At 55.3% G+C, this 138913-nt stretch overlaps 3 protein-coding genes and 1 pseudogene across 4 annotated transcripts in view; 2 read left to right on the top strand and 2 right to left on the bottom strand.

Annotated features, from left to right (window-relative positions):
* The window catches only part of LOC101431831 (complement C3), a 38590-nt gene extending 954 nt beyond the window's left edge, over positions 1–37636 (bottom strand). The window contains exons 1-32 of one of the 2 annotated variants that reach the window (XM_058290569.2): positions 37438–37634; positions 37143–37350; positions 34825–34999; positions 34010–34080; positions 33799–33887; positions 33604–33686; positions 31261–31348; positions 30107–30209; positions 29844–29964; positions 29537–29652; positions 28164–28304; positions 27846–28055; positions 25840–26049; positions 25112–25273; positions 24765–24894; positions 21239–21316; positions 19203–19400; positions 18943–19054; positions 17778–17863; positions 17543–17682; positions 17182–17388; positions 15648–15699; positions 15438–15524; positions 15138–15341; positions 12727–12802; positions 11817–11985; positions 8947–9042; positions 8637–8790; positions 5575–5747; positions 5237–5395; positions 1618–1677; positions 626–716 (exon numbers count right to left, since the gene is read on the bottom strand). In XM_058290569.2, coding sequence (XP_058146552.1) covers positions 626–716; positions 1618–1677; positions 5237–5395; positions 5575–5747; positions 8637–8790; positions 8947–9042; positions 11817–11985; positions 12727–12802; positions 15138–15341; positions 15438–15524; positions 15648–15699; positions 17182–17388; positions 17543–17682; positions 17778–17863; positions 18943–19054; positions 19203–19400; positions 21239–21316; positions 24765–24894; positions 25112–25273; positions 25840–26049; positions 27846–28055; positions 28164–28304; positions 29537–29652; positions 29844–29964; positions 30107–30209; positions 31261–31348; positions 33604–33686; positions 33799–33887; positions 34010–34080; positions 34825–34999; positions 37143–37350; positions 37438–37508 — 4120 coding nt within the window. In that variant the 5' untranslated portion in view covers positions 37509–37634. Of the gene's footprint in view, positions 1–625; positions 717–1617; positions 1678–5236; positions 5396–5574; positions 5748–8636; positions 8791–8946; positions 9043–11816; positions 11986–12726; positions 12803–15137; positions 15342–15437; positions 15525–15647; positions 15700–17181; positions 17389–17542; positions 17683–17777; positions 17864–18942; positions 19055–19202; positions 19401–21238; positions 21317–24764; positions 24895–25111; positions 25274–25839; positions 26050–27845; positions 28056–28163; positions 28305–29536; positions 29653–29843; positions 29965–30106; positions 30210–31260; positions 31349–33603; positions 33687–33798; positions 33888–34009; positions 34081–34824; positions 35000–37142; positions 37351–37437 lie in introns of those variants that run through there. The other variant, XM_058290570.2, reaches the window with a different exon arrangement.
* A 16004-nt stretch (positions 37637–53640) lies between these two features.
* On the bottom strand, positions 53641–60371 carry RDH8 (retinol dehydrogenase 8). Its single transcript, XM_004463072.4, has 6 exons — positions 60269–60371; positions 56159–56320; positions 55359–55538; positions 54356–54449; positions 53941–54124; positions 53641–53841 (listed from the first exon to the last, which is right to left on the bottom strand). Exons 1-6 carry the CDS (start codon positions 60369–60371, stop codon positions 53641–53643), a joined length of 924 nt encoding a protein of 307 aa, XP_004463129.1.
* Positions 60372–62344: 1973 nt separating this feature from the next.
* Positions 62345–112868, top strand: COL5A3 (collagen type V alpha 3 chain). Its single transcript, XM_058290551.2, is given in 74 exon segments — positions 62345–62503; positions 67648–67688; positions 67691–67808; positions 67894–68083; positions 68158–68314; positions 69415–69519; positions 69877–69913; positions 69916–70022; positions 71552–71582; positions 71585–71670; positions 71764–71840; positions 71842–71904; positions 72970–73046; positions 73096–73136; positions 73424–73465; positions 73467–73487; positions 74571–74645; positions 74744–74827; positions 74999–75055; positions 75144–75197; positions 75370–75423; positions 76980–77033; positions 77117–77170; positions 78313–78366; positions 78708–78752; positions 78859–78912; positions 79509–79553; positions 80151–80204; positions 80341–80385; positions 81356–81409; positions 81489–81533; positions 81680–81733; positions 83052–83096; positions 83194–83247; positions 83408–83515; positions 84650–84703; positions 88155–88208; positions 89323–89367; positions 90060–90113; positions 90202–90246; positions 90602–90655; positions 90757–90810; positions 90895–90948; positions 91042–91149; positions 91320–91409; positions 92962–93015; positions 93784–93891; positions 93994–94101; positions 94186–94239; positions 95464–95517; positions 96541–96648; positions 96725–96778; positions 96975–97028; positions 97136–97189; positions 97324–97377; positions 98288–98395; positions 99028–99081; positions 99253–99306; positions 99688–99741; positions 99921–99974; positions 100168–100275; positions 100450–100503; positions 101470–101523; positions 101694–101801; positions 102097–102150; positions 102231–102266; positions 103466–103519; positions 104873–105028; positions 105030–105087; positions 105169–105212; positions 105214–105282; positions 109002–109070; positions 111571–111810; positions 111911–112868. Coding segments are annotated over 74 exon segments (5262 nt in total). The 5' UTR covers positions 62345–62412; the 3' UTR covers positions 112058–112868.
* Positions 112869–138001: 25133 nt separating this feature from the next.
* On the top strand, positions 138002–138075 carry LOC111765290 (U6 spliceosomal RNA; annotated as a pseudogene).
* Positions 138076–138913: the final 838 nt, after the last annotated feature.

The following is a 138913-nucleotide window of genomic DNA, read 5'->3' as shown; positions in this document are numbered from 1 at the left end:
TTCATATCTCAGCTCACAGGTCACCTCCCTGGAGAGCTTCCCCCTCTGCTTTATTTCGTATGGCACTTATCACCACCTGCTATTACACGAAGTATTTGTTTATAATAAGGACTTCTCGACATTATAAATAAATAACAGTGTAATTTGTGATTGTGGATCCCTCCAGACTAGAACGTGGGCTCTAGAAGAAAGGATATTTTTTTTTGTTCAGACCTGTGCTCCCAGTAAAAGAAACGGAGCTGGCGCGTGGCAAATGCTTAATAAATATTTGCTGAATGACTAACAAAGTCATCGAAATGTGTTTAAGGAAAGATAGTTAAAATAAAATAATAAAAAGAAGGGTGGAGGCTTAGGGTTAGGGCTAGGGGTTAGAGTTAGGGGTTAGGGTTAGGGTTAAAGTTAACGTAAGGGGTTGGGGTTAGGGTTAGGGTTAGGGTTAGGGTTAGGGTTAGGGTTAGGGTTAGGGTTAGGGTTAGGGTTAGGGGTTAGGGTTAGGGTTTAGGGTTAGGGTTAGGGTTTAGGGTTAGGGTTAGGGTTAGGGTTAGGGTTAGGGTTAGGGGTAACGCATTTGGGGTAGGCTTAGGAAAAAAAAAGAAGTTTGTGGCATTCCCAGGACCAGGCTCACCTTCCGAGATATCTTGAAAGGTCACATTGAGGCGGTACAGGTTGCAGGAGCCCTCCCAGGACTCTGTGTTCCTGTGATACATGGTCAGTATCTGCCGGGGCAGGGAAGGCAGAAGCTGGAGCCCATTCCCATGCACCTCCCTTGCCCCTCTCTCCCACCCTAGCCTGTCCAGTCTCATCTCATAAGGGGCACAGCGAAGTCTGCTCCCCTCTATTCCTGCGTGTATCAACCAGAAAACTCTCTCGAGTCTAGGTCAGCTCTAAGAGAGCTTCCTGCGATGATGAAGATGGTCTTTCTTTGCGCTGTCCAGCGTGGCAGCCACTAGCCACGGGTGGCTCTTGAGCATTTGAAATGTGGGTGGTGAGCTTAAGCAACTGAATATATAATGCTGTTTAATATCAAGTAGTTTAAACCTGAGTTGAACTGAAGCTCAAGCAAGGGTGTGATTTGCTCACGGTCCCCCAACAAAGGTGGAGTTTCAACCGTGATTCCATCGTGCAAGGTTTGGTTTCTATGGCAACAGTCTGCCTGGGAATTGGTGAGCAACGGGTCTGCCCTCATGGGCCATAGGTCCTCGGAAAGGCAGATATAATGGGTCCACTGGTCAGATTTTGGAAGGAGCCACTAGAGTTATCCTCTGGGCTCTGGAAGGCATCTTGGAGGGAGAATCTGCTCCTGGGGGACCAGTGAGGAAAGAGATGCCCCTCAAGGACTCAGTATGGGAAGGACAGAGGGATCCCAAGTTGTCCGAGCCTTAGAAAAAGTGAAAACCTTTCTGAGCCTCCATTTTCCCACCTGTTGAATGGGTACCATGCCCATAGCAGCTTCCTAAGGGGACCTTGGTTTCCAGTAAATGGAATCACCCTAAATGGTAGCTAAAACTGCTCCTGATTTTGATATTGTCTGATTATCTAGGACTTGTCCCTTCTCCCTACAACTAGGACGTCCCTGCGCTCCAGCCAAGGCTCCCAAGGCTGGGACATCACACCTACCGAGATGGTGCCTCTTCCGGTGCCTCTGGCTCTGATCTCTAGGTCATCCAGCTCGGAGAACTGAGGGGAGAGGAGGATTCATGGTTCAAATGCAGTGGAGGTGGGGAGGAGAGAATACCTGGGCTCTGGGCCCCAGTTCTCACTTATTTCCCTAGCTTGGGACTCTGAAGATTCACTGCCCATCTCTCCCCATGCAGAATGTTTTCATCTTCCGTCGGGTAAAGCATTCATGATGACTACACTGTGACCCATCCGCTAAAGCCGCTGGCCCAGGCTGTGTCCTGATGTGCACTGATGTCTTGAATCTATCCACTTCCTGGCTTCTCTAAAGCTCCTCGTGCCTGAACATTACCCTTCCCAGATTCCTCTTACTGGCTGCGACGGTTTGAATTTGGTGACTCCCCAAAAGAAAAAGATTATGTTCTCGAACGAATCCCATTCCTGTGGGTGTGGGGTCCTTTTGATTGGACCACTCAGGTTGGGGTCTGTTCTTACTGGGGCTTTATATAAACAGAGACAGAGGAGCTCAGTGGTTGAGTGCCTGCCTCACACGTGTAAGGTCCCAGGTTCAATCCCTGGTATCTCCTAAAAAATTAAAACAATGTATATATATGTAGAGAGGAAGGAAGCTAGATGTTGTTCTTTTTAAGGGGGTACCAGGGAATGAGCCCAGGACTTCATACATGGGAAGTAGGCATTCAAACCACTGAGCTACGCCTGCTCTCTGGAGGTTGCCATTTTCGATCCTACCACATGGAGAGCGCTCAAGGATCACTCGCAGCCAAAGCTTAAGTACAAAGCACCCAAGAGGCTGGGCCCACGGAGCAGCTCAAGGCTGAAGAGATGAACCAAGTGCTTGACAGCCCACAGCTGAACTCAGCAAGAGTGGAGCATCCAAGGCTGAGAGAGACAAGCCTTATGCCCAGTTGCCCACAGCTGGGCTCCAGGAGATGGCAGATTCTGGTGGGGGAGGCAGGGACCTCAGCAGAGACCGGCTGCCATCACTGCCACATGGCAGGATGCCAGGATCACCAGTAGCCAACTGGTATCACTGGTGGTGCTTGTTTTTTTTAAGATTTATTTTCTTTCTTTCTCTCCTCTTCCCCCCCATTGTCTGTTCTCTGTGTCCATTTGCTGTATGTTCTTCTGTGCCCATTTGCATTATCAGGTGGCACTGGGATACTGCATCTCTTTTTTTGTTGCATCATCTTTTTTTTTTTAAGATTATTTATTTCTCTCCCCTTACCCCCACCCCCCACCCCAGTTGTCTGTTCTCTGTGTCCATTTGCTGCGTGTTCTTTTTTGTCCACTTCTGTTGTTGTCAGCGGCATGGGAGTCTGTGTTTCTTCTTGTTGAGTCGTCTTATTGTGTCAGCTCTTCATGTGTGCGGCGCCATTCTGGGTAGGCTGGACTTTCTTTTGCCCTGGGCGGCTCTCCTTCCAGGGAGCACTCCTTGCGCGAGGGGCTCCACTATGCGGGGACACCCCTGCGTGGCATGGCACTCCTTGTGCGCATCAGCACTGCATGTGGGTCAGCTCACCACACGGGTCAGGAGGCCCGGGGTTTGAACCCTGGACCCTCCATGTGTTAGGCGGACGCTCTCTCAGTTGAGCCACGTCCACTTCCCTCTCTGATGGTCCTTTGATCTGAACATTTCACGGCCTTGGAACTGTCAGCTTTTACCCTCAATAAAATCCCCATTATAAAAGGCCACCCATTTCTAGTATTTGCATCAGCAACCCTTTTGGCAAACTAAGGCCACTGGCAGTCTCTGCATCTACTCGTTTCCTTCATTTCATTCTTCCTGAGTCAGCCAGAAAAAATTCACATTCACACCCCTTGCTTAAACCTCATTGCCCATTGGATAAATTCCTGGATCCTTGCCGTCGCCCCCCAGCCCTTGTGCTCTGAGCCCTGACAGCCTCCTCAGCCTCTGGTCAGGCCACTTCATCCTGCCACACGCCCTCCCCTTCAGCCACTTCTGTGCCTGCCTCGTGGTCTCTGCTCTATGCTGCTTCCACCCCTGCCACCTGCATCTTGATAACGCCTTGTTCATCCAGGACAAGTTATTTTACTTTTCAGTCCCTCTGTGTTCTCATTTGTAAAATGAGGTAAACAACACGAGGTCGAACGTCATGACATTCCTTTATGGAATAGATGGTTAAATGCATGTTAGAATGGTGCCTGATGCCTAACTAACAAACAACAGCTAGTGCCTTATTATGTGTATCATAATTTTATTGCTATTATGGATAGTGTATAAATAAGTCCCTCTTCTGCTCAGGGTCCTCCTTGGCTCCCACCTCACTCAGGGTAAAAGCTAAAGTTCTCACCAAGGCCCATAGCGCCCTGCATTATTTTCCCATCCCTGCCCTCACCTCCTCCCACTCTCCCCTCATTATTTTCTTTCCAGCCCACCAACCTCCTTGCTAGTCCTGAAACACTTCTGCCTCAGGGCCTTTGCACTTTCTGTTTCTTTTGCCTAGAACAGTGCCTGGCACACAGTAAGTGCTCAGTAAAGATGTGTTGAGAGAAACAGATGTGGTGCAAGCAACTCGGCTCCCATCTACCATATGGGAGGTCCAGGGTTCAATGCCCAGGGCCTCCTGGTGAGGGCGAGCTTGCCTGTGTGGTGAGCAAGTACACGTGGAATGCTGCCCCATGCAGGGGAGCTGCTCCACGAAGGAGTGTTGCCCCGTGCAGGAGAGCTGCCTGACATGGAATGCTACCCCATGCAGGAGTGCTGTCCCATGCAGGAGTGCTGCCCTGCATAGGAGTGCTGCCCCATGCAGGAGAGCTGCCCCACAAAGGAGGGCTGCCCTGTGCAGGAGAGTGCCCCATGCAGGAGAGCTGCCCCGTGCAGGAGTGATGCCCCATGCAGGAGTGCTGCCCCACGCAGGAGAGCTGCCTGACATGGAGAGCTGCCCCACGCAGGAGAGCTGCCCCACGCAGGAGGGCTGCCCCATGCAGGAGAGCTGCCCTGTGCAGGAGGGTTGGCCCACGTGGACAGCTGACACAGCAAGATGACACAACAAAAAGAGACAGTGGAGAGACGCAACAGATTAGGGAGCTGAGGTCGTGCAAGAGAATGACCACCTCTCTCCCATTCTGGAAGGTCCCAGGATCAGTTCTCAGAGCCATGTAGTGAGAAGACAAGCAGACAGAGAAGAACGCACAGCAAATGGGCACAGAGAGCAGACAGTGGAGGGAGGAGGGAGAAATAAATAAATCTTAAAAAAAATGTGTTGAATGCTTGAAGGTTAACGTCACCCCCTCCACAGAATTTTCCTCCCTCATTTTCCTCTTTACAACCCATTTCTCTTTCTCTGTGCTCAGAAAGCTTAACGTGATCGATATTTAACGCCTTCGACTCTTTGCAGATTGTAAGCTCCACAAAGGCGGGACCTACGGGTCTTCCATCATGCATCTCTGGTGCCCAGAGAGTGCTTGGCATACAAGAAGCACTTGTGGACTAAATGAATCAACGTACTGACACTACAGCCAACCTTCCAGGGGTTACGCGAGCACCTTGGTGGGGGCAATGGCAGGGACAGGACTCTCGGCCTCGTCCCCACAGCCACGTCTGTGTGGCCTTCCCGTCCTCCGCTCAGCACCGTACCTTTGCTGACCGCTGCTGGTAGGCATTGCTCTGGTCGATTTGCCACTCCACGTTCAAGGACCTTTTGGGGACGCTGATCTGGACGTGGAGATCCTGCACGCCCTCGAGGGGGACAGCTTCGCGGAAGCGGGTGAGGGCCTCGAGGGCCACCACGGTGGTCTGGGGTGGTGGGAAAGGGGTCGGAGCTCGGCAACGCAAACAGCGTCCAGGGCGGCAGCTGGCCGGCGTGTCAGCACCACGGAGAGCGCCTCCGGTTCAGCACCTCGGCCAGCGCCCTCTCCCCCACCACCCCGGGGAGAAAGCAGCCCCCACCTCCCGAGGCCCGAGGCCCGGGTCACCTGGGTGGACTTGAAGCCCCCTCCCAGCTCCCGCTTCTCCAGCAGCCACTTGGCGATGGCGTGCGTCTCGTTGAGCCGACCCAGCTCCAGCTTCTGCTGCAGCGCGTACGCAGTGGCCTCGATGGTGTACAGAGAGTCCCAGTCCACCTCCTTCACCGGCCAGTGGGTCTTGTCTAGAGGAGGGATGGCCCGTCTTATTGCCCGGAGCTGGGCCTGCCCGCTTCAACCCACCCGCTCCTTCTGTCGTCTAGCCCAAGTTTTCTCCTCTGCTGTTTGATTGAACAATTAATGTCTGTGAAGCTCTGGCCTGAAGAAACATCTGGACCTTGCAATTGTAGAACGAGCCTAGGAAGCAGGGAGTCTTAACTGTTGGGAGATGGGAAAATTGAAATTCAAAGGGAATTCAATACATTACTCTCAGCAATAGATAGAACATCTAGACAGATGATCAATAAGGAAACAGAGATCTTGAATAATACGATAAACGAACTAGACCCAAAAGACATCTACAGAGCATTGCGCCCCAAACAGCAGGACATCCGTTCTTTATGAGCGCTCATGGGTCATTCTCCAGGAGAGACATGGTTAGGTCATAGAACAAGTCTCGATGAATTTAGAAAGATTGAAATTACACCTTTCTCTGCCCTCAAGAGAATGAAGCTAGAGATCACAGTGAGTGGAAAACTGGAAAATTCACAAATATAGGGAAGTTCAGCTACACCTTTTTAAGAAGAAATTGCAAGAGAAATCAGTAAACAACTCGAGATGAATGAAAAGAACACAACGTATCAAAACTTACGGGATGGGAAGTGGATTTGGCTCAACTGATAGAGCATCCACCTATCACATGGGAGGTCCAGGGTTCAAACTCAGGGCCTCCTGACCCATGTGGTGAGCTGGCCCACACGCAGTGCTGATGCGTGCAAGGAGTGCCGTGCCACGCAGGGGTACCCCCATGTAGGGGAGCCCCACACGCAAGGAGTGCACCCCATAAGGAGAGCTGCCCAGTGCGAAAAAAGTGCAGCCTGCCTAGGAGTGGCACCTCACACACGGAGAGCTGATGCAGCAAGGTGACACAACAAAAAGAGACACAGATTCCTGTGCTGCTGACAAGAATGCAAGCAAACACAGAAGAACACACAGCAAATGAACACAGAGAGCAGACAGTGGGGGGGGGGGGAAGGGGAGTGAAATAAATAAAAAATAAATCTTAAAAAAAACAGCTTATGGGATGCAGTGAAGGTAGTGCTGAGAGGGAAATTTATAGCCCTATATGCTTACATTAAAAAATAAGAGCTAAAATAAAATACATAATTGCACACTGGGAGGAACTAGAAAAGGAACAGGAAACTAATCCCAAAGCAAGCAGAGGGAAAGAAATAACAAAGATTACAACAGAAATAAATGAAATTGAGAATTAAAAAAATAGGGAAAATTAACAAAACCCAAAGCTGGAGTGCAGGTGTAGCTGAGTGGCTGATGCCTGCTTTTCATATACGAGGTCCTGGGTTCAAGCTCTGGTACCTCCTGAAAAAAAAAAACAAGCAAGCAAAACCCAGACCAAAACCTGGTTCTTTGTGAAGATGGATAGAATTGACAAACCCTTAGCTAGACCAACAAAGAAAAAAAGAGAGAAGATGCAGATAAGTAAAATCAGAAATGAGAGAGGGGACATCACCATGGACCCCACAGACATAACAAGGATCATGAGAGGAGACTACGAACAACTGTATTCCAACAAAATTAGACAATTTAGATGAAAGGGACAAAGAAGCCCATCCAGGTTCCTCCAGTCCCATTGCAAACGGGATTTCCCAGCTCCACTTCTCTTGACTTGGGGAATGGAGAGGATGAGATTGGACACTTGGGGATGAGAGCGGGCAGGCCAAGGGAGGCAGACCCCTCCCCACCACCCACGTTTTATGACTTTCTGTCCATCCTTGGCCATGCTCGGCACTCTCCCTACATCAGGGCATTTGATCGTGCTGTCCCCTTGTCTTGGAACGTCCTTTGGCTCTCCAAGGATGGAACTTCTCATCTCAGCTGAAGTGTCACCTTTCACAGATGCCTTCTCACCCCTCCAGTCCCTGCTCCCCTCCTCGTGTCTCTACCACCTACCTAGTTTGTCATCATCTAACATGTGTCTCGATTGGTCGTTATGTATTGATCTGTCTTCTGCCTGCCTCTCCCAGGGACTGTGGGGCCTTGGAAGGCAGGACCCATTTCTGCCTCATTCTCCTTGGTCTTTCAGGGTGTAGCAGTTTCATACGGTTGTGGATTCCAAAAACAGATATTGGGTTATGTTTGTAATCTGGTCTATACCTGGGTGTGATTGAGTTATGATGAGGGCTTTGATTGGGCCATGTCATTAGGGTCCCTGCCCCTTGGTGGGTGGGGACTCCCTCATAAAAGGCATGGCAAAGGACAGAGTTGAGCATTTCTAATGTTGGAGTTTTGATGCTGGAGTTTGATGCTGAAGACTTAAGCTGGAGCCCTGGGAAGTCAGCTCACAGAGGAAAGAGAAGCCAGCACCTGGAAGGAAGGATCCTTGAAGCCAGAGTAAATTCAGTCCTGGGAAGAGAGGACCTGAGCCAGGAGAAGAACACAGAGGAACAGAGATGGCTCCTTAGACACGGCAGAAACCCCAGGGAGAGGGACAGAGCTGTTTGCCTCATAATCTCCAGCTGACCTTGTGAAGGAAACAGAGGAGCTGAGCCCAGAGGAACCCAGGAAGCCTGAATCCTCGCAGATGTCGGCAGCCACCCTGCTCCAAATAGACTTTGGTGAGGGAAGAAACTTACGCTTTATGGCCTGGTATCTGTAAGCTTCTACTCCAAATAAATACCCTTTATAAAAACCAACCGACTTCTGGTATTTTGCATCAGCAGTCCTTTGGCTAATACACAGGGTTTGAGCTCAAGGGCTGGTGCACAGGAGGTACCCAATAAGTGCTCAGTGATGAGTCACACATTGCTTGGATTTGAGATCACGCAAGAGCCCTGACCCCGGGACCATGGCGATGGTTTAAACACACAGCCGGTTAAGACATGACCCAAACCCACCGCGGCTGGCAAAGGCGTCCAGCCGGTCATTGGCTCGGGGGCTCCCCGCGCGGGCCAGGGCGTAGGAGACTATAGCCGCTGCGAAAGTTGTCCGAATGCCAGGCAGCTGTTTCTCCAGGAAGTCCCGGGCTTGCCCCAGGCTGGCGTTCAGCTTCTAGGGGGTCAGAATAGAGGAGCCAGAGGGAGATGATCTGAGGAAAGGGGTCCGGGCGTCAGAGGTCGGGGGCATCCCCTGGGAGAGACACGAGGGCGGGGGAGCTCCCTGAGCATGGGAGGCTGGACATGTCCCACCCTCCTGTTGAGGTCCTACCGGAATCTTCTGGATGCACAGCTCCTTCCCGTCGTGCAGGGCGATCAGGACGAGAGCCGTGAGGGAGACGGACGCCTCGGAGCCTCGGTAGCCGCCCTGTGGATGCAGGGACAACGCTCGCCTCGGTATCTCGGGGACATTGTCCCCAGCCTCTCCCACCTGGTCTCGGGAAAGCCCCCAGACGCCCAGATCCCAGGCTGGGTGGTGCCGAAGGTGGGATGGGCAGAGAAAGGAAGAACTGTCTGCGTGTGTGGGGTCTGCCCTTCTAAGCACGGCCAACGATGGAGGGTGCTCCGTGCTGTCTCGGGGCATCCCTGCCGCGGCCTGACTTTACAGGTGACGAGACGGAGGGCCGGAGAGGGTCGACTCCCCCTTATTAGCAATTGGCTGACTCAGAGGGCGGGCGAACTCCCCTGTAGCCTCCCCGCCTCCGACCTCACACTCGCCCACTGTCTGTTCCTCACACAGAGGCCAGCACATCCCTCCTCCGCTTCCAGCCTCCCGGGGCTCTGACCTCACTCAGAGAAAAAGCCCAAGTCCTTCCCACCACCCACAAGTGGCCCTTTCACCCCCCCTGCCCTCGCCTCCCACACTGGCCCCCTCCAACGGTGCCAGGCACACTCCAGCCTCAGGGCCTTTGCACGTGCTGGGAAGGCTCTTTCCCTGGAGCCCCCACTTGACTTGCTCCCTCACCTCTTCAAGTCTTCGCCCAAATGTCACCTCCTCCAAAATTACACCCCTGTCACCCTGATGCCCCTTTCCTGTGTCCTTCTCCCATACCGCATCTAATAGATCATCATGTCTATCTTATGCTTGTCCCCGTCCCACGAGGGCAGAGAATTTTGTCTGTTTCTGTTCGCTGCTTAAAGCAGTGTCTGGGGAAGTGGATGTGGCCCAACAGATAGAGCGCCCGCCTACCACATGGAGGGTCCAGGGTTCAAACCCTGGGGCCTCCTGAACATGTGGTGAGCTGGCCCATGTGCAGTGCTGATGCGCGCAAGGAGTGCTGAGCCACGCAGGGATGTCCCCGCGTAGGGGAGCCCCACGTGCAAGGAGTGCACCCCGAAAGGAGAGTCACCCAGCGCAGAAAAAGCGCAGCCCGCCCAGGAGTGGCGCCGCACACACGGAAAGCCAATGCAGCAAGATGACGCAACAAAAGGAGACACAGATTCCCCGTCCGCTGACAAGAATGCAAGCGGACACAGAAGAGCACACAGCGAATGGACGCAGAGAGCAGACAACGGGGGAAGGGGAGAGAAATCAATAAAATAAATAAATCCTTAAAAAAAAATGAAGCAGCGTCTGGCACATCGTAGGTGCACAATAAATGTTTCTTGGTGGATGCCTGTGAGCCTGCCAAGCTGGTGCTCCTCACACCGGCTCCGGCTCATCTTCCTGCACCCTGGGCTCTTGCTCGCCCAGCCTTCCGGATTCCCAAAGCCCTCCCGTGCCCCGCAGATGTGATCCGTGCTTCCTGCCTCATCCGTTCATTCAGCCTCCTGCTCGGCAAACGCTTGCCGGCTACAGCGAGGAGCCAGACCTGCCTGCCCCCCCGGGGACTCTCAGCGTAGGATCACCAGCCCCGATACGGTTCTTCAGATCCTCACGAGGCCCCATCAGCTTCGGCACCTGACACTCACGCGTCGTCTCCCTCTGGGGTCCCACGACGGACCAGCCTATCGCCCCATCTTTGGGCTTCGGCCACATTGGTTCCTTTCTCCCTTCCTCAAACATGCCAGTGTCTCCGGGCCTTTGCAGATGCTGTTCCCTCTGCCTGGAGCTCTTTTCCCTTCTCCCCACTACCAGCATGTAGCCCCTTTTCAAGCCGCTGCCTTCCTGCTGCTTCCTTTTAGACGCTCGTCCTGACACCCCAGGGTCCCCCAAACACTCTCTCCTGGAAAATACCACGATTTGGGATTTGAACAATTCCTGGCTGTAATTATTTGGTGAACCTACTGCTGCGATCAGCTCACAATAGGTTGGCTTGAAGGGAAGGCAACGTAAAACTTTCCAAAATAAAGGGACAGAGAGAGACACAAGAGGGGAAACAAAGCTGAGACCAGGGGACTCACAGCTTCCGGAGCTGAGAGCCTCGACCCTAGTTTCCACCTCGTATTCACTGGAAACTACCAAGCAGCTGTTTGCTCTCTGAACCGCAACATCATCTACAATAATAGGAAACAACTGCAACATCCACAATAAGGCAGCATCTACAAGAGAACGCGCGAAAGTTTCCCCACAACCTACGTTTCCTCCTGACTAGCTCGTGAGTCTGTAAAAGTCTGACAGACCGTTGCCTGTCCTCTCTGTCCGGCACAAGCCCTGTCATGCAGCAATTGCTGGATAAATGCTGGCTGAAGGAATGAATAATGTGACAGGTGCAATGACACTGACAGGTGCAGGCCTGGTATTCAGGGGAGGCTTCCTGGAGGAGGTGGCATCTAAGCTAAATCTTAAGAGAAAGCATCATTAGGCCAGGTGGGGGGAAAGAAGCAGAGGGGGTTCCGGGAGGTAAGTGAGAGCCATGGGAAGTGTTTGAGCAGGAGAGAGTCCAGCCTGGCTGTGTTTAAAAAGGGGTTTCGGGGGGCTGGTACAGAGGAGCGCTTGGTGACAAAGGGGGCTGTCTGGGAAACGGGGAGGACTCAGGGCTGGGGGGGCTGGCACCTGCTTGATCTGAGAGCGAGGGAGAGAACGGGTTCCTGGACGAGCCCAGCCTCCCCTGACCGTAACGGCGCACAAGCTGGGGGTCCTGGGTGCAGGCCTGGGCTCTTTCCCGCTCTCATTCCGCCAGGGCACCCCGAAACCCCCCCAGGGGCGCCCAGAGCCCTGGTTTCCCCGGAACGGCCCGGGCTTGGGCCGGCGGTGCCCACCTGCATGGACTTCATGATCACGGGGCCCTTCTCCACGAAGTGACCGTCCTCCGCCTGCCTCTGGGTGATGAGCCAGTCGGCGATGGCGCAGAGAGCGGGCTGGTCCAGCGCCCGGGCGGTCATCGTGGGGTAGGCCAGGGCGAAGACGCGGAACACGTAGCTCGAGAGCCTGCGGGGGGGCGGGACGGCCGGGGGCAGCAGCCCGGGGACGGGGAGGGGACGGCCGGGGGCAGCAGCCCGGGGACGGGGAGGGGACGGCCAGGGCAGCAGCCCGGGGACGGGGAGGGGACGGCCGGGGGCAGCAGCCCGGGGACGGGGAGGGGGACGGCCGGGGGCAGCAGCCCGGGGACGGGGAGGGGACGGCCGGGGGCAGCAGCCCGGGGACGGGGAGGGGACGGCCGGGGGCAGCAGCCCGGGGACGGGGAGGGGACGGCCAGGGGCAGCAGCCCGGGGATGGGGACGGGACGGCCGGGGGCAGCAGCCCGGGGACGGGGACAGGGACGGCCGGGGGCAGCAGCCCGGGGACGGGGACGGGGAGGGGACGGCCGGGGGCAGCAGCCCAGGGATGGGGACAGGAGGGGACAGCTGGGGCAGCAGCCCAGGGACGGGGAGGGGACGGCCGGGGCAGCAGCCTGGGGACGGGGACAGGAGGGGACAGCTGGGGCAGCAGCCCAGGGACGGGGAGGGGACAGCCGGGGGCAGCAGCCTGGGGGCGGGGACAGGAGGGAACAGCCAGGGCAGCAGCCTGGGGGCGTCTACCCGGGGGGCCTCTAGTTGTCCCGTGTGGAATGCCACCGGCCCACATGCCCCATCCAGGGCTGCCCTGGCCGAGACCCTGCAGCGAGGATGTTCCCGGGGGGGTCGCCGGCACCCAGGCCTCCGGGGTGGGGCGGGGGTGGCCGGGCCTCACCAGGTGCTTCCGGGTCTCCCCTGGTGGATGTGGTAGGTCCCATCGGCGCTCCTGTGCGTCAGCATCTGCGTGTAACCTGGGGAGGCAGGTGGAGGGAGGCGCGGGGAGGGTCGCTACTGGTTTTTTTTTTTTAAAAAAAGATTTATTTATTTATTTATTTCTATACCCTTCCCCCACCCCCACCCCAGTTGTCTGTTCTCTGTGTCTATTTGCTGCATCTTCTTTGTCTGCTTCTGTTGTTGTCAGTGGCACGGGAATCTGTGTTTCTTTTTGTTGCGTCATCTTGTGTCAGCTCTCCGCATTTGCGGCGCCATTCCTGGGCAGGCTGCACTTTCTTCCGCTCTGGACGGCTCTCCTTAGGGGGTGCACTCCTTGCACGTGGGGCTCCCCTATGCGGGGGACACCCCTGCGTGGCAGGGCACTCCTTGTGCACATCAGCACTGCGCGTGGGCCAGCTCCACACGGGTCAAGGAGGCCTGGGGTTTGAACCGCGGACCTCCCATGTGGTAGGCGGACGCCCTAACCACTGGGCCAAGTCCGCTTCCCGCTATTGGGGTTTTAAGAAATGTTTTTAACTGTCTTTTTTTTTTACTTTTTAAAATTTTTCTTTTCTTTTTTAAAAAAGATACATAGATCACAAAAAAAGTTACATTAAAACATATAAGGGGGAAGCAGATTTGGCTCAACCAATAGAGCATCCGCCTACCACATGGGAGGTCCAGGGTTCAAACCCCGGGCCTCCTTGACCCGTGTGCAGCTGGCCCATGCGCAGTGCTGATGCGTGCAAGGAGTGCCCTGCCACGCAGGGGTGTCCCCCGCTAGGGGAGTCCCACGCACAAGGAGTGCACCCCGTAAGGAGAGCCGCCCCATGCGGAAAAAGCGCAGCCTGCCCAGGAGTGGTGCCACCCACACAGAGAGCTGACGCAGCAAGATGACGCAACAAAAAGAAACACAGATTCCCGGTGCCACTGACAAGAATGCAAGTGGACACAGAAGAACACACAGTGAATGGACACAGAGAGCAGACAACTGGGGGGAAGGGGAGAGAAATAAATAAAAAATCTTTGAAAAAAAATATGAGGTTTCCACATATCCCCCACCCCCTCACCCCACTCCTCCCACATCAACAACCTCTTTCATCATCATGGCACATTCACTACATTTGGTGCATACGTTTTGGAGCACTGCTGCACCACATGGACCATAGTTTACATTGTAGTTGACACTCTCCCCCAGTCCATTCAGTGGGTTATGGCAGGACACACGATGTCCAGCATCTGTCCTGGCATCACCACCCAGAACTCCAAGTCCTGAAAATGCCCCCACATCACATCTCTTCTTCCCTCTCCCTGCCCTCAGCAGCTCCTGTGGCCACTTTCTCCCCATCAGTGCCACAATTTCTCCCATTACTAATCACCATAGTTCCATATAGAATACCAGTAGGTCCACTGTTATCTCTATTTATTGCTCCATCCTGCGGACCCTGGGCTGGTGATGTCCACTCGGTCTGATGTGTGCAGGGGCGGGTGTCACATCTAGAAATACCCTGGAGGGGATGCACTGTCCCTGCACAGGAAGGCTGGGGCTGCAGGGCCCAGGTGTCAACGGGGGGGACGGTCCAGGTGTGCTGTGTGTGGTTATACCCAGGGGGGCATTTCTTGGAGTCACGTGGGAAACCACTGCCGCGGGCGCTCTGGGGAGAGCTGCTCTCGGCGAGTGAATGAGGAAAGTGATGTTTGGTGTTTGGGTTAAGTCAAGGGCCCCTCGTGGGGAGTTTTCTAGGCGGTTGTTTCTTGGCTTTTTACTTTTTATTTGTTTGGAGGTCGCTCCTTAGCTGTAAACTGGGGGTGTCACTGTGCTGTGCCTGAAGGCCACGGCTGGACACTCATCTGGGGGGCCCTTCTCGGCCGTATCGTGAGGGTGGCTGCTGCTTGGGCATCACTTGAAGTTTCCTCGGGGGGGGGCCTGCTGCCTGGGTGGGGGGTGACCCTGAGGGTCCTGGCGTCGGGGAGGACCAGGACGGAGCGCTGGTGACTGAGTGTCATCTGGGAGAGGGGCTCGGTGTCCACGTGAACTTGGGCGGGGGGAGTCTCCTTCTGGGCGCCCGCGGCAGTGCCTGGGTGTGACAAGGTCTGGGGCGGCGGCCGCGTGGCGTGAGCCGAGACGTCTGCTCTCATGCTGGGGAGGGGTCAGGGTGCTGGAGTGACCTGGGGGGGTCCCCATCGGGGACCGCCCGGGGGGCGTGTGAGCACGTCGGAAAGGGAGGCGGGTTTCGGAGTCACCCGGGAGCCGGGCGTCCCCTGGGAGTTGGCATCAGTTCGTCATCGGGGATAGCCGGGGACCCCCCCCCCCCCGGGGGGGCTGCCCTCTCCGGGGTCCCGGCCGGCCACCCCCGGAGCCCCGTCTCTCACCGCTGACGATGTTGTCCATCACCTGCTCCCGCAGCTCCACGCCGACGGCGCCCCACTGGCCCGCGGCGTCCAGGTAGCGCGTCAGGATGACCAGGGGCGCCAGCGCGCTCAGCGTCTGCTCGGGGCAGCCCGTCGGGACCCTCAGCAGCCGGTACGTCTCCTTGGGCGTCAGGCTGCCCAGGATCGTCTCGCCGAGGATGTCGCCTGTCGACCCGGGCAGGCTCGCCGATAAGCCCCCCCCCCCGACCCTTCCCGCCCTCGTGCCCTGAGGTCGCCCGCGAGACCCTCCCGCGGTCCTACCCTGGACGCTGACGAACACTTCCGCCTGCGTGCCGGGCACCTTGTTCAGAACGTCCTTCCTGGGCACCAGCGCCGTCTGGGTGCGACCTGGGGAGGCACGACCCGGGGTCTGCGGGTGGCGGCGGCGCACGGAGCCCGGGAGGGGCTTGGCCGCGGGGCCCACCCCTCCGTCCTCCCCGGCACGGCCCCGGGATCCCGCGCCCCACCAACCTTGGGGGTCGAGGAGGATGCTGTGGGACATTTGCTGGATCTGACCCCCTGCCTGGGAGAGGAGAGAGCAGACGGCGTTAGAGCAGCGCTCCGAGGAAGGACCGACGATTATTAGGGGAGCACAGAGGGAAGCGGAGGCGGCTCGGGCGACCGTATGGGAGGGCCAGGGTTCGAGGCCCCGGGACCTCCCGGTGAGGGTGAGCTGGCCCACGTGGAGAGCTGGCGCAGCAAGATGACGCAACAAAGAGAGACAGAGGAGAGACAATAAGAGACGCAGCAGAACAGGGAGCTGCGGTGGTGCGAGAGAGCGATCCCCTCTCTCCCACTCTGGAAGGTCTCAGGATCGGTTGCCGGAGCTGCCTGATGAGAAGACAACAGACACAGGAGAACACACAGTGAAGGGACAGAGAGAGCAGACAACAGGGGGGAGGGGGAGAAATAAACAAAATAAATAAAACTTAAAAAAAAAAGAGAGAGCACAGACTCAGGAGCCAAAGTCCTGGCCGTCTGCTTCCTAATTGTGTGACCTTGGGCAAACCATGTCATCTCTATGCTTCCCTTTTCTCATCTGTAAAATGGGGCTAAGAATAGTCCCTACCTCTTAGGTTTCTCTTTTTAAAAAAGATTTATTTTATTTCTTTCTCTCCCCTTCCCTCTCTGTGTCCATTCACTGTGTGTTCTTCTGTGTCCACTTGCATTCTTATCAGTGGCACCAGGAATCTGTGTCTCTTTTTGTTGCGTCGTCTTGCTGCGTCAGCTCTCCGTGTGTGTGGCGCCATTCCTGGGCAGGCTGCACTTTCTTTCACGCTGGGCGGCTCTCCTTACGGGGCGCACTCCTTGCGCGTGGGGCTCCCCTACAAGGGGACACCCCTGCGTGGCAGGGCACTCCTTGCGCGCATCAGCACTGCGCATGGGCCAGCTCCACACGGGTCAGGAAGCCCGGGGTTTGAACCCTGGACCTCCCATGTGTCAGGCGGATGCCCTATCCATTGAGCCACAACCGCTTTCCGGGTTTCTCTTAATATATATATATATATTTTAAGGCTTTACTGAGGAGTGAACTGCAGACCTCGTATTTGGGAAGCAGGTGCTCAACCGCTGAGCTACACCCGCCCCCTCTTACTATCCTCTGCGGGTTTAGGTCCGTGCCTGGTACGCTTGAAGTGCTGAATTTGGGTTTGCTGAATAAATCAAGGATTACTGCTGACCCTGACACTGGCTGGGTGTGATCTTTGCCGCTCTGTGGTTATTTGTGGGTATGACCGTTCCCCATCCTGCGGGTCAGGAAATGGGGGCTCAGAGAAGTTAGGTAAGTCACCCAAGGGCACCCAGCCCAGAAAGACTGGGGCCAACGTCTGGCTGCAAAGCCCCCAGGTGGGGGCTTGGGGACCCTCGAAGCCAGTCCATCGCCTCGACTTTCTGGTCCGTTCTCCCGGCGCCTCACGCCCGCCCGAGAGGCGCACCTGCCCCCAGCTGTCCTTCCCCTGCCCTCGCAGCCCCGGGGCCGCACCGGGGGGCCGGGGGCGCCCCTTACCCGGACCGTGAGGGTCTTCTTGACGTGGTCCTGGATCCCGTAGCCCACGACCTTGACCTCCACTTCCACTCTGCCCGTCTCGAGAGGGAGGAGCACGAAAGGCACCGTTTTGGAGGAGGCGGGGGGCACCGTCACCACCTGGCGAGACGCGGCGCCCGGCCTGGACGCGCTGCACAGCGGCTCCTTGTGGGGGAACTCCACGCGGACCTGTGGGGCGGGGGGCACGGGAGGAGCCTTTGTGGGCACAGCCGTGGACCACCCGGATTCAAACCCCTCCCCCCTGCCGCTTACGCGCTGTGCAACCTCAGGCAAGCCCTTCGACCTCTCTGTGCTAAGGGCCCGGGAGGGCGGGGATCCTCACCCTGGCCTGGCGGTCCCTGAAGTTGTACAGCACCGCTTGGATCTGGACTTGCTCGTTCCTGACCACGGAGTAGGGCAGCTTGAGGTCGACGAAGAACGGCTTCGTAACGGTCAGCTCGAAGGCGTCCGAGACGCAGACCCCTGCGGCCAGGAGAACGCGCTGGGTCCCGGCAGGGACCCCCGGGGGCCGGGCCTCCTCCCACCCACCCCTGCGGGACCGGGCTAGGGAGGGTCACCTCGTCCAGCCTTGAGGCTGACGGCCACGAACTGCCACGTGGTGATGGAATCGGGCACGTTCTCGAGGATCGGGTAGTGGGAGATGCTGTTGGGAGAAAACGACGGGGGTCCCGCTGGGTTCGTGCCGCCTGGACAGAGGCGCTGCGGCTTGGGAGGGGGCCGCTGTCCGGCAGTTATTTTCTTTTTAAAGATCTATTTTATTTTTCTCCTTCCCGCCAGTTGTCTGTTCTGTGTCTATTTGCTGCGTGTTCTTCTTTGTCTGCTTCTGTTGTCAGCGGCACAGGAATCTGTGTTTCTTTTTGTTGTGTCATCTCGTTGTGTCAGCTCTCCGTGTGGGCGGCGCCATTCCTGGGCAGGCTGCACTTTCTTTGGCGCTGGGCGGCTCTCCTTACAGGGCGCACTCCTTGCGTGTGGGGCTCCCCTACGCGGGGGACACCCCTGCGTGGCATGGCACTCCTTGCGCACATCAGCACTGTGCATGGGCCAGCTCCACACGGGTCAAGGAGGCCTGGGAAATGAACCGCGGACCTCCCATGTGGTAGACGGATGCCCCAACCACTGGGCCTAGTCTGCCACCTTATTTTCTTTTTAAAGATCTATTTTATTTCTCTCCCCTTCCCCAGTTGTCTGCTCTCTGTGTCCTTTCGCTGTGTGTTCTTCTGTGTCCACTTGCATTCATAGTGGCACTGGGAATCTGGGTTTCTTTTTGTTGCATCATCTTGCTGTGTCAGCTCTCCGTGTGTGCGGTGCCATTCCTGGGCAGGCTGCACTTTCTTTCGCGCTGGGCGGCTCTCCTTATGGGTGCACTCCTTGCTTGTGGGGCTCCCCTACGCGGGGGACACCCCTGCGTGGCAGGGCACTCCTTGTGTGCATCAGCACTGCGCATGGGCCAGCTCCACATGGGTCAGGAGGCCCGGGGTTTGAACCCTGGACCCTCCATATCGGAGGCGGACGCCCTATCTGTTGAGCCACACCCACGGGTTATAATCACTCTGATCAGTGTCCTCTTTGACCTCAACACCGAGGGCCCATCATTTGGGGACCCACTGGGATCTTTACCCCCCCACCCAATGGGGGCTCCCATCTCGGGACGAGCCTGAAGGGTCAAGGCCATGAGAGGGCCAGCGAGAAACCAGGTGGCCGGCGCGGAGGCCGGGGCCCTACCCTGACTCGCTCTTCGGCAGGACGAATTTTCTCCAGAGCCAGCTCTCGGGGAACAGGGTCCGGACGGGCAGGTCATCCAGGAAGATGTCGTCGAAGTCCTCGTCGGCGTCCACTGCGGGCGGGCGGGGGAGATGCAGACCCCCGCCCCGGCCCCCCGCCCCTGGGTCTCCGGTCACCCTTCACCCTGAGCCCACGGGACTCCACAGCCCCCCAGCTGGGTCCCCACCCCCCGCCCGTGCCTCCTGCCGTGGCCCCCTCACTTGTCCCCAGCAGCAGCTGCTCCTCCCTGGCCTCCCGAGCCAGGGCTTCGGACAGGTGGCAGCAGCTCAGGAAGGCGGTCGCGCAGCCCGGGCCGCGGTGGACGTGCGGCGCCCTCTGCTCGCACGCCAGCCCCGCGGGGCTCTCCCGGAGCCCGGCCTCGCAGCACCTGCGCTCCAGCGCCGTGGGGAAACCTCTGGCTGCAGGGTGGGGGGGGGGACAGAGGCGGGGGGAGCGGGACTTAGTGGGGGCACACCCATCTTTTTTTTCCCTCCATATATACAGAAATTTATTTGACTTTAAATTTGGAATCTAAATCCCTGGTGGCATAGGTCTTCTCGAAAAAAAGAATCTGAAATTATGCGAACTCTTTTCCAATCTCACATGATCAGTTAGAACAGGGATATGGCTGTTTCGAAAGGGATGGATAATTCTATCAATGCAAGGGGGAATCAGTTTTCATCACAAGAGAAAATGAAGGCAAATATAATATCAAAGGGGGAGAGTGTCAACGACAGGGTATACTGTTATCCACGTGGTGCAGCAGTGCTCCAAAATGTGTTCGCCGAGTGTGATGAGTGTGCCACAAGGATAGGGGGCGGTTGTTGGTGTGGGAGGAGTGGGGAGGAGGGGTTGGGGGGATACGGGAACCTCTCGTGATGTAAACGCACACATTTTCTACATTGTTCTCCTGAATTTGCCTAGATAATATTCCTACCTCATTACCAAGGTACATTTCTAGGGCATAGACTGTGTTTTTTAGATATAATTTCTCACTGATGAAATATAGAGTTTCCTGTAAAAATGGATTATGTCATGTCCAGGCAGCAAATACGCAAGAAAACTGTGGAATGTTATGAAAGAAGAAAGCAGGAATGTAGCTCAAGACTGCTGTGATCATCTTTTTAGAATTCACTTGACAAGATTCAGTCCTTGGCAGTTAATTTACTTGTATGCCCAATCTGTATCATCCTTTGGGACACACCCAACTTTTTTTCCCTCTATTTTAAAAAAATATTACATTAAAAAAATATGCAGTCCCCATATACTCCCCACCCTCCTCACCCCACTCCTCCCACGTCAACAACCTCTTTCATCATCGTGGCACATTCATTGCATTTGGTGAATACATTTTGGAGCACTGCTGCACCGCATGGATAATGGTTTACATTGTAATTGACACTCTCCGCCAGTCCACCCAGTGGGCCATGGCAGGACACACAATGTCCAGCATCTGTGGGACACACTCATCTTGCCACCACCTATCCCACCTGCCATTTAGCCACGACTCAGTACCAGTGGCTGTGCACACTGCCTTGCAAATATCTTCTCCTTGAAGTCTCACGTATTACCCGAGGGGTGAGTTCCAGCAAGGAAACTGAGCTACAGAGAGACGCATTCCCTTCCCCAACGTCACACAGCTTACAAGTGGCAGAGCCGGGATTAGAACCCATGCCTCTAACACTCTTACCTTCCCCCAGCCCTTCCCCTGGATTTGGGGATCTCAGGCAGGTTAGATATTGCCCATTGGCACTCAGCATCGATTTCATCTCTCGTCTACGTTCCCTTTTGCATTGCAGGGTCTAGACATCTAACACCTACGTTTCCCAGACTCATTTGCGGCTAGGGTTTTGCATGGGATTTAGAACCTTCTCCTGAGATACTCTCAGGTCAGATTCAGGAGGGCAAAGAGACGCAGAGACCGCTTTCCCTGCAAAGGTGGTAGCTGTTACACGGCTCCAGGTGCATGAGCTTTTGCAAGGGGCACAATTCCGTGCTCTGCTCTTTATGCACCAGCCTCATGAGAGACCCTCATGGCAGTTTCCTGGGTTGCAAGAACTTCAACCTTGAGCCCCCAGCAAGCAGCCCCAACGTCCTCTTCTGTAAGCCCTTCTAATGACTTTGCCAGCGCCAAACTCTCTCTGCTAAACCCCCCCACCGCTGCATGAAGTTCCTAGAGTGGTTTCAGCTTCCTGTCTCGCTCTGTGATAGACCAGCAGGTTGGGGCCAGCAGGACAATACCCAGTTTCCCTCTGACCTGCATTCCTCTTTTTCTCCAGCCTCCTCAGGGAGCGGCGGCGGCGGCTGGAAGGAGGGCTCTGGGGGCAGTGCCAGTCTGGGGGTGAGAGGCAAGAACGAGAGGACGGTTGTCAGGATCATTCTCAACGTCCTTGATGGTATTTATTGAGTGCTTACTGTCTACCCAATGCTATATACGCATCACCTTGTTTCATCTTATAGCCTCCTCGAGGTTCGCCACTTAAAATCTGTGTGATCTTGGGCAAATCGTCTTACCTCTCTGGGCCTTAATTTCCCGGCTGTGTGTGGTGGTTTGGAACTGTGGTTACCCCAGAAAAATACGTTCTTAAATGTAATCCATTCCTGTGGGCATCAACCCATGGTGGGTAGGATGTCGTGACGAAGCTAATTCAGTTAAGGGGTGGCCCTCTCCTTCAGGATGGGACTTATTCCTTTTACTGGAGTCCTTTACAAATGGAAAAAGCAAGCCGGCACAGGCAAGAAGCGGAAAGCAAGGAAATCCAGAAGAGAAGAGAGACCAGCCGATGCTGCCGTGCCAGGTGGCAGAGGAGCCAAAGGTTGTTGGCAGCCGGTCTTTGGGAAGAAAGTATCACCTTGAAGATGCCTTGATTTGGGCATTTTCACAGCCTCAAACTGTAACCCAATAACTTTCCATTGTTAAAAACCAACCCAGGCGGTGGACTTGGCCCAGTGGTTAGGGCGTCTGCCTACCATGTAGGAGATCCGTGGTTCAAACCCCGGGCCTCCTTGACCTGTGTGGAGCTGGCCCATGCGCAGTGCTGATGCGCGCAAGGAGAGCGCTGCCACGCAGGGGTGTCCCCCGCATAGGGGAGCCCCACGCGCAAGGAGGGCACCCCATAAGGAGAGCCGCCCAGCGCGGAAGAAAGCGCAGCCTGCCCAGGAATGGTGCCGCCCACACGGAGAGCTGATGCAGCAAGATGACGCAACAAAAAGAGACACAGATTCCCGTGCCGCTGACAACAACAGAAGCGGACAAAGAAGACGCAGCAAATAGACACAGAGAACAGACAACCGGGGTGGGGGGGGGAAGGTGAGAGAAATTAAAAAAAAAAATCTTAAAAAAAAAACCAACCCAGGGAAGCGGATGTAGCTCAAATGGCTGAGTGTCTGCTGCCAACCTTTGATCCTAAAAGCCAAACAAACAAACGGAGAAACCAACGTGGGGGAGAGAGTGTAGCTCAGTGGCTGAGCACTGGCTTCCCACACATGGGGTCCCGGGTCCAATCCCCGGCCCCCATATCTCAAAAAAAAGCCAACCCATCTCATGGCATCTGCTCTCAACAGCCTTAGAAATGAAAACATTGAACAGTGTGGGTATCATCATAGCTCTATGACGGAGGTCAGTACTAAGTAAGGAGGACTGAGCAAAGAGTCCAGCATATCATGATATCACTGTTTATAGCTGAAAGAAGACACCCTTAGTTTTTCCCAATATCCAAGCTCCTCCCTCTTCTGTGGGAATTAAACCTCCATCTTTGGGATATCACCCAGAATAAAGACTACACTTCCCAGGGAAGCGGATTTGGCTCAACGGATAGAGCGTCCACCCACCACATGGGGGGTCCAGGGTTCAAACCCTGGGCCTCCTTGACCCGTGTGGAGCTGGCCCATGCGCAGTGCTGATGCACGCAAGGAGTGCCCTGCCACGCAGGGGTGTCCCCCACGTAGGGGAGCCCCACGCGCAAGGAGTGCGCCCCATAAGGAGCGCTGCCCCACGCAAAAAAAAAGGACAGCCCACCCAGGAGTGGTGCCGCACACATGGGGAGCTGATGCAGCAAGATGATGCAACAAAGAGAGACACAGATTCCGGGCGCCGCTGACAAGAATGCAAGTGGACACAGAAGAACACACAGCTAATGGACACAGAGATCAGACAACTGGAGGGAGGGGAGAGAAGTAATAAAATAAATCTTTAAAGAAACAAAAAAAGAAGACAGTGAGCTGGTGCAATGGGCAGGCACAGCAAGCTGATGCAACAAGGTGACACCAGAAGAAAAACATAATGAAAGCCACAACAAAGCAGGGAGCAGAGGTTCCTAGAGCCTCCTAAAGAAGATGAGCAGGATGGTGAGCTGACGTGACAAATGATGCAAAAGAAGACACAAGAGGACACACGTAACGAGAGCCACAACAAAGCAGGGAACGGAGGCAGCTTAAGCATTTATTTAGGCGCCTCCCTCCCATATCGGAGATCCCGGGTTTGGTTCCTGGTGCCTCCTAAAGAAACAAAGAAGACAAACAGGCACAGCGAGCTTGAGCAACGAGGGGGTGAGAAGAGATACATAAATCTTTTTAAAAAACTTTGAAAGTAAACCAAACAAGTAAAGAGACACAGAGAGGGAATGTGATTGCCTACAGTAAGTGGCAAGGTCTGGATTTATCCCACATCTCTTTGACACCAAAGCCTACTTTCTTTTTTGCTTTACACACATCTGAAATTTATTCAAACTAGAATTTTAAAGTGGCATTATATTTACTAGGTTCTCACCTTTACCAAATTAATAGCTGTGACTCTACAGTGTTAACAGAAAAGGTCTGAATTTCATCTACATGTTAATCCGCATAAGGTTGTTTCATTATCCATTTACAAAATAAGAAAATCAATGTCTTTAATAAAAACAGATCACGTGTGTATGTTTCCTTTCCATGTCTGTAAAAATGAAGGGCTTTTTTCTGGTTGATTTTCGCCGCCAGTTTTTCAAAATTAACCTCACGGCACGAGCCCTCTGGAAGGAACTTCACAGCCAGCTGGCCTCTCACAGGACAGCTCTGCCTCCTTCAAAATGAGGCGGCTACTTAGGAACATCCGGATCCTCATGAGAGGGGAGCGGATGTGGCCCAGTGGTTAGGGCGTCCGTCTACCACATGGGGTGGTCCGCGGTTCAAACCCTGGGCCTCCTTGACCCGTGTGGAGCTGGCCCATGCGCAGTGCTGATGCGCGCAAGGAGTGCCCTGCCACGCAGGGGTGTCCCCCGTGTAGGGGAGCCCCAGGCGCAAGGAGTGCGCCCCGTAAGGAGAGCCGCCCAGCGCGAAAGAAAGTGCAGCCTGCCCAGGAATGGCGCCGCCCACACGGAGAGCTGACGCAACAAGATGATGCAACAAAAAGAAACACAGATTCCCAGTGCCGCTGACAACAACAGAAGCGGACAAAGAAGACGCAGCAAATAGACACAGAGAACAGACAACCAGGGTGGGGGGGGGGGAAGGGGAGAGGAATAAATAAATAAATCTTAAAAAAAAATATCCTCATGAGACTGCAAGGAACCCCAAGGATGCTTTCAAAAGTGTCCACGTCTTTACTCATTTTCATCCAATAGCCTTCCGCCTTCTGCAGCTTTGTTTTGCATCGACAAATTGAAGCACGTTTCAGAAAAGGCACCCTTTTCTAGTCTCTCTCTATGCTGGCCACCCACTTCCAAATCCCGACGTAGAAGACCCAAATCCCGTGTTCTTAGCAGTCACGCCACCCTGCCCTCCCGCTGCCCTGTCCCCCCTGCCCGGACCTGAGCTTGCAAGCGTGCCCATCCCTGTGCTCAATTTCAGGTCCAGGCCGGCGTCCTTGAACACGGCAAGTCCGTCCTTCCCGCTGCCCGCCGTGCAGCCGATGTCATGCCCCTCCACCACATCCCAGACCTGGAGGACCAGAGAGGAAACCGGACTTGGGGCTGCACGGCCACGGCAGGGAGAGGGCGACGGGCCCTGAGAACGCCGGCTCAGGTGGGCTGAGCTCTTACCACCCCTCCCGGGGCCCCGCGCCATGCGCCCCCTCCTTCCGCCCTCACGACCACGGATGGTGCCCACTGGACAGCCGAGAACACCAAGCCTCCGGCGCAGCTCCCCAGGCTCTCACCTTCTTCTGCGTGAGTTTGTGTTTGCTGTTCAAGACAAAGACCGCCTTGTCGACGGCCACCAGCCCCACCGTGGCCTCCGCGTCCCCGGTCACCTTCAGTTCCACCTGGGTGTTGGGCTCAAAAGCCTGGAAGAGTCCTTCGTTCTTCAAGGCAATCTTCAGCTGGGCCGGTGGAAAGAGGGGTGTCAGGGCCAAGGGGCTGCCCCAGCTCCATCTCAGCTTCGTGCGCCCTTGCAGCTTCGGGGAGCTCCGCCAGTGTCGTGGGAAACTGGCTCACCTGTTCCTTATCGTAAATCTCACCTGCTCTATCGTAGACACTACAGTTGTTCCCTATTATAAATGATGTTGTGGTTCTAATGGCAAACAGCTGCTTGGTAGTTTCCAATAAATGCGAGGTGGAAACTAGGGTTGAGGCTCACAGTTCCGGAAGCTGTGAGTCCCCTGGTCCCCTCTTTCCTCCCTGTGTCTCTCTCTCTCTGTCCTTTATTTTGTCCAGTTCTGCGTTGCTGTCCCTTCGAGCCGACCTGTTGTGAGCTGATGGCTGCACACCGGGCCAATCCCAGCTGCACGCGTTTATTCGCATCTTCTCTGCTCCCTGACTGGTGCTCGTAGAGCCACATCCCCCCTCTTCCTCTCTGTGACCCCTGGAGAGGGAGCCCCCTGAACTGGTACGGGCCACCCCTGCAGACGGCTGACGGTGACGCACCGCCTGGAGTTGCTCGGCTCACCGTGCCCATGCACCCGTCGTTCACGTCGATCCAGACGGAGTCGGCCACCAGCTCGGGGTCCCGGCCCGCGCCCCTGGGCAGCAGATAAAAGGCCAGGACGCGGAAGGAGGGCAGCATCTCGGGAGTGACCCTGATAACGGCTGAGGTGTAGACGCTCCCCGGGCTCTTCGGCTGATGCTTGGCCGACACGATCTGGCCCTTGCTTAGCACCTCGGAGACAAGGGAAGCCAAGAGCGAGATGAGCAGGGCCAGCCTCTTCGAGGCTTTCCAGACACCCCGAGGCGGCTGTGGTGGCTCGGAGCTGTACAACCCCAGAAAATCATGCTCCTTAGAGAGTGTGCCCTGCCATGTAAACTACAAGCCACGCGGTGCAGCCGTGCTCCAAAATGCGTTCGCCAAATGCAATGGATGTGCCACGATGATAGAAGAGGTGGTTGATGTGGGGGGAGTGGGGGGGGGTGGGAGGTGGGAGGTGGGACATATGGGAATCCCCTATAGTTTTTAATGTAATATTTTGTGTGGTCTATGTATCTTAAAAAAAATATACATACATATACAAAAAAGAAAATCATGCTCTTTTTTTTAACATCAGTAGTCCATCTTTTTTTTTTTTTTAAGGTTTATTTATTGGGAAACGGACTTTGGCCCAGTGGTTAGGGCGTCCGTCTACCACATGGGAGGTCCGCGGTTCAAGCCCCGGGCCTCCTTGACCCGTGTGCAGCTGGCCCATGCGCAGTGCTGATGCGCGCAAGGAGTGCCCTGCCACGCAGGGGTGTCCCCCGCATAGGGGAGACCCAAGCGCAAGGAGTGCGCCCCGTAAGGAGAGCCACCCAGCGCAAAGGAGGGAGCAGCCTGCCCAGGAATGGCGCCACCCACACTTCCCGTGCCGCTGACGGCAACAGAAGCGGACAAAGAAACAAGACGCAGCAAAAAGACACAGAAAACAGACAACCGGGGGAGGGGAGGGGAATTAAATAAATAAAAATAAATCTTAAAAAGAAAAAAAAAAGATTTATTTATTTCTCTCTCCTTCCCCCCCACCCCAGTTGTCTGTTCTCTGTGTCTATTTGCTGTGTGTTCTTCTTTTTGTCCACTTCTGTTGTTGTCAGCGGCATGGGAATCTGTGTTTCTTTTTGTTGCGTCATCTTGCTGTGTCAGCTCTCCGTGTGTGCGGTGCCATTCCTGGGCAGGCTGCACTTTCTTTCACGCGGGGCAGCTCTCCTTATGGGGCGCACTCCTTGCCCGTGGGGCTCCCCTACATGGGGGACACCCCTGCGTGGCAGGGCACTCCTTGCGCGCATCAGCACTGCGCATGGGCCAGCTCCACACGGGTCAAGGAGGCCCGGGGTTTGAACCGCAGACCTCCCATGTGGTAGGCGGACGCCCTAACCACTGGGCCAAGTCCACTTCCCAGGATGGCGCCTGCCCAGGAATGGCGCCGCACACACGGAGAGTTGAAACAACAAGATGACGCAGCAAAAAGATTCCCAGTGCCGCTGACAAGAATGCAAGCGGACACAGAAGAACATGCAGCGAATGGACACAGAGAGCAGACAACTGGGGTGGGGGGTGGGGCGGAGAGACATAAAAAAATTCCTATCACTGGGGAAGGGACCAGGGGGTGCCACCATGTGCCTTGGCGTGTGACAAAATAAGGACCGGGGATCACTAGCTGCCAGCCCCAGAATGCCAGTCTTTGGGGAGAAAGCCTTGCCTGCTTGTTTATTTAATGATCGGTCCCTGAGCTACCGGGGCCCGGGATTGAACCCGGGACCTCGCACGTGGGAAGACGGCGCTCAGCCACGGAGCCCCGTCAGCTCGCCTTGCTGGGGAGCGTTTTCCCAGCCTCAAAACCACGAGCCCATTCCAGTTCCCCCTGTTTAACCAGACCCAGGAAACTAAGACAGAGCAGCCAGGAAACTAAGACAGAGGCCCCCAGCTCGTTCGGCCCCTTGTTCTGAGCCCACCCCAGCTCCCTTGCTCACAGCTCCTCCTACCCAACCAACCAGGATGGTGAAGTAGGTGAACTCCTCCTTGGTCGAGGGGTGCCGGTGTCTCGTGTTGAGGCTCAGCTGGATGTTGCTGCCCACCTCGGCGCCCAGCGTCCTGACCTCGATGTGCAGGAAGTTGCCTGACCCGTCCTGAGTGGCGTACGGCCAGGCCGTCATGCTGGCCGAAGCCTGCTCCTCCGGCCGGAGAGCCTCGTCGGTCTCCACCTGGGGACGGGGACGGGCAAGTGAGCCCCCCCCACCCCCCGACTCCTCCCGCTCGCAGAGCCCCAGCCCCGCCGCCCCCCGCCCCCCGCCGCCCTGCCGGGCTGGTACCAGGATGGGGAGCCGGTCCAGATCTGCCTCTGTGTTGACGGTCAGGGTGGCCACGCCGTTGGCCGAGGTGTGCACTTTGTGGTCTTGGCAGCGGACGAGGACGCCGGAGGCGGGGGACCCGTCGGGATTTGAGACGAAGACCTGGGGTGGAAAATGGGGCGAGGACTGAAGGGCAGTCCTGGGGGTGGACTGATTGGAGGTGGGAACTGGGAATGCCTTCTGGATAGGGTTGCCTTGTCCAGCTGTGCAAGTTGTGCACTGAGCAACATCAGGGACACCGTTCGATTACTGCCTCTGGGTGGGTCTTCCCCTACAATTTTGTGGTACTCAACCACATGTGGTGGTCCTGAAGGGAGAACAAGGGAAGAAGAGAATAAGAGGAGTTGTGGACAACTGGGGGGGAAACTTGGAGTAGGGTTGGCACCAAGGGATGTCTCCAGCCTCTCAAAGTTACCCGAAATTAGTGTACGTAAAAACAGCATGTTTGGGAAGCAGACTTGGCCCAGTGGTTAGGGCGTCTGTCTACCACATGGGAGGTCCACGGTTCAAACCCCGGGACCATGCTGGCCCATGCACAGTGCTGATGCGCGCAAGGAGTGCCCTGCCACGCAGGGGTGTCCCCCGCGTAGGGGAGCTCCACGCGCAAGGAGTGCTCCCCGTAAGGAGAGCTGCCCAGCACCAAAGAAAGTACAGCCTGCCCAGGAATGGCGCCGCCCACACGGAGAGCTGACACAACAAGATGACGCAACAAGGAGAAACACAGATTCCTGTGCTGCTGATAAGGATAGAAGTGGTCACAGAAGAACACACGGCGAATGGACACAGGGAACAGACAACTGGGGTGGGAGAGAGAAATAAATAAAGCAAAAACAAACAAGAAAGTAAACAGCTGTGCAAACCCCGTCTCAAGATAACCCCCCAAGGACCACCACCTTCTAGCCTGATGGTAACCCCTGAGACCCTCATAGAGGGTCTCTGGGGAGACCTGGGGGGTTAAGACTTGGAGTGGGGGGGCGCTTGGGACTGGTCTGGGAAGCGCGGTGGACTCAACTCGCAGACAGATGAGTCGGGGGTTTCGTTTCCTGGGAAAGGATCCCAGATCCCTGGGGGGCTCGAGCCCAACCCTAACTCGCAGACGGATGAGTCGGGGGGTTTCGTTTCCTGGGAAAGGATCCCAGATCCCCGGGGGGGCTCGAGCCCAACCCTAACTCGTAGACGGATGAGTCGGGGGTTTCGTTTCCTGGGAAAGGATCCCAGATCCCTGGGGGGCTCGAGCCCAACCCTAACTCGCAGACGGATGAGTGGATGAGTCGGGGGTTTCGTTTCCTGGGAAAGGATCCCAGATCCCCGGGGGGCTCGAGCCCGACCCTAACCCGGAATTGGAAGGGCATCCCGGGCTTGAAGTACTGGGGCGTCCTGGTGAACTTGATGTTGTATGGGCTCCGGACGACCTTCACCCCCGAGGCCTCCGCCTGGACCATCTCACCCCCTGTGGAGACGGGGGCGGGGGTCAGGGGGTCCGCAGAGGAGGGGCTATTCCCCGGGGGGTGGGGGGGACCAGCTCGCGGGGGGGCGGGGAGAGCCGACAGGACGATCTCGGCCCCGCCCGGCCCTCCTGGCGTTTTCCTGTTTCTCGAAGCTGAGGTCCCGGATCCCGGTGTCCCCGGGTGGGGCTGGCACCTGAGGAGAACACGGTGACGTTGACGAAGATGGACGTCCCCAGGAAGTCCTCTTCGGGGCCTTGCAACGCCGACATCAGTGTCTCCTTCCGGAGGGAGACGTGCCCGAGACCCCCGGACACCTGCGCATGGGGCGAGAGAGAGAGGGGATGGCTTCCTGGAGGCGGTGGCGGCTTTGGTGGCGGGACGACCTGAAGGCTTCCCGGAGGAGGAGGCGGCGGCTTTGGTGGCGGGGCGGCGGGAAGGCGACGGGGGCTCAGGTACCTGCACCCTCTGCAGGGAGCTGTGCAGGGAGAGCCGGCCGGACTCCAGCGTCACCCCGAAGATGGCCAGAGCGTGTCCGTCCACCGGCTTGTTGAAAATATACCTGAGGGACAGAGGGCCCAGGTCACGGGCTCCGCGGCTCCCGCCCGGCCTCACGCGGCTGCAGGGGAGCAGCAACGGCTGCGCAACTTGGGGAGCCCCTGAGAACCGACGCGGTTTCACCGCGGACCCCTGCCGCCCTGAGAGTTGGCGGGTCCGGCTCCTAACGCCTGCTTGCGGGTGTTGCCCATGCAAACAGACAAGGTGGCCCTAGGGGCCTGCGCAGCTTTTTAAAAAAATCTGAAAAAAATTTTAGGGAAGCGGACTTGGCCCAGTGGTTAGGGCATCCGTCTACCACATGGGAGGTCCGCGGTTCAAGCCCCGGGCCTCCTTGACCCGTGTGGAGCTGGCCCACGCGCAGTGCTGATGCACGCAAGGAGTGCCCTGCCACGCAGGGGTGTCCCCCGCGTAGGGGAACCCCACGCGCAAGGAGTGCGCCCCGTAAGGAGAGCCACCCAGCGTGAAAGAAAGTGCAGCCTGCTCAGGAATGACGCCACACACACAGAGAGGTGACACAGCGAGATGACGCAACAAAGAGAAACACAGATTCCCGTGCCGCTGACAACAACAGAAGTGGACAAAGAAGAAGATGCAGCAAATAGACACAGAGAACAGACAACCGGGGTGGGAGGGGGAAGGGGAGAGAAATAAATAAATAAATCTTAAAAATTTTTTTTAAAAATTAAATTAATTAATTTTTCCTGTGCAACTTGGGGTGGGCGGCACAACTCAGGGCCCCGGGGAGGTGGCTTGTCAGTCTCCTACGGCAGCCCGTGGGGCGTGCATCGCCCGGCAGAGGTGGCCCCGACAACCCCGTGACCTGGTGGCCCGTGCGGCCTCGTGGGCCTTTGGGACTGGTTGGAAACCATCTCCCGGGGTGGCAGGTGCGGGCTGTACGGCCCTGTGTGGGGGACACGGGGTGTGTACCGTCTCACGGACCCCAGGAGTTATCTAGAAACACGGGGGGTCTAGACTGTTGCGCGGTGGCAGCGCCTCTGTCCCCTTCTCTCGCACACCTGGTCCTTCGGCAGCGCCGGGGGCGGAAGGGGACTCACCTGGCCCGGATGTCGACGCCCAGGGCCTCGTCGCTGAGGTAGAAGAAAGTCTTGTTGGGAGTCAGCTGGACCTCGAAGGACGGGAGCACTGCGTGGGGCGAAGGCAGCGGGCCGCTTCAGCGGTTCTTGTTTTTTTTTTTTAAGACCTATTTATTTATTCATTTTCCTCCTTCCCCTCCTCCCGCCCTGCTGTTTTTGCCATCTGTGCTGTCTTCTCATTGTTTTCTCCTCTAGGATTCACCGGGATTTGATCCTGGGGACCTCTGATGTGGAGAGAGGTTCCCTGTCAATTGCGCCACCTCAGTTCCTGGACTCTGCTGCGTTTCACCATGACTTTCTCCTTTGTCTCTCTTCTGCTGTGTCATTATCTTGTTGCGTGACTCACTTGTGCAGGCACTGGCTCACCACACGGGCACTCGCACAGGCACTGGCTCACTGTGCAGGCACTCATGCGGGCCCTCGGCTCACCACGGGGGCACTCAGCTCTCTGCTTGGGCACTCGGCTCACCATGTGGGCACTGGCTCACTGCACGGGCATTTGGCTCACCACGCGGGCACTCAACTCTGCTTGGGCACTTGGCTCACCACATGGGCAGTGGCTCACCATGCGGGCACTTGGCTAACCACACGGGCACTTGGCTAACCACGCGGGCACTTGGCTCACCATGCAGGCACTTAGCTCACTGCTTGGGCACTGGCTCATCACGTGGGCACTCAGCTCACAGCTTGGGCACTGAGTCACCACGTGGGCACTCAGCTCACTGCTTGGGCACTTGGCTCACCACGCGGGCACTCAGCTCACTGCTTGGGCACTGGCTCACCACGTGGGCACTTGGCTCACTGCTTGGGCACTGGCTCACCACGCAGGCACTCGGCTCACTGCTTGGGCACTGGCTCACCATGCGGGCACACAGCTCACTGCTTGGGCACTGGCTCACCACGCGGGCACTCAGCTCACTGCTTGGGCACTGGCTCACCATGCGGGCACACAGCTTACTGCTTGGGCACTGGCTCACCACGTGGGCACTCTGCTCACAGCTTGGGCACTGGGTCACCACACGGGCACTCTGCTCACAGCTTGGGCACTGGGTCACCACACGGGCACTCAGCTCACTGCTTGGGCACTTGGCTCACCACGCGGGCACTCAGCTCACTGCTTGGGCACTGGCTCACCACGCGGGCACTCAGCTCACTGCTTGGGCACTGGCTCACCACGCGGGCACTCAGCTCACTGCTTGGGCACTGGCTCACCACGTGGGCACTCTGCTCACAGCTTGGGCACTGGGTCACCACACGGGCACTCTGCTCACAGCTTGGGCACTGGCTCACCACACGGGCACTCAGCTCACTGCTTGGGCACTTGGCTCACCACGCGGGCACTCAGCTCACTGCTTGGGCACTGGCTCACCACGCGGGCACTCAGCTCACTGCTTGGGCACTGGCTCACCACGCGGGCACTCAGCTCACTGCTTGGGCACTGGCTCACCACGTGGGCACTCTGCTCACAGCTTGGGCACTGGGTCACCACACGGGCACTCTGCTCACAGCTTGGGCACTGGCTCACCACACGGGCACTCTGCTCACAGCTTGGGCACTGGCTCACCACATGGGCACTCAGCTCACTGCTTGGGCACTTGGCTCACCACGCGGGCACTCAGCTCACTGCTTGGGCACTGGTTCACCATGCAGGCACTCAGCTCACTGCTTGGGCACAGGCTCACCACGCGGGCACTCAGCTCACTGCTTGGGCACTGGCTCACTATGTGGGCACTCTGCTCACAGCTTGGGCACTTGGCTAACCATGTAGGCACCCAGCTCACAGCTTGGGCACTGGCTCACCACGTGGGCACTCAGCTCTCTGCTTGGGCACTTGGCTCACCACGCGGGCACTCAGCTCACTGCTTGGGCACTTGGCTCACTACGTGGGCACTCTGCTCACAGCTTGGGCACTTGGCTAACCATGTAGACACTCAGCTCACTGCTTGGACACTTGGCTAACCACGTGGGTACTCAGCTCACAGCCTGGGCACTCGGCTTACCACGTGGGCACTCGGCTCACTGCTCGGGCACTTGGCTCACTGTGTGGGCACACTTTCTCTTCTTCTTTCCCACCAGGAGGCCCAGGGATGGAATGGGGCCCTCCCACATGGCGCGCAGAGGCCTATCCCCTGAGCCACCTCCGCTTCCCAGCTTCAGCGTCTCACCTGCACCCCGTGTGCGCCCTCGCCCCCTCCCCGACCACCACAGCAGGTGCCTCCCGGGCCCGTTCCCGCCCCCCTCGCCCCCTCCTGATCACCACAGCTGGTGCCTCCCGGCCCGTTCCCGCCCCCCTCGCCCCCTCACCGTACTCCTTCACCTCGAAGAACGCCGTGAACTTCTGCCGGGCCGCGCTCTGGTAGCTGGCTTCCAGGCTCCAGGTCCCCAAGCTGGGGCACAGAAGGTGAGGAGAGGTGGGGCCTGAGCGGAGAAGACCCCCGCCCCGCCCCCAGCGCTCCCGCCCGGGCCCCGGGGGCGCGCACGCGGCCGCGCGCAGGCCACCTGACGAGCTCCGGGAGGCTGAAGGAGCTGGTGAAGACGCCGTCGCGCGCCTGCAGGCTCTGGCTCGTGACCGTGACGCCCGCCGGGGTCTGCGGGGACAGCGGGGCGTGGGTGCCGGCGCGCGGGGGGGCCCCAGTGGCGCCCCGGGCCTCCGGCATCCGTCTCAGGACAGAACCCCCGGGGTGACCCCCTCCCCTCCCGGGGAGGCCACCTTGATGTCCAGGGTGAACGTCCTGGAGACGGGGTTCATCTCGTGGTTCACGGTGAGCACGCGGTACTGGACTGCGGGGGAGGGAGGCAGCGGGCGCGCTTGGGGACGTGGCGGGGGCGCGCTTGGGGAAGGGGCAGGGGGCGCGCTTGGGGAGGTGGCGGGGGCGCGCTTGGGGAAGGGGCAGGGGGCGCGCTTGGGGAGGTGGCGGGGGTGCGCTTGGGGAAGGGGCAGGGGGCGCGCTTGGGGAAGGGGCGCGGGGCGCGCTTGGGGAAAGGGGCGGGGGCGCGCTTGGGGAAGGGGCAGGGGGCGCGCTTGGGGAGGTGGCGGGGGGGGGGGGCGCCCTTGGGGAAAGGGGCGCGGGGCGCGCTTGGGGAGGGAGCGGGGGCGCGCTTGGGGAAGGGGCAGGGGGCGCGCTTGGGGAGGGGGCGGGGGGCGCGCTTGGGGGAGGGGCGGGGGGCGCGCTTGGGGGAGGGGCGGGGGGGCGCGCTTGGGGAGGGAGCGGGGGCGCGCTTGGGGAGGGGGCGGGGGCGCGCTTGGGGGAGGGGCGGGGGCGCTTGGGGGAGGGGCGGGGGGCGCGCTTGGGAAAGGGGCGCGGGGCGCGCTTGGGGGAGGTGGCGGGGGCGCGCTTGGGGGAGGGGCGGGGGCGCGCTTGGGGAGGGGGCGGGGGCAAGCTCCTTTGGTAGTGGGAGGAAGCCTCGAGCGGAGGGAGACCGCGGGAGGTGGAGAAGACTTCAGGGCGCCGGAGCGCGGTCAGGCTTTTGGGGAGGCGGCGGTGGAGGCCAGTGCCCGCCGCTGGCCGCGGGCCGGGGGCGTACCCAAGTGCTCGGGCGTGTAGATGGTCTTGTCTGTCTGGATGAAGATGTAGCCGGCGTGCGGGGCCACCAGCACCAGCTTCTCCATGGACGAGGGGCCCGAGGCGGGGGTCCAGGAGGCCCGGATGGAGACGTACTGCAGCCCCGGTTGCGGGGGGTACACCAGGCTCTCCGGGATCTGCGGGGAGACGCCCACCCCGCTCAGGCCCCGCCCGCGCTCCCTTCCCGGGAGCGCAGCTCTGGGCCAGACCTCTAGAGACGCCGTCGGGCGGCTCTGCCTCAGGGAGCAAGGTGGCCTCGTCAGGTCGTGTGGGTTGCTCGCTGCACCAGGGCACCCAACCGAGGGAGGCAGGAAATCCAGGCCCGGCCTCCTGTCCCAGGGTGGGGCTGGACCTGGTAAAGGAAGGGGTGCCCTTTCCTTCTCATCAGAGCATCGTCTGGGGAAGCAGACTTGGCTCAACGGATAGAGCAGTCACCTGCCACGCGGGAGGTCCGCGGTTCAAACCCCGGGCCTCCTGACCCGTGTGGAGCTGGCCCACGTGCAGGGCTGATGCGTGTAAGGAGTGCCCTGCCACGCAGGGGTGTCCCCCGTGTAGGGGAGCCCCATGCACAAGGAGTGCGCCCCGTAAGGAGAGCTGCCTGGCGCGAAAGAAAGTGCAGCCTGCCCAGGAATGGCGCCGCACACACGGAGAGCTGACACAACAAGGTGACACAACAAAAAGAGACCCAGATTCCCGGTGCTACTGACAACAACAGAAGCGGACAAAGAAGAACACGCAGCAAATGGACACAGAGGACAGACAATGGGGTAGAGGGGAAGGGGAAAGGAATGGAAAAAAAAAGCATCATCTGGGGAGGGATATGTCTCAAGCAGTTGGGTGCCTGCCTCACACACAGGAGGTCCTGGTTTTAGTTTCTGGTGCCTCCTAAAGATGACAAGCAAGACAGCAAGGTGACACGATGGGCTGGCGCGGCAAGCTGACGCAATGAGTTGATGCAACGAGGAGACACAAACAGGAACACAACAAGCGGGGAGCTTGGCATGTACAAGGTGCAGGAAAGAGGTCAATGTTGGAGCACGGTGAGCCAGGAGAAGATGGGGGAGGGGAGATGGTGCTTGCAAAGCCTCTTGTGAGATGTCTGGGACGTAGTGTTTCATATAAAAGCTTCCATCATCATCATTTACATCTGCTAGTTGAGCTTAAAAAATATGAGATGTGCTGGAAGTGGATGTGGCTCAAGCGAATGAGTGCCTCCCAGGTTTGGTTTCCAGTGCCTCCTAAAAAAGAAGACTATTATGCACGTGGAGGCAGGAGTTTGGAGGGAAGGTAGAGGGGAAAAAAAGTGTAATTTGGGGGCATTTTCAGGACATCGGAATTGTCCTGCATGACACTGCAATGACAGATACAGGCCATTGTGTATCTTGTAATAACTTGGAAAAATATACCAAAGACAGTGTAAACTACCATGGAAACTATCATCATCGCTTAGTGGCAGTGCTTCAATATGTTTTCATCAATTGTGGCAAACGCACCACACTAATGAAGGATGTTGTTGATGTGGGAAAATACGGTAGGGAGGGAGCGGGGCATGTGGGAATCCCCTATATTTTTTGTGTAACATTTATATAATTTAAGTTTCTTTCAAAAAAATAAAAAAGTGGAAAAAAACAAAAAAGATGAGCAAATAGCGAGCTCAAACAACAGTGGTGGGCGATAAACAAATCTTTTTTTTTTAAAGCATTGTCTGCACGTCAAGCAGCGTGCTACCAGCAGAGGGCGCCTTTAATAGTTTGCAGAGAAGCCGGTGCGGGCTAAAGGCAGCCCTTCTTGGAGGGCCTTAGGGGGACTTTTTTTTTGTTGTTGTTAAGATATTTTATTTTTTGAAATACCAGGGCCGGGGATTGAACCCGGGACCTCATATATGGGAAGCTGGTGCTCAACCACTGAGCCACATCGGCTCCCCTGCGTTGGCTTTTTAATTTGTTTGCTTGTTTTTTTTTTTTTATTTTTTTAGGAGGCACTGGGAATGGAACTGGGGGCCTCCCTGTGGGAGGCAGGCGCTCAACTGCTCGAGCCACCTCTGCTTTTTTTTGAAAACTTTCAATAATTTATTCTGGACTGCAGCTGTTTACAGAAATAGAGCTGCGACTATAACCACCTCTGCTTTTTAATTTCCAGTCAGAGAGGACACGAAAGGCGTGGTAGGTACGGGCAGGCCCCGCGACTCCGGCAAGTCCGGCCACGTCCGCCCCTCGTCACCCGCCCTGCTGACCCGCAACCCCCTGCTGTGTGGCCGCCCACCCTGGTGCCGTCACCCACCGTCACAGGTGCCCGGTCCAGGAAGTCGTTCTCAGGGGAGAGCGTGAGCTGGAACTCCGCCACCGCCCTCTTTTTCATGGGGAAATCCCACACGGTGACGTGGACCTTCAGGATCTCGCGGAGCGGCCGACTGGGGGTCCCGTGGGCCTGGACGAGGATGTTCTCGGGGCTGCCCACCCGCAGGACGCGGGGCGTCACCAGGAGATACCTGCGGGGAGACGGACACGGGGTCTCGGGGGACTCACCTGGGGCCAGAGGTGGGTGCGGCCGGAGCCCTGGGTTTCCCCACGCTCACAGGGGCTCGGCGTGGGCCGCGGGGGTCCCCACGACCAGGAGAACCAGTGCCAGGGGCCAGGGCGCGTCCATGGCAGATGCGAGAGGGCCGCGGGGGCCGCAACCCACGGGCGTCTGTCCTCCTGTCCCGCCTGGCCCTGGTCTGTTTGCCTTGGCCCGTCCCAGCTGAGTTAATATCTAAACAGGCGCCGGAGAGGACCCTGCAAAGCAAGAGGGGTACAGGGGGGTGGCCCTCTGTCCCTAGCCGAGACTCCAAGGAGGGTCTGGAGGGACGACTGCATTGAGACGTGTCCCAGCTCCTCCCTGGGGGGGGGGCCAGGGTGGTAGGGGGTGACCCCTCCCACGGGGGCCTTATCTTGAAGGCCTGGGCCAAGTGGCCTGAGGGCAATGAACCCAGGCCTGAGCCGGAATTGGCTGGAATTTGTTTTAGCAGCCGGGAAATTAAAACAGGGCAGGAGTAAACCTCTCCCTCCCCCATCTCCGCTGGAAATGGGAGCGCGTTTCAAGGGTCACTGCTCCAACGGGGGGCCAGGCAGGCACTGGGGTCCCCATTTCCCCATCACTGTCACTGACGTGAGTGGCCGTAGAGCATTTAGCCGTCCGGCCCCAGTTCCTACCCTAAAGAAGCCTTCTGAGGAACGCATGGGTCAAAGTTCCCTTGCTCAGTATGCAATGCATACTTCCGCCCCTTTTTAAAGAGAGAATTATGCTTGGTAAATTGGGACCATTGTCCATTGTTCCTAAATCACTCCAAGCTCTCCGGGGTTGCTTTTCCAGAAGTCAAATTATACATACTAACTAAGGGAAGAAAACAGATCATGCAGGAAGCATCTCTGGAAGAAGCCTTCCTCTGTCCCTAAATGATTCTTTAATATGCCTGTTTTTTCCCTCCCCCTCCCCCTGCCCTGCTGTTTCGGCTGTCTGTGTCCATTTGCTGTGTGATCTTCTGTATCTATTTCTCTCTCTTTTTGCCTTCTCTTCTCTAGGATTCACTGGGATTCGATCCTGGGGACCTCTGACGTGGAGAGAGGTTCCCTGTCAATTGCGCCACCTCAGTTCCTGGTCTCTGCTGCGCTTCACCTTGACTCTCCCCTTGTCTCTCTTTTTTTATTGCATCATCGTCTTGCGGCGTGACTCACTTGTGTGGGCACTGGCTCACCACACGGACACTCGGCTCACTGCGCGGGCACTGGCTTGCCACGTGGGCACTCGGCTCACCACGTGGCACTGGCTTGTTGCGCAGGCATGCTTTCTTTTTTTACCAGGAAGCCCCAGGAATTGACCCTGGGTCCTTCCATATGGTAGGCGGAGGCCCTATCACTTGAAACACATCTTCTTCCCTAATAAGCCTATTTTTTTTTTTTTTTTTAAGATTTCTTTATTTCTCCCTTGCCCCAATTGTCTGCTCTCTGTGTCCATTCGCTGTGTGATCTTCTGTGACCGCTTCTATCCTTATCAGCGGCACGGGCATCTGTGTCTCTTTTTGTTGCATCATCTTGCTGCGTCAGCACTCCGTGTGTGTGGCGCTACTCCTGGGCAGGCTACACTTTCTTTCACGCTGGGCGGCTCTCCTTATGGGGTGCACTCCTTGCATGTGGGGCTCCCCTACGCAGGGGACACCCCTTTTTGGCACAGCGCTCCTTGAGCGCATCAGCACTGCGCATGGGCCAGCTCCACACGGGTCAAGGAGGCCCGGGGTTTGAACCGTGGACCTCCCATGTGGTAGGCAGACGCCCTATCCACTGGGCCAAATCCGCTTCCCTAATATGCCTATTAAAGAGAGTGTTGGCGCCTGCTTGAAAGCAGTCCTGATCAGGGTTAAAGTTTGCAGGCAATTCACACTGGGATCTGCCCTCCTGTGATGAACTCGTTCCCACCAGCTTGGCGAATCTTGCTTATTGGAGGGCTCCAGATCCTCCCAGACAGTGATAAAATACATTCGCCCATCAAAGATTTATTAAGCATGGTTATGAGACTGGCTTTACTTAGTACTGGGGACACAGTGGTGAACAAAGGTGGCAGACTTCCTGCCCTGCCGAGTGGCTATTGACCGAGAACTTCTCAGGGGCTGAATGTGTACTTTATTTTGTTATTAATTTTTAGGAGATACTGGGGATTGAACCCAGGGCCTAGTACATATGAAGCAGGTGCTCAACCACCGAGCAACACCTGCTCCCCTTGCACTTTCTCTTTAAAATTCACAGTCACCCCTCAACTGGGGCTCCCTGTGTCCCCACTTTCCAGACTACATGTTTGTAAAAGGCTGAAAAATCAAGTGTGCTAGAACTGACCATGGCTTGGAAAAGAAAAGGTAAGTGGAACAGAGTCATTAATCCTCAAGCATTGGCCGAGCACCAGGCAGGAGCCAGATTCTGTTCTACATGGTCTATGTACCCTCACGTGAGTCTCACAGCAACCCCAGAGTAAGAATTGCCAGCCCATTGTACAGAGGAGGAAACTGAGCCCTGAGGTGGTGAGCAACCTGCCCCATATCTGGGGATTTGAATCTATAGGAAACAAAGAGCCAACAGAATTCAATGCAGGCCTGACTCTGAGAAGCAGATCAGACCTCCTTTGGAAGGTTCTAGAACATTGGAGTCCCCACTCCTGAGGAATCTGTACCTGTTCTGTTCAGCTCTCCCTCCCATCAGGTGCCACATCCCCCTCCATTAGAGGGCAGGGGGACAGAGGATTGCCCAAAGATGAGGGGTGTCAAAAGTTCTCCTCTCAAGCAGCAACAATCCCCAAAATGCAAGGGCAAAACCAGTGAAGAAGGATGGTCCAATGATGGGCACTTGATACTGGTGACTATGCTTAGGAACCTGTGTGTCTAAAATTTCAAGTAGACCTAGAGTTGCAGGATGCCTAAGAGTTACCTCCTGAGAGCCCACATGTTGCTCAAATGTGGCCACTCTCTAAGCAAAACTCAGCATGTAAACGCATTACCTCACTCCCAGCATGGGACATGACTCTTGGGGATGAGCCTCCCTGGCACCAAGGAATCACTACCAAGCACCAGGTGGTGATGCAACTAGAAAAAGACCTTGAATAAAAGGGGGAAATGGTAAAGACAAGTGAGTTTATATGGCTCAGAGATTTCAAAATGAGTTGAGAGGTCATCAGAGGGCCATGCTTACACACATCTCAGCAGGATCTCAGAGACAACCAAAGTAGATACAACTTCAGGTAGTGGTGACCCTGAGGGCTATGGAGACACACAGGTTCTACAGTCATGGCAGATGGCTCTGGAGTTCAGTGCCTTGCCAGTGGGTTCCACTTTGAAATTTTTGCTCCTGAGTGTGATAGATTTGGACTCAGATGTGACCTTTCTATGCATGCCTCTTCTGTCACTTTTACTGAAACAGCGGTTGGCACTGGGGTTGGTGTATGCTCAGGAGACTTGAATCTCTGTACTGTCTATGTGCCAGCTGGGCCGTGAGCCTCAGCAGAGTTGCAACACCTACTCTCCAATTCATTAGACTTACCCAGGTCAGCTAACAGGGAGGTGAGGAAGGTCAACCACACACCAGAGAACCAAGAGAGTCTACAACTGCAAGCAGGAGAATCCCATCCATCAGCCATGTGGGATCTAAGCCCCCTCTTGATCTAGAGGTGGAGTGAATAAAATATGCATTAGAGTGGACTTAGTGGTATTCTATTATAGAACTATTGTGCCTCTAGCAATGGAAGAAACTGTCATTGATGTGGAGACACGTGGCCACGGGAGTTGCTGAGGGCAGGGAGAGGGAAGAAGAGATGTGACATGGGGGCATTTTTGGGACTTGGAGTTGTCCTGAATGATTTTGTAGGGACAGATGCTGGACATTCTATATCCTGCCATAACCCACTGAATGGACTGGGGGAGAGTGTAAGCTACAATGTAAACTATCATCCATGCAGTGCAGCAGTGCTCCAAGATGTATTCACGAAATGCAATGAATGTGCCACGATGATGAAAGAGGTTGTTGATGTGGGAGGAGTGGGGGGGTGGGGTGGGGAGGGGGGTATGTGGGAACCTCTTACATTTTGTAATGTAACATTTTTTTTGTGATCTATGTATCTTAAAAAAAAAAAAAGATTAAAAAAAAGTTCTCCTCTCGGTCTCTCCCTGCTTTCTCTCCACCCCACTGCCTGCCCAGTCCGCACGTCATTGCCTCCAGGGGAGAGATTCCTTGCTGAGTCAGCGCCTCTGAGAACTCTAAAGCATGCTGAAGCCTGTGACTCCCTTGAGTTTTGTTTTCAGGTGGGTCCTTTGTGTACCAAGGAACAGCCGAGGAAACGCACTGAAAACAACCTGGGAGCGGGGAGTCTTTTGGTGACAAAGAGCTGGACAAAGGCGTGAGTGTGATAGGAGCTCCCATCTCAGACACCTTTCTCCCCCACCCCAGATCCCCCAAAAGAACTGATAAGCATTTGTTCAACAACCAGCTTCGTTCAGCACCTCCTCCGGACCAGAGACCTCGTGGCAGGCACCCGGGACACAGCAGCCAACGGAACTGCTTCTCCTGGATGTATTTTTCCTTAAGAGGCACCGGGGTTGAACCTGGGACCTCACCCACGGGAGGCAGGTGTTCGACCAGCGAGCTGCACCCGCTCCCCGCACTGCCTCTTTTGATTCTCTCAGCTGCCCGGTGAATTAACACACCATCGTGTTGCAGAGGGAGAGCTGGAGGCGTCCAGGGAAGCTGAAGCGCCCCGCCCCACGTCGTGCTGTCAGGAAACGGAGGCAGAGAGAGGGTGAGGGGCTTTGCCAGGGTCACACAGCAAGCCACGCGGTGGAGCTGGGCTCAGGCACTGGGTTGGAGAAGAAGCTCGGGGGGGGGGGGGGTCGTTGGTGTCAGGCCGCACCCAGGTCAGGAGCCCACTGCTGACGGCCAAGTTCAAGTTCAGCCTCTCGCCTTTGGCCACGAGGGGGCGCCGGCGAGCCTCGGGCCGGGACGCTCCCCCCACCTCCAGGAATGCGGGTGGCAGAGGGAGGGGACCTCGGCCGCCGGCCTGAGCAGCTGTCACCGCCGCTCGGATTCCTCGCCTTCCCCTCCCTCGGCTGGCCGAGGAGGCGGGCCGCGGGGACAGGCCTGCGGGGTGTGCGGCCTCTGCTTGCCCCCCGCCCTCCAGCTTTTTTTTTTTCCTTTCAAATAGTACACTTTATTTATTTTCCCCATATGCCCCCCACTCCTCCCCCCCCTAGCAACAACCTCCTTCATCATCATGAGACATTCATTGCACTTGGTGAATACATCTCTGGGCATCGCTGCACCTCATGGTCAATGGTCCACACCATAGCCCACCCTCTCCCACAGTCCACCCAGTGGGCCATGGGAGGACATACAATGTCTGGTAACTGTCCCTGCAGCACCACCCAGGACAACTCCAAGTCCCAAAAACGCCCCCACATCACATCTCTTCCTCCCACTCCCTACCCCCAGCAGCCACCATGGCCACTTTCTCCACCCCAATGCCACATTCTTTATTTTTAAAGAAGTTCTAGATACAGAAAAATTCCATGGAAAGTAGAGGGGATTTCCATATACCCCACCCCCCTCCCGCATTTTCCCCTATTAATAACATCTCACTTAATGGGGTACGTCTGTGGCAATCGATGAGCACATACTGAAGCATTGCTGCTAACGTGGTCTATCGTTTACACTTTGCACCGTATAGCTGTTTTTTTTTTTAAGATTTATTTATTTATATCTCTCCCCGCCCCCTGCCCCATTGCTGCGTGTTCTTCTTTGTCCACTTGTGTTGTTGTCGGCGGCACTGGGAATCTGTCTCGTTTTGTTGTGTCCTCTTGCTGCGTCAGCTCTCCGTGTGTGTGGCGCCATTCCTGGGCAGGCTGCACTTTCTTTCACGCTGGGCGGCTCTCCTTACGGGGTGCACTCCTTGTGTGTGGGGCTCCCCTACACGGGGGACACCCCTGCGTGACAGGGCACTCCTTGCGCGCATCAGCACTGCACGTGGGCCAGCTCCACACGGGTCAAGGAGGCCCGGGGTTTGAACCGCGGACCTCCCATGTGGTAGACGGACGCCCTAACCACTGGGCCAAGTCTGCTTCCCGGTATAGGTTTTTTTCCCCCCACTCTAATCCATATTTTATTCCTCCATCCTGTGGCCCCTGGGATGGAGATGTCCACTCCACCTCTAATTCGAGAGGGGGCTTAGATCCCACATGGCTGATGATGGGATTCTCCTGCTTGCAGCTGTAAACCGTACAGTTTTATAGGTTTGGACAAAACGTATGATGGCCCGTAGCCAACATTGTGAGAGCATACAGAACAATTCCAGCGCCCTAAAAAGACCCTGCGTTTCACTTACTCCTCTCTCCCCCTCCCCTCAGAAACTCTGGTAGCTATCTTTATATCAGTGTCACATGTTCTTCCATCATAATAATTTTAATGTCTACTTTGGTATGTTTGTTTTTTTCAATTACTTATTAGAGCAGTTGTTGGCTGGCAGAGAAATCATGCAGGAAGTACAGCATCTCCGTATAAACCTACACACACAGTGTCCCCTATTATTAATATCTTGCATTAATATAGTAACTGCGTTACAACTGATGAGCCAATGTTATAATTACACTAACTATAACCTTTAGTTAACATTAGGGGTCAAGTCTTTGTGTTGTACAGTTCTATTCTGGTAACAAATACACAACCTAAATTAATCGTTTCATTTAGCCACTTTCAGTTCAGCGCACACACTCACCACCATCCAGTACCAACACTGGTCCATCACCTTAGACACAAGCTCTGTCCTAACAAAGCAGTAACTCCCCACCCCCACCCTGTACCCTGGAGTCTAACTGACTCTGAATTTGCATATTCTGATTGCTTCATATCAGTGAGATCATACACTATTTGTCTTTTTTTCTTTTTTAAAGATTTATTTTTATTTATTTCTCCCCTCGCTCCCCCCCCGCCCCGTTGTCTGCTCTCTGTGTCCATTCGCTGTGTGTTCTTCTGTGACCGCCTCTATCCTTATCAGCAGCACCGGGAATCTGTGTTTCTTTTTGTTGCATCATCTCGTTGTGTCAGCTCTCCGTGTGTGTGGCGCCATTCCTGGGCAGGCTGCACTTTCTTTCGCGCTGGGCGGCTCTCCTTATGGGACGCACTCCTTGCGCGTGGGGTTCCCCTACGCGGGGGACACCCCTGCGTGGCAGGGCACTCCTTGTGCGCATCAGCATTGCGCGTGGGCCAGCTCCACACGGGTCAAGGAGGCCCGGGGTTTGAACCTTGGACCTCCTGTGTGGTAGGCGGGCGCCCTATCCGCTGGGCCACATCTGCTTCCCTAGACCACGTTTTGTTATCCATTCTTGCTGACCGGTGGCTTCCACCTTTTGGTAACGGGATAATCCTGCTATGAACGACGGTGTGTGAATCTGCAAGTACTCTGAGCCCAAGACTTGTGGAGGAAAAGTCCAGCAGGATGCAGCAGGCCAAGGAACAGTACCCTACCAACGTCACCGTCACACGCTGTCGTTCACGGAGCCCTCCTGGGTGTCGGCGCCTAGTGGGGGCTTTCTCACCAGCACCCCTTCCTTATTGCAGAGGAGGAAACTGAGGCTCAGAGAGGTGACGGTGCTTGCCCAGGAAAGAGCCGCAGGAGCTCTTCGCGGCGTCTCGGCTCGGACTGTGCTGCCAAAATGCACTCGGCTGGGTCACTTGCTGGTCCCGGCCCAGCCCTCTCCTTCCCCGCGGGCTTCTAAATCACCCCACGTGTTTCCCAAGGCCTCGTGAACTGCCTTGCTCCCGGAGTCCCGAGAACACCCAGGCCTCCCCGCCTGGCCTAAGGATGCCTCCGTTGGCCAGGATTTTCGGAAGCCTGTGGCGAAGGGTTAGAAAGGGCCAGAAGAATTCAGCAGCCGCGTTCAGGGTTGAGAATCTGATCTTCCTTCCTCTGGGTCTGAAAGCACCTTGGAAATGGAGCGAGGTCTGCCCCCACCGGGCTCACAGCCTCGTCGGGGAGACCTGCCCACAAACAGGTGGCCCTGGAGCCCAAACGCGCCTCCTCGTCCACCCAGCCCGGGGAGTCAGGGAGAGCTCCCTGGAGGAAGCAGTCTTTAGGCTGAGAGCTGAAAGATAACTAAGTAAATCTGGGAAGCGGACGTGGCTCAAGGCATAGGGCTTCTGCCTACCATATGGGAGGACCCGGGTTCGATCCTTGGGGCCTCCTGATGACAAAGAAGAAGAGAAAGCGTGCCCGCGCAGTGAGCCAGTGCCCCCGTGGTGAGCCAGTGCCCCGCGCAAGTGGGTCACGCAGCAAGATGATGACGCATCAAAAGAGAGACAAGGGGAGAGTCAAGGTGAAGTGCAGCAGAGACCAGGAACTGAGGTGGCGCAATTGACAGGGAACCTCTCTCCCCATCAGAGGTCCCCAGGATCGAATCCCGGTGAATCCTAGAGGAGAAAGACGAGAAGAGAAGACAACACAGACAGTAAAACAAAACAAAGTAAAACAGCAGGTTTGGAGGAGGGGAAGGGGGAAAGTAAATAAATAAATAGATCTTAAAATAAAAGAGAGTAAATCGGGACAGGCTAGAAGTGGGAGAGAGAAGATGGTTGTTGCAGGTGCAGGGAACAGCCTGTGCAAAAAAGACCTAGGGGAAAGATGGAGGATGGAAGTTTCTGGGGGCAGGAAAAAGTCTTTAAATCCTCCTGATTAGCACAGGGAGGTGGTCTCTTTTTGGTACATTGGTTCACCTGCTCACTCCTTCAATTATCAGATATTTATTGAGTACCTGTCATGTGCTACACACAGTTGGAGGTACTGGGAAGGCAGCTATGGGCAGACAGATAGCAATCCCCTTCACCGTGGAGCTACATCCTAGCAGATAGAGAGGGGCAGGAAAATAATGATGTGTAGCTTATGTAAGGTGATGGGAAATAAAGCAGATTTAGGGGCAGGAGCTATGGGGTGCTACCTTTTGGTGACACGAGAGCAGAGGCATAAATGAGGTGAGGGAGTGAGCCATGCAGCTGTGCAGGGAGGAGTGATCCAGGCAGAGGCAGCAGGTGCAAAGGCCCTGGGGTGGCAACTCTGCAGTGTCCTTTAGAAACAGCAAGGAGGTGAGTGACCCTGGAATGGACCAGATGATAGGGAGAGGGTGGGAGACAATGTGAGACCAATATTCAGGAGTGACACACATAGGGGGACTGTGTAGATAGGGGTTTCGGTTTTGAGCAGAGGAGTGATGTGACACGACTTCTGTGTTAGCAGAAGCAGCCTGAGAATGTCCTTTCTGACTGTGACTTGAAATCCAAAAGTCAAGGGGAAAAAACACACACATGGGTAATTCCACAGTATAAAAATACGACCAAAGACCATCATAAAAAAGTAAAAAGAAAACTGGAGAAAAGAGTTAGCATTTCCATATCACAGATGCTCTGATAGCCCTAATATAGAAAGAGCGTCTAGGAATAAATAATAAAAATAGCAACAATCTAATAGAAAACATGGGGGAAAAGGTGTGATCTGAATGTCCACAGAATATGGAACACAGAGGGTTCTTTTTTTAAAAAAAGATTTATTTATCTATTCCCCTCTGTTGGCTGCTCTCTGTGTCCATTTGCTGTATGTTTTTCTGGGTCTGCTTGTCTTCTCATTAGGCAGCTTCGGGAACCTATAGTGGGACCTTCTGGAGTGGGAGAGAGGTGATCATTCTCTTCTGCCACCTCAGCTCCCCAGTCTGCTCTGTCTCTTATTATCTCTCCTTCGTGTGTCTTTCTGTTGAGTCATCTTGCTGCGCCAGCTCTCCGCGTGGGCCAGCACTCCTGCACGGGGCATCTCTCCACGTGGCTAGCTTACCCTCACCAGGAGGCCCTGGGCATCGAACCCTGGACCTCCTGTATGGTAGACGGGAGCCCGACTGCTTGAGCCACATCCGTTTCCCCAAAAGTTTCTTTAACATATGAAAATATGTTCAAAGTAAAGGAAATGCAAGTTGAAACCACACTGAGAGGCCAATGTTTACCCAGAAGATTGGCAAGAAAATCAGAAGACTGGTTAAGTTACTGCGCAGCGAAGCTGTGGGGAAGCAAGCGTTCTCCTGCAGCGACATTGGCTTACCCTGATGGTGATGAATTTGGTAATGTTCATAAAAGTTACAAAGTCACAGATTCTCTGGACAAGCAATCCCACTGCAGACAGACTTGCGCATGTGTGAAACAACATATCCACACAAGGTTATGCATTGTGGCCGTTTAAACAATAGCAAAAGATTGGAGGGAGTCCAAATATCCATTGGTAGGGGATTAGTTGCATAAGTTACACAAATGGAGTACATTTGCAGCGCTGCAAAAGAAGGAAGACATCTGTTTGAGCTGATATGGACAAACTTCTAAGAGACATGACTTGGGGAAAGAATCAAAGTTCACACCTATGTCATGCAGAATCTGCTGCTTTTTTGTGACAAAAGTTCAAGAAGGTACAGCCAGTTTTCTTTTTTCTTGTGCCATCGGAAAACCCGGGAAGATAACACAACTGATTTATAACAGGCAGGAGGCAGGGGCGTGGGAATTGGGCAATTGAAGGGCAAGGGAGGGTGGCAGAACTCTTTCTTAAATATCCTTTAATATTTTTTTTTTTGAGTGTTTGAACAATGCGAACGGTGTGCCTGTCCAAAAGATGTTTTTTGGGAGTCCTCTTGGCTGCTGGAGGGGCCGTGGAGCCGGGATGACATTGGTGCAACAACCCCGGTGAGAAATGATGGTGGCCCAGGAAAGAGGCTTAGAAGGTCTTGAGAAGTAGATGGTTCTGGATACATTTTGCAGGTCAGATGAACCGGATCTGTTTGATGAGCCAGGAGGAGTGTGTGAGAGAGAAACTCAGGAGAGAGGGTTTTGAGAGTTTTGACCTGAGCATCTCCAAGCAGAAACTTGTCTCTGCTGAGATGGGGAGAGGTGCTATAGAGCCAGGGGTTAGCACGTCTCCTACACCTTTCTTTCTTTTTTTAAAGATTTATTTGTATTTATTCCTCCCCTCTCTTCCCTTCCCCCCCCCCCCCACGCCCCTGTTGTCTGCTCTCTGTGTCCATTCGCTGTGTGTTCTTCTGTGTCCACTTGCATTCTTGTCAATGGCACCGGAATCTGTGTCTCTTGTTGTTGCGTCATCTTGTTGTGTCAGCTCTCCGTGTGTGCAGCACCATTCCTGGGCAGGCTGCGCTTTCTTTCGCGCTGGGTGGCTCTCCTTACAGGAGCACTCCTTGCGTGTGGGGCTCCCCTACGCAGGGGACACCCCTGCGTGGCAGGGCACTCCTTGTGCGCATCAGCACTGCACGTGGGCCAGCTCCACACGGGTCAAGAAGGCCCGGGGTTTGAACTGTGGACCTCCCATGTGGTAGGCGGTCGCCCTATCCATTGAGCCAAGTCCGCTTCCCCTCCAACACCTTTTTTTCTGAAGGTGCTGGGCATCGAATATGGGGGAACCTCATGTATGGGAAGCAGGCGCTCAACCACTGAGCTTCATCTGCTCCCCTCTCCAATACCTTTTGAATGTTGACCGATTTCCATGGTTTGGCAACAGCATCTGGCGAAATTGAAGAGCAGCTTTTTGTTTTTTCTTCCCCCACTGTGTTTGTTTTTATAGTTGCCATCTGGATTGATGATGGCTCCTCCTTCCAGGCAACAGAAAACTGACTCAGGATGATTTAAGCAGCAAAGGAATTTATCAGATGGGTCTCAGGGGCTCCTGGAATCACCAGCCTTGGAAAAGAGATTGGAACAGGCCGGGGTGCGGGGCTGCAGCTAAGGCCTCAGCTGAAGTCACACTCCTGAAACAACCTGGCAATGCGGTTCTCCTGTCCCTGTTTCCCCAACCCCCCGCTTGCTTCCTGACCCCCTCCTGCTTTGGGCGGCCAGCTCGCAATCTAAATCCTGTGCATCTGATCAGTGGAGTCTGGGTCACGTGCTCACCCTCTAGCTGCAAGGGAAGCTGGCACAGAGTCCACGAGTAGGGGCTTTGGAATGCTGGTACTCTCCATCTGCACCTAAGTAGCATGTATCGCTCTTGCTTATGGCAACAGATAGTGGCTTTCCCTTCTTAGCAAGGAAATAGAATTTTCTTTTGAAAAAATTGATGGAAGGGAGTTTAAAACAGCAACAACAGGAAATGGATGTGGCTTAAGCGATTGAGCTCCGCCTACCACATGGGAGGTCCCAGGTTCGGTTCCTGGTGCCTCATGGAGAAGATGAGCAAGACAGCAAGCTGACGTGATGGGCAGGTATGACGAGCTGATGCAACACGAGGCACAAGGAGGAAAACATAATGAGAGATATAACAAAGCAGGGAGCAGAGGTGGCTCAAGTGATTAGAAATATTTCCCAGGTTCAGTTCCTGGTGCCTCCTGAGAAACAACGACGACAACAAGGAAGAGGAATAGACACAGCAAGTACAAACCATAAGGGAGAAATAAATAGGCAAAATCTTTTAAAAAAAATTAAAAAGTAGTGAAATTCAGAACAGCAGAGGACTTTGGGGTGAAGCAGCAGCAAATTAGGACACACAAACACACAGGCTGATGTGGAATCAGAAAGTTCTAGCAGTGAATGCAGTCTTCATTTCCATCCTCTCCTGTATAAGACATATACCAGAGTCCTGGGTGAACATAGACAGCGTCCCTCGACCTGGATAACTGAGGAGTGCTGAACGCAGGGGACAATTGTAAAGAGGAGGGCAGGGGGAAGGAAGCATGGTGGGACAGCCTCACCATTTTTAGCCTAAAAGGCAATGGGAGAGAGTGGTTTTCAGAAACTGGACGTAGACATTTAGATGGAGACATACCACTAACCCTCAAACCCTGTGTGGAGGAAACTTGGGGTGTGGATTAATCAGCGCTCTCTCGAGAAATAGAATTGATAGGATAATATATTCTTTTTTAAAAAATTATTTTCTTTTTTTATTTCTCTCCCCTTCCTGCCCTCATTGTCTGCTCTCTGTGTCCATTCGCTGTGTGTTCTTCTGTGTCCGCTTGCATTCTCTGTGGCTCCGGAATCCGTGTCTCTTTTTTGTTGCGCTCACCTTGCTGTATCAGCTCTCCGTGTGTGCGGCACCACTCCTGGGTGGGCTGTCTTTTTTTGTGGGGGGCGGCTCTCCTCACGGGCACACTCCTTGCATCTGGGGGCTCCCCTACGTGGGGGACACCCTGTGTGGCACGGCACTCCTTGCGCGCATCAGCACTGCGCGTGGGCCAGCTCCACACGGGTCAGGAGGCCCGGGGTCTGAACCCTGGACCTCCGTGTGGTAGGCAGGCGCCCTATCCATTGAGCCACATCTGCTTCCTGGATAAATATATTCTAGGGATTGGCCACACAACTCTGGGATTGACAGGTCCCCTCAGGCTGGGAAACTGATGAAGGCGACATCCTATTCTCCACGAGAAGCTGGCTGGCTGACAGAAAAGGCGAAGTTCATTGTGACTGCTGGATCCTCAGGTCTTGTTTTAAGACCTCCCAAATGATAGGAGACTCCTCTCGTTGCTGGGGCAAACTCCTTTGTTGATCGTAGATGCAATCCGCTGTCAATGAAATCGACTGACTACAGATGTAACTCCATCTATGAGTTCATCTATGGAGGCCAGCGTTTCCTTGACCAAGCAACTGGACACCATAACCTAGCCAAGTTGACACATGAAATGAACTACCACAGGGGGTAAATAAATACCCTGGTCTTTCTCCTCCCACCCTCTGATCTCCTGCTGAGGCCTCCTATGGGCAGAACCCAAAACAAAGCCAGAGGGTGAGGAAGTTTGTTGATAGAACCCACAGGGTAAACCTCCTGGGGCAAGGCAAAAGCTTTCCAGTGCATGTGTGCCTTGTATATTCTTTTTTTTTTTTTTAATGAATTTGCAGAATGGATATAGCTCAGTGGTTGAGTGCCTGCCTCGCATGCCCAAGGTCCTGCGTTCAATCTCTGGCATCTCCAAAAACGAACAAATAAATAAAATGAATTACGTTTTTATTGAGCTACTATTTACGTCTCTTAAAGGTCAACACTTTTACCAGGTACTATTCAGTGTTTTTACTTTAGTGAAGGTTGTGCGACCATCACCACTACCTAATTCCATGTATTATTTTATTTTTTATTGGGAGGTACTGGGGATTGAACCCAGGACCTTGTACGTGCGAGGCAGGCACTCAACCGCTGAGCTACATCTTCTCCCCTTCGTATATTCTTTTACAGGTATTCAATAGGACTTTAAAAACCCAAGATGGGGGTGGGGTGGGGAAGGACTTGATTTGACCCAGGATACGAAGCAAATAATAGTCCCCGTGATATCTGCCCAGATCCCAAGATAATCTCCAGATTCCGAGATAATCCCGCCCTAGTTTCCCAGGCTGCCCTAACAAAGCCACAAATAGAGCGACTTAAAACCACAGTCTGCCTCCTCACCACATGGCTGGTTCTGTCCTGTCTCCCCGTCTCCTCTTTTTAGAAGGACATCAGCCCGATTGGATAATTGGAGTCCACCCTAATTCAGTGTGACCTCATCTTGCTTTAACTAACTCCATCTGCAAGGACCTTGTTTCCAAATAAGGTCCCATTCTGAGGTACTGGGAATTAGGGCTTCAAATAGCTTTTGGGGGGACACATTTACCCCATAACACCCCCAGACCCTTTTCCTAGAAGAGACTGCTAAGGCCCAGTAGAGGCGAGGATGGCCTGGGCTTGGGCATTGGACAGAGCTGGCTCGGTTCCTGGCCTGCCCCCTTTGCTCTCCCCGGCTTCCCATAGCCTCTTTTTTTTTTTTTTTTTTAAGATTTATTTATTTATTTCTCTCCCCTTCCCCCCCACCCCGGTTGTCTGTTCTCTGTATCTATTTGTTGCGTCTTCTTTGTCCGCTTCTGTTGTTGTCAGCGGCACGGGAATCTGTGTCTCTTTGTTGCGTCCTCTTGCTGTGCCAGCTCTCCGTGTGTGCGGTGCCATTCCTGAGCAGGCTGCACTTTCTTTCGCGCTGGGCGGCTCTCCTTACGGGGTGCATTCCTTGCGCTTGGGGCTCCCCTACGCGGGGGACACCCCTGCGTGGCACGGCACTCCTTGTGCGCATCAGCACTGCGCATGGGCCAGCTCCACACGGGTCAGGAGGTCCGGGGTTTGAACCCTGGACCTCCCATGTGGTAGACGGACGCCCTAACCACTGGGCCGAGTCCGCCGCCCCCCATAGCCTCTTCATTCTGTGCCGCATGATTGCATTATCTGAATTGGAGAGGCTTTATTTCGTCTGCAAATGTAAAGCTTCACCCGCGTCTGGCATTCAAACACTACAGAGGAGGGCCAGGAAACTTGGGACACTGACTTGGGGGTACAGGTGGAACCCCGTTGTTGCTGTTTTTTAAAGATTTATTTTATTTATTTCTCCCCACCGCTCGTTTTCACTTGCTGTGTCTGTGTCTTTCTTTTTTCTTTAGGGAGCCGAACCCGGGATCTCTGATGTAGGAGGATGGCACCTAATTGCTTGAGCCACCTCTGCTCCCTGCTTTGCTGTGTCCCTCATTATGTTTTTCTTCTTGTGTCTCTTGTTATGTCACCTTGCTGCTCCAGCTCGCCGTGCCTGCCCGTCCTGCCAGCTCGTTGTCTTCTTTGGGAGGCACTGGGAACCAAACCACGGACCTCCCATGTGGTAGGCAGGAGCCCAATTGCTTGAGCCACATCCACTTCCCCCCTGCTGCTTTTTGCTTTTTTATTTAAATGTAAGCGATTGAGCTTTATTAAATATTTAATAAAACTGATTGCTAGTGGTTGCAAATAAATATTATATATTTTGTGGGAAAAACATATATGCTCATTGCTGGTATGTGTGACTCAGTGACTCTGGAGGCCTCTTGGCCTGTCCCAGTTTGGGGGCGGGGCTGGTGTCTGGATCATTCCAGGATTCCCAGGCAAAATGAAGTCATAAAGCTGGAGGAATCAGAGCCTGTCTCACCCTTCAAGGTCCAACCTGCCCCCTCCTCCAGGAAGCCCTCCCCTGCTCTCTCCGGCACAGCTTTGGCTCCCCGCTCGGCTGCTCAGCCCAGGGTCCAGGGGTCCTTCTCTCTGTCCCAGCCCTGACCAGCCCTGACTGTCCCTGGGGGTCTGAGGCCTCTTTGGGGAGGGGGCAGTTCCAGCACCGCCCAGTCACAGAAGGGGCGGGGCTTGCCGAATGAACGGATGGACGGAGGAGTGAAGAAGAGCCTGCGGTCTCAGAGGCCCGCTGCTCAGGGCCGGGTTCGGCTCACCGCGGCCACACCCTGGCCCGGAGGCAGCGAAGGCCCAGGAGGAGCAGGCGCGGCCAGCGGAAGAGCAGGCGGTGCGCGGCTCCCACGTACAGGCTGCCGGAGCGGTCCGCGGCCTTGAGCGCCGTCAGGGGCGCGTAGCGGGCGTTGGTCTGTCTGCGCAGGGGTGGCCTCCCCGAGCCGATGACCCTGACGATGGCCTGTGGGGGCGGAGCCCTGAACTCTGGGGTCCCAGGTGCAGGGCGGCACCCTCTGCCCGCACACCCGCGCCGTGCAGGTGAGGGCGCGCCCCCGCTCACCTGAGCCACGTCCCGTGGGCTCTGCGCCACGGCTCGGAAGAGCTCCCTGGAGGCCGGGAGGTAGAGGTCGCGGAAGCAGCGCAGGGTCTCGGGGTCCGTGCCCGGGAACTCGGCCTCGGCCACCTGCTGCAGGAGCTTCCCCTCGAAGGCCGTGGCCACCGGGCCTGGCTCTACCAGGGAGACGCTGGGGACAGGGGGACCGGTAGGCGGTCCCCCGCCCGCTCGCCGCCCGCTGTGTCCATCTTGGTCCCTCTTTGCCCCTCGTTCCCCTTCGTTCCGTCCTAATTCCATCACTGTGCCCTCCCTTTCCTCACTCTCCCCACTGCCTCCGTTTCCCCCCTCTGCCTCCTTCGCGGCCTTCGCCCCCCAATCGCTGTCCCCCAGCTCCCCGTCCCTCTTCGAGTCCCCACCTCACCAGATGTTGAACTGCCGCAGCTGGATCGCGAGACTCTCGAAGAATCCCTCCAGGGCGAACTTGGAGGCTGCGTAGACGTCGTTAAACACCACACCTGGGAGGATGGGTGGAAGAGGGCTTTCGGGGGTCTGGGGGCACCGCCGTCTCTGGGAAACGGCACAAAGAGGATTTGGGGATCCGAATGGGCGGATATCTGAGGCCAACGGGATCGGGCAGTGGGATCAGGATGAGGTTGTCCCAGGCGCCACCTCTCCCCACCTGCCCTCGGCACAGGCCGTCCCCCTCCTTCCCTCCATCTCCCACACCACTCGGGCAGGAGGTCCCCAGGCCCCCCAGGGTTCTTGCTGGACCGTGAATGTGGCCCCCGAGGTCGAGAGGTGCAGCTGGAAGAGGGCCCGAAAGGGTGGAACTGAGTCGCGCAAGTTTTACACGTCAGGTTGACAAATGGGGAGGAATCCGTAGGAGATGACTGAAGAGGAGGCAGATTCCAGAAAATTTCCAGGAGGAAGGGTGGGAGTCCAGAGGGTCTCAGGGATGGGACGTTTGGAGACACGGATGGCAAGTAGGTGGCCCCCACGGTAGGACATGGTCAACGCCGCTCGTTGATTACTGCTTTCTCTTCTGCTGAGCCTCAGAGTCCTGCTTGATCCAGCCACCTCTGGGGCCTGGTGGGGGGCGTTTGGCCAGAAGGAGAGCCAGTTCTGATGGTTCTTTGAGGTTCTACGGGGTGGGTTAGATTTCTGGGGGCGTCCAGAAGTGAGACTGATTCCGGGATGCGATGGCACAAAGGTGGCATCCGTACCACCACCGGCTACTCCTGCACCATGGCAGACATAGTTAATCTATCCCAGAACGCTTTTACGCTTCGGAATCCTTCCCAAGGCAGCTTTCCAGGCTTATTTGGAATATGAGCTAAAACCTAGTTGCCATCCTTCCAGACTGGGGAGGGTAGACATTGAGGGGGGGGGTGTAGATATTTCCAGGGGTGGATCCCAGGACTCACCCTGCAGCCCCATGACGCTGCTGACCACTACGATGTGGCCCCGTCGCCTCCTCTTCATGCCGGGAAGCACGGCTTTGACCAGGCGGACAGCCCCAAAAAAGTTGGAGTCAAAGACATTCTGCATGGCGGCTATGCTAAGCCCCTCGAGAGGGCCCACCAGGCCCACTCCAGCATTATTCACTAGAGAAGGGGGCTGAGGGTCACTCGAAGTCCTCCCAACCGTCCCCGTGTCACGACTCAGGGACGCTCCCTGGGGCAGCCCATTCCTCCCACTCAGAGTCCAGGGCCATTCCAGGATATCTTGGGAGGCAAATGAGGAGCCTTGATCATCTTTAAATACACTCACATTTGTTCTAGGCGACCCCGAGCCCTGGGGGAGAAGGGAAGGGCCTTTGAGAGCAGCCTTCCTTGAATGCATGAGCAATTCAGCTCTGACCCCAAAATGCATCAGACTAGCCGCCCCCTCCTTAAGAGGCATTTAGGGGCTCTGAGTTGTTTCTTCAGCATCCTCTCTTCCCCCAGATGACTCATCCGAGTAATTTTTCCCAACCACATATGGTTCTTTCCATATGAGAGGTGTCCTACTCAATGAAAACCATCCCATCCCCAAGTCTCAAAGGAAAATGAGTATCCCGGGATCTTGGCCGACTGGTCTACCCCTTCTGTCCCAGGCAAGAGTGCAAAGCCTGGGTGCTGATGAAGCAAGAGGGCTGGTGGGCAGACACTGGAGAGACTTTGTGGTGAGGGCCTGTACTCACTCAGGGAGGGAGTGAGTAGCCCTGGGGGCTTGTCGGTCTCACCCAGCACGTCCACTTCCCCTCCCTGGATGCAGCTGAGACACCGGGCCACTGACTCATCGCTGCACACGTCTAGCTGGGCCACGGTGACGGTCTTTCCCAGAGCCTCCCCGGCGGCTGTCTCCAATGCCTCCTTCTTTCCCAGGTCTCTCATGGTGGCCACCACTGAGGGCAGAAGGCAGAGCTGGAACAGGCACCGGGCTCCCTTCCCTTGCATGTGGACTTGCACATTTCTGGGATCTTGCACGTGTTGTCCCAGGAGGATGGGGACCCACAAGTCTACACATTTGTATTCATCGCACATGCACAAATGCACCCTCGTGTACACACAACCACAAGCCCCCACATCCATGCATTTGCCCATCCAGTCAAAAAGTATTTATTGAACATCTACTACACACCCTGCCCTTGTCTAGAGGCTGAGAATGTTGCATGAAATAAAACAGATGAAGCCTCTGCCTTCGTGGAATCCCTAGCATGGTAAGACAATAAAATACATAAATATAGAACATATTGCCATGAGAAGAAATATGCGTATGCATGTATAGCCAACACATGTGCTTATATGCACATGGAGGTATGAATACCCACATTTACATCATCAACATAAGTTCCCATTTATTGAATACCTAGAATGTGCTATGCACTGTGCTAAGCATTCTTTTTTAAAAATATTTTTTAAAATTTATTTTTATGGATCTCTCCCCCACCCCGTTTCCCCCCATTGTCTGCTCTCTGTGTCCACTCGCTGTGTGTTCTTCTGTGTCTGCTTGTCTTCTCATTAGGTGGCTCCAGGAACCGATCCTGGGACCTTCTGGGGTGGGAGAGAGGCGATCACTCTCTTGTGCCACCTCATCTCCGTGTCCTGCTACGTCTTCTTATTGTCTCTCCTCTGTGTCTCTTGTTGCGTCATCTTGCTGTGCCAGCTCTCCACGTCGGCCGGCACTCCTGCGTGAGGTGACTTTCCCATGTGGGGCAGCACTTCTGTGGGGGGCCACATTCCCACATGGGCCTGCACTCCACGTGGGCCAGCTTGCCACGTGGCCAGCTCGCCCTCACCAGGAGGCCCCAGATATTGAACCCTGGACCTCCTCTCTGGTAGACGGGAGCCCGACTGCTTGAGCCACATCCATTTCCCTGCGCTAAGCATTTTCATAAGCACTCTCTCACTGAATCCTCACAAAAAACTATCAGTGAGGTCACTGGCTTAGTTCCCAAAGACGGCCACAATGGTAGCTCCTATCCCACATCCTCTTCTAGAACCTTTTAGGCCCTCCCCCAGGAAGACATGGAGTCTAATTTCCCTCCCTTTGGGGCTTGGAATTAGCCAAAAACCCATGGAAATGATCAAGAGGGGCTGCGGTTCTGCTTTGCTCACTGGAATGCTTGCTTTTGAAACCTTCAGCCACCCTGTGGCCGCCGGCTGGCCCAAGGTTGCCATATTGTGAGGAACCCCAAGCTAGCTCAGAGGGACCACAGGGAGGGGCCCTGAGCTTCCAAGAAGGGGGAGAGATGCCTGCCAAGGCCCAAGTTTTCCATCGCCCTCTGTTCTAGCTGCTGCCACTGACCCTGAGCCAGAACCGCCCAGCTGAGCCCTTCCCGAATTCACGATCCACAGAGATGAATGAATGATTGTACTTGTTCCAAGCAGTATGTTTTGGGGTGATGTGTTGAGTAACCAGCCCAGGTAGGTAAAGCTCGTAACCCCATTACACACACGAGGAAACTGAGCCTCAGGGAGGTGACGTTCCTTGCCTATCTCCCTGCTTAAAAGCGTTTGTACCTGAGATGTGAATCTGGTTTTGTCAGAGTGCTAAGCCCACACTCTTTTTTTTTTCTTTCCTTTTTCTGTCTTTATTTTTTTAATGTTACATTAAAATATGAGGTCCCCATATACCCCCCACCCCCCTCACCCCACAGTTCCCCCCATAACAACCTCCTCTGTCATCATGACACATTCACTGCACTTGGTGAATACATCTCTGAGCACTGCTGCACCTGTCAATGGTCCACACCATAGCCCTCACTCTCCCACGTTCCATCCAGTGGGCCATGGCAGGACATACAATGTCCAGTAACTGTCCCTGCAGCACCACCCAGGACAACTCCAAGTCCTGAAAATGCCCCCACATCACATCTCTTCCTCCCACTCCCTACCCCCAGCAGCCACCATGGCCACTTTCTCCACACCAATGCCACATTTTCTTCGATTACTAATCACAATAGTTCATGAATAGAATATCAGTAAGTCCACTCTAATCCTCCATCCTGTGGACATTGGATTGGTTGTGTCCATTCCACATCTATATCAAGACGGGGCTTAGATTCCACATGGATGCTGGATGCAATCCTCCTGCTTTCAGTTGTGGGCACTCTTGACTCCCTGGTGCGGTGGTTGACATTCACCTCCATGTTAGCTAAGTGGAGTAAGTCCAACAAACTAGAGTGTAGGAGTTGCAAGTCAGTTGAGGCTCAGGGCCTATAAGCCCACACTCGTAAGCACAGTCTCACCATATGCACTATGTGTACACACACACTTGCCTGTGTTTGCATAGCTGCACCCACAATCACACAAACACACTCCTGGGGGCAGTTGCATAATGTCTGCAGGCCCATGTGAGTCACAGGTCCTGCAGAAGTGGATGGGGCCCCATGCATGTGCAGGCAGTGTCGTGTAGTGGTGATAAGCACGGAACTAGGGGCTGGGTTGCCTGGATTCAAATCCCAGGTCTGCCCCTTTCCAGCTAGGTGACCTGGGGCAAGCGCCTCTGGCAGTCTGTGCCTCAGTTTCCTGCTTACTTAAATGGGGCCAGCAACTGTGCCTGCCTCCTGGGGGTGAAATGAGCATGACATGACTTAGGAGAGGCCGGCAAGCTGTAAATGCGCCAAAACCGTATCTTTTAGCGGTTTTATGCATCCTCTGCCCACCCACAGGGCCACACACAGGCACTCAGCTCTCATGTAAAGCTGTGTGTATCTCTAGGACAGAGGGCGGAAGGCTGGCCAAGTGGGGTGACAGTCCAGCAGCCTCCTCTTAAGTAATAACCCTTTGCCCAATTCCAGCCTGCTGTGGGTCAGAGGTTCTCGTTGCTGTGTGTGTGTGTGTGTGTGTGTGTGTGTGTGCAAGTTACAGCAATTTTCTCCAGAGCTGCAGGAAGGCAAGGCTTGAGGTCTATGGTAGCCCTTGAACTCCCAAGGTCAGGGCCGCTTAAGAGGCTTATCTTGCAGCTCCCATCTGGGAAGGGCTGAAGGAAGGAGGATCAGGCAGGTGATTATCCCATCCTGGGGAATTGTCACATAAAACCTTCTCAGCCTTCCTAAAAATACCACCCACCCACCTCCTCCCAATCTCCGCCCCCCCTGCTTTCTTTGCTTCTTTTCACTATCATTCTTAAAAAAATCTGTTTTTGTCTGTACTCCCCCACCCCCACTGCACCACTACCCAGCAAATCGATTGCCTATTTTGTGCCCTGCTGTGTCTCCAGCACCTAAAAGAGTGCCCAGTCCTCAGCAGGTGCTCAAGAAATGTTGGTCGGGGGAAGCAGACTTGGCTCAATAGATAGGGCGTCCGCCTACCCCATGGGAGGTCCCCGGTTCAAACCCCGGGCCTCCTGACCCGTGTGGAGCTGGCCCATGCACAGTGCTGATGCGCGCAAGGAGTGCCGTGCCACGCAGGGGTGTCCCCCGCGTAGGGGAGCCCCATGCGCAAGGAGTGCGCCCCGTAAGGAGAGCCACCCCGCGCAGAAAAAACGTAGCCCACCCAGGAGTGGCACCACACACATGGGGAGCTGACGCAGCAAGAGGACGCAACAAAAAGAGACACAGATTCCCAGTGCTGTTGACAAGAATGCAAGTGGACACAGAAGAACACGCAGCGATGGACACCGAGAGCAGACAACGGGGGGGAGGAAGGGGAGAGAAATAAATAAAATAAATCTTTAAAAAAAGAAAGGTTGGTTGGATGAAAGGCTAATTCCCTGGAGGAGGTGGAAGGTGGAAGGGTCCTTCCCAATCCCCGGCGTTCAGCTGGAAGGGCTGGGCCGGTGGAGACAGGGCCGGGGGTTGGAGGGTCTTTGGAAGACAGGTCCCCCTTGCCCCGCCCGGGTTCCTTACCCCGGTAGCGCTGCCGTGGGTCGTGGGCCAGCTGCACTGCCAGCTCCAGGCCGATGCCCGAGGAGCAGCCGGAGATGAGCACCGTCCGGGGAGTGTCGGCCATGTTGGTCCCTTCCCGGGACGACGTCAGCCCTCTGCTGGGGAGCACGGGGGGGCCCCCCGCCCTCCTCCCTTAGCGCACCTGACCCCCTGCAGGGAGAAGGGCCCCCGTGAGACTCCAGAGCTGGCCTGATCCTGACAGGCAGCGCCACACCCCGTTTCCTTCATCCGTCCATCCAATACCACATTATTTTTTTAAGATTTATTTTTATTTATTTCTCTTCCCCCCACCCCAGTTGTCTGCTCTCTGTGTCCATTCGCTGCGTGTTCTTCTGGGTCCACTTGTGTCAGCGGCACCCGGAATCTGTGTCTCGTTTCAAATACCACATTTCTTCTCCCCATCTGCGATCCTTATCCCTGGGAGGTTTTATTTTAATTTAAAAAAAATTTTTAAATAACATGGTACATTAAAAAATCCCTCCCCCCCAAAAGTAATGGATGATTTTTGTAAAGCATTTATATAATATAAAAAAGAGGAAATAATAAGCACTCCCAGTCTCTATCAGCTCACATAAGGGCACTTTATATTATGATAAATTATTCCAGACTGGGGAGATTGTCAGAGTGTGTGTGTGTGTGTGTGTGGAGGAGGGGTTCTTTGACTACTTGGGGCAATGGGGGGTGGTGCAGAGAGGGAGTGACAGAGAGATTGGTCCCAGATGGCTCCTTCCAAAGAGGGTTAGACTACAGAAGGAACTTCCCAGCAGGGCAGGGCAGGGTGGAGACGCTGTGTGAAAGTCTTTTGGTTGGAGAAGTGCTGGCCGCAGAACTCCCAGGCTGGGGAGGAGGAGTTGCTTGGGGGGGGGGGAGATTCCCTCTCCTTCCCCCTCTAGGGAACCCCCAGCTCCTTCTCAGCACAGATGGGGCCCCGCCCCCTGCTCTCCGGGGACACACAGGCTCTTTGTCTGAGGCGCTCCGGCGGCCAGGAGGAGGCACCGCCTGATTCTCCTCTTCCCCAGGACACAGGACGGCGCCGCAGGGGCTAGTCCAGGGTTCGGGATCCGCCTGTTCTGTTCCACCCTCCGGCCCTGCACGTCTGAGCCTGTGCAACTGTGCAGACAACTCTACTGAACCCCCCTATGGGGCCTCTTCACTTTGGGGGAGTGGCTCTACCCCCCCTCACCCCAGAATGGCCAGGATCCGTTCCCCCCCTCCAGCCAGTGGCCTGCTTTGGGATAGGGCCAGATCCTCCTGTGGGATGGGACACGTATGGGGATTTGGGGTTCGGGGCAGGGGTGCCCATTTGGGGATGAGTGTGAGGAGCCGAGGATGAGGGGTGGTGTTGGGGCGCTTTCCTTGAGAGTTTGGAGCGGGGTACGAGCGAGTGGGAGCTGAGTTCTGGAATCTGTGGCGAAGGTTTGGGGATGGGGCCAGGACGCCCCGTTCTGAGGGGAGGTAAGGGCTCGAGGGATGCCTGAGAACCCCGTTTTTGGATCTGGGATCTGGGTTGAAGTGGAATGGAGCCCCCTTAAGTGGGGAAGGGCTTGGGGTGAAGCGGATGCCTTGCATTCTGAGGCCAAAGCAGGTGGGCGAGAACTTGGGGTGCGTCTGGGACCCCGTTTGGATTTCTGGGTGAGACTGAAAGGATTCGGGGCAGAGTCGGGCCCCTTCATTCCAAGGCCTGGATGGAACCTGAATAAGTCTCCTTTGAGGAGGCCTGTTGGGAGGAAAAGTTTGGGGGTAGGACCGCGCCCCAAATTCTAGGGCTGGGTGGCAGGGACCCTCCCCCTCCAGTGTGGGGCGGGGCAAGGGCGGCCCAGCCCCCGGCCCGGGACTCCGCCTCCGGCTGGCCAATCAGCGCTCAGGACAAACTTTTCCCCCACTCCCCCCACCAGCTGTCAGCCGGCTCTCCCCCCTCCCGCAGCGGGCCCCGCCCGGCCGCGGCGCTGGAGCGTAGGGCGAGGCCGGGGCGGGGTCTCGGGCAGTCTCCCGCGGCTGTCGAGGGGAGCCGGCCGCCGCGAGCGACTGCACGGGGCCCGTGGAGCTCCCCCGCGCCCAGCAGCTGCCCCGGCGGGTCGCCCGCGGGGCGCGCGGTGCCCTCCGGCATGGGGGGCCGCCCGGGCCCGCGCCCGCCGCCGCCCGCCGGCCTCTGCCTGTTGCTAGCGGCGCTGCAGCTTCTGCCCGGGACGCAGGCGGGTGAGCCGGGGAGGGAGGAGATTGCGCCGGGACGGCCGGAGCCAGCGCGGCCCGGGAGGACGGGGGTGGAGTCGGGAAAGGGGGCGTGCGCGCGGCTGCGGGCGCAGGAGGGTGGCCGCGGCGCGAGGTGCGCCCGCGAGTGGCGCGCGCCGGCGGGCGTTTGGGGACGGGGAGACGTGTGGCCGCGTCTTAGTCGGCAGGTGCAGGGGGGCACGGATGCCGTGGACAGGTATGCGAGTGTGTGTGCGTGGCGACGTGTGCGTGCCATGCGTGCGTGGCCATTTGGAGGGAGCCTGTGCGCCTGGATGGCGAGTTGGTGATCGTATGAAGAACGGTGCCGGGGTGATCCCTGCGAGGGTGAGTGAGTTCTGGGGGTGCAGGCGTGCTCGTTTGGGTGCGGCTGACTTTTGAGAACACCCCCGTGTGCGTTGCGGGTGTGACCGCGTCGTTCCGCGGTGGGGATTCGGGGGCCGCTCCACTAATTGCGGGGTGATGATGAGGGAGAGTGGGGGCGACGGTGGCAGCGGGCAGAGTGCTCTTGGCGCCCCCCCGGGTGGCTGCAGCGCCCTGCGTCCTCTCCTGCGCCTGCCCCCAATTAACTCACACGCACCCCTTCCCCCTTCGGCCCCCCCCTCGGGCTCCCCAGAGTCAGGATCAGCACCACGGACAGGGCCCCGGGAGGGCGAGGGGCGAGGCGGGGCGGGGCCCGGGGCGGAGCGCGGGCGGGGGCGGTCTTGGAAGCGGCTACCACCCCCCCCTCCGCCGCCGCTGCGCCAGGGCCCGGGTGTTTTTTTTTTCCCGAGGAACTTCTCAGGGCCCCTCTAGGGGTCCCGGGGGCCGCGGGACGCGTGAGTCAGCGCTGACGCACGCCCAGCTGCGCGCAGCTGGCTGCGCGCCGCGCCCCGCCCCGCAAGGGTCGGGGTGCGGGGCGGGGGCGTCGCGGGGAGGCCTTCCGCAAGGTGGACTCAGTACCCCCGACGCGCCCGAGCGCACGCGTCGGCCGCTCCCTTTCCCTGGAGCCCGGGGAGGCTTCGTGCCCGCGTGCAAAACCCTGGCCCGGCCTCGGCGCCGTTCCGACGCTCGCACAGCCACGTGGTGGCGCGCACTCCGGCGTCGTTGGGTCCCCGCCGGCCCACCGGTGCCCGCGCCCACGCGGCCCCGGCACGCGGGCTCAGCTCTTGCCGTCCTCCCACGCCCGCTCTCTAACTTTTCCCGCCCCCCTCCCCGGCCCAGACACAAACGCGGGGCACCATTCACCACCCGCCACCCATTCCGCAGCTCGGTGGCACTCTCCCACCAGCCGCCACCCTCCATCGCCAGGCGCGGCCACGGCCATCAGGGGTTCACCAAAGGGGCCCCTGCACGACCACCCGCTCCCGGCCAGAGCCCCAGTTCACACGCGCTTTCCAACGGCCTCACCTACTTTGGCCAACACATGTCCACGGGACTCACACGCTCAGCTGCCCCTGGTCCAGTCGGAGCTGCGCGCTGTGGCACGCTCACACGGACACCACAGCACGCGCACTCACCTGCACCCGCACCTGTGGTCTCCCACACACCTGGGGCGTCCCAGCCGTGTCTCAGCCCAGCCCTGCCCCCTTCACATCCCACTACCCGCCCGCTAGCTCCCTAGTACGCTGCCCGGACAGGGAAGAGTGTGTGGGGACGCGGGCGGGGTCCCTGGCCACCCCCCCCCCGCCCCCCGGCCCTGCAGGCAGGACTCAATGCCCCTTGTGTGTGTCCTTGTCACCAAGCCAGCCATGCGAAGAAAGGACGGTCAGTTTCTGAAAGGTCAGTGCGGCCGGGGCCCAAGACGGAAGCAGGAGGCATTTGGGTTAGACGCTGGGCAGGACTTTTTAGAGGTGCCTGCGGCGTGATTGCCCGCAGGCCGGGGCCGGCTGCGTGGAGGAGAGCCGGGGAGAGCCACGCAGGCTGGAGGTGGGGGATCTCTGCCCTCCCCTGGGCCTCGGCCTGGCCGGGGGCCAGCTGGGGCGAGGCTCCACGAGGGCAGTGACCCCTGCGGTCAGCAGAGCCTGGGAGTCCAGATGTCAGCCCCAGGGGGCTGTAACCCAAATACCCTTCGTGGTCGCTGGGCCGCGGGACAGGCAGACACGGGGGCTGGAGGCAGAGCAGGACAGGGAAAGCAATCCACGCACAGACACAGGGCGGGGAGAGGGAGGGAGAGACAGAGGGGGGGAGAGAGAGACGGGGGGGGAGAGAGACAGAGGGGGGGAGAGACAGAGGGGGGAGAGAAAGAGGGGGGGAACAGAGAGACAGAAGTGGGAAGAGAGACAGAGGGGGGGACAGAGAGACAGAGGGGGGAGAGAAACAGAGGGGGGAGACAGAGAGGGGGAGAGACAGGGGGAGAGAGAGGGGGGAGACAGAGAGACGGGGGAGAGAGACAGAGAGGGGAGAGAAAGAAAGACGGGGAGACAGAGAGAGATGGGGAGAGAGACAGAGGGGGAAGAGAGACAGACAGAGACAGAGAGACAGAGACAGGGGAGAGAGAGACAGAGAGAGGGGGAGAGACAGACAGAGACAGAGAGACAGAGATGGGGGAGAGAGAGACAGAGATAGAGACAGAGACAGAGAGACAGAGAGGGGGAGAGAGAGCCAGAGAGAGGGGGAGAGAGACAGACACAGAGACAGAGAGACAGAGAGGGGGAGAGAGACAGAGAGAGACAGAAACAGAGAGAGACAGAGAGACTGATAGAGACAGAGACAGAGAAGAGACTGAGACTGAGAGACAGACAGAGACAGAGGGGGAGAGAGAGACAGAGAGAGACAGAGAGAGACAGAGAGAGGGGGAGACAGAGACAGAGGGGGGAGAGAGACAGAGAGAGACAGAGAGAGGGGGAGAGACAGAGACAGAGATAGGCAGAGAGACTGAGAGAAAGAGACAGAGAGACAGAGACAGAGAGACACAGAGAGAGAGACAGAGAGACAGAGGGACAGACAGAGACTGAGAGACAGAGAGAGACAGACTGAGAGAAAAAGAGACAGAGACAGAGAGAGACAGAAAGACAGAGACAGAGAGATAGAGACAGAGAGATGGGGGGAGAGAGAGACTGAGAGAGAGAGAGTTTGATTTGGAGTTGGCCACGCAGAGAGACCTGGAAAGACTGCCACAGAAAGTGGGACAGGAAGAGGCTGGGGAGGGGGAGAGGAGAGAGAAAGAGCAGAAGGAGGCTTAGGGATGAAGAGGGAGCAGGGGCTGGAACTGGGCTCTGCGGAACCCGGAGACCGAGGGTCCCTGGCCCGGGAAAGGGTGGGATTGGGGGGTGCCCTCCTCCGAGCCCCTGTCTCCCCCAAGTCTGGCCTCTCACCCCATCTCCCGATGGTGAGGTCAGCAGAGCACCCCTGGGAGGTGAGGTCATGGCACATCCAGCCCAACCTGGCTGCCGCCACGAGCCGGGTCAAGGGGCCAGTGGGACAGGCGGCGGGGGGGGATGGCCGGAGAGGGGGCAGGGGCTTGAGGCCCCGGAGAAGCCCCCACCCACGCCTGCACAAGCCATGTGGTTCCACTTAGCCCTGGCCGGGCTGCCTGGGGCCGAGCTGGTGGGATGGCCTGGATTCGAGTCTGGTGGGGCCAGGCAAGTCCCTTCCTGTGCTGAGATGAGTGAGGCAGAGGGTCAGAGGGAGGAGGTCAGAGGGTTCTCGGCAAGAGGTGGTCAGAAGGAGGAGGTCTGGGAGGGCTATCGCATGGAGAGGTCACAGGGTAGTTACAGACATAGGAGATTGGGTTAGGCAGAGGGTGGAGGCCAGAGGAGGCCATCAGAGAGAGGCCAGAGGAAGGTCAATGCGGGGAGCTGGAGGTCAGAGGTCCAGCATCAGAGGATGGGGGTGGCAGGGGATGGTCAGAGGGTGTCCAGAAGGAGAAGTGAGTGGGGAGAGTCAGAAAGGGTGGGCCGAGGGACGAGCCCAGGGGCAGATGCCAGGGGGAGGCCATCCTGAGTGGCCATTGTCAAAGGGAGGAGGGCATAGGAAGGAGTTCAGAGGCGGTGGTGGTCAAAGGGAGGAGGCGATGGGGGTCAAAAGCAAGAGATCAGGGGACATGGTAGTTCGAGTAGTCAGAGGGAGGAGGTCCTGGGTGATGGTGGTCAGAGGGAGGAGGCCGGATGAATTGGTGCTTAAAGGGAGGAGGTCAGAGGGAGGAAGTCACAGGTAGACGTTCAGAGGGAGGAGGTCAGAAGTGATGGCAGTCAGAGGGAGGAGGTCGTGGGTGATGGTGGTCAGAGGGAGGAGGTCGGATGAAGTGGTGCTTAAGGGAGGAGGTCAGAGGAAAGAAGTCACAGGTAGACGTTCAGAGGGAGGAGGTCAGAAGTGATGGTAGTCAGAGGGAGGAGGTCGTGGGTGATGGTGGTCAGAGGGAGGAGGTCGTGGGTGATGGTGGTCAGAGGGAGGAGGTCAGACGAAGTGATGCTTAAGGGAGGAAGTCAGAGGGAAGAAGTCACAGGTAGACGTTCAGAGGGAGGAGGTCAGAAGTGATGGCAGTCAGAGGGAGGAGGTCGTGGGTGATGGTGGTCAGAGGGAGGAGGTTGGACGAAGTGGTGCTTAAGGGAGAAGGTCAGAGGGAAGGAGTCACAGGTAGACGTTCAGAGGGAGGAGGTCAGAAGTGATGGTAGTCAGAGGGAGGAGGTCATGGGTGATGGTGGTCAGAGGGAGGAGGTCGTGGGTGATGGTGGTCAGAGGGAGGAGGTCAGAAGTGATGGTAGTCAGAGGGAGGAGGCCTTAGGGGAAGAGTGTGTGAGTGTATGTGTGGGAAGAATATGAACAGGGAGCCCCTCCTTTCCACACGGGTTTCCCCTGGCAAGGGGGGGCCTGGGCTTAGGAAGCAGCCCCCAGAGAGCCCCTGCGGGGGAGTGGGAGAGGGCCCAGCCAGCCCTGGGGCTGGGGCCAGGAAGCTTTGATTCATCCCAGAACTAGGTCAGCTTTTTTTTTCTCACCAAAAAACCCAGGAAGGGAAAAGCAGAAGTCAACAGGCTGATGAGCCCGAAACAGCTGCCGGGTGTGGGGGGGGGGGGCGCGGGGGCCTGCCCCTGCTCACCCCACTTCCCCGACGCAAGCCCCCCCGACCTGGAGCCCCGGGTTTGCACTGACTGCCTCCCCCCCTGCCCCGGGGGTCCTGTTTCTCTCCGCAGCAGACCCCGTGGACGTGCTGCAGGCTCTGGGCGTGCGGGGGGGGCCAGGCTGGGCTCCCCGGGGGGCCCGGCTTCTGCCCCCCACAGGGCCCCGCGGGGCGACCGGGCCTTCAGGATGGGCAAGCGCGTCCTGCTCGCCGTCCCCACGGGGCAGCTCTTCCCAGGTGAGCCGGGGCGGCAGGCGGCTGCGGGGAGCCCGGGCCTGCTGCGGGCCCGTCTGAGCCACCCCTCTTCCTCCGGCCCCCCCAGACGGGCCTTTTCCCGAGAACTTCTCCGTGCTGATCCTTCTGCGGAGCCGGCCGGCCAACCAGTCCGTCCTTCTGTCCATCTACGATGAGAGAGGTGTCCGGCAGCTGGGGCTGGCTCTCGGGCCAGCTCTGAGCCTCCTGGGGGAGCCCTTCGGCCCCCTCCCTCAGCAGGTCAACCTGACAGATGGCAGGTGAGTACAGGGCGGGTGGGGGGCCAAGCCGGGGGGGCGAGGAGCACCCCGCCCACTGAGGTTGTCCCCCGCAGGTGGCACCGTGTGGCGGTCGGCGTGGAAGGCGGGCTGGTGACCCTGGTGGCTGACTGTGAGCCCCAGCCCCCTGTGGTGGGCCGGGGGCCTCGATTCATCAGCACAGCTGGACTCACTGTGCTGGGAACCCAAGATCCAGGGGAGGAGACTTTTGAGGTACGGGTTTAGTTATGGGGGAAACTGAGGCAGGGAACCGGCGGAGCGGGGAGGGAGTTTTCACCCCGGGCCCAGGAAGCTGAGGGCGTGGGGTGCTGGGCCGTGCGCGTTGTAATGGTGTGTGAGGCCGCGGAACCATGAAACGTGGCCCGTTGTGGGAGGGATACGCTGGTGACACGTGACAGCGAGACGGGGGCATTCGCCTGGCGCAGCGGTGGATGGCTCGAGGTCGCGTGTTTGTCGCGGGCACCGAGGTTAGATGGCGTGTGGCTGTGCGGGCGGCTGTGACACTGGGGGCCGGCGAGGCAGGTGTGGCCGTGGTTGCGTGGGGCTGTGCTTTGAGCTGGGGGCTGTGCTGTGTGTCACCTCCAGGAGGCCGGGGCGTGGGTGCATCTTGCTCCTCCCCGGTTCCCAGCAGGACCCCCAGCCTGCTGTGACAGATGTTGCGGGGTGTGGTTTGCGGATTGTGACTTTGCGTGACCCCGAAAGACCCTTCACTCAGTTTCAGGGCGTAGAGGGAATGCTGGGGCTGTGACAGACCCGCCCACTTCTTACACGCTGGGGGCTCTGGGTGGGGAAATGCTGAGCTTCCGTACAAGAAAGCGGACAAGGCGGCGGACTTGGCCCAGTGGCTAGGGAGTCCGCCTACCACATGGGAGGTTCGCGGTTCAAACCCCAGGCCTCCTTGCCCCGTGTGGAGCTGGCCCATGTGCAGTGCTGATGCGCGCAAGGAGTGCCCTGCCACGCAGGGGTGTCCCCGCGTAGGGGAGCCCCACGCACAAGGAGTGCACCCGTAAGGAGAGCCACCCAGTGCGAAAGAAAGTGCAGCCTGCCCAGGAATGGTGCCGCCCACACGGAGAGCTGACACAAGATGATGCAACAAAAAGAAACACAGATTCCCGTGACGACAACAGAAGCGGACACAGAAGACGCAGCAAATAGACACAGAGAACAGACAACTGGGGTGGCGGGGGAAGGGGGAGAGCAATAAATAAAATAAATAAATCTTAAAAAAAAAAAAAAGAAAGCGGGCCAGCGCTTAGGCCTGGAAACGGGGGCTCAGAGTCAGCCTGTGCCCCCTTCCCGTACCCCGACTCTAGGGAGACATTCAGGAGCTGCTGATATCCCCGGAACCTCGGGCCGCCTTCCAGGCCTGTGCGCGCTACCTGCCCGGCTGTGACGACCCGGCCCCCCCAGCCACGGCGGTGAGTGAGGGGCTGCGCCACGTGGCCCTGACGTCCCTGGGTCCAGGTTGCCGGAATGAGTGGACTCTGACCCCTAAAAAACATGGGCTGAGGGACCTCTGACCTCAGCAGATCCCGCTGTCAGTGACCCTCAACATAGAGTAGCGGAGGGACCCTAGTCCCCAAGGTCACACGGTTGACCTTGACGGCCCACCCATAGGGCCGAGGGGGCAAGCCCTGGCCTCGAAACGCAGGACCGGCGCGCACCTGTGAGCCCTCCCACCAGCGTGGTGACCGGAGGGACCTGGCCACCGGCGAGGAGATGGGACGTTGCGGGGGGGGGGGGGGCCCTGGCTCTGATTGGGACCCTCTTTCCAGGCCCCCCAGGGTGAGCCCGAAACCCCTTCCCCTCGACGGAAGGGAAAGGGAAGAAAAAAGGACGAGGTCGTAAGGGGAAGGGCCGGAAGAAAAAAAATAAGGAAACCGTGACCCCAGGTCCACCTCTTGACCTCTGGGAGAACCAGGTAAGGGACTTGACCTTCACGTCTGCTCTTTTATGGTCTGACCTCAGGTCTCTAACTCTGCCTGACTGATATCTGGACCCTCATCCATGGTCCCTGCCTCTAGTTCCCAACCCCTGACCTCTGTCTTCTCTCAACTTCCCGGTGACCGTGTGGGCACTGGTCCTTCCTCATAGACCCCACCATCTCTTGCTACCCCACCTCCAGCCCTGGGAGACTAGAGGAAGGGGCAACTCCCAGGTGAGTGCCTGGTTAATTAGGGGGATCATTAACTGGGGAGAAGGATGAGGGATTAGTATGTTGTTGCTTGGGGTCCCTGGTTGAGGACATTGGTGAGGGTTATTCATTGGGGAAACCACTTACTGGGGGCACTGTTTTCTTCCTTGATTGGCTTACTGGTTGAGGGTGACTTTTGGGGGATGTTGATTGAGGTAAGTGTTTGGGGGCCCCCTAGTTGGGGGTCACTGTTGGAGGTCAAGGGTAGAGGCCATTGTTGGTGTTACTGATGCCGCTGGGTTAGGGTTAATGTTTGGGAGTCGTTGGTGGGGTCACGAGTTTGGAGAATTCGTGATTAGAAGACACTAGTGGGGTCTCTGAGTCGAGCCACCAGTTGGAGAGGGACGTGTAGGGAGCCGTGGATGGAGTTGTTAGTTTGAGAGACCTTGATGGGTTTTCAAGTTGAGAGATCATCGATGGGCATTGGCTGGGGGGTGACGGGTAGGTATCACTCATTGGGAGCTGCTAGTTAGGTGTTACTGTGGGATATCATCGTTTGGGGGGGTCACTGGATGGGAGAGTGATTGGTTGGGCCATTGATGGAGATCATCAATTGGGAGGTCACGATGGATCATTCATTGTGGGAATAACTGGTTGGGTTGTTGTGGATGACTAGTCAGGGGGTATCACTGGTTTGGGGTCTTGGATGGGCATCGCTGATTGGGGTTCTTGTTGCGGGGGGTCACTGGTTGTACCGCCTCTGCTCTCAGCATCAGTGGAGATAGAGAGGTTGCCAACCTTCAGGTCCAAGAGGACCCCTGCCCCTCCCTGGCCCACTCCTCACCTGGTCCCCACTGCCCTCTTCTACCTTGGCCCAGTTCTTCCGCGGCTGTCCAGCCCAGGAGGAGCTGTTATTCCCACTCGGGCCGCCGTCTGGCTGGCTGAGCTCTGCCTTGTGAGAGAGAGCATGTGGGGCAGGCTTCCGGAAGTCTGGTCCCGAGTGCTGGAACTTGACCCTGATCACGGGTCTCTAATGAGTCCCACTGCTTCCCTCTGGGATCTGGCCCAGTCCTGCTCCTCCTCCATCCGTGAGATTTTCCCCTGCTGGCTCCCTCGGTCCCGCCCAGCATCCTCTGCCTCCACTGGCCTGTCCCCGGCCCCACATTCCTCTGATGTTCCTTGGGAATCCTCCTCTGTCCTCCTCCCCAGCCTGGAAGCTCCAGGGACAGGGTCCCTCTCCTCTTTACTTCCTTTCTGTCTTGGTTGGCCTGACTCCTGTACTCCAGATTTGATACTTCCTCCGTCCCCTCTTCCAGACTTCGGCTGACATTCCCGGGACAGAGGTGCCAGCCCAACTCTGCCTTCGGCCCCCGTGTCCCCTTCGGTCATCACCACCACTGTCACCATTGGCCACAATGTCTCCATCCTGAGGTCGGTGGGAAGGAGGTGGACTCAAAAGGGGATACCCAGGAGGTGTGCGATGGAGAATGAGGACAGGAGCAAACTTTGGTCTGTGCGATATCGTCAGGGAGACCTGGACCTTGGCAGCGGAACTGAGCCTGGGACACCGGAGATTGAGGCAGCCACAGAGGATGGGAAGGAGGTGGCCCTACTGTGGGCCCCATCTTCGGGCAGCAGAGCATCCATCCAGGACTCAGTTCCAGATCTTCCTGTGAGTCTGGGTGGCTGGGTTGCCCAAGGGAAGGAACCACATTCTCGCTTGCCTTCTGCTTATCTTGCCTCCCACTGCCCCAGAAGAGTCGATAAATATTTATTGAACACCTCCAGCGTGACAGCCACTGTGCTGACGGATGACTGTGTGGGCAGGGTGATTAAGTTTGGCTCGTAGTGATGGAACACAGTCTGACTTGGAGTCTTAGAAGCTCCCTCTGGCTGCTGAGTGGCATACGTTGCTGTCGCAGAGCCAGAAGGTCAGCAGGGAAACCTATAGTGTCGGAGTGAGAAGGCTGCATGGACAAGTGGGTGGATTTGGGACAGGCTCCATTTTGGTCTTGCCGTTGGAGGTGGGGACAGATGCAAGGCTGACCTCGATTCTGATGCAAAGCCTGAAGGAAGAGCTGATGGAGAGTATCCAGTATCTCAATTTGGACATGCCTGTTTGCCATCCAAATGGAGATGCCAAGTAGGTGGTTGACTTGAAGAGTTTGGAGTTCAGAGAAGATGTTCTAGACAGGAGATAAAGACTTGGGACTCATCAGGAGAGTGGTGGTATCTTTAGCCAAGGGTTTGGACAATATTGCTAAGAAAATAACAGAGAAGAGGGTCTAGGCTCTAGCCTTGGTATTGGACAAGGGAGAAGGAAATTAACCATAGCCAACCTATCCTGAGTGTTCGCCCTGGGCGAAGCATCGTTTCGACTCATTCATCTTCACGTGGGGTATATACAAGAGTCATTCACCCGCTGGCTTTATAGAGGAGGTCAGAGGAGCTGAGTGAGTGGCCCAACATCATCACTCAGCTAGGAAGTGACAGACCCACGCGTAGGACCTGGTGGCCGTGCCCCAGAGGTCATGCCCCTACACCTTGACAAGGCATTGCTGGCTTGAACGTGGACGTGGAGATGATGAATACCTATTGGCTGAAGAAAAGATGGCTGGGGCAGCTCTGAGGACAGACTCTGCTTGGGCAGGGGAGTGGGAAGCGGGAGTGGGAAGACAAGTGTTGAGTCAGGTAGTTGGGGCTCACCTCTCTTTTTTAACCCCATTCCCCATACTCCAGGATGCTGGCAGAAGGGAGAAAAAGGGGAACCAGCAGTGATTGAGAGGGTGAGTGCCCCTGGACTGGGAGGGGGTTGAGAAGTCTGGGCTAGGATGGGGGTCACGCTTATCTCTCCCTTCAGGACAGCAGTTTGAGGGACCCCCAGGAGCTCCAGGACCCCGAGTGAGTCACGACCGCTCTTCTCTCTTCCTGCCTTTTCCTTGGGCGTTGGTGCCCCTGGGATGGGAAGTTGGGGTGTAATGCTGACCGATCATTCAGAGGACTCCTCGATGGAGGAGTCCAAGTTGGGGTCGGGGTGTACAGTTGGAGGTTGATGTGGTATTTAGGGGCTAAAGGGGGGTGGGTAGAGACGAAGAGATCAACATGAGGGCGGGTCAGTGGAGGGGTTGGCCATCAGCCTGTCTCAAAACTTGTGTTTTCGTGACTTCTTCTTCCTCTGTTCCCAACAGGGGGTAGATGGCCCTTCAGGTCCTCCTGGCCCGCCCGGGTCCCCCTGGGGACCCTGGAATACCGGTAAGAGACTCCCCGCTGGGGTGTGTCCACGGGGAGGGTGAGGTTTCAGGTTGTGGAACTGAGCCTGGGAGCAGGAATGTGTGAGGGGCTGGAGAGGCCGTCCTGGGGCTAAAGTCGACTCCCCCACTGCTTTCTTTCCCTTCTGTGAATTATCTCTCTGTCTTGGGGTGGGTGTGGGTGGCTAGTCCCTGCTTTTCTCCCTCTTTCTTTCTTTGTTTAAAATTTATTTTTCTCCTCTTCTCACCCCCCCCCCCCAGTTGTCTGCTCTCTGTGTCCATTCGCTGTGTGTTCTTATGTCCATTCGCTGTGTGTTCTTCTGTGTCCGCTTGCATTCTTGTCAGCGGCACTGGGAATCGGTTTCTCTTTGTTGTGTCGTCTTGCTGCGTCAGCTCTCCGTGTGTGCGGTGCCACTACTGAGCGGGCAGCACTTTTTCTCGCATGGGGCGGCTCTCCTTATGGGGCACACTCCTTGCGCGTGGGGCTCCCCTACGCGGGGGACACCCCTGCGTGGCACGGCACTCCTTGCGCGCATCAACACTGCACGTGGGCCAGCTCCACATGGGTCAGGAGGCCCTGGGTTTGACCCTGGACCTCCCATGTGATAGGTAGATGCCCTATCCACCAAGCCAAACCTGCTTCCCTGTCTCTATTTCTGTCTTTTATTTCCATCCTTTTCCCTGTGTGTTTCTGTATCTGTCACTTTATCCCTCTTCTTCCTGTTTCTTTCCCTGTCTTTCCATCTCTCTCTGTCTTTATCTGTTTTGTTTTGTTCTCTTCCCCTTTCTATGACTCTCATTCTCATTCTGTCTCTTTGTCTTTCTGTCCCATCTCTTTGTCTCTCCTTGTTCCCTCTCTCCATCTCTCCGCTTCCTTCCTTTTGTCTCTCTCTTCTCTCCTTGTTCGTCTCCATCACTATTGCTCATCTCTTCCTCTCCTTGTTCTTCTCCATCACTATCGCTCATCTCTTTCTTTCCTCCCCACTCCATCACTATCGCTCACCTGTCCCTTTTGTCTCCTCCTGCCTCCATCCTTTCCTCCATTTCTCTTCCTCCATCCTTCTCCATCTCTCTCCCTCTCTCTCAGGGTCCCGCTGGTCTCCCGGGGATCCCCGGCAGTGACGGGATCCGGGGCCCCCCAGGCACTGTGATCATGATGCCGGTAAGAAGCAGCAAGGGTGGCACCGCCCTGGGGGTGGAGTTCTGACCCAGGAGTGGGCCTCTCCCGGGGGGGTGCCCTCACCTCCAATTGCTCCCCAGTTCCAGTTTGCCAGCAGCTCCCTCAAAGGACCTTCAGTCTCCTTCCAGCAGGCCCAGGCTCAGGCGGTTCTGCAGCAGGCTCAGGTGAGGGGGCGGCGATCAGGGGTGCTAAGGGGATGGCTGGGAGAGCGACGGCCGTGGGCGCTAATGAAGGGTTGTCAGGAGACGGGGTTGCTTGTCTGGAAGATGTCTTTGCGGGCAACCTTGGGAGCCATGGGGGAGACTCGACACTCTGCCCCCTCTCTGTCTCTCCAGCTCTCCATGAAGGGCCCACCCGGCCCCGTGGGGCTCACCGGGCGTCCAGGGCCCGTGGTGAGTAAGGCTGCGGGGAGGAAGGGGCTGCCCCCGTGGAGAGAGATCGCCCGCCTCTAACTTCACGTCCCGTCTCTCCTCCTCCAAGGGTCTCCCCGGGTACCCAGGCCTGAAAGGAGAGGCAGGAGAAATGGGGCAGCAGGTGAGACCGGTGGGAGCGGGAGAAGGGTTGGGTTGGAAGGGCCTTCCCCCAGGGGCACGGGGGAAGGGGCTAGGATTAGTCTTGCATTTATTGCTCTTCCTTTGGAATGGTTTAAGATAAATCCTTCCTCCGTATTATTCTCCTTTCCTTCCTCCTTTTCTTTCTCTTACAGGGTCCCCGAGGCCTCCAGGGCCCCCCTGGGGCCCCTGGACGGGAGGGCAAGATGGTGAGTGACTCCCGTATCACCTTCACACCCGCCGTGAGCTTGGCTCTGTGTCCCGGGGTTTTCTGGTGTCACTGGTGGGATAAGAGCACCGAGGACGGGAAAATTGCAGCTCCAGGTCCTTGAATTTATGGCTAAAGACTTGGGCCAGGTCAGAGACTCATGGAAGGCTTGCCAGAGGGAGCAATCCTTGGACTGAGCCCTGAAGCGTAAGCAGGTGACGAGGAGAGAGAAGGAACAGCATTCCAAGCAGAAGGAACAGCATTGGGTCAATGACCAGCAAGACTATTCCAGATAGTTCTGAGGGCAATGGGGAGCATACTGCAGGGGGATCGATGGGGGCTGTAGATGGTGGTTCTTAATTTTGGTGAAGGTGGTGACTTATTCGAGTGAGGGCACTGGGGATAAAAAAATAAGGATTGAAGGTGGCACAGCAGTGCACTGAAGTGTATTCACCAATTGCAATGAATGTGCCACGCTGGTGGGAGAGTTGCTGATGTGGGAGGAGTAGGGGGTGTGGGGTATATGGGAACCACTTATATTTTTTAATGTAACATTTTGTGTGATCTATGTGTCCTTAAAAAAAAAAGGACAATAAAAAATTTGCTTAAAAAAAAAAAAAAAAGAATAATGGTTGAAAGAAGCCAGACGTAAGAGGACAAATGTGGTCTGATCTCAATTACATGAAATAAACAGAATATGCACAGTCATAGAGTCAGAAACTAGACTACAGAGGACCGGAATGGGGAATGGGGAGCTAAAGCGTCACTGGCACAGAGTTTCTGTTGGAGAGATGGAAAAGTTTTGGCAACGGGTGGTGGCGACGGTAGGTCAACACTTGAATGTGATTCAACATCACCAAGTTTTATATTTGAAAGCAATTAAAATGGGAAATTTTAGGCAGTATATACGTTAACCAGAATAAAAAACCAAAAACGGAACTGTGCTTTACAAAGAGTGAACCTTAATATAAACTATGGACTATCATTAATAATATAATAATTATTATTATTTTTACTGTTTTTTAAAGATCCCTTTATTTTTTTTAAAATGTTACATTCAAACAATATAAGAGGCTCCCATATACCCCCCACCCCCCCAAAATATAATCAAAATAATATTGGTTCATCGGTTGTAGCGAAGGTATCAATAATGCAAAATGTTGATAAGAGGGAGAACTCTGTGTGTGGGGGGGTATATGGTAGCTCTGTACTTTTTATATGATTTTTTTTCTGTAAACCTGCAACTGCTCTAAAAAAATACGGAAAGATAAAACACAGGATGAAAGCAATGGCTGATGCGTCTGAGATCTATTTGAGGGGTTAGATGGGTTTGCAAAGCGGTCCTAGGCCTGCTTTAAGGAAGATGCTCAAGAAATGGCAGCAGGTGTCTCGAGATGATCACCACAGCGTCCTCGAGTCCTCATGCTGGGGACGGGTGCAAGGGGGGACGTTGAGTGTTTTTGGGGGAGTATGAGAATTCGCTGTTCAGGGAAGGCAGGGTGCCTGAGGTGTGGGCCCCGGGAGGCTGATTCTGACCCCAGCTCCCCTGTCCCGTAGGGCCGCTCCGGAGCGGATGGGGCCCGGGGGCTCCCGGGGGACACGGGGCCCAAGGTAGGTGCTGGGGCCGAGCCTGGGACGGGGCGGGGGGGTTGGCGGGCGAAGGGGTCAGCACTCAGGGGCGTCTCTCTGGACAGGGCGACCGGGGCTTCGACGGCCTGCCGGGGCTGCCTGGTGAGAAGGGCCAGAGGGTGAGTGTGTGAGCCCTCCCCTCCCCGAGCCCCCTCCCCACGTCTGTGCCCTGGCCCTGCCACCGCCGGCCGTAAGGCCCTGGTTTTCCCGTCTGCCGCCTCCTCTCGCGCCGCGTGCCTCTCCCCGGGCAGGGCTGTGCGCTAGGCTCCAGCCCGGCTTCTCCTTCTCCTCCAAGCCCCCCTCTCCTGTGCTTCTGCCCTAAGCCCCCCCTCTCCTGTGCTTCTGCCCTAAGCCCCCCCTCCCGTGCTTCTCCTCCAAGGCCCCCTCTCCTGTGCTTCTGCCCTAAGCCCCCCCTCCAATGCTTCTCTTCCAAGCCCCCCTCTCCTGTGCTTCTGCCCTAAGCCCCCCCTCCCGTGCTTCTCCTCCAAGGCCCCCTCTCCTGTGCTTCTCCTCTAAGCTCCCCCTCTCCTGTGCTTCTCCTCCAAGGACCCCCTCCCGTGCTTCTCCTCCAAGCCCCCCCTCCCGTGCTTCTCCTCTAAGTCCCCCTCTCTCCCGTGCTTCTCCCCTAAGCCCCCCCCATGCTTCTCCCCTAAGCCCCCCTCTCTCCCATGCTTCTCCCCTAAGCCCCCCTCTCCCGTGCCTCTCCTCTGAGCCCCCCTCTCTCCCGTGCTTCTCCTCTGAGCCACCCTCTCTCCCGTGCTTCTCCTCCAAGCCCCCCCAATGCTTCTCCTCTAAGCCCCCTCTCCCGTGCTTCTCCTCTGAGCCCCCCCTCCCGTGCTTCTCCTCTAAGCCCCCTCTCCCGTGCTTCTCCTCTAAGCCCCCCCTCCCGTGCTTCTCCTCTAAGCCCCCCCCTCCTGTGCTTCTCCTCTAAGCCCCCCCTCCTGTGCTTCTCCTCTAAGCCCCCCTCTCCCGTGCTTCTCCTCTGAGCCCCCCTCTCTCCTGTGCTTCTCCTCCAAGCCCCCCCAATGCTTCTCCTCTAAGCCCCCTCTCCCGTGCTTCTCCTCTGAGCCCCCCTCTCCCGTGCTTCTCCTCTGAGCCCCCCTCTCTCCCGTGCTTCTCCTCTAAGCCCCCCCCCTCCTGTGCTTCTCCTCTAAGCCCCTCCTCCCATGCTTCTCCTCCGAGCCCCCCTCTCCCGTGCTTCTCCTCCGAGCCCCCCTCTCCCGTGCCTCTCCTCTGAGCCCCCCTCTCTTTCTCACTCCAGGGTGACTTCGGCCACGTGGGGCAGCCTGGCCCCCCCGGAGAGGACGGCAAGAAGGTGGGTTCTGAAGAGAGCTGGAGACTGGTTGGGGGGCTAAGAATCCCAGAGGAGAGTTAGAGAGGAGCGGAGGGGTGGGCGGGCAGGCCTAGGGGCTGGGGGCCGCGCTGCGGGGCCAGGAGACCCCTGCGGTGCTCAGAAGCACAGTGCAGGGGGGGGCTGTTTGAGGATTAGGAGGCGAGACGGGGGGGTTGGGGTGCAGGCCGGGGGTCGGCGCCCTGGGTGACATCACATGCGCCTTCTGCCGGGCCCTGCGTCACGTTCGCGCGCTCTGAGATGAGGGAAGCTGCTTCTCTGGGGGTCGAGCCCCCCCCACTCCAAGGCATAACGCTTTCCCACAGGGAGCAGAGGGGCCGCTGGGGCCCACTGGCCAGGCCGGGGAGCCGGTGAGTATCGGGGACCCCTGGGCCCCGTGCCCGGTGCAGGGGAGGGAGGCAGGACTCGAAACCGGGCCCAGATACGAGGTGGGGTAACCCTCCTGCTTCCTTGTAGGGCCCCCGAGGACCGATTGGCCCCAGGGGCTCCCCCGGCCCCCCAGGACGCCCGGTGAGCATACGGCTCTCTCTCTGCACCCCTGCCTGTCTTTTTTTTTTTTTTTTAGATTTATTTATTTTTTTTTATTTCTCTCCCCTCTCCTCTGTTGTCTGTTCTCTGTGTCCTTTCGTCGTGTGTTCTTCTGTGTCTGCTTGCATTCTTGTCAGCAGCATGGAATCTATGTCTCTTTTTGTCGCATCATCTTGCTGTGTCAGCTGTCCGTGTGTGCAGTGCCATTCCTGGGCAGGCTGCACTTTCTTTTGCCCTGGGCGGCTCTCCTTACGGGGCTCACTCCTTGCAAGTGCGTGGGGCTCCCCTACGCGGGGGACACCCCTGCGTGGCAGGGCACTCCTTGTGCGCATCAGCACTGCCCGTGGGCCAGCTCCACACGGGTCAGGAGGCCCGGGGTTTGAACCCTGGACCTCCCATGTGGTAGGTGGACGCTCTATCAGTTCAGCCACATCTGCTTCCCACCCCTACCTGTCTTTTTCTTGCCTTTCTCTCTTCTCAGCACGTCCATTTCTGTTGCCTGGATTCCTTGCCTGCTCTCTTCTCCACCTGCCCCGGCTCATCCCTCTGTCCTGCTCTCACACACTCTCTTCCTGCAGGGTGTCACTGGAATTGATGGCGCTCCAGGGGCCAAAGGAAATGTGGTACGTGTCCTACCCTCTGACCCCTGACCCTTTCGGGCACACTGACTCCTGATCTCTCTTTTTCCCCTGGGGCTGTTCATCTCCTATTCGCTCCTGGGATGCCCCACTTCAAGTTAAGTGATACCTCGATACCGGGATCCCACCCAGTTTCACCAAACTCCCACGTTCTTTTTTTTTTAAAGATTTATTTTATTTATTTCTCCCTCCCCCTGTGTCTACTCTCTGGGTCCATTCGCTGTGTGTTCTTCTGTGTCTGCTTGCATTCTTGTCAGCGGTGCCGGGAATCTGTGTCTCTTTTGGTTGCGTCATCTTGTTGTGTCAGCTCTCCGTATGTGCGGCGCCACTCTTGGGCAGGCTGTGCTTTTTTTATGCTGGGCGGCTCTCCTTACGGGGCGCACTCCTTGTGCGTGGGGCTCCCCTACGCGGGGGACACCCCTGCGTGGCAGGGCACTCCTTGTGCGCATCAGCACTGCGCATGGGCCAGCTCCACACGGGTCAAGGAGGCCCGGGGTTTGAACCCTGGACCCCCCATGTGGTAGGCAGACGCCCTCTCCATTGAGCCACGCCCACTTCCCTGAACTCCCACTTCCTTTCCAGGGTCCTCCGGGAGAACCAGGCCCTCCAGGGCAGCAGGGCAACCCTGGGTCGCAGGTTTGCGCTCTTTCCCACTAACGAGCGGGAGGGTGGTCAGCCCAGGCCTGGCGCCATCTCCGGCCTTCCCAGCCTTGCAGCTGGCTGGCCCTTGCTGTGCCTTCCCCGACTCTCTCTCTCTCTTTTATGTCCCCAGGGAATCCCCGGTCCCCAGGGACCCATTGGAATTCCCGGGGAGAAGGTGAGTGACAGTTCCACCCCCTCTTAGCTCTCCTTTCAGCTTTGTCTCCAGGAAAATGTTTTCCCCGGGGGCCTTTACACGAACCCCCGAGACTGATGAGCTGCAACATTCCCTGAACTAGCCCCAGAGTTACAAAGTTCTCATCGCTAGGGATGGGGTGGTGGCAAGGAACAGAGACCCACAAGGCTCCTGCACATCAGAAGAGTTTGTCAGGTTCCAGGGAAACCCCGGAAGCCTGTTCTGGATAGAATAACCCAGGAAAGTCCTTTCTCGGGAGCTCTGGGGCCACCACCCCTTAGTTTCTCTGTATGTCTCTCTCCCTTCCCCCCTGGCACACATGCTCTTTTCTGCACATATCTTACTTGGTCCTCATCCCTCAACTTCTATTTCTACATGGTGCTGTGCCACCTCTTGGCCATTTCGGACCCCAGCTCCCCATGCACTTGAACTTTCTTTGACCACATCCATCCGTGTCTCTTACTTCAAAAGTCCAGGGAAGACTCTGATTGGCTGCGCTGGGCCGAGGTGCCTGCCTGTTGCTTGTTTGCAGGATATAGGTGGGTGTGGGGGGGTCGCCTTGTGCCCAGCCTAGGCCCACCCTAGGAGCTGGTAGGAGACCCTTCTAAAGAAAAAGGCATGGCTGGGAAGATCCCAAATCCCTCCATGCCTTTCACTCTGTTTTTGTTTTTGTTTCCCATCACATTTTTTGTTGCCTTTTTTAAAAAAAAGATACATAGATCACACAAAACCACTCTGTTTTTAAAAATCCCTTTTCTCAGAGGATTTCTGAGGCTCAGAGAGGGGCGGGGTTGGCTCCAGGTCACACAGCAAGTCTGGGCTGAGCTGTGGATAGATTTCCCGGCCAGGGGAAGCTGCTTCCTCTCTAACCTCGAGGTTGAGTCGAGCAGCTCCTGATGGACTTCTGGGAATCTGAGACCCCCCCCCATCCTCACTATTCATCTTCTTTCAGGGTCCCCTTGGAAATCCAGGAATTCCAGGCCTCTTGGGAGCAGATGGCCCTCCGGTGAGAACGGGGAAGGGATGGCGTGGGGATTCGGATGACAAATCTAAGTCCTTGACAACTTAGAATGTTTCTTCTCCAGGGTCACCCAGGCCCTGAGGGCCCCACGGGAGAGAAAGGAGCCCAGGTGAGTGACCCAAGGAGCGGCTGGGTGGGTGACGAGGGTTGGCAGGGAGGTCCAGGGGTCAGGGGCTGGTAAGGGGAGAGAGACGAGGGCCACCGCAAACTTGGAGGGGACAAGACTGCGCGGTACTGACCTCGTCTCCATCTCAGGGTCCAGCTGGGTCGGCAGGCCCTCCGGGCTATCCCGGGCCTCGGGGAGTGAAGGTAGGTGACATGTGGGACCCATCACTGGGTGGGCGGTTCCTCCACACTGGCTCCAGAAACCAGTTCCATCAGACACTTACGGGCTGCAGAGAGAAAGAAATCAGTTCTTCTGGGCAAGGCGTGGCTGGCTCGGGTCTCTGGTCTGAGCTACCGTACATAGAATTCTGTATATTACTTTGGAGATCCACAATCCCAGGAATGCACTGCAGTGAAGCTGCGAGCACTCGTCTCGTAACGGAGAAGAGCGAAGTCTATTATAAGCCAAACACGATTTCCCTGGAAGCATGCACGCCATATCGTAGTCAGGTCAGCACGTTGCCGTCAAGCAGAGGGTTGTGATATAACCCGAACCCAGAGCCCCACACTGTGCTAGAAGCATAGCGAGGCTGGGATAAGCCAAGAGCTACGCAGCGCTTAGATGGAGTTGCACGGGTGGCCAAGTGTACAGAGGTTGGAGTTCATTTCTGTATTGCACGTGAGTCCAATGGTAGGTTACCTGAGGTCTAAGAACAGAATTTTGGTGGTAGCCAAGATGCCGTCTAGACAAGCTCAGTTACAGTATGACCAACGCAGGAGAGTCCTGCGGCTGGCAAGACTCAGAGTTACATTGTTGCCAAGCGTAGTTACATATAGTTTCAATCTAGGTTGTCAAAGCCAAGTCCATTTACATTGACTCCAAGACCAGAGAGCAAGTGTAACCAAGTTCAGTTACATTATAGCCAAGTGAATTGGACTGTGGCTGGATACAATCAGGCTAGTGTGGAAAACACAGAGTAACATTGTATCCAAGCCCAATTCCATTGTAGCAGCTGAGCTCAGTGAGGTTGCGGCCAAGGGCAGTTTCCTGCCCAAGCCCTGGAATTTGGTAGGAGCAGCGCCCGGCTTGCGCTGAGCGGTCACCCTGTTGCCAGAGCCTGGGGCTGCCTCGTTGCCAAGTGCCGAGTCACGCTAGCCAGCGGGACGGGGGACGGTTCCTCTAGAATGAGACGGGGGCCTGGAATGCTCGTCCTCTTGCTCCTGCCAGAAGGAACTGTGTACGCTGCGTCCCTGGGAGATGGAAATCAACTGCTTGGAAATTTGGCCTTCCCTGCACGCCCCCACGCAAATGGCCTGGGGCGGCAGCCAGCGGGAAGGGAGGGGGGGTGGAAGGCCTGTTTGCACACCACATCCTCTTGCTTGGGGGAAAAGCCATTTCCTCCGGCTCTGGCTCCGGGTCCAGCATCCTCTTGGGGCTGGCCTGGCTGGTTTGGAGCAGGGGATTGGGTTGGGGGTCTTTCTTAAAATTGTAGGGGCCGCAGAATCCTTTCTCCTTCTCCAGGGCACCTCTGGCAACCGGGGCTTCCAAGGGGAGAAAGGAGAGAAGGTGAGCAGGGAGGATTTCCCTGAGGGAGGGGGGAGCCCTGGCCCGTGTCCCTCCCCCGAGGACCTGACCTCTGACCTCTGCGCTCTTTCCCGCCCAGGGAGAGGATGGCTTCCCAGGCTTCAAGGGTGACGCCGGGCTTAAAGGCGACTGGGTGAGAAGGGTCCCAGAGGAGGGTCCCTGCTGGACCTGGTTGGGGGGAGGCACTTAGGGAAGGCCGGGACTGGGTGAGCAGGGCTAAGATGTTGAAATGAGACAGGGAGCTGCACGGAGCAGGATTGCCAAGGGGCCTGACTTTCTCCTTTCTATCGCAGGGGCACCCTGGACCCCTGGGTCCCCGCGGAGAGGATGGCCCCGAAGGGCTGAAGGGGCAGGCGGGGCTGGCTGGCGACGAGGGGCCCCCGGGCTCAGCTGGGGAGAAGGTGAGAGGACCGCGGCTCAGCTTTCCATTCTGCAGCCCACAGTGTCCCCCGGCCCCTCTTGCCTTCTGCCCTCTGCCTTTCCATCTCTGGCCTCGGGAGACCCCTCGCAGCCTTGTCATCTTCCTTATGCCCCCACCCAGGCTTTGCAGAGCAATTCAATTGCCCATGATATTATTATTATTATTTTTTAAAGATTTATTTATTTATCCCCCCCTTGTGGCTTGTTCCGTTCTTTGCTGTCTCTTCTCTGTGTCCATTCACTGCACATTTTTTCCTGTATCATTTTGTCTCCCTTTGCTGGGTCATCTTTTTTTTTTTTTTTAAGATTTATTTATTTCTCTCCCCTCCTCCCATCCCAGTTGTCTGTTCTCTGTGTCTCTTTGCTGCGTCTTCTTCTTTGTCTGCTTCTGTTGTTGTCAGTGGCATGGGAATCTGTGTTTCTTTTAGTTGCGTCATCTTGCTGTGTCAGCTCTCTGTGTGTGCGGCACCACTCCTGGGCAGGCTGCACTTTCTTTTGCGCTGGGTGGCTCTCCTTACGGGGCGCATTTCTTGCGCGTGGGGCTCCCCTACGCGGGGGACACCCCTGCGTGGCAGGGCACTCCTTGCGCGCATCAGCACTGTGTTTGGGCCAGCTCCACACGGGTCAAGGAGGCCCGGGGTTTGAACCGTGGACCTCCCATGTGGTAGGTGGACGCCCTAACCACTGGGCCAAGTCCACCGCCCTGCTGGGTCATCTTGCTGCGCCAGCTCTCCACAGCACATGGGCCGTCAGCTCTCCGCGGTGCACGGGCCAGCTTTGCCTTCATAAGGAGGTAGCCCCGGGACTCGAACCCAGGGCCTCCCATATGGTAGACAGGAGCCCAATCCATTGAGCCACGGCCGCTTCCCCCTTGATCTTATTTTTAGCCCCTTGACCACCACCTGCAATAGTCATTTTCATCACCCCATTTGACAGACGAGGAAACTGAGGTTCAGAGGGGTTGAATGACCCTCCCGAGGACAGGCAAGGATTTGCACCCGCATTTTCTTGCCTCCCTCCTTGCCGACCCTCCACCAAGCCACAGCCGGCCCTGGCCTTTTCTCTTTGAGCTGCAGGCTGCAGTTTCTCGACTTTGACTCCTGATCTCCCCGCAGGGCAATCTTGGCTTGCCGGGTCTCCCAGGTTACCCAGGACGCCCAGGCCCTAAGGTAAGGAACTAGAGGCTGGGGCGGAGGGAACCCCGATTCAGAGGCTGTTTAGCACCTGCAGCGGGGAGGGCTCGGGCTGGGTTCTTTCCACCCAGTGGGCGGTTGAGAAAGTGCAAGAGGCAACAGCTCGGGGCACACATACCCCCCACTCACCCGCTGAATGACCTTGGGCGAGTCTTTGCGCTTGTTTCCTTAGAAGCAAAATGGGCATACCCGGTGGGATCTAGCTCGTCATTTTGAGAAATAAACATATTGTTGCTGCTGATGATAATAGGACTGTAGGCGCCTTCTCGTCTGGTATGGCTGAGGTTAGTTTATCCCCAAAGTCAGTTAGGGAGGTGAGTCACAAAAATGCATCGCTTGAGTTCATTATACCCTACCGTAAAATGTCATTATGCAAAAACATACATTCGTTTCCCAGTGTTTGGAGGGATGACGTGACTGATTCTGATTCTTCTTTCTGGCCTAAACCACACCCAGATGACATCACTGGTGATTTAAAGCTTCTATTTATACAGAGCAGAGCAGGAACTTAAAGTCACTTGGGAGTAAATCCACATGCAGAACCCTTCCAGAATTCCACACCTCTGCCCTCTCCAGCTGGCACAGCTGTCTTGCCCACACCTAATTTGGCTTTTTTCTTTCCTTCAGTGATTTCCTCTTCTAGCAAGGCTTTTCCACTTCACTTATTTTTTTTAAATTTATTTTATTTATTTATTTTTCTCCCCTCCCCCCCTGCCCCGGTTGTCTGTTCTCTGTGTCTATTTGCTGCATCTTCTTTGTCCGCTTCTGTTGTCAGCGGCACGGGAATCTGTGTTTCTTTTTGTTGCGTCATCTTGATGTGTCAGCTCTCCCTGTGTGCGGTGCCATTCCTGGGCAGGCTGCACTTTCTTTCGCGCTGGGCGGCTCTCCTTACGGGGCGCACTCCTTGCGCGTGGGGCTCCCCTACGCGGGGGACACCCCTGCGTGGCAGGGCACTCCTTGCGTGCATCAGCACTGCACATGGGCCAGCTCCACACGGGTCAAGGGGCCCGGGGTTTGAACCCTGGACCTCCCATGTGGTAGGCGGATGCCCTAACCGCTGGGCCAAGTCCGCTTCCCCACTTATTTTTTTTTTTTAAGATTTATTTATTTCTCCCCACCCCCTTGTTGTTTGCATTTGCTGTGTCTGTTTATTGTGTGCTAGTCTTTTTTTCGGAGGCACCGGGAACCAAACCTGGGATCTCCCGTGTGGTAGGCAGGAGCTCAATCGCTCGAGCCACCTCCGCTTACCTCATCTCACTTCGTTTTAATAGCCATCTCTCCTTTCCCTTCCGTATTTCAGTGGTTTTTGTAAAATGTCATTACGTCACGTGACTCTGATAGCAAGTGCCGCTGGCATTAGCAAGTTTGGGCATAAACTCAAGGGACAATCGCTAAGTCTATAATTCAACCCGTGGGAGCGGGAGTTCGTGGGGGGTTGAGAGAGAAGCCTCCTAGCCAGGCCAGTCAGAACGCCCCAGGCAACGAGCGGTGCATTTTTGCAGGGAGCCCGGTGTGTCGGCTAAGTGGAGATCAGGAGTAATATCCATAAATCCCGACGAGGGCAGCTGACGTCTCTTGGGCACTGATGATGTGCCAAAGGGCATTTTCTAGGCAGTATTTCATCCTCACCCGAATCTCATAAGGGAGGTATCTATTGTTGGTATCTCCAGGCTACAAGCCAGGGAGCTGAGGTTCAGAGGGGTTGAGCCACTTGTCCGGGGCCACACAGCTAGTCTAGTGGTGCATTTGGGCCTCAAACTCACGTAAAACTCTATACAACACATTTTGGGGCGCTGCTGCCCTGCATAGATAATAGTTTACCCTGTAGCTGACACTCTCCCCCAGTTCATTCAATGGGTTATGGCAGGATATATAAAGTCCAGCATCTGACCCTGCCATATGGTTGTTGGTGTGGGAAGAGTGGGGTGGGGGGGTGGAGGGGGGTATACAGGAACCTCTTTTATATATATATATTTTAAAGATTTATTTATTTCTCCCACCTCCCCCACCCCCCCCACCTTGGTTGTCTGTTCTGTGTCTATTTGCTGCATCTTCTTTGTCCGCTTCTGTTGTTGCCAGCGGCACTGGGAATCTGTGTTTCTCTTTGTTGCGTCATCTTGCTGTGTCAGCTCTCCGTGTGTGCGGCGCCATTCCTGGGCAGGCTGCACTTTCTTTCATACTGGGCAGCTCTCCTTACGGGGCACACTCCTTGCGCGTGGGGCTCCCCTATGCGGGGGACACCCCTGCGTGGCAGGGCACTCCTTGCGCGCATCAGCACTGCACATGGGCCAGCTCCACACGGGTCAAGGAGGCCCGGGGTTCGAATCCTGGACCTCCCATGTGGTAGACGGACGCCCTAACCGCTGGGCCAAGTCCGCTTCCCTACATTTTTTAATGTAATATATTTTTGTGATGTATGTATCTTCAAAAATATATAATTTACAAAAATGATGGGGTGGGGAATGGGTTATATGGGAACCTTTTCTTTTCTTCTTTGTTTTTTTCTTATGTTTTTTAATGTAACGTTCCTTGTGCTCTATTAACTTTAATTTAAAAAAAATACGAGCCATAAAAAAAAAGACTCTGTAAAATGAAAAGGCCCGGGTGAGGCTCTCGTCACAGTCTCTGGAATAAAACAGGGGCTCGGGGAAGGGTGCTCTTGATCCATAGCGGAAGTTGCCAGGCGTGGTTTGGCCGGGGACTGATTCATCGATAACAAGGGCTGACGTTAGCAAGCCCTCGCGGGTGTGTCGCCTCTTCCAAAGCACACAGGGGCCGTGGGGCCGAGGGGCGCGGGAAGAGGAGCTGGCGAGCCGCGCGACTCACTGCGCCCAGCCCGCACACCCCGTCTGGGTGGGAGGGGGTTTCAGAGTCCTGCGATATCGTCGCTCTGGTGGGGCAAGAGCCCTTCAGGGTGCTTAGGGGGGGCCCAGGCTGGAGTAAGTTCATTAAGAGGGGCTGAGTAGGCGTCCACGCAGCAGGGGGGATAAGACGAGGGAGCTGACGTCCTGGTGGGAACACGGACACCGCAGAAGTAAGCCGGCGGATAAGGCCGTTTCGGTGCAAGTCTTAACGGGGACAACGAAATGGGACCGTGTGACCGGCGGAGGGTGACCCGGACGACGGGGTGGTGGCAGACGGGCTCTCGAAGGGGTGACGAGTGAAGGAGATGGCAACGGTGGGGAGTGGCTGGCCTCGTGGAGTCCTGGGAGAAAAAGCGTCCTGGGAACGGCCGGTGCAAAGGCCCTGAGGCAGAAGCAGGATGGTGCGGCCACGGGGCAGCGAGGAGGCCGGCGTGGCGAAGAGGAGGATGGGGGGGACAGAGGGCTGCCTTGGAAGAGGCTGGGGCTGGAAGGACCGAGGAAGCTTCTGGGCGCACTGGCCTGAAAGGGTCTCCCACCTCTTCTCTTTCGTTTTCTCAACTCAGGGATCTCTCGGATTTCCTGGACCTCTGGGACCCTTGGGAGAGAAAGGGAAGCGGGTAAGTCACGATGGGAGATGCCGAAAGGGGAGGGGGGTGCAGTTCTGCGTGGCCTGGGGGGTCGTGTCCGCCTGGAAGTGCTTCTGCACGCGTGCGCCCTAGTGTGCTGGGCAGGACGCGCCCGGGGCTGCCGTGCCCGGGTCTGTGAGCGCACGTGGCCGCGGGGGGCTCGCGTCTCTCGGCGCAGAGCTGTGTCTGCTGAGCACCACCGACCTGCAGGGTGGTGGGTGTCCGTGGGGGGGGCTAGTGCGCACGTGGGAGGGGATAGGGGTAGCCGCGCGTGTACGTGAGTCTCGGCGTACCCCGAGTGCGTAGCCACGTGCTTCAGCGTCTTGTGACCGTGAGAACGGATGTCGTGGACACGAGCGCGTGTGCCGTGCTGACCCGCTCTGCGTTCTCATCTCAGTCTGTGCATTGACCTATTTACACCCCGGGTGTGCGTGCCAGCGAGCGAGTGTCACGGGACGAGCCCCAGGTTTCACCCCGAGGCGGTGGGTTGCAGTCACGTGTGCGCGGCTGCGACAGATGGGCGTCCGTGTGGGGAGACCGTGCTTGGGCCCCGGAGTTGTGATTCACTGAGTCATCGTGGGGAAGCGCACGGGGCCCAAACGATTGGGTTCCCATCTACCGGATGGAGGGTCCCGGGTTCGGTTCTGGGGGCTTCCTGGTGAAAGCGAGCCGGCCTGCCCGGCCCGGAGAGCTGGCGCCACAAAAAAGAGACATAGAGGAGAGACAGTGGGAGACAGCACACCGGGGAGACAGCAAGCGATGGGGCACCTCTCTCCCACATGGGAGGTCCCGGGACCGGTTCCCGGTGCCTCCTAGAGAGAAGTGAAAACGAGCAGACACAGGAGCACGCACAGTGAAGGGACACAGAGAGCAGACAGCGAGTGCAAGTGGCGCGTGGGGGTGGGATTTTAAAACCTGCGTCATCGGGCGCCTTGACTGTCGCGTGGCTGCGTGAGGCGGTGTCTGTGCATGTGACACGGAAAGACTTTTGGGCAGACGAGCGGCGCCCGTCTTTCTGGGCGGGCGAACGGGGTGCGTTTGTGTGTTTGTGACCTGCCTTTGCACCCTCACGCCTTCTGCCTCCCCTGCCCGATTTCCTTTTCAGGGCAAGGCGGGGCAGCCAGGGCTGGAAGGAGAGCGGGGACCCCCGGTAAGAACGTCCTGCTCAGAGCTGCCCCCTCCCTGCCAGGGCTTTGTGGGGCGGGGGGGGGGGGGGGGGGGAAGCTGCGAGAGGGGAGGGGGTGGAAAGGGTGAGCATGTGCAGGGAAGGGGCGTGGGCTGTGCTGGTCCCCCGGGGGGAGCGGACAGGGTCACAGAAGGAGGGGACCTGAGGACTCCGAAACTCCCCACTGCCTGGCTTTTTTTGTTTTTTTTTTTAAAGATTTATTTATTTCTCTCTCCCCCCCACCCCCATTGTCTGCTTGCTGTGTGTTCTTCTGTGTCTGCTTGTATTCTTGTCGATGGCACTGGGAATCTGTGTCTCTTTTTTTTTTAAAGATTTATTTTATTTCTCTCCCCTTCCCCGCCCCCTCTCTGTGTCATTTGCTGCGTGTTCTTCTGTGAAGGCTTCTATCCTTATCAGCGGCACGAGAAACTGTGTTTCTCCTTGTTGCGTCATCTTCTTGTGTCAGCTCTGTGTGCGGCACCCCCTATGCGGGGGACACCCCTGCGTGGCAGGGCACTCCTTGCGCGCATCAGCACTGCGCATGGGCCAGCTCCACACGGATCAAGGAGGCCCTGGGTTTGAACCCTGGACCTCCCATGTGGTAGGCGGACGCTCTACCTGTTGAGTCACGCCCGCTTCCCCACCTGACTCCTAATCTTTGCCTTTTCCCCATCCAGGGCTCCCGTGGAGAGAGGGGGCAGCCGGGTGCCACAGGGCAGCCAGGCCCCAAGGTACGGGGGGGTGGGGGGCCCTTCTGCCCCAGGTCCTCCCAGTCCCTCCCAGCTGAGTTTGTCCTGAGACTCCTTCCCTCTGTCGTAGGGGGACGTGGGTCAAGACGGGGCTCCTGGCGTCCCTGGAGAAAAGGTTAGTAGGTGTGTGTGATTCCCGGTGAACAGACAAGCCCAGGGGGTGGTAGACCTTAGAAAGCCGTGGACAGCGCCCGGCCTCTGAGGTCCGTGAGCCGTGCGTTCGAATCTGCCCGTCACCTTGCTGGGCGGCCGCGGGCGAGCCGCTTAACCTCTCTGTGCCCCGGCCCCCTCCTCTGTGAAGTGGGAGCCCCCAGGGGCAGTCCCCACCCCAAAAGGCTGCAGAGGCGAAGGGGGGTGATTCGCCGAGTGGCGCGTAGAGGCCTGGCCGGTTCCCGCGCTCTGGGGTAGGGTGTGGGGGCGCGGGGGTCCGGGCGGGAGGGGTTCGGTAACGTCTTGGGGTTCCATTTCAGGGCCTCCTCGGTCTGCAAGGCCTTCCTGGGTTTCCTGGCCCAAAGGGCCCCCCGGTGAGTGGGTCACCCTGATTGGGGCCAGGTGGGGGGGGGGGAGCTGGGTTGGGGGCGGCTCCCCACATCTGCCTCAACTCGCCCATGTCTTACCCCCCCAGGGTCCCCAAGGGAAGGACGGGCGATCTGGGCATCCTGGACAGAGGGGGGAGCTGGTGAGTGAGTCCGCTTGAGCCCTGAATCCCGCATCCGTCGGGCCTTCCCCTCTCGGGACACCCCCTTTTTCTTTGTCTCCCCAGGGCTTCCAAGGCCAGACAGGGCCGCCTGGACCAGCTGGTGTGGTGGGGCCTCAGGTCAGAGTGGACCCCAAGTTTGTGCCGACTAGGGGAGATGTGCTGGCACCCCCGCAGCCACCCCCATTCAACGGCGCCTTCTTCCTCTCCTAGGGGAACACTGGAGAAGCGGGGCCTCTGGGGGAGAGGGGCCCCCCGGGCCCCCCCGGACCCCCTGGCGAGCAAGGCCTCCCGGGCCTGGAGGGCAGAGAGGGGGCCAAGGTGAGAACCCCGGGATGTCTTGGTCGAACGGTCCCAGAGCCCTCTGCACGGCCCCTGTACCCCCCGAGGCTCAGAATGAGCCCTGAGCCTGGTGGGGGGGGAGCAGCATCCCAGTGAGGGGGCGACAGCCCCCCTCTGCAGCCTGACCCCCTGCCTCTGCCCCTCTGCAGGGGGAGCTGGGGCCACTGGGGCCCCTGGGGAAGGAAGGGCCCCCCGGAGCCAGGGGCTTCCCCGGCCCCCACGGACCCCCGGGCGACCAAGTGAGTAACCGCATCTCGTACCTGGGGAGGCGGAGGAGGAAGGGGAGGGGGGTGGGGGCGGCAGCTCGGGCGGGGGCAGCTGGGAGAGCCAGGGGAGGGGCGGGAGAGCCCTGGGGGGCAGGAGTCCCCGGTCTCGGTGCCCAGGGAAAGCGGCGGGGGACGGTGGGGGCGTCCCGGGGTGAGGACGGCAGGACCTCGGGGTAGCCTTGGAACGCTGTTTTTTTTTAGGTCACATATGGATACAGATTTATTGATTTTTTCTTTTTTTTTACACTTTTTAAATTAAAGTTAATAGGTCACAAAGAACATTCCAGGAAAAAACATAAAAAACATAAGAGGTTCCCATATACCCCACTCCCCTCCACCCCATCATTTTTTTTTTTTTTTAATTTCTACACTCATTTATTGGGACCCACATTTGATATGTCGTTTCGGAGTTGTTCAGAATTTAGCCATTTGATATGTGGAGATATTTTGGATGAATTTGAATTTCTGGGGGCTTTAAAAAAAAGAAAAGATTTATTTATTTATTTATTTCTCTCTCCTCCCCCCACTACCCTGGTTGTCTGTTCTCTGTGTCTATTTTGCTGCGTCTTGTTTCTTTGTCCGCTTCTGTTGTTGTCAGCGGCACCGGGAATCTGTGTCTCTTTGTTGCGTCATCTTGCTGCTTCAGCTCTTCGTGTGTGCGGCGCCATTCCTGGGCAGGCTGCACTTTCTTTCACGCTGGGCGGCTCTCCTTACGGGGCGCACTCCCTGCGTGTGGGGCTCCCCTACGTGGGGGACACCCCTGCGTGGCAGGGCACTCCTTGCGTGCATCAGCACTGCGCATGGGCCAGCTGCACACGGGTCAAGGAGGCCCGGGGTTTGAATCCTGGACCTCCCATGTGGTAGACGGACACCCTAACCGCTGGGCCAAGTCCGCCACCTAATTTACTTTTTTTAATGTTACATTAAAAAAATATGAGGTCCCCATATACCGCCCACCCCCCTCACCCCACGCCCACCAAGTGTGTCGACTGCGGTTGCACGTAGGCAGAGCTGCCCTCCACCCCATCATTTTAAAATTCTTTTAAAAATTTATTTCTCTCCCCTTCCCCCCTGTTGTCTGCTCTGTGTCCATTAGCTGTGTGTTCTTTTTTGTCCACTTGCATTGTTGTCGCTGGGAATCTGTGTCTCTTTGTTGCGTCATCTTGCTGCGTCAGCTCTCTGTGTGTGCAGCACCATTCCTGGGCAGGCTGCACTTTCCTTTACGCTGGGCGGCTCTCCTTATGGGGCGCACTCCTTGCATGTGGGGCTCCCCTACGCGGGGGACACCCCTGCGTGGCAGGGCACTCCTTGTGCACATCAGCACTGCGCATGGGCCAGCTCCATACAGGCCAAGAGGCCCTGGGTTTGAACCCTGGACTTCCTATGTGGTAGGCAGATGCTCTATCCGTTGAGCCAAATCTGCTCCCCCATCATTTTTGTAAATTGAATTTTTTTTTTGAAGATATGTACATCCCACACAAAAAAATGTTACATTAAAATAATGGTGAGTTGTCTCCTCCTCCAGGGACCCACTGGCTTGAAGGGTGACAAGGGCCCCCCAGGGCCCACCGGGGCCAACGTAAGTGTAGCCCCGTCGGCTGGGTGGGAGGCACTTGGGGTCTCTGGGAAGCTGGGTGGTGTCAAGACCAAGTCTGCCCTCTTGGGGACAGTCCCAGCTCTGCCACTTGCTATTGCTCCGTGAGCCTCAGTTTCCCGGGCTGTAAAATAGCCGTGACGAGGACAATCTGTGGGGCACGGATTATTGTGACCCTCGTTGAGATACTGCACCTGCCAAATACTTCCCTGAGTGGGGGGCGACCCCTTCTTCTCCTGGAGCTTCCATCCTAGGAGGGGAGGTAAAGGGGTCATGAGTGTGAAAGAGGCGAGAGAGGAAGGGCTCTCCCCTGCTCCTCGGGGAAATGGGCATCTGAGCTGAGCGCTGCAGGTGGAGAGGGAGGAGCCGGGGGACACCTAGGAGAAGAGTGGCACGGGCACGGGCACGGGGGGGCCAGCATCTGCAAAGGCCCCGGGGCTCGCCTGCGCCTGCCGAGTGCGAGAAACGGTGAGGAGACCCATAAGGAGTGAGCGAGGGAGAGAGCGGGAGGAGGTGAGCACAGGGAGGCGAGGGGGCCAGCTCACGCGGCGCCCGGGGGCCCAGGTGAGGACTCGGCTCTCCTCTGAAGTAGGTGGGAGCCACCGAGGGCTCTAAGCAGAGGGACGCGCCCGGCCGCAGGCGCTCACGGGCGCCCTCTGGCTGCGGCGGGGAGGAGACGCGCTGATGACCATTGACCCTCCGTGAACGAGGGTGACCGCTGTGGCTATTCCTGACCCTTCGCCCCGTTTCCAGGGTTCCCCCGGCGAGCGGGGCCCTTTGGGCCCAACAGGAGGCATCGGGCTCCCCGGCCAGAGCGGAGGCCAGGGACCCGTCGGCCCCGCAGGCGAGAAGGGGGCCCCGGTAAGTGCCGTGCCTGCCTCACTCTCCGGGCCCCCCCACATACCCCAGACCTGGCTCCTGCCCTGACCCCTGACACCCCCCCTTTCAACCCCCCCCCAACAGGGTGAACGTGGCTCTCCCGGCCCCACTGGCAAAGATGGGGTCTTAGGGCCCCTGGGGCTCCCGGGACCCGCGGGGGCTGCCGGGCCCTCCGGCGAGGACGGGGACAAGGTGAGGGGTTTTGGGGGGACACAGGGACCGGGGGGAGGGTGTGGGGAAAGGAGGGGGTCCTCCATCGTTCTGTTTCCCCTGCAGGGGGAAGTGGGCACCCCCGGCCACAAGGGGAGCAGAGGCGATAAGGGGGATGCGGTGAGTCAGGGGGCCCCCGGGAAAGGGGGGGTCCCCAGGCGAGGAGGCCAGGGAACTGGAGAAGGGGAAGGGGGAGCCGTGGAGCTTTCCGAGCCCCAGCTTGACCTCTGCCAGGAGCACGAGCCGCTCAAGCCGGAAGGGGCCACGGAACCCCGCAGATCCGGATAGGTGCCTGTTCTCGGTGGCACACAGCAAACCCTCCTGTCTGCGTGTGCTTCTGTCTGGCCGTGAGGCATCTGGGCCCAGCTTCCCCCCAGGGCCTGGCTCCTCCAGCCAGCTCAGGGCCGGGGTCTTGGTGCAACAGCTGGGAAAAGGGCCCCAGACTTGAGACAGATGTCCACCCGTCCCCCACCACCTGGTGGCTAGGGAGGCGGGGCCGGAGGGATGGAGTGTCGCTGTCCCCGTCTAGTTTCTAGTTCTCCTTCAATCTTTTTAAAATTTTCTCTCTCTCTTTATTTTTTTAAATGTCACATTAAAAAAATATAAGGTCCCCCTACACCCCCCACCCCACTCCTCCCACATCAACAACCTCTTTCATCATCGTGGCACGTTCACTGCATTTGGTGAATACATTTTGGAGCACTGCTGCACCGCATGGATAATGGTTTACATTGTAATTTATGCTCTCCCCCAGTCCACCCAGTGGGCCATGGCAGGACACACAATGTCCAGCATCTGTCCCTGCAGTACCACCCAGGACAACTCCAAGTCCTGAAAATGCCCAAACTCCTTATGATGGCTTTATTTATTTATTTATTTATTTTTAAAGATTATTTATTTATTTCTCTCCCCTTCCCTCCCTCCCCGCCCTGTTGTCTGCTCTCTGTGTCCATTCACTGTGTGTTCTTCTGTGTCCATTTGCATTCTTGTCAGTGGCACTGGGAATCTGTGTTTCTTTTTGTTGCGTCATCTTGCTGCATCAGCTCTCCGTGTGTGCGGCACCACTCCTGGGCAGGCTGCGCTTTTTTCACATGGGGCGGCTCTCCTTGTGGGGCGCACTCCTTGCGGGTGGGGCTCCCCTATGTAGGGGACACCCCTGCGTGGCAGGGCACTCCTTGCACGCATCAGCACTGCACATGGGCCAACTCCACACGGGTCAAGGAGGCCCGGGGTTTGAACCCTGGACCTCCCATGTGGTAGGCGGACACCCTATCCACTGAGCCACATCCACTTCCCTCCTTCAATCTTGAGCCTGAAGGTTTTCTCAACTGTTTCCTCCCCCAGGGCCCACCTGGACCGACAGGGATACGGGGTCCCGCGGGGCATCCGGGCGCCCCGGTGAGTGCTCCCAGCTTTGTGGCCCTCCCCTGGACCCCTGCTGGGAAGGGACAGGGCCTTCCACCCCGACTCAGTCCCAGCCTCAACCCCGACCTCAACGGAGCCCTCATGGCCAGCACCTGATAGGAGCTCCACCCTTGAACCTGGCCTAACCCGAGCCCGAACCCCATCTCCGCCCCAACCCCAAGCCTTAACTTCCAATCCCATGTTCACCAGGCACGACTCAATCCCACACTCAACCCAACCCTGACTTGCCCTCCCGCGCTGACCCTAAGCCTGAACTCAGACTTTGTTTTTGTTTTTCTCTTCTTCTTTTCTTTTTTTTAATTTTTATTGATTTTGTAAAAATATTACATTAAAAAATATATATATATGAGGTCCCATTCGACCCCACCACCCCCACCCCACCACTCCCCCTCCCCAGCAACACTCACTCCCATCATCATGACACATCCATTGCATTTGGTAAGTACATCTCTGGGCACCTCTGCACCTCATGGTCAATGGTCCACATCATGGCCCACACTCTCCCCCATTCCATCCAGTGGGCCCTGTGAGGATATACAATGTCCGGTGATTGCCCCTGAAGCACCATCCAGGGGAACTCCAAGTCCCAAAGGCGCCTCCACCTCTCGTCTCTTCCTGCCATTCCCCATACCCATCAGCCACCATGTCCACTTTTCCCACTCCAGTGCCACCTTTCCGAACTCAGACTTTGAACTTGACCCTGGATCCAACCTCAAACCCCACCCTAAATGCCATCTCCACCCCAGGTGAACCCTGCTGGTGACCTTCAACCTCAATCCCCCAATGGACTCACCGTCCGATGCCAACCTCAAGCTGGGTTGACCTTGACTCCATTCCCAAACCGTGACCCTTAACCCTTGACCCCTGGCGTTCTGACCTTCTCCAAGCTCAATCCCAACTGGGACTCCAACCCTCCACCTTGATCCTGAGCCTCGACCTTGACCCCACTCCCGACCTTTGACCCTGACTATAACCGTGCCCCTGCCCTCCTCCCAGGGAGCGGACGGGGCTCAGGGGCGCCGCGGACCCCCAGGCCTCTTTGGGCAGAAAGGAGACGATGGAGTGAGAGGCTACGTGGGCGTGATTGGCCCCCCGGGCTTGCAGGTGGGTGTCCACGTTAGGGACGGCGCCCCCCGGTTTCCCCTGCCCTGCGCTTCAGTCCTGCTTCTTCGTCCCACAGGGGCTGCCTGGCCTTGCCGGAGAGAAGGGGGAGGTCGGAGACGTAGGGGCCATGGTATGGACCCCCTGGGAAGAAGTGGGGGGGGCGGCGGGGCTGCGGGGTGGGGTGACCGTTGGACCCCCGTGGTGGGTACCAAGCACCGTTGTCGTTTTAAGGGTGACGTGGGCCACCGGCATCAAGGGTGGGATCTGGTCCTTGGGGCTTGGGAGGGAACGTGGGGTCACTGGAGGCTCTTCTGATACCCCCACAGGGTCCCCATGGAGCTCCGGGCCCTCGGGGTCCCCACGGCCCAAGTGGACCAGAGGTGAGAACTCCGCGGGGTGGGGCCGGGAGGCCTCCGAGTTGGGGGACGCCCGCCGCCCGGGGAAGGGGTATTGGGGTCCCAGCGTCCACTCCTTGCTGTCTTCCCAGGGCCCTCCGGGGCTGCCTGGAGGAGTCGGCCAGCCGGGTGCCGTGGGCGAGAAGGTGAGAGACGGAGGGCAGGGGGCTGCCTGGGGTGAGGGAGGGCAAACCGGTCCTGGCTGGGGGGACGGCCGTTCTGGGCGGTCCCTCCCGGCCTCAGACGGGACCTCTCCCCACCTCCGTTCTGCCTCCTAAAGGGTGAACCAGGGGAGCCCGGCGACCCCGGACCCCGAGGAGCCCCCGGCCTCCTGGTGAGTGTGTCCTGAAGTTCCTGCACCCATCTCAGGGAATCCCTGGGCCCCGGGCATCTGGGCTGCTGACCTCGGGGCAGCCCCAGGTCACCTGCTGACCCCCTTGACCCAAGGATCCCGGAAGGAGAGGGCTGCCACGTAGAGTTCTGCAGGTGGGTGGTGCATCGCCAAGGGGGAAAGTGCGAGCTCAAATCCAAGCAGTCCCCTGGCAGGGGGATGAGTTGCCCAGAAGGGGCCCCTTTACTTATTCACTCAAGGGTGACATATGGGCTGTACCAGCCATAGGCAGCTGGGCCATCCTGATGCCCGACCTCTCGAAGTCCTAGGTCCCTCTGACCTCTCGCCCTTGGGTAGCTTAGTCTACTCTGACTCCTCATCCCAGGAAATACCTGTCGCCCTGATTCTTTTTTTTAATTTTTATTATTATTTATTTATTTCTCTCCCCTTCTCCCCCCCACCCCGGTTGTCTGTTCTCTGTGTCTATTTGCTGCGTCTTCTTTGTCCTCTTCTGTTGTTGTCAGCAGCACGGGAATCTGTGTTTCTTTTAGTTGCGCCATCTTGTTGCGTCAGCTCTCCGTGTGGGTGGCGCCATTCCTGGGCAGGCTGCACTTTCTTTCGTGCTGGGCGGCTCTCCTCACGGGGCACACTCCTTGCATGTGGAGCTCTCCTACGCGGGGGACACCCCTGCATGGCAGGGCACTCCTTGCGCGCATCAGCACTGCGCATGGGCCAGCTCCACACGGGTCAAGGAGGCCCGGGCTTTGAACCGTGGACCTCCCATGTGGTAGGCGGATGCCCTAACCACTGGGCCAAGTCCGCCGCCCACCCTGATTCTTGAATCCGGGTATGCTAGCCCTTGACCCCCGGAGGGTCCAGGCCGCTCTAACCACTGACCTCTGTTTCAACAAAGGGGCCCAAGGGAGAAATTGGTGAAAAGGGTGATACAGGCCCATCTGGGGCTGCTGGACCCCCGGGCAAAAAAGGCCCCCCTGGAGAGGACGGCGCCAAAGGGAATGTGGTAAGTCTTGGGGGGGAGGAATGGGGGACAAAGACAGGGTGGACAGTTGTGCACATTTGAAGCTGCTCCCGAATTTCTAGCCAGCGTTCCCCGACCCCCAATCCATGACCCCAAGAGCAGTCCAGACACGGCTGAATGAATGAAGCAATCCCTCCATCAGTCAACATGAAAATACAGTGGCCATGCATTGTTGTGTGGAGCACACCTTGCTTTCACGTTTCCTTCCAAGGACGTTGGAAAGGTCAAGGCTGAGGTTGATGCTGGGTCAGGTTGAGGGTTGAGGTGCTTTTTGGCATCAGGATGGTGGCTGAGACCCTCCCACCAGTAGGACAGGATGGGGTGAACTGGGAGCCACCTAAGGGAGGCAGCGAGGAGCTTCAGAGTCTGAGTGACCCTGACTTGAATCTCATCACCCCCATCCCATTGAGCGCCCCTCACCCGAGCATCAGTTCCATCGTGCGTCCTGAGTTGGGAGGTAAAATGATGCGTGAAACTTAGCTCAACGCCTGCGTGCACGAAACCCTAGAATGTCAGCTCTGCGAGGGCAATGCCTGTGTGTCTTGTCCTCTACTTGGGCACGGTTTATCTCTTAACAATTCAGAGATGCCGTAGCTAAGTATTCTGTGTTCTAGGGCCCTACAGGGCTTCCAGGAGACCTGGGACCGCCAGGAGACCCTGGAGTCTTGGTGGGTGTCATTCCACTCCCCCTGACCCAAGCCCAGCATGCTCCCCAACTTTGCTCCATCTCCCCCACCTCCACAGACTTGAGCAGGAACGGAGAACCCCACTGTCCTCCAAGTCTTGCCCCCAAAGTCTCATGTATCCTTCTCAACTCTGTCTGCCCTCCTCCCCCACAGGGTATAGATGGCTCGCCTGGGGAGAGGGGAGACCCTGGTGATGTTGGGGGACCGGTGAGTGGGGAGAGGGGGTTGGGGGCTGCTAAGTGGGTGAGTTGGGGGGAGGGGTCAGCAGAGGGGGTTAGAGAGGTCCCCAGGGAGTGAGCAATCTCCGGTCTGTGCTTCTGCTTGGTCTTTCACTGTGCTTTTCTTTTTCACTGCTTTTGTCTTTCAAGTCTTGGGGGAGGCGGGAGGTGGCTAGTGGTCCGTGCTTCTGCTTTGTCTTTCACTGTGCTTTTCTTTTCACTGCTTTTGTCTTTCAAGTCTTGGGGGAGGCGGGAGGTGGCTAGTGCTGGGGGGAGGTTTGGGTGAGGCGGGATTCTGATCTGGAAACACGGTGATGCTCAACCAGTGTGAGCCGATGCCAGCACCGCCCTGTCGTTCTAATCTCCGTAGGGTCCACCTGGTGCTTCTGGGGAACCGGGACCCCCTGGGCCCCCTGGCAAGAGGGTAAGTGACAGTGCACTTTCTGGGGCTCCCCCCTTGTCCCTGTCACCCACACATTCACCACCCAGACCCACCGACCCATGCAGACCCCCACTCACCCACCCCGTCCCCCACTCACCCTCCCAGACCCCTACCCACCCACCCACCCAGGCCCTCGCCCGACACTCTCTTTCCCTCCTCAGGGTCCTGCCGGCCGCACAGGTCAAGAAGGCAGAGAAGGGGAAAAAGGTGCCAAGGTAAGCGGCCCCTGTCCAGAGCGGCCCACGTGCTGACCCTTCAGCCAGCAGATGGGCCATCAGACTAGGGAGGGGGCCGTGATCTCTCACAGGTGCCCCGGCTCCCTCCCCCTCCCCGCTGGTCCTTGACTGGGGGTTCAGGAGCAGACACCCCCTGACTCTATTTGCCCCTCCCTTGCCCTGTTTGTTTCAGGGGGAGCCAGGCCCTGACGGGCCTCCGGGGAGGACAGGTCCTGTGGGGGCTCGAGGGCCTCCCGGGCGCGTCGGGCCCGAGGGTCTTCGAGGGATCCCCGGTCCTGTGGTGAGTGGGGGGGAACAGGGGCGGGGCAGAGGCAGGGGCGGGGGCTCCGGCTGTGTGTTTCCACCATGTGATTTCTCACCGCAATTGGGAGGAGCTGGCCCTGGCGGGATCTTGGGGGGTGTCCTCCCCAATTTCTGGCAGGGTGAGCACCTCCTTGTTCTGTTTCGTCCTCAGGGTGAACCAGGCCTCCTGGGATCCCCTGGACAGTTGGGCCCTCCTGGCCCCCTGGTAAGAGACTTCCTGGTCCCCGAGGTCCCAGCACTGAGGGCCACCACTGGGAGACCAGTGACCATCGAGTGACCATTGGTGGTGCTGGTGCAGGAGGACCGCTCATGGCCCACCCTGACCATTATACTGACTGCCTATTCTGGCCACCCATCTTCTACACTCATCTCGCCCACATTGACCCTCCATCTTGATGATCGACACTGACACCCACACTGGCCCTCCATCTTGATGGTCTACACTGACCCTCCATCTTGACGGTCTACTCTGACACCCACACTGGCCCTCCATCTTGATGGTCTACACTGACACCCACACTGGCCCTCCATCTTGATGGTCTACACTGACACCCACACTGGCCCTCCATCTTAATTGTCTACACTGACCCTCCATCTTGATGGTCTACTCTGACACCCACACTGGCCCTCCATCTTGATGGTCTACACTGGCCACACTAACCCTCCATCTTGATGGTCTACACTGACCACACTAAGCCTCCATCTTGATGGTCTACTCTGCCACCCACACTGGCTCTCCATTTTGATGGTCTACACTGACACTAAGCCTCCATCTTGATGGTCTACTCTGACACCCACAATGGCCCTCCATCTTGATGGTCTACACTGGCCACACTAACCCTCCATCTTGATGGTCTACACTGACCACACTAAGCCTCCATCTTGATGGTCTACTCTGCCACCCACACTGGCCCGCCATCTTGATGATCTACACTGACACCCACACTGGCCCTCCATCTTGATGGTCTACACTGACCACCCATGCCCGTCTTAGCCACTGGCCATTCTCACTGGCCATCCTCCAACCACCCCCCTCATTATCCCGCACCACCCCACCCTCTCCTGACATCCCTGTGATCACATCCCTGGTAATTGCCATCTGACTGTCACGCTCACGGACCTTGAGATTTCACTTTTGAGGCTCACCAACTGATCCTCACTTTCCTTCCAGGGACCGTCCGGCCTCCCCGGGCTGAAGGGAGGTGCTGGCCTCAAGGGGGAAAAGGTAAGGATGCCCATTCCTTTATTCTCCTCCCTGCTGAACTCCTTTACCTCCCTTCCCAGGAGATCAGTGTTTCCTCTGCTCCCAGACTCACTAGCCCAAGTGCTCTAGGAGAAAAATCTCTCAGCAGCCCCCATTTCTTCCTCCACCTGTGCCTTTTTTTAATCCTCCAGGGCCACATTGGATTAATTGGCCTCATTGGCCCCCCTGGGGAGGCTGGCGAGAAAGGAGATCAGGGATTGCCAGGCGTGCAGGGGCCCCCTGGCCCCAAAGGAGACCCCGTGAGTGTGTACTGCCCGGATGGGTAGAGCGCGTTCCAAGGAGGGGGAGTGGAGGGAGGGAGGAGAATGGGGCTCCATTGGACACTGGGTGTGGGAGATTGGGAAGCCTGGGTCTGGAATGATAAGGTTATGTTTGGGGACCGGGAGGGGCCCGTGTCTGGAGACGTGTGGGGTGGAGGCTGTTGTGTCTGAGGTTTTGGGGTTCCTCTTTGGGGGTTCGGATGCTTGTCTGGAGCATGTGTCTGGGCGGCAGGGCTGAACCCCATCAATGCTGACTCTGATGTCCCTTCTCCAGGGTCCCTCTGGTCCCATCGGCTCCTTGGGCCACCCCGGGGCCCCAGGCGTGGCGGTGAGTATGGGGGCTTGTGGGGTGGGGTCACCCTGGTGGGCCAGGCTGGCAGTCCAGTGCTTCCTGTCTTTTCCCCACAGGGCCCTCTGGGACAGAAGGGTTCAAAGGGATCCCCGGTGAGTAAAGGCTGCTCCCTTGGGCTTCAGCATCGGGCTCTGCCCCTCGAGCTCCCCCGCCCCAGGTCCCCTTCCTCCTCCACTGCCGTTCCACTGGGACCCTCCAGGCCCCTGCATTCACCACGTGTTCACTCATTCAGCCACGCATTCGGCAAATAGTTCTCAAGCACCTGCCATTTTGTTTCATCAAATCTAAGCTGCCGTCAGTGGTCAGAGGCACCGTTATTTTATACACTGATAAGAAAGAAAAACACCACTTCTGCCAAGGACACTCTTGCCAAAGGCGTTAGGACTCATCCTGATGGCAGAGATGTTCAGACATGCAGAGGAAAGGTGCCTTCTGCTTGGGGCTGAACGCGGTGCTTCCCTCCCCCAGGGCTGTGTGTATGAGCGTGTGCGCGTGAGTGTGCGTGAGGGTGTGCATGTGGACGAGTGTGCATAAGTTTGTGTATGAGCGTGTGCACGTGAGTGTGTGTGAGGGCATGAATGTGGATGAGTGTGCATAAGTGTGTGTATGACCGTGTGCACGTGAGTGTGTGTGAGGGCATGCATGTGGGTGTGTATCAGTGTGTGCAAGTGTGCGTTATGAGTGTGTGCACATGAGTGCGTGCGTGAGGGCATGCATGTGGATGTGTGTATGAGCGTGTGCACATGAGTGTGTGGGCATGCATGTGTATGAGTGTGTATGGGCGTGTGCACATGAGTGTGTGAGGGCATGCATGTGGATGTGTGCATGCGAGTGTGTATGAGTGTGTGCAAGTGTGTGTATGAACGTGTGCACATGAGTGCGTGTGTGAGGGCATGCACGTGGATGAGTGTGCGTGCGAGTGTGTGCACATGTGTGTATGGGCGTGTGCACACGAGTGTGTGAGGCATGCATGTGGATGTGTGCATGCAAGTGCATGAGTGTCAGTGTGAGCAAGTGTGTGTGCACATGAGTGTGTGAAAGTGCGTGTGAGTGTGTGTGGACGTGTGTGTATGAGCGTGTGCACATGAGTGCGTGTGTGTGCGTGCACTGCGTGAGTATGCGTGTGTGGAAGTGTGTATGAGCATGTGCACATGAGTGTGTGTGAGGGCATGCACGTGGATGAGTGTGTGTGTGAGAGTGTGAGTGTGAGTGTGTGTGTACTGGCGGGCAGGGGCAGGGCTCCATAGAGCCAACCCCCCCCCCCCCCCCCCCCGCTGACCGCTTCCTACAGGGGTCTCTGGGTCCCCGTGGAGACACCGGCCCCCCGGGCCCCCCTGGACCTCCGGTGAGTCCCCCAGGGGGAGGGGCTGGGCACCGGGACCCGGGAGGAGGGCAGGGACTGGAGGGTCCCCACCGGGCCCCCAGCACTGGGTCGGGCACACACCGGGTGCGGAGGTGGGGGACGGGTCCTGGATAGCCCGGGGTGGGGGTGGAAACAGGGGTGAGGGGCGGAGGGCGATCCCAGGAGGCCCCACTGGGTGCGCCTCGCTCACCGTCTGCCCCCCTCGCTGCATCTCCTCCACCTCCCCCTGCCTTTTCCTGCCGGTCAATGCTTCTCCCGCGGTCCCTGTGGGTTTTCTCCTGCCGTCTCCTTCCCTCTTCTTTCCTTGTCTGACCTTGTTGTTGGGCCCATCTGTCTTTTATTGTCTTACTACTTCCGCCTCTCTCTTTTGGCTCTTTCTTGTGTGTTTATTTCTGCTTCTCTTTTTTCCTCCTCCCTGGCCCTCTCCCTCCTCCCCGGCTTTCCCTCCTCCCCGTCTCTCCCCCCTCCATGTCTCTCCCTCCTCCCTGGCTCTCCCCCTCCTCCCTGGCCCTCCCCCCTCCTCCCTCCTCCCTGTCTCCCCCTTCTCCCTCTCCCTCTTCCTCCCCCCTGGCCCTCCCCCTCCTCCTTCTCCCTCCTCCCTGGCTCTCCCTTTCCTCCCTCTCTCCCCCTCCTCCCTGGCTCTCCCCATCCTCCCTCCCTTTTCCTCCTCCCTCTCCCTCCTCCCTGACTCTCCCTCCTCCCTCTTCCTCCTCCCTGTTTCCCCCTCTCCCTTCTCCTTTCTCCCTGGCCCTCCCTCCTCCCTGGTCCTCCCTCCTCCCTGGCTTCCCCTCCTTCCTCCTCCCTGGCCCTCCCCCTCCTCCTCCCTCCTCCCTGGCTCTCCCCTTCCTCCCTGTCTCCCCCTCCTCCCTGGCTCTCCCCATCCTCCCTCCCTTTCCCTCCTCCTTCTCCCTCCTCGCTCTCCTTCCTCCCCGACTCTCCCTCCTCCCCTGCTCTCCCTCCTCCCTATCTCCCCCTCCTCCCTGTCTCCCCTCCTCCCTCTCCCTCCTCCATGTCTCCCTCTCCTCCCTGACCCTCTCCCTCCTCCCTCTCTCTCCATCCTCCTCCCTCCTCCCTGTCTCTCCCTCCTCCCTCCCTCTCCCTCTTTCCTGGCTTTATCCCTCCTCCTCCCTCCTCCCTGGCTCTCCCTCCTCCCTCCCTCTCCCTCTTTCCTGGCTTTATCCCTCCTCCTCCCTCCTCCCTGGCTCTCCCCCTCTTCCCTGTCTCCCCCTCCTCCCTGGCTCTCTCCCTCGTCTTGCCCATCACTCCTTGTCTCTCTGTCTCTCTGCCTCCTCCGTCCCTGCGCTCTTCCTCTTCTCCATCCCTACGACACCCCAGGGTCCCCCGGGGGAGCTGCACGAGCTGCACCCACGACGCCGCCGGCGCTGGGCCCAGGGCCCGGGGGCGCCGGAGGCCCCGGAGGGCGGCGGTGCTGCCTCGCTCTCGTCGCTCAGCCTGGAGCTGGAGCAGCTGCGTCGCCCGCCGGGCACGGCCCGAGCGCCCGGGCCTGGTGTGCGGGGAGCTGCACCGCCACCACCCGCACCTGCCTGACGGTGAGGTCCCGCCCCTCCCGGCGCGGGCTGGGGGCCGCGGAGCCCCGGCCCCGCTCACCCGCCCACCCGGCTCTGCGGCAGGGGAGTACTGGATCGACCCCAACCAGGGCTGCGAGCGCGACGCCTCTCAGGGTTTTCTGCAACTTCACAGCGGGAGGAGAGACCTGCCTCTACCCGGACAAGAAGTTCGAGATCGTAAGTGCCCTGGAGTGAGGCCGGGAGCCCCTGGGGATGGAGATGGGGGGGCAGGGCTTCAGAGCCATCTCCTCCCACCCCCCCCCAAGCACACCAGGCTGCCTTTGACCCACATTTATTTAGTGCTTGCTGTATCCTGTCTGAAGCCCTGGGACTCCAGCAGAGAATCAAAGAGAAAAATAGAATCTCTTGGCCCCAGGGAGCTCACTGAGTACAGAGGAGGAAAACCAATAGAGAGATCCATAATGAGAACCCTTGAAGCGGGCTTCTGGTGTATGCCAGGCCTGTTCTCAGCACATCCCTGCCTGAATTTAGTGAGCCCCAACCACTCAGTGAGGGTGCTTCTGTCATCCTCCCCCAGATGGGGAAACTGAGGCACAGAGCGGGGACGAGATTGCCCAAGGCAGTCGGGCTCGAGTGCCAGCCATTAACAAACAGGCCACAGCGCCTCTTTTTTTTTTTTTTTTAAGATTTATTTATTTTATTCCCCCCACCCGACCCCAGTTGTCTGTTCTCTGTGTCTATTTGCTGCGTGTTCTTCTTTGCCCGCTTCTATCCTTATCAAGGGCACTGGGAACCTGTGTTTCTTTTTGTTGCGTCATCTCTCTGTGTGTGTGGCACCCATTCCTGGGCAGGCTGATTCTTTTTATTTTTTAATTATTATTATTTATTTATTTATCTCCCCTCCCTGCCCCCCACCCCGGTTGTCTGTTCTGTGTCTATTTGCTGCGTCTTCTTTGTCTGCTTCTGTTGTTGTCAGCGGCACGGGAATCTGTGTTTCTTTTTGTTGTGTCATCATTTGTGTCAGCTTTCCGTGTGTACGGCGCCATTCCTGGGCAGGCTGCACTTTCTTTCGCACTGGGCGGCTCTCCTTACGGGGCGCACTCCTTGCACGTGGGGCTCCCCTACGCGGGGGACACCCCTGCGTGGCAGGGCACTCCTTGCGTGCATCAGCACTGCACATGGGCCAGCTGCACACGGGTCAAGGAGGCCCGGGGTTTGAATCGCGGACCTCCCATGTGGTAGACGGACGCCCTATCCACTGGGCCAAGTCCGCCGCCCCACACTGCCTCTTGACCAATCGCATAAAAAGCTCGGGGCTACGGGCTGGTGGGGAGACCACAAGGTTCCAAGGACATCCCGGGGTTCTTGATGAGGGACCCTGAGCCTGACCTTCTCCGTCCACCGTACGGGCTTAGCCATGGAGTGCAGAGGGCAGGTGATGTCAACTCTGGACCCTGGCCCTCTGCCCTCGGGCAGAACCCGAGTGACTCAGAGTTTTCCTCTGTAGAATGGGGCTCCCGAGAGTATCTCTCTCAGGATGGTGGCGCAGTTGAGAGATTGTTGCAAATTTCTGGGAACATTGATTCGACACTGACTTACGCTGGTCCTGGGCTAATACCTCTCCCTGCAGGTAAAGCCCTGAGCAAGCACAGGCTGGCAGGAGTGGTCAGTTACGTTCTCATTCTTATTTTTTATGGTTATTTTTGACCGATTGGACCCCTGGTTTAGTGGGAGCTCGGACCACCAGCGGATGGGAATTGGCACCAACTCAGACGCCCCTGCCTTATGGAGCCTGGAGAGCAGGACTTGGTTTCTAAACAGCTGCTGACCTCTGAGGCCTGACCTCCCCTGGCCTTCCTCGGGCCGAGAGAAGGGCTGGGGTGGGGGGAATTTTCTTGATTTGGGTTCCCCAGCCTCAGACCCCAAACCAAGGATCTGAGGACAAGTTATTTATTTTAGGAGAGAGTCCCAGGAAGCACCAGTAGGAGAAGTGAGAGGAAGGGAAGGTGTCCAGTGAAGTAACTAAAAAGTTCCTATTGGTTTGGAAAACTTAAAAAATAAAATAAAATAAAAGCCACCACCACAACAAAAACACAGAAAAACAGTGGGGCATATGGGAACCTCCTATATATATATTTTAAAATATATATATATATACATATATATATAATTTTTTAACATTTTAAAAATTTAAGTATATCATTCATACATGAACATGCGTAAAAATAAGTATATGGTAAAGATTATGAACTTACAAAATAAACATACGTAACATCACACAGGGATCTCATCTATCACCTCTCTACCAACTCTTTGCTTTGTTTTGAAACATTTGTGACAAATTATGCAAGAGCATCGTCCAAATATTACTTCCAACTCTAGTCCCTATCTTACATTTGGTATATTTTCTCCCAACCCATACTATTTTTTTCAAACATATTTTTTGTTCCAGATACTGTAAACTTGCGAAACAGTCCTACAGATATGTAGATTTCCCATACAACTCCACAGCCTGGTGGAACATTTGTTACAGATTATGAGATAATGTCATCAGACTATGACCACCAATCATGGTCCATAGCATATATTTGGCGCACATTTTCCATGCCCCTCCATTATCAACACAGGACAGCTTTGGCATTAATGCAAGAATATTATATTGCTATTGACCACAGCCTATAGGTCATATCAATTGTAGTTTCCCCATGCTTCTCCATATTCCCATCACCCTGCAATGTTTAATATATTTTTATTGAAGTGTATCATTCATACATGATATATTTTTTAATGTAACATTTTGTGTCATCTATGTCTTTAAAAAAGAAAAAGTTACTGTTGGGCCAGACCTGAAAGGGGACGTCACACGGTTCCTTTTGACATGGTATTATCCAGAACAGGCAAATCCACAGGGACAGAAAGATCCCAGTTCATGAGAGTGGGAGTAGGGGATGGGGAGTGAGTCCTTTATGGATATGGAATGTTTTTCTGGGCTGATGACCAAGTACTGAGACTCGAGGAGGTGGTTGAGGCACAAGCATTGTGAATACATTGACTTGCACATGGAATTCCATATTATGTGAATTCCATCTCAATTAGAAGAAAAGTCGCCCTTGGGTGCCTCAGTCTCAGTCCCACTGGGGACTTTCGGGAGATGGGATAGGATGCACACCCGAGAGTCTTCCCACTTGGGGGAAGAAGGAGCTGGCGTAGTTATTCAGCAATGCCCATTGGTCCTTGGTCAGGCGACAAGAATCTCCTGGCTCTTTTTTTTTTTAATATTTTAATTTTTATTCCTGCCCCCCTGCCCACTCCCCCCCTTGTCTGCCCTCTGTGTCCATTTGCTGTGTGTTCTTCTTTGTCTCCTTGTCTTCTCATTGGGTGGCTCTGGGAACCGATCCTGGGACCTTCCGGAGTGGGAGAGAGGCGATTACTCTCTTGCGCCACCTCAGCTCCCTGTTCTGCTGCGTCTTCTTATTGTCTCTCCTCTGTGTCTCTTGTTGCGTCATCTTGCTGCACCAGCTCTCTGCTTCGGCTGGCACTCCTGCGCCGGGCGGCTTTCCTGCACTGGGCGGCATTCCCACACAGGGTGGCACTCCTGCGCGGGGCGACATTCCCGCATGGGCAGACACTCTGTGTGGGCCGGCTTCGCTGCATGGGCCAGCTTGCCCTCACCAGGAGGCCCTGGGCATGGAACCCTGGACCCTCCTATATGGTAGACGGGAACCCAACTGCTTGAGCCACATCCGTTTCCCTCTCCTGGCTCTTTGGATCTGCCTTGTGCATTGCGGAGCCCATTTCCCCTAGCCGGAGAGCCTGGCGAGCCCTGGGTAGTCCCAGCTCAGCAGGTGTCAGTGTGAGGAGGTAAATGCAGAGGGGATGTAGGTGGGCACCAGGGACATTTCTACAGGGACAGGACCCTCCCCTCCCTCCCCCAGGTGAAACTGGCGTCCTGGTCCAAGGAAAAGCCGGGAAGCTGGTATAGCACATTTCGACGAGGGAAGAAGGTGAGTTCCTGGAGATCAGCGTGGGGGGTGGAATGAAAATCGGTGGAAAACAGCACGGAGGGTTGGGGCAGGATTCCTGAGGGCGAGATGAACTGGACCCTGCCTTCGTGGTGATCACAGATGGTGGGGTAAGGAATGGCGCACGGCACGCACGCGTACAAGAGGCAGTCGCCGCGTCACAATGGCGGAAGCACAGGGCTTGGCAAAAACCCAGGGGTCAACCTGCAGAGTGCTTTCTGGCCGAGGTCGCAGCTCAGCTGAGCCTTAACGAATGAGTTGAGTTAGCAAGTTAGGGAGGACTAGGAAAAGTGCTCCAGGTGGAGGGAACAGCATGTGCGGAGTCAAGACAGGGTCTGGTGAACTTGAAGAAGAAAAAGCCTTTGGCTCTTGCCTAGACAGTGCGAGGGGAAACAGAAGAGAAGATGGGGAGGGGGCCGAGGGCCAGGGCATGAGAGACCTACGGGGAGTGGGGAGCCATGGAATGTGTTTAAGTGAGGGAGGGACCCGGAAAATATCTGGGGCTGGTGTAGGGGTGTCCCAAAGCGGGGAGTCCCAGGGGAAGGCTGGTCATTTTGGACCAGGAGAGCAAGGAGAGGATATGGGCTGGGGCTGACACTGACAGAATGGAGAGACAGGCATGGCTTAGAACAATACCCAGGAGAACGAGTCAGCAGGACCTGGTCATTGGTTAGACGGAGGGGAGGGAGGAGTTGGGGTTGTTTGATGACCTGATTTCTAGCTTGGGTGACTGGTAAGGTTCTTCTCTGAGAAGCAGAAACGAGAGGAAGAGCTGATTTGAGACCTGGGCGAATACTGGGTTCAGTTTAGGATTCGTTTATTTCACATATGTTTCTGTGCTAAGCGCTGGGGACATAGCAAATCAAATCCAGTTTCTGACTTCATGAAGCTGATATTCTCGTGGGAGAAAGAGACTGTAATCAAGGAAACATATACAGCTATTCAATAATGAGGGCATGTCTTGGTTTAGATTCACCAAAAGCAGACTCTAATGCAAGGATGCAATTCAAAGTAGTTTATCTAGGAGGTGATTCCAGAAAGTATCAGTTGGGGTATTTTATACATGATGCAAGGAAGGGAAGGAAGTAAAAAAGGCTGTCTTATCAAGCCAGCTACATTTTAATAATATATTTTATTTAGCCCAATATATCCAAAATATTGTCATAGAAATATAAAGAATTCTTGACATATTTTGCATTTTTTTCTGTCTACCTTTTTAAAAATCTGGTGTATATTTTATATTGACAGCACATCTCATTTTGGAGTCTAAATTTCATTGGAAATATGTGATCTGTGTTTAGAATTCATCAAATCTACAGTTGAAAACCTTGATTCACATACTCAAGATATTCCAAATATAATTTTGGGGGGTAACAGGATTGAGGTGCCAGTATTAATTATGAATTAAAGTTAAAAAGTCCAGCTCCTCAGTCAGACTGGCCACATTTCAAGTGCCCGGTAGCTACATGTGGCTGATGGCTGCCATATTGGATGAAGCAGATGTAGAGTATTGGATGAAGCAGATGTAGAGTATTGGATGAAGCAGATGTAGAGTATTGGATGAAGCAGATGTAGAGTATGGTTCTGGGGCTTTCAAGAGAATAATTTGGGCTAGAGGCAAAATTATGAGTTCTGCCTAAATGTGAGGCTGTTAAGTGACCATCTGATGGATCCATCAGCCATGTGGGATTGAAGCCCCCTCTGAATTAAGAGGTGGAGTGGGCATCATCACCAGGATTGGGGAATAAAATATGGACTAGAGTGGACTTAGTGGTATCTACTATTGAATTATTGTGACTCTAGTAATGGATGAAATCATTGATGGGGAGACAGTGGCCATGGGAATTGCTGAGGGCAGGGAGAGGGAAGAAGAGGTGTAATACAGGGGCATTTTCAGGACTTGAAGTTGTCCTGAATGATATTGCAGGGTCAGATACAAGACATTCTATATCCTGCCATAACCCACTGAGTGGACGGGGGGAGAGTGTCAACTACAATGTAAAATGTAATCCTTGCGATACAGCAGTGCTCCAAAATGTATTCACCAAATGCAATGAATGCGCCACACTGATGAAAGACGTTGTTGACGTGGAAGGAGTGGGGGATGTGGGGAGCGGGGTGTATGGGAATCTCCTTTATTTTTTAATGTGACATTTTGTGAGATGGATGTATCTTTTAAAAATAAATAAAAAATATGTTTTTTAAAAAGGCCATCTGGAGATGGCAGACTGAGCTACCAAGATTTGGGAAGTCAAGTGGGCTGGGCATGGGGCTCCACTGGGTCAGGAGGGGGTGGAGAGGGCTGGAAGGATGACCCTTAGGGGTCTGCCTTGGGTAGCTGGGCAGGAGGCATGGAGGGGGTTGTTTCAGAAATGGGGCCTGAGAGAGGTCTGCCAATGGGTGGAGATTTGGGGAGGTGGGTTTCTCAGAAAGGGCAGGGGCTGACGGAGCCTACCCACCCCCTGCCTTGATGCACCCTCAGTTCTCCTACGTGGACGCGGAGGGGTCCCCGGTGGACGTGGTCCAGCTGGCCTTCCTGAAATTGCTGAGCGCCACGGCACGCCAGAGCTTCACCTACTCCTGCCAGAACTCGGCCGCCTGGCTGGACGAAGCCTCGGGCGACCACGGCCGCTCCCTCCGCTTCCTCGGGGCCAACGGGGAGGAGCTGTCCTTCAACCAGACAGCAGCGGCCATCATCAGCGTCCCCCACGACGGCTGCCGGGTAAGCGGGAGAGGCAGGGGCTGGCTCGAGCTGGGGTGGGATGGTGGCAGCCTCAGCTGCCCCCTCCTAATTCGTCTTCCGCGTCTTTCCCCCTGGCCAGCTCCGGAAGGGACAGGCGAAGACCCTCTTGGAGCTCACGTCTTCCCGAGTGGGGTTCCTGCCCCTGTGGGACGTGGCGGCCGTCGACTTTGGCCAGACGAACCAGAAGTTTGGATTTGAGCTGGGTCCTGTCTGTTTTAGCAGCTGAGAGTCACTGGGGTAGGAGAGACCATGAGGGAGCCCCAGCTGGGGCATATTCGGTGCTGAGGCTCAGAAGCCACTGTATTTATGTCTCCTGTGACTGCAGAACCAGGGGGAGGGTCTGCTCATCACAGTAAAAAAACAACAACAATTCCTTCTCCCTTCGAGGGGCTGGGGACTGGAAACCCTTGGCCCAGGGGTCCAGACCCCTTACCCCAACATTAGGTGGCATAAATGTAGTATGGGTCTTTCTCCCCTCCATCCCCACCTAGCCCTCGAATCCCCATCCCCCAAACCCCAATGCAATGAACTTCTAACTCAGAGCTGATGAATGCCCCCCAAGACCTCCCCCCCTACCCATCACCTTTTGGTGCTACCCCATCCCCCCCATAGTTAAGCACTGGATGTCTCTGATCCCACCCCCCCACCCCCCAGTTGGAACCCCTTCACTCATTCCTGCTCACAGCGAAGGGACTGACGCCAGACTACAGAGGGAAGTGGGACTTCCCTTGACTGAGCTGTGTCAACGCAGCTCTGAATAGTTCTCCCCTCTGCCCCCCACGTCTCTCCAAGGTCACCTTGCCATGCCAGGTGGGTTGAGGACCAAGATGGCGGGGTTAAATCAGGATCCTAATGGTGCTGCCCTATTTATACCTGGGTTTGTATTAAAAGGGAAAATCCCCTCTGTTGTATATTTAATCTGCTTTCTCCTTAGGGAGGGCTGGGATATGATGAGAGAGATTCCAGCGTGCTCCCCCAATCCTGGGCCAAAGGGCGTAATTGGCATCTCAAGTCTTAGAATAAACCAGTCAACTGTGTCCCTGTGTCTCCTTGTCTCCTTCAAACATCTGGTCCTTGCCATACCTCTCCTAGGGACTGGTTCTTATCTCACCTAAGGTACCTGCCACCCCCTGTCTTAATTGATTAGGTGTATCCTTTGGTGGAAATGGCTTTTGGGGGTTTGGAAATCCAATTATAATGGGACTCACTGGAGGTAGTTGGTCCACTTATTAACTAGAAGAAAAGTTTAAAATAGCCAAGCCTCCGTGTTGACTTAAGTTGGTCTGGGAGACTCTGTGCTGAGGAGATGGATCAAGAAATGACATGAGGGAAGTGGCTGTGGCTCAAGCAGTTGGGCTCCCACCCACCATATGGAAGGTCCAGGGTTCGATGCCCAGGGCCTCCTGGTGAAGGCAAGCTGGCCCATGTGGTGAGCTGGCCCCCGCAGAGTGCTGGCCTGTACAGAGTACTGCCTGGCGCAGGAGTGCTGGCCGGTGCAGGAGTGCTGGTGCAGCAAGATGATGCAACAAAAAGAGACTCAGAGAAGAGATAATAAGAGACGCAGCAGATCAGGGAGCTGAGGTGGCGCAAGAGAATGATCACCTCTCTCCCACTCCGGAAGGTCCCAGGATCAGTTCCCAGAACTGCCTAATGAGAATACAAGCAGACACAGAAGAACACACAGCGAATGGACACAGAGAGCAGACAATGGGGGGAATGGGCGGGGAGGGAATAAATAAATCTTAAAAAAAAAAAAAGAAATGACATGAGACATGGTTTTGGCTTCAAGTGAAATGACTAGGGGTCCAAGATCTGAGTGGCAAGTCAGGGGGTGAATTTGGGGGTGAGAGAGTTAAGAGTGGTGAGTTGGAGCATGGGAATTAGGGATTGGATAAATGAAGCTGAAATTGAGTTGAAGATGAGATGAGCTGGATGTTGGTTTGGGATAAATTAAGTGAGTTTGGGGTTGACTGAGTTTGGGGTTACGGGTTAATGGTGGGGCCAGTTGAGTTGAAGATTGGATGATGGGTGTGTTGAATTAAGGGTTGAAATTGGATGTTGGGTTGAACTGCATTAGGGTTGATGTGAGAAGTGGGATGAACTGAGTGTGATTAAGTGGGGGTTGCCGTAAGTAGGGGGTGGGAGTTGGGAGTTTGTGAGTCAGCTGGCATCAGTTGAGATGAGGGTTGGGTTTGGGGTGACTTGAATTGGGAATTAGATGTTGGGTTGAGGTTTGTTTAGAACAGCTTGATTGAGATATGATTCACATACCATACAATTTACCCATTTAAAGCGTACAATCTGATGGTTTTTGGTGTTGTACAACCATCATTATAATCAACATTAAAACATTTTCATCATCCCCAAAGAAACCCCATACCCATTAGCAGTCGCTCCCCATTTTCCCTCCCTCTATCCCTAGGCAACTACTAATCTACTTCCTGTCTCCATAGATTCTCCTATTCTGAACCCTTCATATAAATGGAATGGTGGAATATATGGTCTTATGACTGGTTTCTTTCACTTAGCATAATGCTTTGAACATGTATCAGGACTTTATTCCTTTTTATTGTTGAACAATATTCCATTGTCTGGATATACCACGTTTTGTTTACCCATTGATGGACATCGTTGGGTTGAGTGTACTTAGGAGTGACTGAGGACTGGGATGAGTTGAGTTGGGTCAGGTAGGGTTGGATTGGGTAGAAGTTGCAGGTTGGGGTGAGAGGCTTCAAGAAACCTAGAAAGTATTCCTTCCATGAGGTCCCCTAAGGCCACCTGTGTATATCTCCTGGATATCCTCGTTAATTCAATAAACGTCACTAAGTGTCCTGACTCCAGGAAGAGTATTGGAGCCCAGAGGCTGGTTGATTGATTCAGCTATTCATTCACTTAGTCGTTCATTCACTCGGTTCTACTGAGCGTCTCCTCAGTTCCAGGCACCGTTCTAGATGCTGGGGATACAAGAGGGTTGTGGCCTCTGCCCTCAGGATCTTACTTCTGAAGGAAATAGGTAATATACAAATAAACTGTTATATGTCTGACTTCAGGTAACAGTAATTGTTGTGAAGGACAAACAAGCAAATTGGGTGGGTAGAGAGTGATGGAGTGGGGAACTATTTTATTTTTTTATTCTTTATGTTTTTTAAAGACTTATTTTTAGTTATTTCTCTCCCCCCTAACCCCCCCGTTGTCTGCTCTGTGTCCATATGTTCTGTGTTCTTTTGTGTCTGCTTGCATTCTTGTCAACATCACTGGGAATCTGTGTCTCTTCTTGTTGCGCCATCTTGCTGTGTCAGCTCTCCATGTGTGCGGCACCATTCCTGGGCAGGTTGCACTTTAATCGTGCTGGGCGGCTCTCCTTACGGGGCTCACTCCTTGCGTGTGGGGCTCCCCTACATGGGGGACACCCCTGCGTGTCACGGCACTCCTTGCATGCATGAGCACTGTGCATGGGCCAGCTCATCACATGGGTCAAGGAGGCCTGGGGTTTGAACCCTGGACCTCTTATATGGTAGACAGACGCTCTATCAGTTGAGCCATATCCGCTTCCGAGGAGCTAATTTAAATAGGTGGTTAGAGGAAGTTTCACTGAGAAGGTGACTTGAACAGACCTGAAGAAGGTATGGAAAAAAGCGTGTGGTCTCTCAAAAAATCATCTGACAGTTGTCCTGGGTGGTGCCCTGGGGACAATTGCCAGATGTTGTATGTCCTCCCATGGCCCACTGGATTGAATGAGGGAAAGTGTGGGCTATGGTGTGGAACACGGGAAATGAGGTGCAGTGATGCCCGGAGATGTACTCACCAGATGCAATGGATGTGACATGATGATGGGGGAGAGTGTTATTGGGGGTGGAGTGGTGGGGTGGGGGCAGTGGGGGCGAATGGGGACCTCATATTTTTTTTAATGTAATATCTTTTAAAATAATGAATAAATTGAGTAGAATTTGGAAAAAAAATAAAATATTAAAAAAAAAATCATCCGACATAGAGTGAAGAATCCAGAAATCCTCAGATTCCAAGGGGGACTCTTGGCCTGGTGTTTCTTTTGGTCATCTTGTCTGATATGCTGCTCATATCTCAACCCACAGGTAGACAGCCTTCTTTCCTTTCCTTATCTTCTCCCAGACATTTTTTTAAAAAAAGATTTATTTTATTTCCCCCCAATCCCCCCCCCCCACATTGTCTGCTACGTTCACTTGCTGTGTGTTCTTCTGTGTCTGCTTGTATTCTCATTAGGCGGCTCCAGGAACCGATCCTGGGACCTTCCAGAGTGGGAGAGAGGTGATTACTCTCTTGCGCCACCTCAGCTCCCAGTTCTGCTATGTCTTCTTATTGTCTCTCCTCTGTGTCTCTTGTTGCATCATCTTGCTGCACCAGCTCTCCACGTTGGCTGGCACTGCTGCGCTGGGCTGCTTTTCCAGCATGAGGCGGCATTCCCATGCAGGGTGGCTCTCCTGCGAGGGGCCGCATTCCCGCATGGGTTGGCACCCCACACGGGCCAGTTCATCACGTGGGCCAGTCTGCCCTTGCCAGGAGGCCCTGGGCATTGAACCCTGGACCTCCTCTATGGTAGATGGGAGCCCAGTTGTTTGAACCACATCGGTTTCCCTCCCAGACACTTTTAACTCAAGCATGCATGTGATAGTGCAAATGCCCTGTGTTAGTCTCCTCTTCCTGGGCATACATAATTGAGAACACATTTCCCAGCTTCCCTTGCAATTAGCTTGGGGTCATGTGACTAGGAACTGGCCCAGTGGGACATGGGATGGTGTCCTAGTCAGTCAAAGGGGTGCTGATGCAAAGTACCAGAAATCTGTTGGCTTCCAATGGAGGGTCAGGCATAGGATAAACATTCCCATTTCCATTGGGAGAAATTGGAAGGAAAACAAGGGTCACGGGCAATTCCAAAACCCAGTAGGGCAAACCCCATTAGATTTCGAGGTCTGAGAGTCATCCATGGACCGGGGTTTTGTCCTCCAGGCCTGATGGATTGGCAGCTCTACCCCTTCCAAGTGCTTGCCCCACAGCTGTGCTTTCCCAGAACCCCGGGGTAAAGGCTGCACTCTATCTGAGCATCAAGATGGCGGCAGGCTCTTCGTGAATGCTGGGGCACAGGCCCCCTCGTCTCTGAGCATTGGCGTGGTGGCTCTCTTCCTGGACAATGGGGTGGAAGGCCCACCCTCTCCAAGTGCTGGGGCTGAGTCACCTTTCCACTCACATGGGTGGACCTGCTCTCTTGGCCTGAGGAGATCTCTTCAGGTCTTGGCTTCCATAGCTCTTCCCTAGAAGCCATTTCTCCTTCAATTTGTCTCTTTCCTGCCCCTTTCAGTCCAGGCTTGCAGTGATTGCATTCATACAAATTAAGCAAAACACTTGTCAGTTTTGTGTGTCGTCCACAGGGGTCCAAATCAGATCATAGATCCTTCTTAGATAACTGCCTTTCCAACCCTGACTTGCACGGAAATTGCTGACTGATTCCATGTTCAGTTAAACTCTCATATGGAGCACTAGTCTCTGGGGACTCGCTTTCCAGAAACTCAGAATTTTCTAAACCATCCATTTCTGGTTTCTTTGTGCCCAGGAATTACGTTCTCAGCTTGTGCCTTTCCTCTCATATTTTACTGTAATTTGTGAAGGAAAGCCAGGCCACACTGTCTACATTTAGTTTTGAAATCTCCTCAGCTAAATAGCCAAGTTCATTACTTTCATGTTCTGCCTTCCCTCCAATATCAGAACTCAATTTCACCAAGTTCTCTGCCACTTTAAAACAAGGATCACCTTTCCTCCAGTTTCCAATAACACATTCATTTCATCATTTCAGTCTAAGGCTTCATCGGATGTACTTTATCATCATATATTTCTACCAACAGTCTCTTCAGAGCAATTTAGCCTTTTCTATCAGGCATCTTGTAATTCTTCCAGCCTCTATTATCCAATTCCAAAGTCGTTTCCACATTTTTAGTATTTGCAATAGCAGCACCCCACTCCTGGTACCAAAATCCATTTTAATTTCCTAGGCTGCTCAAGGAAATGCCACGTATTGGGTCAGGTTAAAGAATGGGAGTTTATTTGCTCTAAGGCATCATCTCCTCAAAGACTGGCATTCTGGAGCTGACTGCCAGTGACCTTTGGTCCTTAGTTTGTCATATGGCCCTTGGTGGCATCTCCTGGTCTCTCTCCTCTCCTCTGGGTTTTGCTGATTTTTAGTTTCTGTCTGCTCCCTCTGTGGCTTTATTTCTTTGAATTTCATTCTGCTCATAAAGGACTGTAGTAATAGGATTACGACCCATCCTACCTGAGGTGGGCTACAACTTAACTAAATTAACCTCCTCAAAATGTCCTACTCACAATGGGTTCACACCCACAGAAATGGATTAAATTTAAGAACATGTTTTTCTGGGGTACAGGTGTGTTCACATCACCACACCTCAGATGTCACCTATGTGTGGCAGGCATGTCGTAATGGAGCTAGAAAAGGGCCTGGTTCCCCAAGTCACTTCATGGGGGTGAATGATGCCTAAGAGACCCCCACCGGATTGTGATATGACCAAGAAATAACTTGTTTGCTTTAAGTCACTGAGATATTTTTGGAGCTGCTTGTTATAGCAGCTATTGTTAATTATCCTGACTGATACAGCAGGTGAACTCAACTCTCACTGAAGGATGGCATGTGAGTATGGAAGCAAACCATGAGGTCTTGTCACAGGAAAATCAACAAATTAAAATTTAATCCTTAAAAGTCCCCACCACTTGTGAAATTCTTCCCAAATCCATATCTCCCACCTTTCAGCTGCTCTTTCTCTCCTGCCCCTCCCTGACATCTCTCCTTGCCATCACCCCTCTCCCTCACTCCCTTCATCTATAACAGTCTTGCTAAAATCAAATTTATCTGACTTTCTTATGAAGAACCATGCATTCAACCCTTCATTTTGCCCTCTCTTTCCAAACCAGGTCCCAGGTCCCCTGTGTTCATACCATATAACCCTTGATTAGTTTAACTAATGTTGTTGATAGTTAGCATTTTTTGAGAGTCTACATGACAAGTACTGCTCATCAAATACTTCTCCTGGATTAATTATTTAAACCCCATAACTGGGAAGCAGATGTGGTTCAACTGATAGAGTGCCTGCCTATGATATAGGAGGTTCAGGGTTCAAACCCGTGCAGTGAGCTGGCCCACACGCAGTGCTGCCATGTGCCAGGAGTGCCGTGCCACACAGGGGTGGCTTCTGCATAGGGGAGCCCCACGCGCAAGGAGTGCACCCCGCAAGGAGAGCCGCCCTGCGTGAATAAAAGCACAGCCCACCCAGGAGCGGCACCGCACACACAGAGAGCTGACGTAGCAAGATGACGCAACGAAAAGAGACGCAGATTCCCGGTGCTGCTGAGAATGCAAGTGGACACAGAAGAACACACAGCGAATGGACACAGAGAATAGACATCTGGGGGACGGGGAAGGGGAGAGAAATAAATCTTAAAAAAAAAAAAAAACCCATAACAATCTTTGAGGAAGATTCTATTATTATCCCCATTTTTCAGATGGGGAAACTGGAGGGACAGACAGGTAAAGTAACTGGCCCAGAATCTAGAGCTAGAAAGTAATGGAGCCCATTAACAAATTTTCCTAAACAGTCCTCTCCCTTGGGGGAAGTTTTGCCACCCTTTGTTAAAATTACATCTGTGGCGCAGCACTCTACACATTCTCTCTCTCTCAATTATCACATTGAGGCAGCATCTGCCACCCCCACCGTACAGAGAAGGCAGCCAGCTGAGGCTCAGAGAGGGGGGAAGGTGGCTGCCAGCAAGACAGACACAATCCGGCATTTGCATGCAGATCTGCCTGTCTGTTTTTGCCGCTCCAACCCCACCCCGGTGCAGGCATCTTTTTTTTTGGGTGGGGGGGGGGAGAAGAGGAGAAGGAACAATTAATGAATAGTTTAATGAGGACTCTTTAATTAGCCAAAAGCTCATTAAAGAATTAGACATACCCAGTCCTGCTAAATTAAAGGGTAATTGGCAAGGGTGTTTGGAGGGAATTCTGGGACTCTTTCGGCTCCCTCTGTTCGCTCAGCATCATCGTCGGGGCCCAGGCGGCTGCTGGGAAACCCCCCCCCCGGCCAATTTGCATATTCTGCTGCCGTAATTAATCACACTGCCTGTGCTTCCAGAGCAATTACCGACGCCCGCTGTTGTGAGCCGGGGCTGGGGGCGGGGATAGGCTGTCAGTGTGTGGGCCACCGGGGGCTGGATCCAGAGATGATTGCAGGGGGTTGCTCTAGCAGGGGGTTTCACACACACACACACGCACACGCGCGTGATTCCCTACGGGCTGCACCTGAGTCAGACACGCTGACATGCAAATCGAGGCACGCACAGTCGCACGCATCGGTGGTGTCTGAACACGCGCCCAGAGTCCCTCACACACGCGTGTGTGTGCGACCACACCTGCACAGTGATGTTCAGTCAGAGATGCAGCCACACCTGGAGATGCCTTTTGCCACCCCCAGAATATTGCATCCTGCAGTCTGGCACATACGGGGCGCGTGCAGCGATGCCACCGGCACGTCAAGCTACACACACAAGCCCAGTGGAAAGTCCCTCCCGAGTGTGTCGGAGACCCCCTTTCCCCATACCCGCTCATCATTCACTCAACAAATGTTTATGGAGCGCCTCCTCTGTGTCAGGCACTGTTCTAGGCTCTGGGGATACAGCAGGCAACAAAAGAGAAGATCCCTTCTTCTCTAGAGCTAGAGTTAACGCTCTAGTGGGGTGGACTGGCAAGATAACAGGCATACCTAGCAAATGTTGTGGGCTCAGTTCCAGACCACTGCAATAAAGCAAGCCACACGATTTCTGCAGTCCCCCAGTGCATAGAAAAGTTATGTTTACACTATACTATAATCTATTAAGTGCACAATAGCATTGTCTTGAAAAACAATGTAGACACCTTAATTAAGAATACATTATTGCTTAAAAAAAGGCTAATCATTGAGGGAATAATACCAAGGGCCAACTAAGGATGCATTTGGAGAAAGACCTGGATAAAAGGGGGAAATATTAAATGCAAATGAGTTTGTATGGTTAAGAGATTTCGAAGTGAGTCAGGAGGTCATTCCAGAGGTTAAGCTTTCGCACGTCTCAGGAGGAGACTGTCTGCCACAGTAAACAGTGCCTCAAGCACGGCTGCTCCTGGGAGCTCTAGAGACATCTACACACCACAGCGGGGCAGAGAACCCCGGGAAATTGGCCTCCTGTCTGCGGGCCTTGCCTTGGAATATACGAATAAACCATGTCCCCCACTGTATCAGCTAGGCTCATTTATAATTTTCCTACACAGCATTCTTCTGCCCCATTGATTTGAACCTGTAATTAGCACTGTACCCATTAAATGTATGTCCCAGAGACTTAAATCTTCCAGCTGTCCATCTACTGGTTGAGCCCTGCACCTCAGCAGTGATGCAGCCAACACCTACTCTCCAGTTCAACAGACTCACCCAGGACAACTAACAAAAGGACGATGATGGGCAACGCCCATCCCAAGAAGTGGAGAGTATCTGCAGCTGCGAGTAGGATTGCTCCATCCACCCACCCCATGGGAGCTAAGCCCCCTCTCGTTCAGAAGCAGAGCGGACATCATCATCCCAAATCCTCAAGATTGAGAAATGGACAAATACAAGGTGGGAATGCAACTAAGGACTAAAGCAGACATCATTATTCTAGTAATAGAAGAACTTGCAACATTGATATAAAGACAGTGGTCACCAGAGGTCTGAGAGGAGAGAGAGGGAAGAGTAGGCGTAACATGGGGCATTTTTGAGACATTGGAATCATTCTGCATGATATTGCAATGATGGATACAGGCCATCATACATTTTGTCAAAACCTATAAAATTGTGTGGTGCAAAGAGTAAAACATAATGTAAACTATGGACCATGCTTAAGAGCAATGGTTCAGGGAAGCAGCTGTGACTCAAGCAATTGAGCTCCCGTTTGCCGTATGGAGGGCCCCGGTTCAATCCCTGGGACCTCCTGGTAAAAAAAAATAAAAAAAAAAGAAAAAAGATGTCCCAGACCTGCGCGGTGAGGCACAGACACCCTGCGCGGCACAGCGATGCACCAAAAAGATGACGATGCAACCAGATAGAAACAAACAAACAAAAAACAATGCTCCAATATGTGTTCATCAATTGTAACAAGTGTACTGCATTAATGAAATATGTTGTTAATGGGGGAAATTGTGGGAGGGGTGAGGTATATGGGAATCCCTTATATTTCAATGTAACATTTATGTAATCTAAAGTTCCTTTAGGGAAGCGAATTTGGCTCAGTGGATAGAGTGTCTGCCTACCATACGGGAGGTCCAGGGTTCAAACCCAGGGCCTCCTGACCCATGTGGTGAGCTGGCCCATGCACCGTGCTGATGTGTATAAAGAGTGCCGTGCCACGCAGTGGTGTCCCCCGCGTAGGGGAGCCCCATGCACAAGGAGTGCACCCTGGAAGGAGAGCCTCCCAGGGTGAAAAAAGTGCAGCCTGCCCAGGAGTGGCGCCGCACACACGGAGAGCTGACACACAAGATGCTGCAACAAAAAGAGACACAGATTTCTGGTGCCACTGACAAGAATGTAAGTGGACACAGAAGAACACACAGCGAATGGACACAGAGAGCAGACAACTGGAGGGGGGTGGTGGATAGGGAGGGCAGGGAAGGGGAGAGAAATAAATAAAAAATAAAAAAGTTAAAAAAAAAAAGCTCCTTTAAAAATAAAGAGGAAAAACTTAACAAAGAAAACAGTGCTAACCCTCATCTGAGTCTTCGGTGAATCAACGTCTTCTTCCTGGTGCAGGGTCTTGCCTCAGCACCAAAGGCTGCTGACTGATCATGGTGGTCGTGACGGTTCGAAACTGAATGGGCCCCAGAAAAGTACGTTCTTAAGGCTAGCCCATTCCGGTGCGTGTGGGCCCGCTACGAGGAGGGTGTTTTGGTGAGTAGGGTCTTAAGCTAAGACGTGGCTCACCTTGCTCAGTTTGGGTCCTACTCCTCTTACCCGAGTCCTTCGCAAGCGAATGAAATTCAGACAAAGAGAAAGAGAAAGGCATGGAAGCAAGAGCTGAAAGCAGCGCAAGGAAGAGACCAGCAGATGCCACTTTGTGCCTTGCCGTGTAGGAGAGGAGTCCAAGATCCCCGGCAATCCATCTCCTGGAAGAAAGCATTGCCTTGACGATGCATTGATTTGGACATGTTCACGGCTTCTAAGCTGTAATAAATTCCCATAGTGAAAGCTGACACATTTCATGGTATCTGCTTTTGGCAGCTTAGGAAACTAAGCAGCGGTGGTTGCTGAGGGTTGGGGTGGCTGTGGCAATTTCTTACGATAAGACGACGATGAAGTTTGCCACATCGATAGACTCTTCCTTCACTGGGACACGTAGAGGCCATTGCAGGGTTATTGATTGGCCTAATTTCAACATTGTTGTGCCTCGGGGAATAGGGAAGCTCAAGGAGAGGGAGAGAGATGAGGAATGGAGCAGTCAGAACACACACTGCATTTATGCATTACGTTTGTCATCTTACATGGGTGTCGTTTGTGGCGCTCCAAAACAATTACAATGTTAACCTCAAAGATCATCGGTCTCAGTTCACTGTAACATATAATACAAAGGGAAAGAATGAAAATGTTTGAAATATTGTGAGAATTACCAAAATGTGCATGTGCTGGAAAGATGGCCCCAACAGATTTGCTCCATGCAGGGTGCCTAACAGACCTTCAATTTGTGGGGGTAAAAAAAGCAATATCTGCAAAGTGCAATAAAGCCAAGTGCACTGAGATGAGGTATGCCTGTATAATATCTCAAGGGGGGCTGCAAAGAAACATACGGCATGGGAAAGGGGCAGGAAGGGGTATTCTTTGACCCAGGGTGGTCAGAGCAGGCTTCCTGGAGGAGGTGTCCTTGAAGAAGAGACAGAGAGTGAGTGAGCCCCAAGGGTGATCCCACAGCCTTGCCCAGAGGCACTGACAGAAATGCCACATAGGCCCACACCCCACCGCAGGAGGGGCCCGGCCGTCCCACATATCTAGGGTGCCCCAGGCACCACCTACACAGAGACATCCTTTTGAGAGTGTGGGCCTGTGTGTGAGACACTGGCGAGGCGGAGGAAGCCAAGCAGACAGAAGGTCAGGCTGGCTCCAAGAGGCTGTCCTATCCTTCCTCGACCCTGGCCTCCCCTCTTATGATATATTCCTTTAACTATTTTTTAGAAATTGAAGCACACATTACGTCCGATAAAATGCACCAAACCTTTGTTCCCTTAAACCTTTTCTTTTGAACTAACTTCAAATAGGACAGTGGCAAAAAGGATGCAAAACCCATATGGAGAACTGCACTTAGCCCCTCCCAAAAGCCAGATCCATCAATTTTAACATTTTGCCACATTTACTCTATCATTCTATCTACCTATCCATCCACCCCCATCCATCCATCCATCCATCCATCCATCCATCCATCCATCCACCACCCTTCCTTCCATCCATCCATCCATTTTTCTATCCTTCCTTCCATCCATTCATCCTTCTACCCACCCGCCCTTCCTTCCTTCCATCCATCCACCCACCCTTCCATCCATCCTTCTTTCCATTCATCCACCCATGCATCCACCCTCCCATCCACTCCCCATCCACCCTCCTATCTATCCATCCATCTACCCATCCATCCATCCTTCTTTCCTTCCTTCCATCCATCCATCCTTCCTTCTGTCCATCCATCCATCCATCCATCCACCCAACCTTTCCTTCCATCCATCCATCCATCCACCCACCCTTCCATCCATCCATCCATCCATCTTTCCTTCCATCCATTCACCTATCCTTCCATCCATCCATACATTCATCCATCCTTCATCCTTCCATCCATCCATCCATCCATCCATCCATCCTTCCTTCCTTCCATCCATCTATCCATCCTTCCATCTTTCCATCCATCCATCCACCCATCCTTCTTTCCTCCCATCTATCCATCCATCCTTCCATCCATCCATCCATCCACCCTTTCATCCATCCATCCTTCCATCCATCCATCCATCTTTCCTTCCATCCATACGTACATTCATCCATCCTTCATCCTTCCGTCCGTCCATCCATCCATCCATCCATCCATCCATCCATCCATCCATCCATCCATCTCTATCTACATTCATCTCTATCTATCGTCTGTCATCTACCTATCTGTATCATTCTGCCAAAGGGCTGCTAATACGAAGTACCAGAAATCTGTTGACTTTTATAAAGGGTGTTTATTTGGGGTAAAAACTTAGAGTTACAAGGCTGTAAAAAGCCCAGCTCAACTGGCCAAAGTCAGTTGCCGTGTGTTGAACCAAGGTGGTTGCTGAGCTCTGGCTGGTCTCTGCCTTCCTCGTCCTCTTGAGGCCCCACGGGCCCAGCCTCTTGAGGCTCCGTGCTTCATCGAAGTCCTCTCTCTCCTGGCGTAGGGCTTGTTCTTTCCGGGCCTCCTATGTCAGTCTCGGCTCTCTTCCCGGGGTCAGCTGTAAGCTCTCAGGCAAAATGGTTCATCTGTCTGAGCCTTCTCCTTTCTGTCACATGACAGGATTAAAAAATTACAGAGCTCTCTCTTCCTGTGCGTCTTCTCTTTTATTTATTTATTTATTTTATTTTTAAAAGATACATAGATCACACAAAATGTTATGCTAAAAAATGTAAGAGGTTCCCATATGCCCCACTCCCGTCACCCCCCACTACTCCCACAATGACAACCTCTTTCATCATCGTGGCACATTCATTGCATTTGGTGAACGCATTTTGGAGCACTGCTGCACCGCATGGATAATAGTTTACGTTGTAGTTGACACTCTCCCCCAGTCCATTCAGTGGGTTATGGCAGGATATAGAATGTCCAGCATCTGTTCCTGCAATATCGTTGAGGACAACTCCAAGTCCCGAAAATGCCCCCACATCACATCTCTTCTTCCCTCTCCCCGCCCTCAGCAACTACTGTGGCCATTGTCTCCACATCAATGATACAATTTCTTCCACTGCTCGAGTCACAGTAATTCTACAGTAGAATACTGCTAAATCCACTCTAGTCCATATTTTATGTGAATTCCCATTTATATAAGACCTGGCTAAGGGGTGAGGACCCAACCTGAGTCATGCCCTCTGACGAAGTCGAATCTAAACAGGTAATCTAATCAAAGACATCTCGGCTTTATTTGATGCAATTAAAGGACATCACACCCTGGGGAATAGATTAGTTTACAAACATAATTTTTTTCTTTTTGGATCCATGAAATCTCAAACTGCTATTTTAACTATCATCTATCTATCTATCTATCTATCTATCTATCTATCTATCTATCTATCTATCTATCTATCTATCTATATCATCTATCCATCCATCTCTATCCTCTCTCTCTCCTCTAAACATTTGAGAATAGGTTGTACACATCACACTCTTTGGAAACATGCTTCCATGTACATTTTCTAAAAACAAAGAGATTGATTTATGTAACCACCTTAAGTACAGTTATCAAGTCCAAGGACTTTAACATTGGTAGAAAGTTTGTAGCCCATATGCCAATTTTTCTTATGTCTCGGTAATGTTCTTTTGAGCCTTTTTCTCCTCCATTATTGGACCCAGTCCAGGATCATGTATTATAAAATGCATCCATCGTAAGTGTTCCCCTGGATGAGTTTTGACGCATGTACCTGCCACCCCAAACAAGATGTAGCCTGCTTCCAGCATCCTCGGAAGTTTCTCATGCCCTTCCCAGGCCCCGTCTAAGAGATAACCTCTTCTTGGATACAGTTTTAGTTTTATACAAACCGATGAATGAAATATGGGAGTGGTATGGAGGTGGCAGTGTGGTCTAGTGGTTAGAGCCTCACCCTGCTCCAAATCCCACCCCCTCTACTATTACAGGTGTTTTTATTTCCCCCCTCTCAACCTCAGTCCCTGCAACTATAAAGTAGGGTGAATTATAGCACCTGTAGGCATCAGGCTGTGTGAGGGTTAAATTAATGAAAAGAGATAAAACAAGTATACCATGTGGCAAGTGCCCTAAAAGTATTGTTACTATTAAAACACACACACAGAGAACTTTATAACAAATGCTCATGTATCCACTACTCAGAAATAAAGTGTTACCATATACAATTGATGCCCAATGGATACATTTGCTGCAAATTGATACAGTTGCTATAAATAGATCCAAACTCATACAGTTCTGCATATGTCCTTTTCTTTCCCTCCCAGGAGAAGGTGAGGGTGGTGATTCCTGTTCTAAGACTATTTCTCCACTTTTCTCACATCTGGGGTTGTATCCATGGATGACACACAACGTGACTGTGCAGGTTTTTCATCTATTTCTAACTAGTACAATCTCGGGTCTGTCCCTTTGCAACTTGCACTGGTAGCTCAAGGGAGGTTTTGCTTGCTCTCTGTGTAGATTCAGGTGTTAGTCCAGCTTTTTAAATTGCAGCCTGTGACTTAACCTCCAGGGGCTGTGTCGCAGTTTGATGTGGTTATGAATTCCAAAAATAGATATTGGATTATGTTTATGATCTGGTCTGTACCTGGGCGTGATTGAGTTACGATTAGGGCTTTGATTGGGCCACGTGATTAGGGGGTCCCACCAAGGGGTGGGGACTCACAGATAAAAGGCATGGCAAAGGACAGAGTTGGGGGTTTCTGATGCTGGAGTTTTGATGTTTGTGTTTGATGCTGCAGCCTTAAGCTGGAGCCCCAAGAAGTGAGCTCCCAGAGGAAAGAGAAGCCAGCCCCAGGAAGAGAGGAACCCTGAGCCAGAAGAACACAGAGGAATAGAGACAGCTTCTTTAGACACGGCAGAAACCCCAGGGAGACAGACAGAGCCGTCCCCCTGATAGTCTCCAGCTGCCCTTGTGGAGAGAGGCAAAGCCTAGACAGCCTCACAGTCTACAGCTGACCTTGTGGAGGAAACAGAGGAGCTGAGCTCAGAGGAACCCAGGAAGCCTGAGCCCTCGCAGGCATCCGCAGCCATCCTGCTTCAAATAGACTTCGGTGAGGGAAGTAACTTATACTTTATGGGCTGGGATCTGTAAGCTCCTACCCCAAATAAATACCCTTTATAAAAACCAACCAGTTTCTAGTATTTTGCATCAGCAGCCCTTGGGCTGACTAATACAGGCTGTCTCGCTTGTATTGTTTGTTCCTTTTCAAACATCCCAGCATGTGTCTCCTTGGGCACACAGTTAAGTGTCACTAGACGGTCTATAACCTCAGAATGGAAATTCTGGGTCACAGGGCAGGCACGTCCCCAACTGTCCTAGATATTGGGTCACCCAAACATCACCATGTTTCTTTCCTCTTTCAGCTCTTCAGAGACACCCTGTTGGCCCCAAGATAAAGGTCAAGTCCTTCCACCTGGTGGCCCTGGCTCACTTCTCACCAGGCCCCCTGGCCCCCAGCACCTCCTTGCAGGCTCCAGCCTGTTGCGTGGCTCTTCTGGTCCCCTGTGCCCTGCCCTCTTTGTCTGCCCAGCTTCAGGTGTCAGCTCAAGTGTCCTTCTCTGACCCTGACTCCCCAGGTGTGACAGCATGAAATTCGATTGTGAATCCCAGACGATTCTTAGAACGAATCCATTGCCCTGGGCGGGGGGGTCCTTTGCTTGGACTGCGTCCGTAGGGCAAGCTGGGTCTCCACTCCCTTGCTGGGGTTTTATATAAACTGAGAACTGAAGGCGGAAACATGCTGAGAAAGTGAGCCACTGCTTTTTACCCTGCCATGTGAAAGAGGACTCCAAGGTCGGCGACAGCTGAGAGAGAGAAACCCCGAGGGGCCCGGCCCCTGGAACAGCCCAACACCAAGGGGACAAGCCATGCCGTGGACTTGGTCACCGGCAGACTGAGGAGAACGTGGCCCGGAGAAGGAGGCAGAGACCCAGAGGTGGAGCCGTTGCTTTGCCACGTGGCAGGATGGCAGGTCTGCCAGGAGCCAGCCTTCGATGCAACAGCCTCTCTGATGAAGCCTTGTTGTAGACGTTTTCACAGCCCCAGAACTGCACGTTTTTACCCTAATAAATCTCCATTAGAAGAGCTAACCCATTCCTAGTAATTTTTGCATGGGCCACCTTTGGCAAACTAAAACATTTGGCTAGATCGGCTACCCCAAAACACGCTCAGAAAATCCCACCTATCTGTCCATGAAAAGCTCATCAGGATGGGCCACAAATCCAGTCCAGGTGGGAATCTGGAGCAAACAGTTCACTTCTCTACTTGTGTCTTGAACTAAAGGGTCCTTGCATCCACCTCGGGGCAGGGACAGCGCAGAGCCCTGGGTTTGAATCCCAGCGCTGCCCCTTACCAGCTGTGTGACCCCAGGCATGTGGCTTACCCTCTCTGCGCCTCACTTTTCCTTCTCTGTAAAACCCTTCCCAGGGCTGTCGTGGGAACTGAAACGAGTCCCGGGCCCGACCTGGGTTGGGGTGGACCCCTCTGCGGTGGGAGCCGCTTGCTTCTGACTCAAGCTCCGGCCCCATAACCTCAGTTTCGGGTCTTGCTCCTTCCGGGCGCGGCGGGGCTGGGGAGCGCGGCTGGGTCTCCTTGTCCTGCCAGCTCATTCCCTCAATTCCCAGGGCCATAATGGGAACCACATGTGCTGGCCTCGGGCCGGCCCGCCCGCCCCCTTCCCGCCTCCTCTTCCCCCAGGGGGGCCCCTGAGTCATCTGGTCCACCTCGCCCCGCTTTCCCACGCTGCCCTGGCCCGAGGCTCGCACATCAGAGGGCGTCTGCGCCTCTGCGGTCCGCTGGTGGGTACGCGCTCTGCCCATGCTGCGCGGGCGTGCGAGTCTGAACCGTGTGTCCGTGGCAGGTTCCCCGCACACCTGTGCTTCCACGTGTGTGTGTGAACTGCTGCCTGTTTTGTGCGTTGTACGTTTGTGGGTATGTTACTCTATGAACTATGTTTCTGTATTACAAGTCTTTTTTTTTTTAAAGATTTTTTATTTTATTTATTTCTTTCTCTCCCCTTCCTCCCCCCCACCCCCGTTGTCTGTTCTCTGTGTGTATTTGCTGCATCTTTGTCCGCTTGTGTTGTTGTCAGCGGGCACAGGAATCTGTGTTTCTCTTTGTTGCGTCATCTTGCTGCATCAGCTCTCCGTGTGGGAGACACCATTCCTGGGCAAGCTGCACTTTCTTTCGCGCTGGGCGGCTCTCCTTACGGGGCGCACTCCTTGCGCGTGGGGCTCCCCTACACGGGGGACACCCCTGCGTGGCAGGGCACTCCTTGCGCGCATCAGCACTGCGCATGGGCCAGCTCCACACGGGTCAAGGAGGCCCGGGGTTTGAACCGCAGATCTCCCATGTGGTAGGCGGACGCCCTAACCACTAGACCACTGGGCCAAGTCTTGTATTACCAGTCTGTGTGTGTGAATCGTCAACTTGTCCTGCGTGTTTCGGTATGGGGTTGTGGGTGCGTGACTGGGCGAGCCCCGCGTCTCTCCTGGGGAGCCTGCGTGTGAGCGGCGTGCCTGGACTGTGCGTTTTGTGTGTGGATGTAAGCAGAGCCGGGGCTCATGGATGTGTGCGTTTGCTCACTGTAGCCACGAGGGCGTGTTCCTGGGGATCTGAAGCCGGCTGATCACGGACTCTTCTTCTACCCTCTGCTCTTTCCATGGCCATCGAGCCTGCACTGTGCGTGGGGCGTGTTGCCCCCGGGTGACTGGGGCGGGTGCTGTGTGTGGGTGTCGGTTCGCTTGAGGGCAGGTCTGAGCCGGTTCCCACAGCTGGGCCATTCAGGGAGTGCGTGTGACTGTGAGTGTGTGGAAGCACGAGTGTGACTGCATGAGTAAAAGCATACACGTGAGTGTGACTGTGTGTGAAAACACGCATGTGAGTGTGTGAGTGTGTGCGGAAGCGTAAGTGTGTGACTGCAAGTGTGTGAAAGCATGAGTGTGTGAAAGCATGCATGAGTGTGTGTGGCCGTGAGCATGTGAAAGCATGCATGTAAGTGTGTGTGACTGTGGGTGTTTGATAGCATGTGTGTGTGAGCGCACGAAAGCAGGCATGTGAGGTGTGGGGCACGTGTGTGAGCGTGTGGGGGCAGGTGTGTGAGTGCAGGGCAGCCGTGTGAGCGTGGGCAGGCGTGTGAGTGTGGGACAGGCCTGTGAGCATGTGAAAGCAGGCGTGTGAGTGTGGGGCAGGTGTGTGAGCGTGTGAAAGCAGGCGTGTGAGCGTGTGGGGCAGGCGTGTGAGCGTGTGAAAGCAGGCGTGTGAGTGTGTGGGGCAGGCATGTGAGTGTGGGGCAGGCCTGTGAGCATGTGAAAGCAGGCGTGTGAGTGTGGGGCAGGCATGTGAGCGTGGGGTAGGAGTGTGAGCATGTGAAAGTAGGCGTGTGAGTGTGTGGGCAGGTGTGTGAGCATGTGAAAGCAGGCATGTGAGCATGTGAAAGCAGGTGTGTGAGTGTGGGGCAGACGTGTGAGCGTGGGGCAGGCATGTGAGCGTGTGAAAGCAGGCGTGTGAGCGTGTGGGCAGACGTGTGAGCGTGTGAAAGCAGGCATGTGAGCATGTGAAAGCAGGTGTGTGAGCGTGTGAAAGCAGGCGTGTGAGCGTGCGGGCAGGCGTGTGAGCATGTGAAAGCAGGTGTGTGAGCGTGTGAAAGCAGGCGTGTGAGTGTGTGAAAGCAGGCGTGTGAGCGTGTGAAAGCAGGCGTGTGAGCGTGTGAAAGCAGGCGTGTGAGTGTGGGGCAGGAGTGTGAGTGTGCAAAAGCAGGCATGTGAGCGTGTAGGGCAGGCATGTGAGTGTGGGGCAGGCATATGAGCATGTGAAAGTAGGCGTGTGAGCGAGTGGGCAGGCGTGTGGGTGTGGGGCAGGCGTGTGAGCGTGTGGGGGCAGGCGTGTGAGCGTGTGGCAGGTGAGTGAGCGTGGGGCAGGCGAGTGTGAGCGTGGGCAGGCGTGTGGGTGTGGGGCAGGCGTGTGAGCGTGTGGGCGCGGGCGTGTGAGCGTGGGGCAGGTGAGTGAGTGCGGGGCAGCCGTGTGAGCGTGGGCAGGCGTGTCTGGAGGGGAGGCAGTTCTAGTGCTGGCAGCTGCTGGACAGCAAGAAGCGCCCGGGAGGAGAGAGCAGGGCTGAGCGGTGGACCCTGAGGGGCGGCCCGTGGGACCCTGAAATCAGGGCCCGAGCCCCAGCCCCTCAGGACCTTCCCCCACTGCGGGGAGGGAGGCTGTGCTCCTCCCTGGGTGGAGCCTGGAGGCCCGGGCCCCGAGGGCGCTGGCCGTGGTCACCCAGAGGAGGCGGGGGGGTGGGGGGGCGCTGGGGAGGGCTGGAGGTGTCCTCGGCCGGCGGGCCTGCACCCCCCTGGACCCCCAGCCTGAAAAGCCCCCCACTGCCTTCAGTGCTCTGGGTCCTGATCTGACCAGGTGTCAGTCCCAGCTCTGCGACACGCCCTCCCCGGGACCTCGGTCGAGTCTCAACCTCTCCGCTCCTCATCTGAAAACACAGGGTCAACGCAGGGTGGCGCTCTGTGCACAGCCCCCTGGCCCCTGCCTCTTTCCGGGCACACCCCGTCCTCAGCTCACAAGCAGACAGGCCCGAGACGTGAGGAGCTGACGTCCCTGTCCCCACGCATGGCACGAGGACATGGAGGATAAACGCCACCGACACCTGGGGCGGGCAGGTGTGTGTCCTACACTGTCTCCCAGGGGTCCCCTTGCGGCCACCTGCTCAGCCGTGGACCCTGTGCTGGACTGAACTGTGCCCCCCAGTTTGGGCATGTCCTTGGGCTTGGTGGATGGGGACCTGTATCAGCCAAAGGGGTGCCGATGCAAAATACCAGAAATCGGTTGACTTTCATAAAGGGTATTTATTTGGGGTAGGAGCTTACAGATACCAGGCCATAAAGCATAAGTTACTTCCCTCCCCAAAGACTGTTTGGAGCAAGATGGCTGCCGACGTCTGCGAGGGTTCAGGCTTTCTGGGTTCCTATGTTCCTGGGGCTTGCTTCTCTCTGGGTTCAAGGTTCCTCTCTTTCTGGGGCTGGCTTCTCTTTCCTCTGTGTGCTGACTCCCCAGGTCTTCAGCATCAAACTCTTAACATCACAAATCCCTGCATCCAAAGCTCCCACTCTGCCCTTTGCCATGCCTTGTATCTATGAGTCTCCACCCACTAATGATAACTCAATCGTGCCCAGGTACAGACCAGATGACAAACATAATCCAATATTTCTTTTTGGAATTCATCCATGCTATCCAACTGCTGCAGGACCCAATGTCAACAGGACCTCCTGAGGAAGTTACTTGCGTTCAGGTGTGACCCAACTGGAGCAGGCTGCGCTTTCACTTGGATGGCTGGAGTCCTTTATGAGCAGAATGAAATCCAGACAGAGAGAAAGCCATGGGAAGAAACCGGAAATCAAGGGAACCCAGAGGAGAAAGGAGAAGACGTGCTCTGTTCGCGTCCACGTCTTGGAAAAGCCAGGGATGAGGGGTGGCCGGCAGCCAGCCCCAGGGAGCCACCGTCTTTGGGGAGAAAGCATTGCCTTGTTGGTTGCTTCTAGTCTCAACACTGTGAGCCAGTAAATTCCCCATTGTTCAAGCCAACCCATTGCACCGTATTTGATCCAGAAGCTGGGGAAACTAAGACAGATGCTGTCTTGGTTCTTTTCATTCTCGGTCTCACTTCTCTCCTTCCCGTTAGTTTTCTAGGATCATCTCCCAGTTGAACCGCTTGCACTGAGCTCTGCTCCTGGGGTAACTCGGTTGCAGGCTGAACATCTTCCCAGGGAGGTGGAGGGAGTAAATGAGATGACGTGTCTACACCGGTGGTTTTCAACAGTGGGTGCTCATGAGAATCACTCCTGATGGAAAGGGGCCCACTTGCTTTGTTGGTTTGGATGCTCTAAAAAATGATAAATTTGACTACATTTTAAAAACAAGTTTTATGCATGGCTGATATCAGTGTTTAGCAGGGTTGAAAGACAGTTAACAAATTTGGGGGGTGTGATTTTCAATTCCTGTCACAAAGGGTTCATTTCCCTAATATATAAAGAGCTACTACAAATCAATAAGAAAAAGGACTCGTTTTATCCCCTCAAAAGTAGGCACATGAGGGAAGCAGATGTGGTTCAAGCAATTGGGCTCCCATCTGCCATATAGGAAGTCCAGGGTTCGATGCCCAGGGCCTCCTGGTGAGGGCGAGCTGGACCATGAGGACTGATCCCTGAGCAGAGTACTGCCCTGTGCAGGAGTGCTGACTCAGCAGAGAGCTGGCACAGCAAGATGACGCAACAAGAAGAGACACAGGGAGAGACAATAAGAGATGCAGCAGAACAGAGAGCCGAGGTGGCGCTAGAGAGTGATCGCCTCTCTCCCACTCTGGAAGGTGCCAGGATCAGTTCCCAGAGCCACCTAATGAGAAGACAAGCAGACACAGAAGAACACACGGCAAATGGACACAGAGAGCAGACAATGGAGGGAGGGAGGAGAAATAAATAAATAAAATCTTTTTTAAAAAAGTAGGCACATGACAGAAACAGGCAGTTCCCTGAAAAAGAAATACGAATGACTATTGACAAATGAAAAGACGCCAAAGCCCTCCAACATAAAAGAACTGCAAAACGAAAGTATATTAAAATGAACAAAAGTAAGGGGGGAGAATAACTGCTGACTAAAGCAGATTTATTGTTATTGTAGTTAATGTGTTAACTGAGTAGCTTGTAACATCGATCTAATAATAAATTTTTAAACTAAAAAAATACCAATTTTCACCCATTAGATGGGTTTGATCTGTAAAGTTGGCAAGGATTGGAGAGACACTTTCACACATTGTTGCTGAAGCTTATTGGCACGCACTTTCTGGAGGGAAATTTGCACCATCTGTTAGAACTATAATGCACATACACTGTGACTCAACACTTCCACTTTTGGTGATTTAGCTCCTCTGTGTACTTACACATGTAGGAAATAGCACATGCCAAGTAATTCACTGCAGCATTGATGTAACAACCAAAGATTGGCATTAATCCAAGTGCCCATGAAGAGTGACTGATTAAATAAAATTGGAAATACACCCACACAATGAAATATTACACAGTCATAAAAAATAACAAGACACAGGAAGAGAAAGTTCTGTCATTTTTCAAAAATTCTGGGGCCCCAGGGAGAGATGAGCCATTTGCCTGATAGTTTGCAGGTGACCTTGGGAAGAGAACAGACTGCCTAGACTGATAAAGAAGGCCCGGAAAGAAACAAGGCTATGCCAGCCTACAGCTGGGAGAGAGGAAGCCCCGAGGAGAAGGCTGAACGCTTGCCGAGGTCACCCAGCGCCTTGCTTCAACACGTAGCAGCTGGCTTTGGTGAGAAAGTACCTATTACGGTAGCTTGAGTTGGAATTTCCATGCTTTTGGGACTGTAAGCTTTTTACCCCAAATAAATACCCTTTATAAGAGCCAAAAACAGAAAAACCAAGAAGGCTTTTTTTGTGTTGATATGGGCCAATGTCCCAGATATATTGTCGAGCTTTTAAAAAGCAAGTCCAGAAAATGATGTATAATATGCTACCAGTTGTGAGAAAAGGGATGCAGAGAGAAAGTGGTTGTCCCCAAGAAGGGAACTAGTGGCTTAGGATAAGGAAGGAGAGGAAACTATGTACTGTATCCTCTTTTTTTTTTAATTGAAGTTTATCATTCATACATGAACACACATAATAAATGTAGAGTAAAGATTGCAAACTTACAAAATAAACATACATAACATCACACAGGGAAATGGATTTGGCTTAGTGGTTAGGGCGTACGTCTACCACATGGGAGGTCCACGGTTCAAACCCCCAGCCTCCTTGACCCGTGTGCAGCTGGCCCATGCGCAGTGCTGATGCATGCGAGGAGTGCCCTGCCACGCAGGGGTGCCCCCCGCGTAGGGGAGCCCCATGCGCAAGGACTGCGCCCCGTAAAGAGAGTCGCCCAGCGCGAAAGAAAGTGCAGCCTGCCCAGGAATGGCGCCACACACACGGAGAGCTGACACAGCAAGATGACGCAACAAAGAGAAACACAGATTCCCGTGCCGCTGACAAGAGAAGCGGACAAAGAAACAAGATGCAGCAAATAGACACAGAGAACAGACAACTGGGGGTCGGGGAGGGAGGGGAGAGAAATAAATAATAAAATTTTTAAAAACTAAAAACTTAAAAAAAAAAATCACACAGGGGTCTCATCCATCGCCTCTCTACCAACTCTTTGCATTGGTGTGAAACATTTGTTACAAACGATGCAAGAGCATTGTCAAAATATGACTACCTTATCCCTTATCTTACATTTGGTGTATTTTTCCCCCAACCCGTACTTTTTTTTTTTTAATTACTTTTGTTACAGATATTGTGGACTTGCAAAACAATCCTACAGATGTGTAGATTTCCCATACAACTCTACACCCTGGTGGAACATTTGTTACAGATTATGAGATAATATCATCAGACTATTACCACCAGTCATGGTCCATAGCACTGTATCCTCTTTTGTGATTTATTAAATGAAACATTAAAGCAATCATTCGATGCCTGAGTCCTACTCCTGGAGATTCTGACTACACAAGTCTTCACGAAGGGATTTTCACAAAGCATGCTCTGGAGGGTCTAGTGCCTGACCAGATTTGAGCCCCACTGGTTCTAGAGTTTGACGGGGCTTTTGGTTTGTTTGTGTTTTTTGTTGTTGTTGTCGTCGTCATTTATTTTTGCATTCCCCCTCTCATAGTTTATTTGACAAGAACTTGGAGAAAAAAATTCCAATTCACTCTGCCTCAGTGGAACCAGGGAGTTTGTTCAGAGTTGGTCAAGAGAGGAAGGCAGCTCAGAGGCAATCCAATGCCGTGTGGGATGATGGTATCTGATATTTTCTGAGTCCAGGTACTGGACCGCAGAAATGAACCAGAGCAAGTTCCCACCTTGAGAAGCTCCTGACTTGATGGGGAGGGAATGATATACAGTAACAACCTCAACATAATGCTGCAGAAAGCAACAGATTGGCCTTGAGTTAGGTGGAAGTGGGTTTGAAGTCTGTGTCTGCCGTTTATAGCTGGGTGACCTTTGTCAAGTGACTTAACTTCTCTGAGCCTCAGAATTTTTGCTCTTACATTGTGGATAATAATTCCTATCTGGGAAACGGATGTGGCTCAAGCAGTCGGGCTCCCGTCTACCATATAGGAGGTCCAGGGTTCAATGCCCAAGGCCTCCAGGTGAGGGTAAACTGGGCTGCATGGCAAGCTGGCCCAAGCGGGTGCCGGCTCACACGGGAGTGCCGCCCTGTGCAGGAGCGCCACCCCGTGTGGGAATGCCAGCTGACGCAGACAGATGACGCAACAAGGTGACACAACAAGAGACACGGGAGAAAATAAGAGACGTAGCGCAACAAGGAGCTGAGGTGGCACAAGAGAGTAATCGCCTCTCTCCCACTCCGGAAGGTCCCAGGATTGGTCCGCAGAGCTGCCCAATGAGAATACGAGTGGATGCAGAAGAACACACAGTGAGTGGACACAGAGAGCAGACAATGGGGGAGGGGAAGGGAAGGGAGACATTTTTAAAAATTCCTATCTTGCTGTACTGTTGTAAGAATTCAAGGAAATAATGCCTGGAAAAGACTTAGTCCAGTGTAGAATGATTAGTTAGAGCTCAATGAGCGGGGGCCGTTGCCATTAAAGAGATGCTTCCAGACTGCTTTGGGAGGGGACACTGAGCAAATGGCCACACACAGCCTGGGGATGAGGGTTTCACGAATGATGAAATGGGTTCCACATACGGGGAATGAGCATTCCGAGCACGTATCAGTCAGAGTCTAACCACAAGAAACAAGAACCAGAACCAGGGAAGTGGATATTTAAAAAACTTGGGGAGAGCCGGTGTGGTCAGGCCATTGGGCACCCACCTCCCTGGTGGGTCCCCGGTTTGATTCCCGGTGCCTCCTGCAGACAATGAGCAGACAGACCAGACAACCATTGGGGGAAGGGGTTATAAACAAACAAACAAACAAATAAATCTTAAAAACAAATGAACTTGGGGATGGGGCTCTTGGCTGGACTCATAGGATGACTTGCTACAGCACAGCCTCTCTGAACTGGTTCACTCCAAAACGTCTGCCTCTGTTCCTAGCAGGAAAGTGGGGAATCCTCCTTTGGGAGCCGTTAACGTCAAGGATACATCACCTTACAGAGAAGATTAGCATGGCCCCTGCACAAGGATAACACGCAAATTCATGAAGCATTCCATATTTTTAAGTTGGAGAAAAAAAAAGATACATCATCTGGGAAGCGGATGTGGTTCACGCATTGGGCGCCTGCCTACTACATGGGAGGTGCCAGGTTCAGGTTCCAGTATTCTTTTTCTTTCTTCTTCTGCATCTCTTCCTCTTTTTGTCTTCTCTTCTCATCTCTCTCCTCTAGGGTTCACCGGGATTTGATCCTGGGGACTTCCGATGGGGAAAGAGGTTCCCTGTCAATTGTGTCACCTCAGTTCCTGATTTCTACTTTGCTTTGCCTTGACTTTCTCCTTTGTCTCTTTTGTTGCATCATCATCTTGCGTGACTCACTTGCGCGGGCACTGGCTCACTGTGCAGGCACTTGGCTTGCTGCAAGACACTCAGCTCACCACGTGGGCACAGAGCTTGCCACGTGGGCACTTGCCTGGGCACTGGTTCACCACGTGGGCACTGGCTCACCACGTGGGCACTTGCGTGGGCACTGGCTCACCTTGTGGGCACTTGGCTTGCCATGTGGGCATTCACACGGGCATTTGCCCCACGGGCACTTGCATCACTGCATGGGCACTTGACTCCCTGCGTGGGCACTCAGCTCACCATGTGGGCACTGGCTCTCCACGCAGGCATGCTTTCTCTTCTTTTTTTTTCAACGGGAAGCCCCAGGGATTGAACCAGGGTCCTCCCATATGGTAAGCAGAGGCCTTTATCACTTGAGCCACATCTGCTTCCCTCCCAGTACTTCTTAAAGAAGATGAGCTAGACAGTAAACTGACACGATGGGCTGGCGCAGTGAGCTGATGGCAACAAGATGTTGCAGTGAGAGGACGCAACGAGGAGACACAACTAGGAAACAGT

This window comes from Dasypus novemcinctus, chromosome 30 (genome assembly GCF_030445035.2).
Source record: "Dasypus novemcinctus isolate mDasNov1 chromosome 30, mDasNov1.1.hap2, whole genome shotgun sequence".
Classification (NCBI taxonomy): Eukaryota; Metazoa; Chordata; class Mammalia; order Cingulata; family Dasypodidae; genus Dasypus; species Dasypus novemcinctus.
This window is presented reverse-complemented; position numbering and strand designations above follow the sequence as displayed.

Excerpts from the sequence above, each read along its gene's own strand:
- RDH8 (XM_004463072.4), bottom strand. The coding sequence starts at position 60,371 with ATGGCCGACACTCCCCGGACGGTGCTCATCTCCGGCTGCTCCTCGGGC. Across the intron at positions 56,321-60,268 it reads CCCACGGCAGCGCTACCGGG|TGGTGGCCACCATGAGAGAC; the intron begins GTAAGGAACCCG and ends TTCTGCCCTCAG. Across the intron at positions 54,125-54,355 it reads CTGCGGCAGTTCAACATCTG|CGTCTCCCTGGTAGAGCCAG; the intron begins GTGAGGTGGGGA and ends CCCTGTCCCCAG.